The sequence below is a fragment of the Pan paniscus genome, chromosome 5, assembly GCF_029289425.2.
Source record: "Pan paniscus chromosome 5, NHGRI_mPanPan1-v2.0_pri, whole genome shotgun sequence".
Lineage (NCBI taxonomy): Eukaryota > Metazoa > Chordata > Mammalia > Primates > Hominidae > Pan > Pan paniscus.
The window spans coordinates 142,983,929-143,128,107 of NC_073254.2; the positions used below are offsets into that span (position 1 = coordinate 142,983,929).

Consider the following 144,179-nt stretch of genomic DNA (forward strand, 5'->3'; position numbering starts at 1 on the left):
GGAGCTGGTTTTTTGAAAAGATTAACAAAACAGATAGACTGCTAGCCACACTAATAAAGAAGAAAAGAGAGAAGAACCAAATAGACACAATAAAAAATGATAAAGGGGTGATCACCACTGATCCCGCAGAAGTACAAACTACCATCAGGGAATACTATAAACACCTCTACTCAAATAAACTAGAAATTCTAGAAGAAATGGATAAATTCCTGGATACATACAGCCTCCCAAGACTAAACCAGGAAGAAGCTGAATCCCTGAATAGACCAATAATCGGTTCTGAAATTGAGGCAGTAATTAATATCCTACCAAACAAAAAAAGCCCAGGACCAGACGGGTTCAAGCCGAATTCTACCAGAGTTACAAAGAGGAGCTGGTACCGTTCCTTCTGAAACTATTCCAAACAATAGAAAAAGAGGGACTCCTCCCTATCTCATTTTATGAGGCCAGCATCATCCTGATACCAAAACCTGGCAGAGACACAACAACAACAAAAAAAGAAAACTTCAGGGAAATATCCCTGAAGAACGTCAATGAAAAAATCCTCATTAAAATACTGGCAAATCGAATCCAGCAGCACATCAAAAAGCTTATTCACCATGATCAAGTTGGCTTCATCCCTGGGATGCAAGGCTGGTTCAACATACACAAATCAATAAATGTAATCCATCACATAAACAGAACCAATGACAAAAAACACACGATTATCTCAATAGATGCAGAAAAGGCCTTCGATAAAGTTCAACACCGCTTCATGCTAAAAACTCTCAATAAACTAGGTATTGACGGAATGTATCTCAAAATAATAACAGCTATTTTTGACAAGCCCACAGCCAATATATTGAATGGGCAAAAGCTGGAAGCATTCCCTTTGAAAACTGGCACAAGACAAGGATGCTCCCTCTTACCACTCCTATTCAACATACTATTGGAAGTTCTGGCCGGGCAATTAGGCAAGAGAAAGAAGTAAAGGACACTCAAATAGGAAGAGAGGAAGTCAAATTGTCTCTGTTTGCAGATGACATAATTGTATATTTAGAAAACCCCAGCGTCTCAGTCTAAAATCTCCTTAGGCTGATAAGCAACTTCAGCAAAGTCTCAGGATACAAAATCAATGTGCAAAAAATCACAAGCGTACCTATATACCAAAATAGACAGCCAAATCATGAGTGAACTCCCATTCACAATTGCTCCAAAGAGAATAAAATAACTAGAAATACAACTTACAAGGGATGTGAAGGACCTCTTCAAGGAGAACTACAAACCACAGATCAAGGAAATAAGAGAGGACACAAACAAATGAAAAAACATTTTATGCTCATGGATAGGAATAATCAATACCATGAAAATGACCATACTTCCCAAAGTAATTTATAGATTCAATGCTATCCCCATCAAGCTATCATTGACTTTCTTCACAGAATTACAAAAACTACTTTAAATTTCATGGGGAACCAAAAAAGAGCCCATATAACCAAGACAATCCTAAGCAAAAAGAACAAAGCTGGAGGCATCATGCTACCTGACTTCAAACTATACTACAAGGCTACAGTAACCAAAACAGCATGATACCAGTACCAAAACAGATATACAGATCAATGGAACAGAACAGAGCCCTCAGAAATAACACCACACATCTACAGACATAGGCATGGGCAAAGACTTCATGACTAAAACACCAAAAGCAATGGCAACAAAAGCCAAAATTGACAAGTGAGATCTAATTAAACTAAAGAGCTTCTGCCAGCAAAAGAAACTATCATCAGAGTGAACAGGCAACCTACAGAATGGGAGAAAATTTTTGCAGTCTATCCATCTGACAAAGGGCTAATATCCAGAATCTACAAGGAACTTAAACAAATTTATAAGGAAAAAACAACCCCATCAAAAAGTGGGCACAGGATATGAACAGCCACTTCTCAAAAGAAGACATTTATGTGGCCAACAAACATGAAAAAAAGCTCATCAGAAATATGCTGAAAATTAAAGATGAGAAGAGAAAATAAAATCAGGCAGACACAAATAAGAGATTACTTTCAAAGGAATAATGAAAAAATTGAGTTAACTTGACTACAGAAATAAGACAAGCCAGAAAAAAAGAAAAAAAATATTTAAAGTATTGAAAGGAAACAGCTGCTAATTTAGAATCCTATAGCTTACAAATATGTTTTTAGAGTAAAAGTAAAATAACTTTCAGACAAATAAAGCAAATAATTTATAACCCTCAGATCTGTACTAAAGGACACATTATAATGTGTTCAAGTGAAAAAACAAACAAATCACTACTATATGGAAACTCAGAGATACAGGAAGGAATAAAGAAGGGTAAAAAGGATACATATGGGGTTAAATCTAAAGCATTGATTCTCAAATTTCAGTGTAAATTAGAATCATTCAAAGGACTGAGCAGAAAACATTGTGAGTCCCTGAATTTTAGGGAGGATTTCTGATTCAATATGTCAGGCATGGGAGTTTACATTTCTAACAAGTTCTCAGGTAATTCTAATGCTGCTGGTCTGGGACCCACATTTTGGGAACCACTGAGGAATATTGGTTGTATAAAAAAAGTGGAGTTTAAAATTTACATTAAATCACAATCTACTCGCATGTGAAAAATTATTTTTCTGTGACAACAGTTGCGCTGTCTAGTAGGGAAAAAAAGATGATCTTTTTGATAAATAGTCTCCGTAAATGGTACTGAGTAAACAGGTTATTCACATAGAAAAAAATTACTTGACCTATTTCTCACATTATGAGCAAAATACAATCTGGTGAATTGCAAGTCTAAATGTGAAAGGCAACAACAATAAAACTTCTAGACAGTAAACTGGAGAATAAATATCTGAGTAATTATGGGACATTCTAAGCAGGACCTAAAAAGCACTATTCATAGGAGAAAAACTGAATTACCTAAAAATTTAAAATTATGTTGATTAAGAGACAGGGCTAAGAGAGTGAAAGAAACAAGCCATGGACATGGAGAAGATATTCACAACATGTGCAACTGACAAAGGGTTTATATTCATAATCTATAAAGAAGCTCTACAATTCAATATTAAAGCAATCAACGCCCCACTATAAACATCAGCAAAATCTCTGAAATGACACTTCACACAAATAATGTACAAATGGCCCAAAAAACGTGAAAGTTTAACCTCATTAGTAATGGGAAAGCATACCAAAACCATAATGCAATACCCTTGTTCAAAATCAGAATGGATAAAGTTAAAATTATAGACAATAATAAGATTTCTGAGAACATGGCACAGTAAGAACACTCATATATTGCTGGGGGTTGGTGAAACAACCATTTGGAAAACAGTTTGGCATTATTTACTAAATTTGGAGATGCACATTACATATGACCCAGAAATTTTCATTCCTAGGTCTCTCCATGTGCACCAAAAGACATGTGCCAGAATCTTCATACATCATGGTTCATAAGAGCTCCAAACTGAAAACAACCCAAATTTCCCTCCACAGTAGAATGGACACACATATTGTAGTAGGTGTATAAAAATGAAATTCTACGGCTGGGCACGGTGGCTCATGCCTGTAATCCCAGCACTTTGGGAGGCCGAGGCTGGAAGATCATGAAGTCAGGAGTTCATAACTAGCCTAACCAACATGGTTAAACCCTGTCTCTACTAAAAATACAAAAATTAGTCAGGAGTGGTGGCGTGTGCCTGTAATTCCAGCTACTCAGGAGGCTGAGGCAGGAGAATCACTTGAACCTGGGAGGCGCAGGTTGCAGTGAGCCAAGATCACTCCATTGCACTCCAGCCTGGGTGACAGAGGGAGACTCTGTCTCAGGAAAAAAAGAAAGGCAATTTTATGCACCATTACTGAATATGAGGGAGCTGCTACATACAACAACACTGACAAAGACAAATCACACAAATTTAATATTGAATGAAAGAGGTCAGTCATAACATTACATATAAATGATTACATTTAAGTTCAGAAACAGAAAAACAAAATTGTAGTTATTTAGTTGGTAAAATTTAAAAAAAAACAAACAAGGATTACTTTTAAAATAAAGACAGTGTGGCTTCCTTTGCTGGAAAGAGGCCAGTAGTTAGGAGGGGAATGGGAGGGGACTTTCTGGCTACTGACAATGCTTGCTTTCTTAACCTGGTTGGACACTTACATGTGTGTTTCCCTTGTAAGATAGAATTGAGCCGTACATCTTTATTTTGTGCCCCTTTTTGTGCATATATTTTATTTAACAATAAAGGGAATAAAATGTTTTAAAACATAAAGTACTTACTCTACTCATTTTAAATATAGCAGTAAACCAAACTTTTCTTTCTAGTTACTTGAAAACACCTGAAGTCCTTGATTTAATTATTTTTCCAATAATGCTTTAATTAATCCTTTTGTTTAGATAATTTATTCTCATATTCCAGTTCCTACATTACTTTGCATTAATTTGGCAAGGTAGATTAATATTGAATGAAAATCAAATGCTCTGATGTCATCTGAATAAACGCCTTGTTTAATTTTAGATGGCTTCGTGTATTCATTTTGGTTTCAGAACTGAGTTCAAATGTATAAGTAGAGAGAGAATAACAGTATAATCACTAAAGTTTTGTAAATATGATTTAAAAATCTTATATATACCTAACTGACCTGCTCCAACAATCCTACTGGGTGATAGAGACTATTTCTATCATATGTAGATATGTTAAAATAAATCTATTTGAAGTAATTCTATTATTGGTAAATAATAAATAATAAAAATGTCATCCTTCAACCTTCAATACTGGTCATAACATATGCTGGGCCAAAAAATACATTTTATTTTATAAATTCCCTTAAAAATATAGTCTAATATGTCCATCTCAGAGAACAAAATTAAGCAACTGTTTTTTCATCAAGGTGAAAGATCTGAGTTTTAACTTCACTTACAGGCTAACAAGTTAGCTGGCTGTAGTTTCATGGATGCCGATGGAAGATGCAAAACTCCTGACTTCGAGATAAAGGATTTTGTCACTCAGGCATAGCGGGCAGTATGAGCATCTGCATATCTTGCATTGACTGGTCCCCTGAGCTCTAATTCCCACAGATAGCTAAGAAAAGAGGATCAAGTGATACTGGCATAAACAATGGGTGGCATTACAGCAGAATAGCTCTGAGTTTAGGGAATTCAAATAAGCCTGCCTACCTTTTGGTCAGGAGAGAGATATCACAGCTTTCAAGGCTTTGTTTCAGGTGGAGGTACTATCTCTATCTTCCAATATCTTCCAAGACTATTTACTGTACAAATACCCTTGAGAAGACAGTCTAGAAAAAGGGGCAATTAGTGCCTTGGTCATAAGACAGGTAGAAACACAACGGATCCAGGGAGAATTGTCTCTCCATGTTGGTGATGACTAAAACTTCTTCATACAGTTGATACGAAACATAAATTTTCTTCAACCTCTAAAATATTAGAAAAAAATGATTTTTTCAAATTTTTAAAAATGAGAACCAAAAATTTAACAGTTCACATTGCATTCAGCATGCTTGAGAAAGTCATAATCACTTAAAATCCTAGAAGGACCTTATATATAGTGCATATATATAACACACATATACACACACTTAAGTGGTTTATTTTCTGCCTTCCCCATTTAAAACATAAATTCCTTGACAATAATGACTGTGTGTGTGTGTGTGTGTGTGTGTGTGTGTGTGTAATTTATTGTCTTATTCGGGTTCCTACATTAATTTGCATTAATTTAATTAATAAATGCTCTAGCTCTACCATACAACCCTTTCCCTTCTTTCTTTTTGTCAACACCATCGCCATGAGAAGAGCAAAAACAAGTGTGCCTGTATTTTGAGGATTCTCATAGTCATCAACATTGAAAATGACAAGATAAGAAGTGTCAAGATAAGAAAATGACAAAATTTGCTTATCTTCAAGACCACCTCCTATACACAGAATGCAGAAAAATGCCCCACACCTCGTGGAACTCAGTAAATATTAGTTGCATTGAATTAACTTCAATTCAAGACCCCATTCTACAATTTATAAAGTCAAAAGTTGCTCTTAGTAACACGCTCAGTAATATGTGCTGTGTTTTGAAAATAGAAAATATCCCTTTTCCTCAAATCCATAGATAGTCATATTAAGCGCAAGGACTTCTGTTTATTTATAATGATTCTCATATACGGATGCATACAACTGAAGGAAGGATGGTATGTGTTTCCAGAAATATTTGCTTTATGATGAGATATGAGTGAAGTTCCTATTTTTTCTTCCTTTGAGAATTATATTTTTATTATCATTTACCCTAGTGCTCATTTTCATCCTCTTCAACAGAAATTTAGCAGGGAGACTGGTTGAAAAACTATTCATATAAGTTCCTCCGGAGGCTTAATCATCAGTACATTGCCTTGGAACCACTCTGGTGTTTTCTAAATTAAATATCTCTGTCTACAACAAATGCGAAAAGTACAGAATGTTTCCGTACTCCTTCTACATCAAAATTGCCTCCTACAGGAACGAGAAAATGCGTGTCAATGTGAATTACCGTCTACAACAGCTACTCTCCAGGCCGATCTGGGGTCTTGCACACAAAGGGCGAGAGAGGGGCGTGGGGAGGCTGGAAAGCATGGTTGCCCCGCCTGGCCCGGCGACGCCCGCTCAGCAGCCTGCTGAGGAGTGGGGACGAAGAGCAGCCTAAACTTAGGGCTCGGGATATTTCGATGCCACCCAAATTGCCGTCCTACCCCAACGAGGCAGGGAAAGGAGCGGAGCGCGCGCGCGAGCTGAGTGAGTGCTTACGTCGCAGCGAGATCTGTGCTGGGATAATTAGAGAGGAGTTGGGCTGAGCCGAGTCCTCTTTCAGCAGCAGCAGCCGGAGCCGCCGCCGCAGCCCGGTGGGGCGCCCCTGACTCGGACCGCTCGGGAGAGCCCCAGGAGAGGCCAGCGCCGCGCAGCAGCCGACCCGCTGCGCCGACCTCCCCGGCTGCTCCCGGAGGGCTCACAAAGGCGGTGGCCGCCCGAGTGGCCTTCTCCATCCAGGCGTTCGCGTCCTCCTCCCCACCTTCTCTCCCGAAGGCGAAAATGGCAGGGCCAGGCGAGAACCTGGGACAGCGGTGGCCCTAGCCCTGCGATCCTCACCCCTCCTGCTGGGAGAGGCTGCGGGCTGCCCGCGGACGATGTGGCCGCGGCTGCTCCCGAGCTCATCTTCGGCCCGGGTCCCCGCCGCCACCCCTCTTCTCTGCTCCTTCCATCCCGCCCAGAGGAGTTGATGCCGCTGCCGCCGCCGCCGCCGCTGCTGAAGCCGCGGCTGATGGATGCCAGGGAGTGCCGCATTGCTTAGCGACCCCGCCTCCGGGTTTGCTGGTAGGAGCGGCTGCTCTTTCTTCTTTCTTGCTTTGGGGTTTTATAGAAAAGATAAGGACATTTTTATTTTATTCTTCACAACGTCCTCCCCTTCTCTTCGTTTTTGAAATGTGCATTCCCAGAGATATCCCCGGTCCCCTCCCTCCCCCTCCCCCCTTTTCTCCAACCCCGCGGCAAGTCCGTGGAAATGAAGGGCTAGAGGAAGGCAGAAGTTGGGGGTGGGGTTGGGGGAGCCCACGCTGGTACCAACGCCACCAGAACCCCTGCTGGTGCCTTATGAGATCACGGTGTATCTCAGAGGGGTGGTGGGAAGGTGCGCTATCTGCAGAGTCTTCACCTAATTGGATCACAATAATCTTAAATAAATCACACAAATTTGTCTTTTAAAAATAGCGTCTTTGAATAAGTAGGGGGAGAAATAATCTCCTTTCTCCCCCCTCTTTCTCTCTGTCTCTTTTTCTTTCTGGCAAAGATGATCTCTCTCCGCCCTGGAGCTCAGCGCTGAAGAGCTACCTTATTATTAATCAGAATTTCCATCGCCACCCCTGGCAGGCGTATCCTTCAGCAGGGACCGCAGGAACATTCACAGTGCAGGGGCTGAGATGTGCGTGGGGGTTGTTTTTGTTACATCTTGGAAGAGAAGAGAAGAGGACAGTACCAAGATCAGAACCACCCGTGCTAGGTGGAATTAGGGGTGATTTGTTAGGAAAGAGAAAGGACAAGAAGAGGAGTGCGGAGCCCTTCAGGGGTTCACATCTCTTTAAAGGAAAGGAAAGAGGGAGCCAAAGTAGGGTGTTGTATTTTAGGGGGCGGAGGAAGAAGTTTACACTCCCCAGCCCCCCAGCTTTGCTGGGGGAAAGCAGGAGCAACAGGGCACTTGATTGGACACCAAGATTATTAATTTCCTGTAGGGGAGAGGAAGCAGGCAGCAGGAGGTCTGGGGGCTGGAGTCTGGTGGGTGGCAAGGACCAGGTTTGCTCTGGGACAGTCAACAAGGTCTTCTGAGGGAAAGCTCGGAGATAGGCAGAACAATGACTCATTTGCAAGCCGGTCTCTCCCCTGAGACCCTGGAGAAAGCTCGCCTGGAGCTCAATGAAAACCCAGACACGCTGCACCAGGACATCCAGGAGGTGAGGGATATGGTCATCACCAGGCCGGACATCGGCTTTCTGCGCACGGATGATGCCTTCATCTTACGCTTCTTGCGGGCTAGGAAGTTTCATCACTTTGAGGCCTTCCGCCTCCTGGCGCAGTACTTTGAGTACCGGCAGCAGAACCTGGACATGTTCAAAAGCTTTAAGGCCACCGACCCTGGCATCAAGCAGGCACTGAAGGATGGCTTCCCTGGGGGCCTGGCCAATCTGGACCACTATGGCAGGAAGATTCTAGTCCTTTTTGCTGCCAATTGGGATCAGAGCAGGTAAATCCTAAATCCAAACTTGTATTCTCCTTTTACTCTCCCATTTTCCAGAATTTACCCCGAGTAGTGTCATGGTTTTGTAGATTTGATATTTTTGTTTATTTGGCTTGGAGAAAAGAGAAACAAACCAGGAGATGAGTTTTTGGTGGGCACCCTGGGAAGGGAGGAGGGCTTGTATTTTTACTTTTAAAACTTACTTCACTAACACCCACTTTCTACTGCAGCTTTAAGGTGCTACCTTAACCACGTTATTGCACGGAGATCTAAATCACTTAACTTGTAAATAAAGCTTCTCTATATGTTTCACCTTCTGAAAAAGTTTATTGGGCTGGATAAACCAGTAAGAAAATGGGGACAACTTTTCCTCCTTCTTCCTAAAAAAATTCTTAAACTAGACCCATCATCATTGTCATCATCATCATCATCATCCTCTCTTTGGTACTGACGTTTTATCTTTTAAGCATAGCCTGGCGTTCGACCAAAAGCAAGTAGTTTTGTTGCTTGGGAAGTTCTCTGTTTGGTGATGTGTAGAAGAAGGAATAATATGATTTGTGTCCCTTCAATGATGAAAGGAAGAGTTGCATCCTCTGTCGCTGAGCATGCCTGCTGACACTGAAAATGTACACTGACTGGTGTATGTGTTCTACACCTGCCACTAATCTAAAGAATCTGTCTCCTGTCTCATGTGATTTTTCATCTTTTGGAAGGAAGTGGAAAATATTCAGATGTGTCAGTTGGTGGACTTTTTGAGCTCATGTGCTACTTAATAGAGAAGAAATAATATTCTTTTTATCTACATTATTACAGAAAAATGCAGACAATGACACTTCTCTGTCCTCCTTCAGAACTGTTTTCTCAGACTGAAAGATATAAGAAATCATAAAAGGCTCTTGTGTAAGGTAGTTTCAATTAAGTTCAAAGTTAAATATATTTCATGGGACTTAAAATGCTACCAGAGCTATGAATCATAAGAAGCTGCTTGTTAAAACATTGGTGTATTTTTAGTTCTGTGAATGGTGACTTTCAATGCATCTGGTTAGTTTAAATCATCTCTGGAGCCATCGTACAAGACATTTACAGTTACCAAGAGGGCTTATGGATCATAGAGATTTCCAGATAGGCTTCCGAGTCTTGGTATCTTAGAATGTAAACTAATATTTTTAATTATTTTTTCTCTCATTTTATTGTGATTTTTTTCCCTGTAATTCTAGGTTGAGAATCACTCCAATTTTTTTAGGCAAATAGAAAGACAAACTACTCCCTGAAGATTCATAATGCTAAGAAACTCATACAGAGTTAGCCATTCAGAGGGAATGGAGTTTTGTTGCTTACTTTGGCCAGTTATAGAGATGTTATTCCACTTTTTATCAGGTAGCTTAAAATTTTAAAGAATTACAACTTTTTATCCATTGACCACAATTTTTGTTTAAAAATATTTTCTTTTCATCATAAAAGTACATTGTAGGATCATGCAAATCAATGACTGTGTATAACAGAACTGAAAAATTTTATTCAAGAAAAAACTAATATTCTGTATGTCAGATTGGAACTTTGTTAATTGAGCTATAGTGAAATGGAAACTGGAAATTTTATATTTATATAAATCTTGAAGTCTGTTAGAGATACCATTATGGAGGCAGATTGCATTCAGAGAGGCATACATATATATCAGACCTATTTTCATGAATTTCTATAAGTGAACTAATATTCGTAATTATTTGTAAACCTAATTAAGATGAAAGTCACTTATAGTTTTCATATATATGAGAAGGTGATAATTCTGAATTTATTAAAGACACTGTGTTTTAGTTGTCTATCTCATGCTTCCATATAAAGGGCAGACAACTAGTAATCAAATTCTCTTTCCCTAGAAATCTATAATGGAAAGGGAGTTAATAACTGATATATAGAATTATATTTCATTAAACTTACACATAATCTTAAATACTAAAATGTTGTGTGTTAGAACAAAATGAGAAGCTGTGTTCTGTAGAAATTTCCTGTCAAGATGTCTAGACTTGTAATTATGAATTCTATTTCTATGGTTGGAAATAAACAGGTATAATCAAGAAATTATCACACATCAAGGTGAAAAGGTATACAAGTGATTTAGAGCTTAGTCAAAATTTCAGTTGAGTTTCTTCCTATATTAAAAAAAAAAATTCCCTCTTCTTTCCCACCTTCCTTTTATCCCAAATCTACATAACCCAATGACAGGGACTAGTAGACAAACAGATCTGTCATCTTTGCACCCTCTATAAACCTTTATCACTGGAGCATGTGCACAAAAACGTCCTTGGCTCCTGCTCTGAAACTCAAAGGACAGCTGCCTTTCTGCCAATGCCAGGATGTTACCAACCCTTCTTAGCCTGAATCCCTTTCCTCTACCCTGATGGCTCCTTGACTCCTACAGAAGTCTGCCTCTTTCCCTAGGTGTTTAAGTTACTATTATTGCTCTGTTAGGTGGATAATGCCATGTGCTAGTTTCTCTTATCCTTCATCCCTCCCCTGTTCTGTGAGTGAGATGTTCTCACCTTCCAGGCCCTGATCCCACCAATCCAAAGCTACCTGGATTTCTCCAGAAGACTGCATGTCTGAAAATAATCCTGGCAACATTCTTTGAGTTGTTAAGTGAATCACCTGGCTTTCAACAACTTTCTTAAAAAGTAGCCTGTTTTAAAGAAACAGTGTGTGAGAAGTGTAGATGATTACATAGGTAAATTCTAGAAATGAGGCAGAAGAAAATGCCTCAGTTTATTTGGAAAACAGGTTATTTATAACTTTCCAACTACAAAAGGAAAAACAAGATTTTATGAATTTTGAAACAATTCATAAAGACCCCCAACAGAATTGATCTAACAAAAAGACTGTCATGTTATTATATTTAGTACAGCACTTGAACTAGAGTAGATGCTCAATAAATATTTGAGTTGAATTGAGTTATGCATTTGTATAAAAAGAATTCTGAGTAGAGATTTATTTGATATACGCTTTCTCCTATATGAAATTTGTAGGACAGTTTTCTGTGCTCTTCAGGACGCTGAAAACAGTAAAAGCGTGTGAGACAGTGACTATAAATAAAATAGTGTCTGTTTCTGCTGCAATTTAGTGTAGTTTACTTTTAGGTTATTGTAAAGAATTGGATGATTTCCAAAGCCTTTTTGAGAGACATGGCATCATTAAGAAGACTAACGTAAAATCCTAATATTTACAGTGTACCCGCCTTCTAACAAATCTAAAAAAAAAATGGAAATACTCAAATGTCAAAATGAGTTGCAGTGTGGCCTGTGGTTCTTCCAAAAAACAATAGGGCAAGCCCAGATGACCTGTTACATTTATTGAGCTCTACCTTGGAAAAGACTCATATAATTTTATCTCCTTTTAGATTGCCTTATATAATTTCTGACAACAAAAATAAATGCCATGGAATTAAAAACGATTTGACTGTTACACTGCATCACAAAGATGCTTTCGTCCTCCATGTATTGCATATTGTTTTCCTTCCTAAATGATAGTGACCTGCTTAGGACTCAGCAAATACCTTCAAATGGTTCGCAGGATCTTATCAACAGGTGTGAGGATAAGGTGCCGTAAAGCTAGCAGAGGTAACACTGCTGGAGAAAAGGAAGCTTAGAAAGAAAGTACATGGCATTCTAGGTCCTAGAGCATGCAAGCATGTATCTAAGAAATTGAAATCCACTGTCACATAATTGTTGGAGATATTCATGATTGAAATTGTGTCACCTGAAACATAATGATGATAGGAAGTGTCAGAGTTCACCTGTAAGTTGTCAGCCTGCAAGTCATATTTTATTTCTCTAGATCTCATTAGAAGTATATACTTCACTATACTTTAGTACAGCAAACAACCATTTATCTGGAATATGGTTAATAGTCATTAGAAACACTAATTCTCAGTAATTCTCTGAACTTTAGTATAGCAAACAACCATTTATCTGGAATCTAGTTAATGGCCATTCGAAAACAAACACAGTTAGAACCAAAATGATTCTTAGTATGGTGGCAATCCAGAAAGCACTGGCCACCTTGCATGGTCTTTGGCTTATCGTAGTGGACAGTGATTACCACTTATAGTAGTGAAGCTCTGGAAGGGGCAGAAAACTGATTGGTCAGACATTGATATGATACTCTAACTTATCCTGGAATTTGCCCAAAAACTTGTCAGTTTGCTCCTATTGTGTGGCTTTTTCATTCAAAAGCAAACATTGTATGAATGGTTGCTATTTGTGGTTCAGTTTGAATTATGATTATGCTTGCATTTACTAAAATAATATGGCCAATGTTCAGAATAGAAGGTTATGGTGATGATAACTTACAATTTAAAACATAGCCATAGACTACACAGATGTGCATTAATGCCAATCACAAAGCTTTACTCATCTCTGGAATTGTACTAAAAATAATAAAATAAAATATAGTAAAATAAAATGAACAGGAATAGATTAAAACAGTCCAGGGCAATTATCCAGATAATTATGGAGAAATATTTTTACTCCGCAACAAAAAAAGCAAAAAAATAAGAAGTTTAATTTTTCAGCTTAATTTTTCAAGAATTCTTTTCTCAGTTTATTAACATATTAAATAATTCCCAGCTTTTTGCTTCACATTGTCATACCTACTGGCAGAGTCTGGAGTCTAGGAGTCCTTTTCGTAAAAATTCCGGAGGCATGGCTTTGCCGTCTTTTGGGTGGATACTGGTTAGGGCAAAACCACAAATGGCAGATATGTATTCCATGGGACTTCTCTCCCAGCAGAGCTTCCATCTTGCTTCCTTTCAGGGAAACTCTTTTAACAAATCCTCTGCTAACTGCAACTTATTCCAAACTATACTCTTGGTACATATCATGGCAAATAGGGGAGGAAAAAAAGTTGTCCTGAGAAATGTTGGAGGAATACCGTGATGAATCTCTGCAAAAATAGGACAATCTCCAAAAACTGGGGCAATTATGCAATAATTAGTAAAATAATCCTGAAATAACAGCAAAAACTACAAGTGCCAACCTTCAGTAGGACGTTGACTAAGGCTGGCCTGAGCCAAGCTATTTTCATGTTTCAAAATCAACTTTAAAGAAGGTCGAAAAGCAAAGGACTTGAGGTTACTACGGTGTCCTGAAAGGATGCCTCAAAAGAAATGTTTAAAGATATTTTAAAACATGAGCCAATAGTTAGTATATTAAGAAGTTATCCTTAGTAAATTAATACATCTCCTCCTTTCTGTGGGAAATGTTAAATTATCTTACTTTACTGAGGGCAGGTACATCTATTTCACTATTATAGTAAGTGGCTATTACACTATTATCGTAACATGAAGGAAAGGATACTCCTGTATGTGGGATCGTTATGACACCATATGACAAACTGAGTGATTAATATTTTGGTCAAATTAATTGAAAAAAATACACTTTGGTTGAGAATTTGTTATGTACATGGCATTTTAGTAGGTACTGGGGGCAAATAAAGACATATACTTTGTACTTTTAAGCAATATGTAACCTCTCTGGGAAGAAAAAACATGTAAAGCTGAGTAACTATCAGAGGTCATATGCAGCTAATGAGGACACTGTTTACCAGTGCTAGAAGCTGGGGACAGGTGGGCAGCTGTGGGCTACTCAGTGTTGTGTAGGAAAGACATTGCCTGCTTGGTTAACTGAATTCAACATTTATTGTTCCATTTTATTCATTATTCATTTCAAAATAATTCTACTGTGTGTATTGTAGCAATTAAGTACTTCACTCATGATCATACAACTGGTAAGTGAATTAGTCGCTTTTTGTGTGTGTGTGTAGACAGTTACCAACCTAAATCTAGGGAAAGGCAAATGTATAAAAAAATCAAATTCTGATAATTAAAGATAATTCCATCTATGGTTTAGAAGATCTCGATTAAATATAACAAAACAGGCAATTAGGAACAGAACGTTAAGATGGAAGAATAAACTTTCTGAAATCAAAGACTTTAGTAACTAGATGTTTGCTTAGAGTACTTGGCCCTGATAAAAAGAATTGCCTTTCTGATGTGTTTGTATTCTCCCAGCACAATTCTGTTTTATTTTATTTTATTTTTTGGTGGCAATAGATGCAAAAGTTTTTTCTTTACCCGTCTTCTTCAGAGAAAGACATTTTGCCCGCAGATGTTTCATTTCCAACAATTCTCTTGTTCTCACTCACCTACGTTCCCACAGCAGTAAAATTAAAGCAAGGCTCAGACATCTAATCTTCTGTGCTCAGTAATACAAGCCAGACAGATGAAATTTCAAGAGTTCATATTTATTCCAGGGATTGTAGATTTAGCCATTTCTTATTCTGAGTCCTAAGGATGTCTTATTGCTTTTCCTCCACCAAAGCTCCCTATTGTGGTGAGGCTGGAGAGTGCCAGGATACTGACTTCCTGATCTCCTATTTTCTGACATATATATTATGCTACCATGAAAAAGCAGACCAGGCCAGGCACGGTGGCTCACGCCTGTAATGCCAGCACTTTGGGAGGCCAAGGCGGGTAGATCACCTGAGGTCAGGAGTTGGATACCAGCCTGGCCAACATGGTGAAACCCCGTCTTTACTAAAAATACAAAAAACAGCCAGGCCTGGTGGCAGGCGCCTGTAATCCCAGCTACTTGGGAGGCCGAGGCAAGAGAATCACTTGAACCCAGGAGGTGGAGGTTTCAGTGAGCTGAGATCGTGCCATTGCACTCCAGCCTGCGCGACAAGAGCAAAACTCTATCTCCAAAAATAACAAAAACAAAAAAACAAACAAAAAAAAGACCAATTATCTATTCATCAAACTCTGTTCTGAGTAGGAGGCACCATGGAGAGGGAAAGAGCACTGGTCTATGTGGTATCAGAAAGATTTGGCTTCGAATCTAGGTTTCCCGTTTTTCCTAAGGTGATTTAAAGCAAACTGTTTAATTTTCTCTGAGACCCTCTGTCCTCATCTGTAAAATAATAAGAACAAATCCAGCTCAGAGATTTTGCAATTGTTTTGAGATTAAGATAATGCATTTGAAATTGCTTTGGAAATCTTAAACTATTACCCAGATAGACATATTGTTATTATTACCACTCAGTAATATAAAACACCTAGAAGGCTTCATCAGCTTTACCACTAATAATACCCTGAGGCATTAATAAAGGTAATTTTTCTCCTTTTTTCCCCTCCCCCTAGCACCTTCTACTATGAAGTGCTTCAGACATTAGAAAATGTGGCTTAATGAAAACTGAGGGGTGGGGGAAGCCTTAATAAAGAATTTAATAATGGCTGATTGATTTAGTGACAAAGAGAAATTGCTGGTGTTAGGCTGCTCAATGCGATGCCAAGATGCTAGTTTTTTCTTGTCATGCTGAAAAGGTTGAAAAGTAGAGGGATATGACCTATTTGTCATTAAGTTGATCTTTGCACTGATTGAAAGCTGTGGTAGAGGAGGAGATGCTGAGAACCCCAGCAAAGAAGCATGGGTCAGGTAGTCACCAAAAAAATTGCATGGCCAGAGGCAGGAGAAGAAGCTTCTCTGATCTAAAAAATTGAGGGGGCTCCTGGCTGCAGGCAGGGTGCCACCCCTCCACAGTGTGGCAGGACAAGGCTCTTGTCCTCTTTCTGGTCCAGGAGCATGTTTTGTATTGGGCTGGCAGGGAAGCCTTAAGTGAATGTTATATTTAAATGATGCCATTATGGCACTTTGATGACTGTAAATGTAGATATAGGTAAGATAAAGCAGCGTGGTCTATGCCCTTGGGAAATAGTTTGATTTTAACATATATTATTGTGCACCCACAGTGTGCAGCGAACAGTATTTGGCGCTGAAGATAGAAAGTGGTATCAAACAGTGAAAGAGTTTTTAAGCTAAGCTTATATATCTGGGGCCATAGAACAAACACTGAAGCACTATAATTTCAGAATATGAGAGAGAGGGCGCTGAGGTCTCCAGCAGGTCGAGACAATCTTGCAGAGCAGGGAAAGCTGGTGGCGGGCCCAGAGAAGGGTAGAGCTTAGGTGAGGTGAAAAGGAAGGGGAATGTTCCCCTAGATTTAAGTGAACTTAAAGCATCGGAGTGTACCAGCTTGTTGGGGGTTGAATATGACAAGACCTTGACAGCTGGGGTGAGCCTATGCATGGGTGTACAAAACAAGAAGTATGGTTATTAAGGGAATGGTGTAGTTTTGAAAGAGCCATGGGGGAGTGGTGTTGTGTGCAGGACAATTTTTCAGGCCAATTAATGTTTTAGGACAATTTATCTCACAATAGAGGGTAGGCAAGATTTCTGGAAGAGAAAGATGGGAGAGAAAGAAAAAGAGACACAAGTGCCATTATATTAGGAAATAAAGCTAGGACTCTAGTAGAAAGAGTTAGATGCCAAAGATGTATAAATATATAAAAGACAAAAAAAAATTAGGACTTGGTGAATAAATGTAGAGGGAGAAGGAAAGGGAATATTTGAGAATGATTCTTCATTAATTGATTAATGTACGCAATCCCAGAGGAAAATGGGAGACACTAAATTGAGTTACACTAATATATGTCAGGTAGCAAGGAGTCACTAAGGTGCTGATGTTCAGATGGCAACTAGAAAGATGAGGATGTTGCACAGGACTGACACTAGCTCTGTGGATATCGAGCCGTCACCAATGTATTGGCCAAGGGGATGAGTGCATGATTTGGTAACTCCAGGAGATACTATATGATGACAGCAGGGGAACAAAGTCTTATTTCTACATTTGGATGATCGCAGCAGGGAACCAAAGATGAAAGATAATAGACTGACCAGAAAAGTGGAAGGAAAAAAAGTTCAATGCAGCGTCACAGAACCAAATAGAAGAGTTTCAACAGCAATAATCGCAGAAAATATTTATGGTTTCTATTATATGTCAAGTACTGTTAAAAACTTTACATATATTATTTTGTTTCATTTTGTCCTCACAATAATTCTATGAAGTTAAGTGGTTAAAAAGTACAAAAAGCAAGTATGGAATATGTGATTGTTGAAAAAGCAAAAGTCATACAATTGTAGAAGTCATAGAAGTTAACATTTATTGTTTGCTATGTGCTACCCATTGGGCTAAGTAGTTTACATTCTGTCCTATGAGGTAACTATTATTATCATCATTTTTAAAAGAGAAAATGGAGACTTAGAAAAGTTCAGTAACTTCAAGGTGTATGAGACTAAGCTGCGATTAGACAAATAATCAAGGATCTCCATTTTATTTTGTATTTGTTAATAGCTGTGAGTTTTACTTTAAAAAGGCTTTTAAGTTACATAAACATGCCCCAAATAATTAATTCATGAATATATATCCTACTGTGCAAGGAAGACTGATTTCATAACTGAAAAATTTCAAGAGGTATTAGATGTTTTCCTTCTGATTGCACAGGTAGTACACAGTTGCTATGGGTATTAAAGTCTGCTTCATATGTTTTTTATGTGTTCTAGCAGCTTTTATTCTTTTCAAGAGCAGTATTCTACATAGTCTGGTGTCAGTTGTAAAATTTCTTATTGGTGTCATGATTTCTTCTTACTACATGCTACACAGCATTCTTTTCACAAATTCAAATTTTACTTAATGCTATTTTGAGAAGCACAATCAGGAGTCAAGAGCTGCAATTATGTGCTAGTTTTGATTTATAGCTTTCTTTCAGCATACAAGAGAAGAATAACAATGGTGGAACTCACACAATTTCAATGTAAACCCCAAACATGAACAAGTAGAGTATTTCATTGTAGTGACCTCTAATTTGTAAATTATAACGGTTAAAATAATTTTAAATAGGAGAGTATGGCAGGAGTCCTGAAGAGATAAAATTCATAGATGCTACATTTCTTTGGAAGATATTTTACAGATTCTGGCAAGATCCTGTGTAGTACTGTTCTGCTGAGGAATAGCCTGCTGAGCTGCTAATGGTAATAATGTGAGATGTTTGACAACAGAGGACTGGAGTTAAGTCAAGAGTGGTTTTGACCTGCCCATTGAATGGAGTTAGCTAGTGTATTTTTATGTTTCTTTTTCTAAACTTCTAAATTAATGTGATTTTTATAAAAATCATTTGATTCTCTTCTTGGAGCCAGATATTGAATTCAAAAAAGGTGGTTAGACTTACTCTTGATAATTTTGCAAACCTACTTTTCTTCATTGCTGATTTTGGGATTTGCCTTATATTATTTCCTTTGGAATAATGATATGTGTATCAACGTTTATCTTGATTTTGAAACAGTTTAGGAGAACCATACTTCAAGTGTGTTATTTAAAACACATTGCCTCTTGTTTTCAGTCCTTACTGGTACCTTGATTAATTTTTACTGCATACAATATATCATCCTTCCAAAGCTGATTTCAAATTTAAATTTTATTTAATGGCATTTTGGTATTAATGCTATTTGATTTCTTATGGATAAGAATGGTCAACCTCATAATGAGGGAAACCTTTGAAGTTGGACTTTTTGAATCCTTAATTTTCTTCACCATGATATTATTATGAATTTCAGAAATTAAAACTTTTTTTTTTTGGTGGGGGTCTGAATTTCAGCCAGAAATACAGTCTTCCTGTTCCAACCTTCCAATGCCTGTGTTTATAGGTTTCAGGTCCCGACAGTGTGTCAGGCCATTATGTTTAAAATGGAGGTAGGCCAGCCATAAAGGGACTTTTAAAGGTGTTCACCCACACATGTTTCAGAGATTTAATAACAAATACATAGTAGAGCTCTATAAAAAGTTTTATTATTTTATATATTCAGATAGTTTTTTGGATGCTGTATCCCTAGGCCTTTTGACTTTTGCCTTTTATAATACTAATAGCCTATCCTAAAGATTATCATTTCTGATTTATACTCTGCCTAGTAAACTATATCTGTGCTTATCATGCTAACAAAAAGTATGCTATGTGTGTATTCCAACCAACATTTACTGAACACCTGTTTATACCAAGAACTGTGCAAAATTGCACAAATGTTTTCACCTGAGTCATCTCTTTGATGACTCTCTGGTGCTGCCCCCAGCCCTCCCCCAAACATGGCCAATGAGATAATAAGAATAGCATGAGATAGGGACAGTTAACTGATCCTCAGAATTATAAATCAGCGACATATCCAGGACCATATGGCTAATGAGGCGCCGGGCAGAGATTGCATCTTGAAGTCTTCTGACACCATGCCCTGTGCTTGATTAATGTAGGATTCTAAACAAGATTCTGTTCCAAACTGCTGATTTTACAGGTGAAGAAATGAGGTCTTGAAATGGTGAGAAATTGCCTGAAGTGCTAATGTTAATTATTCTTTCCTTTCTGAACTACTATGCTTTCTCCTAGCACATCCAAGTATTTTTAGAAGTAAAAATAGACCTACTCCCTCATATATCTTCACTGTATCATACTGCCTTCCTAACGAACTCATCATTTCCACTAAATGGGAATGATTTCGACTCCTAATCCACTACCCTCCCCATCCTGCCTCTTCCCTGAGGTCCAGATCTCTTTCTCTAGCTATTCCTGAAATCTCTCCTGAGTGTGTCCGGAGAAAAAAACTTAAAATGCAAGGTGTATAAAAACTGAAATTGTTAACATCTTCCATAAAATTTCTCACTCCTCTTAAAGTGCTGAGATTTCTAGGCATTCCCTTTTTAGAATAATTATCTGATATTTCTCTTAGCTCTGACTGCATTACCTCCTTCACTTCATTGAACTTAGAGTCTATAAGCTTTTAATTCCAGAATTTTCAGTTTTGAGCTCTCCCCTGAGTTTAGGATCCATTTGTTTCAGAAGCTTGCTTGATATACCTCTCTGGGTATACTACATGTTTCTCAAATACAATAAGTTCTATTCAAAACTTTGTATTCCCAGCCATTTCCAACAGTATCCTATTTTTGCATTATTGATATTGATTAAAAATTTTACTATGTATTCAGGCTCTGAAGCTAAAATATGTGTCATTTTTTACCCTTCCCTAATTTCAGTCCTCACATTGTCACAGTATAACAAGATTGTCTAAAATGCCACTCAAATTTGGCTTCTTATTTTTGTTCTTAGTTCCGTTGCCTCCATTGAAGCAATGTCTTAATCTCCAACCAGTGTCTTTCTACTCTAGTCAAGTCACTTTCACAGTAATATAAAGAGCATTTATTGGGTTACTGGAACGTTTCAGGAACTAACCTGCTAAGGTGAAAAGCAGAAAACAAAACAAAACAAAAAAAGATCCAACCCTTGAATTAGGATGGTTTGTATTATTGTAGGTAAATTTCCATGACTTTTCCCACTTTTATTTATATTTATCTCCTTCTCTTTCTATCCCTACCACCTTTCCTTTTCTTTATGATACAGACTCAATACAAGTAATTTGAATTGAGTAACTTTTATTGATAGCTGTCATGTACAGTGTTTTCATTTATTGATGAGACTCACTCAAATCTCATTCTCAGTTTTTTCAAATACGAAGATATGAAATGTCAATATTACTGAAGGCATTCTTGAACCACTTAAAATGTGTGATGCCTAGTTTTGGGTTAGTTGAATGAGATTTTAGAAAATCATAAGAAGGCCTGGAGGTAAACTAAATGATGATAAAATACGAAAAAGCATTTCCATTTGTTTGGGCAGAATACATGTTAAATTCGATTATGTTCTTGGAGTACATATAAATTAAACCTCTTCCTAAAATAGGTTTTTAAACAAAATTATTTCCTTAACATTCTGAAGGTATTTTAAAGTGAATTTTTAGTGTGCTAGAAAATATTTTATAGCTTTTTGGAAAAGTGGTTGTCAGACCTAATTTAGTACTTTTCTGTCGCCGATAGGTACACACTGGTGGATATTTTGCGTGCCATCTTACTTTCTTTAGAAGCCATGATTGAAGATCCTGAGCTTCAAGTGAATGGGTTTGTTTTGATCATAGACTGGAGTAACTTCACTTTCAAGCAAGCCTCTAAACTCACACCAAGTATGTTGCGATTAGCTATTGAAGGCCTGCAGGTAGGATATGGAAATTACCTACTTCCTTGGTCTCTTATGTTTGACTTCTCTTGTCTAATGTGTTAGAATGAAAAAATGTCTTACTTACAGAATAACAAAAACAAAAAAAATTTGTAGTTGTTGAGCACAAACATTAAAATACTAACTGAAGAAAGGATTATAGAAGAAACACTGAAGGAAGAGAGTTTGTGACACTAGTACAGTGCTCCCTGTCTAAACATAAATACAGGTAATGAGCTGAGATTTTTAATCTGAAAATCAGAACAAGCAACATTTTTTAGATTGTAATGATTAGCTATTTAGGCTTGTTTTTGTTTCTTTTTTCTGTGCCTATTAATTAGCTAAATATTTTCTTCATTATTTCATTTAACCTGGTGAATTTGGGATATGATCAGCAATATGTTCAACTGTTGGAAAGTCAATCAATATGTTTTTTGGTCTCTAAGATGCAAAGATCATCTCTCTGAAATTTTCTTTAGACTTCATTGGGTTTTTTTGTGAGTGGGAGGGGCTGTCACATGGAATTTATATAGGAATAGTGCTTCTTCCAGTGAGTAATGTTTAACTACTTGGGAATTAGAAGATGGGAAACATATTATTATTTAGTGGTCTGTCATAAACCTGCTATTGTCAAGTTGCTTTTAACTTCCAGGGTGTCCTTCTATTCTCTCTCTTTGCTTTATGCTACTTTGTGTACAATACTTATGGAATTGATTTTAAACTTCTAAAAATATTCGCAAGTTAGTCCTTGAGTGATGTAATTCATTAGACTGGGGCATCAATGTTGAGTAAGCCCAAGTCATCTAGATTTTTACTCATTAGTAATTTCTGACTGCATCTATACACACCTAAATTGATAACTGCTGACCTCTTAAAAGTGGGCAACTTTTCCAGGTGCTGGAAATCTTCGATTTCTGCCTCTGGACTGAATAAGACACACTGATGTTTCTTCTCCATATAGGTTTTTCCTGATGTAGGCTTCCTGACTTGCTCTTGGTGAGACAGCCTTGCTCCTCTCTTATCTTAAACAATGCTTTTTAAAAACCTCCACAGGGACAGTTAATACATGATGGTAGACAGCATAAGATAATGCATGTTTGGAAATGTGTATATCATATAGAATCAGTCCTAACTCTGCCCTTTTTCCAGCAATGTATACGGTGTTCTTCAGTTTGTGAACAAGATTGGTTACCACCCACTATGTTACCTAACACAGAATGGTAACCTAGCCTTTTATAATTGTTATCGCTATTTAACCTGTGTCTTCTCTTTGCACTAGAGCTAGGCTAGGCCTTCAGCTCCTGAAGGACTGGAGAACTCATATTTTTTTTTCCCAAGAAATTAAAAAAAAAACACTTCAAGAATAGACTCTTGCTATTTTCCAACCTACTTTATGGAGTTTTTTAATAATACTGTGATAAGTCATTGCAGGAGAACAAACTGACAATTTGGAGATGTTTGGGAGCTTCCTTGTTAGCTGTAACTACTATCAGAAGTTCTTTAAGTGCTACCTGTGAACACCAAGGAACTACACTCAGATGAAACCTCTGTGCTTATGTCTAGTGAAGGAAATAATCCCATTCTCTGCATGGACCTGTAATGGCTGCACATTTGGAGCTGCCTTCTCTCTGTTCCCCACAAATATCTCAGCCCCTTTCTCCTTTTTCCCAGAACACAAGACAGAGTAAGAAGGGTTGATTCCTCCTAATTTCCAATTAAGAAGCCACTTAAGAGAAAAAAGCTCTTCCTGGGAATAGATTTGATGTGTTACTAACCTTCAAACTCTTTTATTTTAAGTTCAAATTGACTTTTTAATGCTATATAATTACATCTATACCTATGTCTGTGTCTGTATCTGTGTCTGTGTCTACTATATGTATATCTAAAAACAATGGTAATTCTGAATACGAATATAGGATTGCTAGAAATGTTCCGTTGTGACATGCATGATCTCATATTTGGTCTCGTACTGAAGTAACACTTTCTGACTTTTTAAATCAAGTCACTGTTTTACTTTGCATTTGCTATGTGACAAATATTGTGTACCACTATATGTTTCATTCAGAATATGAATAAACATTTTTTTAATATCAACATAAGACCACAAAATGTTTGAAGTAAAGATACATACACAGTTTTAGGTTGCTAAACACAGCCACCACCATGCCAAGACCATCAACACCACAACAGTAATAAACCTCTTCCAGTTAGTCAGTAAAATGAAGAAATGAGAAGATTTTAAATAAGTCAATTAGAACTTATGCCATAATTCTGCTATCATGTCACCTTTATTTAGAAAAACATAAAAAATATTATAGGGGATTGCACCAAAAATAAGAAAGGCTATCAATCTAGCAGCCAGAGAGGAAACTTACGTGCATTATGAATGGGATGTAACTCTGTTTTGAGGACTCCTTGTCTCTTTTTCTCTTGAGTTGGCTGTAACCTATCAATCCACATCATAAACCTACTTTTTTTTCTGCATTTTATTTTATTTTATTTTTTTATTTTGTTATTATTATACTTTAAGTTTTAGGGTACATGTGCACAACGTGCAGGTTAGTTACATATGTGTACATGTGCCATGTTGGTGTGCTGCACCCATTAACTCGTCATTTAGCATTAGGTATATCTCCTAATGCTATCCCTCCCTCCTCCCCCCACCCCACAACAGGCTGCAGTGTGTGATGTTCCCCTTCCTGTGTCCATGTGATCTCATTGTTCAATTCCCACCTATGAGTGAGAACATGCAATGTTTGGTTTTTTATCCTTGTGATAGTTTGCTGAGAATAATGGTTTCCAGTTTTCATCCATGTCCCTACAAAGGACATGAACTCATCATTTTTTATGGCTGCATAGTATTCTATGGTGTATATGTGCCACATTTTCTTAATCCAGTCTATCGTTGTTGGACATTTAGGTTGGTTCCAAGTCTTTGCTATTGTGAATATTGCCACTATAAACATACGTGTGCATGTGTCTTTATAGCAGCATGATTTAAAATCCTTTGGGTATATACCCAGTAATGGGATGGCTGGGTCAAGTGGTATTTCTAGTTCAAGATCCCTGAGGAATCGCCACACTGACTTCCACAATGGTTGAACTAGTTTACAGTCCCACCAACAGTGTAAAAGTGTTCCTATTTCTCCACATCCTCTCCAGCACCTGTTGTTTCCTGACTTTTTTTTTCTTAAGCAAGAGTATTTAAAGTGACCTGGCTAGAGATAGCACCATATACCTTGTATAAAGATACATGAACCATTATTATATATATTCATACATGAATATAGTATAAGATCAATTAAGGGACAATGTGGGAGGGTAGAAATAGAAAAGCTTCTAAAGGCAGACAGAATAGGATTTGGATGGCAACCCTGCCATGCATCAAATACTTGGGCACTTGTTTGAATCTCAGTCTATTCATTTATACCAATTTTCAAGTGTTATTATATTAGAAATGATATGTCTTCTACCTGGCAGGTAATATCAATGATTAAAGTAATTGATGTGGATCAGCTCATTTTTCAGGTGCCATATTTTTCTGGAGGTGCGCTGCCTTTCTCACAAGTCAGTGACTACATAAACTGTGATGAATTAAAGTTGAATGACCTTGGGAATCTGAATAATACCATAGTATTCTTTTGGTGCTCAGACTTTAGATACACAGACTGCAGTCTTTTCTACAATTTTTCTGTAGTTAAATAGCATCTAGATATTTTTATGTTGGGTGTCAAATAAAATACATTTTCATGTTAGAAGCAAAGAATGAGATTGTTTCACCTGGTGAAATTTCACCTTTGTTTCTTTTGGAAGAAGCTCTAGGCATAGCTGGAAAGGTGAGGATTGTGGAGATATCCTTGGCTTTGAAAGTTGAGTGAAAGTTTGCTAAGTGGACAAAAACAGGTAGGACATACTGATCAGAGCAACATTGGGGAAGTACTCTGAACAAACATGCAGCTATGGGGGCTGAAAACACAGGATGAATCTGTATTAACATGGCTAGAATGGGAAATGAATTGAGGAAAATAACCAGAGATGAGGCTGGAAGGGCAGGCTGAACCCTGGCTCTATGGCATAAAAGACTGCATACTATATGGTGTGGCTTGTGCTCTCCAAATATAGGGAGGTTTGGGACAGGAAAGCATCCTAATCACTTCTCTGATTTGGAAACATCCTTTGGATAAATGAGCTGACTTAGATCAAAGGAAAGAGAAGTTAGATCTGGAGAACCCCATACCACCTTTGAAATAATTATAATAGTCTCATTTTTATAGGATAGGAAGTGAAACTTTGAGGAGTTTAAGATGCTTAATCAAGTTTTCTCAGCTGACCTCAAGGCTTGAGTCCTGGTTGTCTGACTCCAAAGGCCAATGTCTTTCATGAATCTTGTTTCTATTGTTTCCAGGCCTGTCTCTAAGAAACAGTAGGTAGGCTCAGATCAAAGTAACTTCTCCCACCAATACTCAAATTCTCACATATTAATATAGGTGAAATTTATTTATTGGAATAGACGTGCAATTCTAACTAAAGATGTCACAAATGGCTGGCCTGTGGCTTTGGACTTTTTTGACACCGCATGGCAGAACCATGTTCTTTTCCCAGTGAGCCATCTCTTTAAGTGACTATTAGCCTCCCAGTTCTCTAGGATAAAGCATGAAGGCCAAGGGGAAGCCACTTTGCTGATCACCAAAGATAACTTTTATTAATATAACAACAAAGTGATAAGCCATTCATAATATTGGTCCAAGGTAAGTTTATATGCTTTCTCTGTGCAAAAATCTTCAAATGTTTTCAAATATGAAAGACAGCAACCATTTTTACCAACAAAATGTATTTCCTTGATAGGTAAGGCACAACATCAGACTTTTTTTTTTTTTGTGGAAAGGGAGTATTCAGGGTGGCAAACAGAAAAAAAAAAAGAAAAAATTAGAAAGTATTCGGCTTTGATAGAAAAGAAAAAGAAAAAATTGTCTTCCTACTTACAAGAAGTTAACTGATTAGGGTAGTCATAGAAACAGGAAGTTTCTTAGAAAATCAATACAAGATTGAGTGAATGTAACTGGTCGGCTAAGATATCTGCCTAGAAAGCCAACTAAAACACAAACTGTTTAGAAATACCTACAACCTCTTAGACTCTGAATTTACAGTAAAATTACGTGCTTTTTTTGGGGAGGAGGGGGAGGGTTACTGTGTCTTTTTAATAAAATAGCTCTAAAACTCTTTATTAATGAGAAACTCGGACTTTTTTATAAATCCAGAATCTCCCAATGTATAGATGACTTTTAGCTTATCCTAGCCCTACCCTGCTGCCCTTGAGACATATTTATCTGTTTTTCTCCCTTGCCTCTGCCCTACTGGGTCTCTGTGCTTTTGCCTTCACAATTTCACAGAACTCCCCAAACTCCATCTGCCAATAAGTACATAATGTAGTCAAGGCATGGCTTGCTGGCAAGGGGTTTGGCTGTAACAAGGGATTGAATAGCTCTTTGAATTGCTACGTAAGACTCAGATGTATGGCCATCACAAAATGCCTAAAATAGTGCCAGATAGCGTAAGAGCCCTTAATAAGTAGGACTTGTGACAGAATAAAGAATATGTAATCAATTCACTGGTCCTTTCATTTGACTCAAGGGCCCAGTGTTACCAGTGGCCACCAATCTGCTAGCTCTGAGAGCTGTGATCATTCATGTGGAAGGCAAAAAGTGCTGCTGCTACACATTCTGGCTCTAAGCGTTTGGAAGCCCAGTCCTACCTAGGGAATCTTGCCAAAAATGCAGGACATGCTAATGACTTGGAACATCACTGTCCAAGGCTGGGGCGTGAGGAGCTCTCTTAGCTTCACTATAGCATTTGCTTATTCAGTCCTTCAAGTCCTACCTATTTGTAATTTCTAACAGCTTTGAAATTGCATGTGTGTATGTGTGTGTGTGTGTGTGTAAGATGGTTAAGGGAGAGTGTAGAAAAGAACTTAGTGAGATATTGACTAAATTAGGAATTCATAATAAAACAAAAGGAGTCTGTTTTACAACAGTGTTCTTTGCAGTGGTTGTTAAGCTGCCAATAGTTTTCAGGCTTAGAATGCTTTAGACAATAGCAGAAACCTCTTGTTTACGAGCTACATTTTAAGCTTAAGGCAGCATTATGATACATTGATGGGAGGGGGCTGAAGCAATGCCTATCTTTTTGAAAGTAAACACACAGACTCGTGAACTGTATTCATTCAGGCAGCCTGGAGATGGGAACGTTTATTTCTACATTTTATATGCAGAGGCATTACCACATTGAGAAACAGTGACAAGGGTAGTGTGTAAAAAAAGTGACATTTTGTTCGTCACATGCATAGCTGACTGAGCTAAGTGTGCTTCTTCTTAGTTGTTACTTAACCTAGAACAAAATGAATGAAAACCCTAAAGTTGCTTTATTTCATGGTGTGAGAATGTAGTTTGGCTGAGAGGTTTAGTTCTCAGAAGTAGGACGTTGTAAGTCTTTCTTAAAAGCTGACAATAGGTAACAGCTATATATAATATTCAGTTCAGCAAGCAGGCTAAGGATTATATAATCTTTGATAAGGGACTAGGTTAATTCTGTACATATGCCTATCTATGTACATATAATTGATGTATTTTTCTTGTGTTAAAATTGCTGTTCATTTCTTTTGATTTTGAAATCTGTTAAAAGTGTCTAGTTGTAGGAAGCAGGTGTCAACCTTGACAAAAAGTAAAATAGAGAAATGAGTGCTCTAGGGTTATTTAACATTTACTGAATTAAAGAGAATTACTAATTATTAATAAAATTTAATACTTCTACACCTTCAACCACTGACAATGTGACTTGTTATCATTTTGCTTCAAATAATAGAACAACTGAAGTAACACAAGGGAAAGAAGAAAATAACACTTTTTGGTCTGAGTCATTGAGCTAATGACAAATGGATAAAAAGTAATTATCTATAATGAAAAACTGAACAAAGCATATGAACTACTCTGGATTTCATTTTATTGGCTATGTTTAGACATGTCCTGAACTAGAGAACAAAAAAGATGAGTGAATGCAGGCCCTCTCTTATTCTTTTCAGCAGCAATGTAAATCCATCTTGATGTGTTCTTCTTTCCCAGCAAAACCTCGTTTTTTTCTCTCTTCAGATCAAAACTCCAAAATGTGAACATCAATTTATCCTTTTAAAACACTAGGACTCAATGGCATCGGTTTTTTCTGTAGATACTGATGAAATTGACATGCTTGTCTTTTAAATGTCTATTCATTTCATTTTTATAAATTTTATCTCATGAACACTTAATTAAAATCTTTCAAGTATCAATTTAAAGGGTTAGTTTTGTTTTCTTATATTTAAAAATTCTGGTACTATATTGCCAGAATCTTAGAAGTGAGTGATTCTCTCTTATCCATGAATAATACTCTTGTTCTATTCTCTTAATATTGTTCTGAAAACTAAAATACTCTTTTTTCTTTATATTCTGAATAGCTTTTTTTTTTTTTTTTTTTTTTTTTTTTTTTTTTAAAGTGGGCTTGATTTTCTTCTCTTCTGCATTTGGAGAAGCCACAGTAAACTCACAAGAGAAATGCCTCCTTGGATTCATCCTGGGATACCATTTGATGTGCAATTAATAACAGTGTGTTTCTATGACCTAAAGTCAACTACATTTTGAAAGTCTTCAATTTGAGTTTTAAAACATGGATGAGTATAAGGTCATTACTTAATTTAATGATAGCTGCTATAACAAACAAACCAAAATGTGTACATTGACTCAACCATCTCTCACATGAAGTCTAAGTGATGGTGCTGCTCCTTTTGATTCAGTGGCCCGTATTCCTTCCACCTTCTTGCGCTGCTGTCTTCTCCATATGGTTTCCAAGCCCACTTTGCTCAATTTTATTCCTTTTCCCTGTAGGGTAAAAAGCAGGGAGAATCACATGCAATAGATTCCTATGGGTCACATCTGGATGTGTTGCACATCATTGCCTTTTGCATTCCACTGGCTAGAACTCAGACAACGGACAATCATTATGACAGGGGAGGCTGAGAAATTGAATATAACTTGGTCTTAGGACGAGGAGGAATGGGTGGGCACCTGTACTCTCTTTCACAATGCTGACCCTCTAAAATAATTTTGATGATTCTTCAGTCGGCACTGTAAGGGGTGTTTTGCTTATGTTCTGTGAAAGGAAGAGTTGATAATCAGGCAGTGTTTTGAGGAACTTTAATTCCTACATTCAAGTACAAAGGAATAAATATATCATCCCTACAATTCATTCTATGTACTGACTGTTCTCTGTACCTGACTAGGTTTGCATAGGTTAAGGGGCAGGCGATTTCTATTTTTTTGTATCAGTATAGCTATATCTCTATAACAAATGCAATACACCTGTGATTCTATCAATTCTACTCTCCACAAATTTCCCTGGCTCCTGTGATGAGTATTTCCAAACATCCTAAATTTAAAAAGAAAAAAAAGGTAAATTATTCCTGTAAATTCTGAAGACTATCTCCAGGACAGCTGCATTAGTCTGGGTTCTCCAAAGAAATAGAACAAATATATAAGGCGATTTATTATATAAGACGTGGGCTTATGCAGTTATGGAGGCTGAGAAGTCCCAGAATATGCACTCACCAAGCTTGAGACCTTGCAGGGCTGATGGTATAGGTCCAGTTCAAGTCCAAAGGTCTGAGAACCAAAAGAGCCTATGGTATAAGTTATAGTCCAAGTTCAAGTTCAAAGGCAGGAGATGATCAGTGTTCCAGCTCAAAGACAGATAATTAGAGTGAGACTCTTACTCTGCCTTTTTTTTTCTATTCAGACTTTTGACAGATTGGATGAGGCCTCTCCCCACTGGGGAGGGCAGTCTGCTTTACTCAGTCTATCCATTCAAATGTTAACCCTATCCCAAACACCCTCACAGACACCCAGAATAATGTTTAACCAAATACCTGAGCACCCCTTGGTCTAGTCAAATTGATACAATAAATTATCACAATAGCTACATAGGTTGAATATTCCTTTATCCAAAATACTTGGGATCAGAAGTACTTTGGATTTCTGTATTTCTCAGAGTTTGCATTATACTTATCAGTAGAGTATCCCAGATCTTAAAACCCAAGATCTGAAATGTTTCGACAAGCATTTCCTTTGAATGCCATATCAGTGCTCAAAAAGTTTTGAATATTGGAGCACTTCAGATTTTGAATTTTCAGATTTGGGATGGTCAAACTGTAGCAATATAGCTGTTGCTTTGCCTTGAAGTTAGAAATCATCCAAATTTGGGATTCAGTTGTCATACAATGAGAATAAGACATTTTTAAAAATGAGGTGGCCTAACAAGAAACTTTCAGAAATGAATACTAGCTGCTACAATACTGAGAGAGTTTCACGATAAAGTCTTGTTATATGTGTGGACTTAGAGAATAGAATCACTGTTAAGCTTCAGCATGTAAATAGGATTCACCATATTATCAAGATTTATCAAGTACTTTACAAACTGGTTGGAGGTTTACTTACTGTTTAGCCACATACTGAAAACATGCAGAAGTCAATACAATTTTAATCAGTATAGAAATTAATAAATAAAATTTAAAAATACATTATCATTACTTAGTCTATCAATTATATTATATACTTCAAATAATCAACTTTCCTCTTGGGAATATTCTAGAAGCTCTTTATGTTATAATTTTTCCCTCTTTTTATTAGTCCTATATTAGAGCTGTCATCCTAGAAATTTAAAAAATTTCACTTTTGTGTCATCTTAGCTCTTGCTCGAATTTCATTGCTGCAAATCTTAGAACTCTTTTCTCTCTCTTTCTTTTGTTTCGTTAGACTCAATCTTAAGGGCTTTTGTCATTGTTCACTTATCTGAAAGAGTATGGGGGGGTAAAATTGCAGAATATTTGCATTCTCTAAAATGTGTTTATTTTGTTTTCACATCTGTTTGACAGTTTTACTAGATATACAAATATGACTTCAAAATAACTTTTTTCTTAGTACTCTGAAATTATTACCTTATAGTTGTTAGGCATCCATTATTTCTGATGAGAACTTTGAAATTATTATCTTATAGTTGTTAGGTATCCATTATTTCTGATGAGAACCTTGACTTCAAACAAGTTCTTATTACTTTGTAGGTAGCTGAAATCTCTCTGTAAAAGATTTTAATACCTTTTTTGTTATGTTTGGCATTTAAGCACGCAACTGGGAGGGGATCTTTTTATGTGTCCACCAGACACTTAATATATGCTTCAGTTAAAAAAAAATTATTATTTTTTCCTCTGATTTTTTTTGGTGTTTCTATAGCATGGATTTTGTATTTGTGTTCTTAGTCCTCTGTATATAATAACATTTCTGTTTTGTAATTACATATATATGATAAATGTTTTATTTTTATTTTGAGACCATTGTATTATAGATTTATATGCAGTTGTAAGTAATAATGCAAAGAGATCCCATATATGTCTTTCCCAATGGTAACATCTTCTAAAACGATTGTATAATATCACAACCAGGAAATTGGCATTGGTACAGCAGGAATGAAGGACCTGGTTGCCTACGCAGCCTTCTCTGGCATCACTCAGATGGGGATGAGATGCCTTATTACAGCTTGGTGAGGGTGTAACTCTAGGCTCCCCTCTCAGCCTTTGCTGGTATGGGTGAGGATGAGGCCATATTTTTTTTTCCTGATATTTGGCTAGAATAGTACAGTTATTACCTAAAATTGTTGCTAGTATGTATCTTTCCTGGTTCTTTGGTTAGTGAGAACAAGCTTTTCTTATGGCTTTTAGTCTTTGTGTGCCCATAGGATTTTCCAGTTTCTTTAGCTTTAAATTTGGGATCTATGAGGCAAAATCAAACTAAGGAAGCTTACCACTGTGTCATTCTTTGGGTATCAAGGCCCCTAGCTGGTATACCTTATTCTCCTTACCTTTCAGAGTATTCTTATGTTTATTTTATATATAATGTTTAGGCATTTTAGTTATACTTAATGGGAGGAATGGGGAAAATTATTACCATCCCATCTTTGCGGAAGCAGAAGTTAGAGCCACATGTACATTTTATCTTCTAAAATTTTATCAAACTGTCTGATTTACTAATGTTAGTCTGCCTCATTTGGTTTCTAGTAGTGTTGAAAATTCATCATAGTTTGTACTGTCTGCTGTCATTTAAACTTGTGGAGGGAGGTAAGGAAAGTGTGCTTATTCAGTCTGCCATGTTGACTTGGAAGCTCCTTAATGCCTTAAAGCCAGTGATTAGTTTATGATTACAAGATGATAAAAATGAAGGTCATTAGCCACCATTTTTACCTTAGCATAATGGTGGTAGGAGATAAATTATTCTTTTTCTATATGGTAATTGTTGTATGGTGATGATGATAATGATGATGATAAAGATGATACTCTTCAATCTGGATCCCCAGAGAGGTCTTTTTTCCCCCCCGGGGTAAAATGTGGAAGAAATTTATTTCCAAAATCAAAATTCTAATGGATGTACTTATAATTCTTGGCAAATAAATGCAACCAGCCTTGAACTAAGACTCTTAAGCTTAGAAAACCATGCTTATTTGTAGCTGGATAGTGATGCAAGCAGATTGGCAACTTTATCACTTGATTTCAAAAGACCTCAGGGAGATACATCTGGTCAGCCCATTATTTCTCTTAAGATGACTAAGGGAAATCACATTCTGCCTCACATAGAACAATGATGGGTTTCTGCAGGACTGGACAACAAACTATATTTAATGATAACTGAGGCATGGTGTCTTAACATAAGGTGGATGATAAACATCAAAGCAGGTCCTATTAAATGCTAAATGTGGAGACATAATTTAGTTAGGGAAAGGGAAGTGAAAACACTCTTATGTAAATAACAGGAAACTGTGTTCCAGTTTTATAGATATTTAGAACTAGGAAGGACCTTAACTCAAAAAGAGTAAAAGTAACTTAAACATTGTTTAGGAACCATCAGAGGAAGCCTAGATTGACTTCAGCAGCACCATGGAGAGCTCTCTGGAACTCAGTTGCTGTGGTGTGTCCTTTTCTCTGCAGTTCTGTTTCTCTCTAGCCATCAAGGTCTTTAAAGAAGGTCCCTCTCTTAGAATAACTTGAGGCTGCTGCAGAAGTAGGGTTTTCCTGCATTGTCTCTGAATCTCACAGTTTATGTGTTTGAGTTGCCAAGCTTCTCCCTACAGGAGTGCTTGTTTTTCATTATTCAGCTCTTGTTTTTAGAGTTGGTGGAATTATTTACTGGAAGCTTATGTGTTGGTATTAAGAATAGAATTATCCCCTCCCTTTTCTTTTCCCTTGGAGGCTTCCCATAAGGTTGTTTATAACCTAATTTACAAGCACAAAACATTCTTAAGTTATATACAATAAGAGAGAATTGATGTACTGTGATTTGAGTTTTATCATGAGGCCACATAAGGAAGAAAGAGATTTACTTTTTCTCATCCAAGAAAGCATCTAGGAAAATCATATTTTGATTATCTGCCTTCTTCATAAAGAGATTTTGGAGAACAATTACATAGGATATAGTCCAATCACAGTTTTCTCTTCTCTTGACAACTGCTAGGATAGGTTAGACTTTAGAATCAGGCATTCCTGGGCTTAAATCTTGCCCCTATCACGTCCAGATTTTAATTTTGGATAGAATACTTAACTGATCGAAGTCTTTGTTATCACATCAAAAATAGGGCTAATGCCTCTACCTGGTATTGTGATGATTATGTGAATTGACATACATGAAAGAAATTGGCATGGTACCCAGTCCTATAAGGTTAAAATCAGCCTTGGTCATTCATTTCTTTTTTATCCTGTGCTCAAGAAGAGAATGTAAGTAAACTTATGTAACAAGAAGATGAACCCTTCAGGCTGAAATATGTTTTTTATATAATGTAATTAATCAGCCAAACCTGGCACATCATACAAAACTCACCAACAGAAGTTTGATATGAAGAACATATACCATCCCCATTTTCTTAAAATAATATTCTTTTTAAAAAACCATAGGCAGTCATAGGCAGTTTTTCTCTTAGAAGTTTATGGCCACTGCCTCTGGCCTTCCATGTTGTAAGATAATGATTAAAAATGATTATCATAGGTATTAGCTCTTTACAACAAATGGAAATCACTGGTTTATTCCTAGGACACAAAACTTGAGATTTTCACTTTTGGGAATGTCACAAATATTTTCTACTGAAACCACATGAAGAGATTTGTATATACATGATTAATATACACATATCTCCTCACTGTTCTCAACTACATGAAGAGACCCTCAATGGTAACAAAAACACTCAATTCAGCTAACTCACCAGGTGGCAGCAAGGAGGGTCATGCCATTGGCTCTGGGTGGACTAAAGGCATATGGTAGAATTTTGATTATTAAAACTTCCACCTGACATGAAATAGGGTAGGATTCTCTCCAGAGACCATACCCTGGAGGGTTCAATATCTCAGGCATTTGAAAGATTCAGGATAAGTAGTCATCAAAAGGACTATGAGAAAGATATCTAATGTATTAGAGAAATACTTTCTTGAAAAATGGTGATAATAAGATTTGGAAATAATACTGGCCAGGTTGTGGCATTTTAACATCAGAAGTATGTTGGGTGCAATTATTGTAATGAGTTGTCACACTTGGAATGGCAGCATAGGGGACGCCTAGTACTCAGGAAGCTTTGGATATAATTATTAAGCCATGTGTTCCTAGGAGAAATATAAATGGGAAGACAATAAAGGTATTAAAATAGTCAACCAAAAGAAATTCAAAGGATGAGGGCAGCTATCCCAATATAAGCTTAGGATACCATGCCTACTTTCTTCACCTGAGCCAGTTCTCAGACTCCAAATCCATGAACTGAAGAAGAATATAGATCCCCATGAAGAAAGACCCTGCAATACCAAGGGTATAAAATTACTTCATCAGTTGTTTTCAAAGAGATTTACAGTCATTCACCTGGGTAACTAAACGCGGGAATAAGGGGGTTGCCCAGCTATTTAAAGTTCTGTTGGACACAGGAATTAAGCTGACATCAATATCCGGGGACCTGGAAAGCCGTTATTAAGCACGCCTTCCCCCCCACATTAGAGTGGGAGTGAATAGGTGCAAAAAAATGAATAAATGGAGTTTTAGCTGTGATCTGATTCACAGTTGGTGGACTGAATCCATAGCCCAGTTCTTGGCTCATTGTCATTGGTTGGGAAAAATGCATTGTAAGAAGGAAGTGCTTTGAGACCAGCAGCATCTGTGAGAGCTGTGATTTGTCTCACTATCCTGTTTTAAGTTCCTCTCCACAAGATAATATGAACATATATGAAGCAAGTGAATCTGAGTGGTATAAAGGGTGAACTGTAATGGATAGTGCGGTGTGCTGCCTAGATTCCCTTCCTTAGGACCAAGGCAGTTATACTCCCAGGTGCCAGGAATGTTCGCTGCTGATAGCTCAAGCTGAGTCCTTCTCCAAGAATTGCCCTTGCTTAAAGGGAGCTACTTTGCCAGACTTTATGTCCCCAGGGAACATAAGTAAACATAATGTGATAGGTTCAATGCACAAGTACAAATACTTTACCCATTTCCTCCATTATGGACAATTCTGAGAGACCACCTCAACTCCAGAGCTTTCTGTGGAGTTTCCTCTGTTGTAACTGCATCATAGTTGAATGTCTCCCTCTGCCTAGTTCCTTTCTCTTTCTTATGAGTTTTGCTCCTGAGATCACTCCCTGATAAAATTTCTGTAAGCAAATACTAGTCTTGGCATCTGTTACCTAGGAAATGCCACTTAAAACACATAGCACTATTTATGATATTTATTATAAATTTATAAATATATTGATAATTTTAATGCTGAAAATTGTGACCCACATAGTAGGCATATAGTAAGGAAATAGAGTGAGACAGATTTCTATGAAGGATGATCTTTCCATGTTAAGAGTGATATTTGCAAAGTGTAAAAATATGAACAATGATTATGCATAATATTAAGTGGAATATGTGCAATATAAACAAATGTAAAATATTGTCACTTTGATGTAAATAATACATTCAAAGACAGAAGAAAAGGCATTGGAAGGGACACAATGCTTATATGATACTAATAGGACTATGGTGAAATTTTCTTTTTTATTTTCTGCATTTTACGTATTTTGCTATTTGGAACATAATATTTTCACTCTAAAATCTTTATTTCAAAGAGACATGATATATGGTAAAAAGTAAAGCAAATTATTTTGCAAATAAATATACAATGCATTATGTTAAAAAGGTTAGTCTCTATTTCAAAAATAATATTAGCATACTTTGATGAGCAAATTAATAGAATCAGGCAGTTGCAGCTGCTCATCTTAAGAAAATTATGCATTGTGAATACATATAGCTGTGGTGGGTCACATTTGGGGCCACAAAGGAAATTTATAGCAAGACCTGAGGAAGCAGAGTTAGTGAAAATGTAAATATGCCTTAGAGAAAAATATCAGACATCTTTTGAAAAGCATATTTTATGAAGTTATCAGATTCATATAAAATCCCAAATATTATGCTAATATTGTACCTGGCATGTACTGATCAGTTTTTGGTAGGGGAAAGGAAAGAAGTTGAATTCAGTCTGGTAGCCATCAATAAGCACCATTTAAAAATAGTTTTATGAAAATCTAGAATAAGATAGACATGAATGAAGTTAAAACAAAAAAGGGGAAAAATTACATCATATGAAGACACTCACACTTTTAAACAATATGCATTGTTCTTGTCTGTTAGTTATATTCTTATGTTATTAAAATCAATTCAACAAATGGCAAAATAAGTTTTACAGGATTTTCTTGGGGTATGTGGAGAGATGTAGGTAGGGAAACAGCATGAGCTAAGGTACAGAGGTGAAAATGCATATATTGCATTATGGGTATCGTAATGAGTCTAGGCTGTCTGATGCGAAGAGTTGATCAAAGGAAGGCAAGCAAGATAAAGTAAAGAAGTCATCTGTTAGATAAGGGTCAAAATGTGATGCACTTTGAATTTAAACTCTATTTTTAAGATAAAGTAAAGAAGTCATCTGTTAGATAAGGGTCAAAATGTGATGCACTTTGAATTTAAACTCTATTTTATGAAGAATGGAGAATCAGTGACATCTTGAGTAGAGGAACAAATCATGAAAAACGGACAATAGAAAAATTAATGTGACACCATTCATTTGTTTATACTTTCACCCTATAAATACTCATAAAATGGGATAATTTTAAAGAGAAAAGTTCAAGGAGTAAGAAGTTTAGAGACTTTCATAGCAAACCAGCCCAGAGATGCTAAAAGTCCACATTAGTGCAGGCCAAGCGATAATTAAAAGGAAGGGGGAGATAGTTTTGTCTACGTCCTCTCCCATTCACATTTTTCTTCCATCCTCATTTAAATCTGTTTCATCTCACCTTGGTTACCTCAGAACATGAGGACATTGCCTTGCCTCTAGCCTGCCCCTGTTCAGTCTCTCCTGTGCATGGTGATTACAATTGTCTTCTGAAAGCATGATCTCTCTCACAGTCATTCTCTCTGGTCCACTGGTTTTCTGACCTTGTTTCTTCTGCATAGACTAGAAGTAAGGGCTCTGCAATACTATGTGTACCTGGAGCTCATCGGGCTTAACTTAAGTGAAATAAACCAGGAGTTTTGGCAAGACAACAGTTTGGGACTTAATTTAGAATGCTGCTTAAAGAGATTCTTTGAAAAAAAATTAAGTAAGTTGTTATGCATGTTAAAATCTCTTGTGGAAAGGATTTGCTTGAGAAGGTTTATATTTGCATTTGCTCTGTATCTGATGATAAATTGTGTTTATTATATTAATGTACTGTGCATTTACAGAGAAGTACATTAATAGCACAGTATCTTACATGAATTTTTAATAATAACATTTATTTTCTTCTAAAATCTGATCAAATGTTGGTAAATCATAAGCAACTTTGTATACTTTAAAGGTTTAAGGGTTACAAATTCACAGTCAGACAAATTATTTTTCATTTAGACTTTCTAGACCAATAATTAAGTGCACATGAGTGAAAAACTGAGTATTAAAATATCAGAGAGCATCTGAATGTGATTGTTCTCATTTAATAGGGATTCTATTTCTTGGCATTTTGTGTTGAACTGTTGGCTATGCTATACAGATCTAAATCAGTTTTAGCAGATAAGCACATGCTATATTAGATCCTGTATGAAAAGTTTAGTGCAAACATGTCTAGAATCTTAGAATTTTAGCATTTGAAGGAAACTTAGAAATCGCTGAACATCTTGTGTACACATAACTTCCAGGCACGGTGGCTCATGCCTGTAATCCCAGCACTTTGGGAGGCCGAGGCAAGCGGATTGCTTGAGCCCAAAAGTCCGAGACCAGCCTGGGCAGCATAGTGAGAACTTGTCTCTAAAAAACAAACAAACAAACCAAACAAGGTCATGCAGCTTTTGTTTGTGCACATTCAGAGCATGCTAGCGTACTACTTCACACAGCAGCTCTTTTCATCTCTGAGTTTGGCAACAAAAGTCTTTCCTAAATTTAGCTAAAATCTTGAACACAGGATTAATGCCACTCTACTAAATGCAGTGTCTTGTATGAAACAATTTTTCAAAGACATAAGCAGCCTGTTTCTTTGAACACTGGAAGCTATCTGATATTATTCATTTTTATATTTTTTTCTCCAAATGTTTGTGACCTGTTTCTCTATCCCTTTCTCTTCATGACATAGTTTTAAAATAGTGTATTATTCACCTTCTAAACTCACAACATTTTGTCAGTTTATCGTCAATGCTAGGGACTGAATGTTTGTGTTTGCCCTACCCCCAAATTCATAGGCAGAAACTCTAATCCCCAGTGGGGTCATTGGAAAGTAATTGGGTCATAAAGGTGGAGCCCTCATGGTAAGATTAGTGCTCTTGTAAGGAGAGACACAGAAGAAAGTTTGCTGTATCTTTCTCTGTCTCTTCCACATGAGGAAATCAAGAAGGAGACCTTCATCAGAACCTGGCCATGCCTGCACCCTGATCTTTGACTTTCCAGCCCCCATATCTGTGATAAAGAAATGTTGTTTAAACGACCCAGACTATGATATTCTTGTTATAAGTTTTCATACTAAGTTACCAAAGTAGAAAAGTAATCACTCCACTTGTGTTTTGATCAGTGTGGTACACATTTCCCACTATTAGAAAAGTATCTCATTAAAAAGCTAAAGGCTGTGTTAATTTAAAATTTCAAATGCTATGTAAAAGTGCAAACAACTTATGAAAGGAAAAGGAAGTAAAAAGCCATTAGATCTTGCTTAGGGAAAGGACTGAGAAAAGAGATATCCATAGAAAGCCCTTTTGAAAGAAAGAAAATGCATCGTTGGAAGCATTATAGACTAAGAAACAGTTGATGGAGAGGTGATCATATACATGATGCATTTGGGTATTAGGAAGTAGGTTAGTTTAGTTGTATCTTAGTATGCATGAATAAGGAAATAAGGAATAAGGAAATAAGGTTGGAAAATTTAGTTGAAACAAAATAGTAGAAGGACATGAATGCCACTGTAAAAAAGATAAGTTTTTTGTTTGTTTGTTTGTTTTGTTTGTTTGTTTTTGTAGGAGAGTTATTGACTTGACAGGACAAGTGTATTTTAATAGATAAATCTAGCATCCATTATTTAATCCATTCTATGATATTATTTAATCCATTCTATGATAAAGAATGGATTAAACAGGGGAAGATATTATAACAGTTGCAACATGCAGTTGGTTCACTTTAAGTATGTCAGCAGCCATATTTCTTACAAATACTGCCTGATGATGGAATTCATAGGTAGCAAGGAGCCTGGGCATTAAAACAGATCGATGAAGCAGTTTTTGTCAAGAGCATGGTGTGACCAGTTCTCATGCATCGTCCTATGTGGAGAAAGGCTGTTAGACCTGAAGATGCATCACCTTCACTTAGTGAAATGCTCATAACCTCTGCACACTGGGCATTTACCAAGTCATACAGAAAGAGCAAAGTAAAAACTGTGCAAGCGCTGGCTGCCAGAAAAAGAAGTACAGTTTATCACCATCACAGTGTTGTCTTGTAATATTCCATTGTCTCCTTTCATATCATTTTTTCTTATTTCTTTGAAATAGAATTTTAAATGGGCTGTTAATAAAAGTGTGTAAATTTAGTTCTTTTTTTGTTCATTTCTATCCGTGTTGGATCTTTCATCTCATCTCTGTTCCTGTGGAGCTATTATAAGAGACAGATAAGAGACTGGATTCTTGAATTCATTGTGTAGTGTTTAATCTTCAGTGGAGTCCCAGTTATCCAAGAACCTTGTCTAATGTTCTGTTTTAATGTTTTCAGGCTCTAGCAGGGAGAAGAAGGAATGAGTCATTTTGAAGTCAAGCTTTATGCCACCTAAAACTATCTGTTGTTCAGACTTATGTATGATTGCTTGTTTGGAGAATTGCTCATTCCTTGCTGGCTGAGCATAAAGGTCAGCCCTATCTTCAGTAATATTTTCTCCAGTTCTGCTTCCCTTTGTCTCTTTCCATAGCTCCAAACTGGACTTTGCAGTCCAGGTAATATTGAAGTGGAACTAGGCTGTAGACTGTATATCCAAATGATAGCATATACTTTTTTCTTCATGTTAATATCTGAGACCAGCACATACTTTCTTCTTTATGTTAATATAGGAGTAGCTCAGCCAAACTAAATCGAGTTAATCCTAGGGCTTTAAAGGTTACTTTGTTTGCTAGCATTAGGGCAGAGTCAAAGTACTTTAGTAAGGAGAATATATATATATATATATATATAAAATATATATATAAAATATATATACATAAAATATATATAATATATATAAAATATATATATAAAATATATATAAATATATATAAAATATATATATAAAATATATATAAATATATAATATAATATATATAATATATATAAAATATATAATATATAATATATATGTAAAAATATATAAAATATATATTATATATAATATATATAAAATATATAATATATATAAAAAATATAAAATATATATTATATATATAAAATATATATACACACATATATATTCTCATATATATATTTTCAAATATATATATATCTCATATTCTCAAATATATATCTCATATATCTCATATATATACATTCTTATTTGAGGCAGGGTTTCACTCTGTTGCCCAGGCTGGAGTGCAGTGGCACAATCATGGCTCTTTGCGGCCTCAACCTCCTGGGCTCAAGTGATTCTCCCACATCAGCCTCCCAAGTAGCTGGGAATATGGGCATGCACCACAACTCCTAGCTAACTTGTTGTATTTTTTGTGCACCACCATGCCTGGCTAATTTTTTGTATTTTTTGTAAAGACAGGGTTTCGCCATGTTGCCCAGGCTGTTCTCAAACTCCTGGATTCAAGTGATCCTCCCTCCTCAGCCTCCCAAAGTTCTAGGATTGCAGGCGTGAGCCCCTATGCCTTGCCTAGAATCTCAATCCTATCTAAAATGTTAAAATTACCTCTGTTTGCACAAGCAAATGTCAGTTCTAACTCCAGCTCACACGTCTGTTAAAGGAGGGGGAAATGGGGAGATGTTGGTGAAAAGAGACAAACTTTCAGTTATGCAAGATGAATAGTTCTGGAGGTCTCATGTACAGCACGGGGACTATACTTAATAATAACTATATCATTTACTTGAAATTTACTAAGAAGGTAGACTTTAAGTGTTTTCACCACACACACATACAAATAGTAACCATATGAGGTGATGGATATGTTAATTATCTTGATTATAGTGATTATTTCACAAAGTCTGTGTCTACCAAAACCCTAAGTTGTACATCTTAAATAGATACAATTTGTATTTATCAATTATGCCTCAATAGAGCTGGGGGAAAAAGAATACAATGATCTTTTAAGTGGCAGTTTCCAGAAGATTGTCAGGAAGTAAAACTCCAAACTCTGCTGCTAAGACACCCAGGGATGTATTGGAAGTCTACCAGTAGTACCTTTTTTTTCTTAATTGCCTTAGCCTCATTATGAGGAACTTGGTCTTATTTTTCTTTCTTTGACTTGATTTAATATTATATCAAGTAAGGTACTTACCTCTTCATGAAGATTAAATAGAAGAGATTATAGTTACAAGCCAGAACCCCCTTTTCACTATTTACTGCCAATATCTTATAGTTAACTTTTCTTAACATTTCTTTGGGAAATTATTTCTATTCTTTTAAAAATTATTCTTTTAGCCCAGTCACTTTCTTTTCTAATTTGTCTAATTGATTCCTGGTCTTGTTGCAGCGCTAATATCCTAGATTGGGTTCACTTAACTCTTAACTTAAACCTACAGTTTCTTGTTTAATTCATGTACATTTTCCCCTTAGTTTTTGCATTTATAGTGCCTTTGATTTTTCCCGGTAGGCTTTTATCTCCTTTTCCTATTTGGAAATACTTTGAAGTAATTGGTATGATGATGTTTTTCCTCCAGTTATCTCACTATTTGTGCTTTTCTTTTAAAAAATGTTTTTCCTGTCATTTTAAATAAAATCTCAGGAGTAGGGGAGACAAATATGTTTTTTCAGTCTGTCACTTTAAATCAGAAATACCTACTTATAATGATACTTACTTTATCAAAGGCATTCTGGTAAAATATAGAGTAAAAAATCTTATTTCAATTAGAAAGGAAAATCCATGGAAGCAGGCATGGTGTCTTACACTTACTAGGGGAGTGGCAAAAATGACATTTAACAAATATTCCTTAAATTACTTTATCATCAATAAAATATGATTTTTTAACCTAAACAAAGAAAATTATAAAAGTGAGTGTTGGTTGTAGAGTGGGTGAATGCTGCATGGCTATAGGAGTATGTGAAATAGCATATTCTTAGTATGATACTCAGCTCTGGTTTAATATTCAAATTTTGATCTCTTTCCCACTTACCAGTGAATACAAAAATTATAGGTAAGTGGAGTAAGCAGTAGATTTGAAACTGTGGTAGGGTCCATGCTTACCTTGATCAACAACAGCTTGATTATATCGGCCTTTAAACTTTCTGTGCCTCAGTTTCTTCAGGTATGAAATTAAGATCATACAATGACAGGTTTGTCCAAGGCATTATGGGTATTCTATAAATCCAGAGCAGCAAAGATTTTTTTGTTGTCTATTGTTTCTTTATATAGGTAAGAGTTTTTTGAATTAGTCATTTCTTAGTTGTATTTTTTTCTGCTAATTTTTCTCAGTCTTTAGATAATGTATCTTTGACTCAGGTATATGGTTTATCATTTTCATGGTGGCATATTAGCCATTTTTGGTTTAAAGGAAACATTTCACACTAATATTATTTGGTTCATGAAGATGAAAGATTTAAAATGACAAGATAATTTGTCAGCTTTGGGGATAATGAATTATTTTATTAAAAATCAACTTTACCTTTTAGAGAACAACATAAGATTATATTTGAAAGATATTTTTAATGTACATAGTGAAAAGAAGATTTTGTTCTTTTTTGTCAAATTGATATAGCAGTAATAATATTAGAGAGATAAATATTAGAATGTGGAACTAACAATGGGATAAACATAGATCAATAGAACAGAGGACCCAGAAATAGACATACACAAATATGTCCAACTGATAATTGAGAAAAGTGCAAAAGCAATTAAACAGTTGAAATATAGCTTTTCAACAAATGTTGCTGGAAGTAATTGGAAAAGCACAGGCAAATGAAACAAAAGAATCTCAACTTAAAGCTCAAACCTTAGGCAAAAATTAATTCAAATGGATTATGTATTTAAATGTAAAACAGCAAACTGTAGAACTTTTAGAAAAAAATAGGAGACAATCTTTAGGATCTATGGCTGGGCAAAGAGTTCTTAGACTTGGTGCCCAGAGCATAATCAAAAAATTAAAAATTGGTAAATTGAACCTCACCAAAATTAAAAAAAAATTTGCTCTGTGAAACATCCTGTTAAAAGGATGAAAAGATAAGCCACCAATGGGGAGAAAATATTTGCAAACCACATATCTGACAAAAGACTTTTATCTAGGGTCATATAAAAAATCATTAAAAATTCAACAGTGAAAAAACAATAAGAATATGGTTAAAACACACGAACAGACATTTCACCAAGGAAGAGACACAGATGGCACATAAGCACATGAAAAGATGTTCAACATCTTTGCCATTAGGGAATGCAATTAAAACCACAGTGAGATATCACTACATACCTCTCAAAATCATTTAATTTTTTAAAAAGTGAAAATAGTAAAGGCTAGCAAAGATGAGGAGGAACTGGCTCTCTCATTCCTTATTTGTAGGAATATAAAATGGTACAGGCAATCAGGAAAACAATTGGCAGTTTTCTGTAAAGCTGAACATGAGACCATATGATTCAGCAATTGCATTCTGGAACATCTAATGCAGAGAAATGAAAACTTATTTTCACACAAAAACTTGTACACAGACATTTATAGTGGCTTTATTCATAATAGCCAAAAACTGGAAGTAACTCAAATGTCCTAAAATAGGTGAATGGTTAAAGCTGTAATACATTCATACCATAAAATACTACCTTGCAGTAGAAGGAAAAACAAATAAAAAAGCTATTGATACACACAACAACTTTTGTGGATATCAAGGGCATTACAGTAAGTGAGAAAAGCCAATCTCAAAAGGCAGCATACTGTATCATGTACATAAAATTCTCAACAAAATCCATCAAAATTACAGAGCCAGAGAAGAGATTAATGATTACTAGGGATTAGGAATTGAGGTCAGATAGATTGAGCGTTACTCTGAAGGGGTAGCATGAAGGAGCCCTGTGGTGATAGAACATTTCTGTATCTTGAATGTGGTAGTGGTTACACAAAGCTACATAGATAATAAATTGCCTAGAAGTACATACATGGACACATTCACAAATGAGTGCTTGCAAAATTGGTGGCATATGAACAGGCTCCACAGATCGTACCACTGTCAATTTCCTGGTTTTAGTCGTTATTCTAGTAATTTCACTGGGAGAAGCCGGGCAAGGGGTGCATGGGACCACACCCAGCTCAGTTTTTGCAACTTCCTGTGAGTCTATTATTATTTCAAAATGAAAAAAAGTAATAAATCAATAGATAGATTCAGGTACTTTCTGAGTGGTGAAAAGTAAAAATATACAGTCAGCACCCCATTACCAGCATTGTGCCAATACAGAGTATCGCAGGCACAAGAAATACTTGTTGAATGAGAAGAAAGAACATTTTATTATATCTTTTGAAGAACACCATGACATTATCTTCAGAAAGCATTTTTGTTTTGCATCATTAAAAGAAGTAGGGTATTTTATTACTGTTTTGTTTTTGGTCAAATCTATATGGCAGAGAGAATAAAAAGGATAAAAGCAGAATTCTTCAAAGTAAAATCTACCTATTTGTTAACTTTTACAAGTGAAGGGTTTTTTGATTTTTTTTTAATGTGAGGATTTTTTTAGGATTAATACATAAATCTTAAAATGGAACTTACCATTGGGTACACACATACATACCCATACAAACATGAACACATATAAGACTCATGTTCAAGGAATGGGAAACAGATGGTAGAAAAAAGGAAATATTATCAAAATCTGATCCAATGACAATCTACATGGATGAGGTCGGTTAGAGTGTTGAAGATGAAGATGTTAGGTAAAAAGTCTCATATTTTGTCTTCAAAAATCTCTGGAATCTACCTAGTTGAGCTACACTATCTATTCTAAAAAGTAGAGATTAGGTTTCAAAAAAAAAGATGAAGATTGAAATACCATAAATATTTCACATACTTCCATGTTTGAAATGACTTGCATTGCCCCAGTGGCAGTCAGATTCTCATGTTCTGTAAAACAGGTTATTGAACCAGGTTTTTTTTCTAGTTTCAGAATTGCTTTGTTCAGTTAGGTATCAAGGGTGGGTGGAAAGGCAAAGCATGTAATCTTTTTCACTTGTACTCATACATTTCAAGGAAAAAGTTGAAGCTAGGGAGGTCTCTTAACCACACAAACACATACCCATATACACAACAACTGTTGGAAAGAACATTTCTTTATTCAGAAGACCTGTTCTTCCTAGAGGATTTTATGCAACAGTGATGTGGCTGGGATGGACATTTTTTCTTTATATGACTGAGATTGTGAAAGGAAAGACTGTAGATGTGTGTGGTCGTCCTGATGTGTACGCTTGGACAAACAGAGATGCTTGCATATCTTCCACATGCATATTAGTAGACCAAATACTAGTATAAACACTCCAATTCCATTGTAAAATTTGAGGGAATGGAAGCATTGAATGCACAATAATGCTAGGGGCAGACAGTAAGTGCTAATCATTGACATCTCCACTCCCATGAACTGCATGATGGTTCAACAACTTGTTGAATATTATTTCCTGAGAAGCTTTATTTGTTGGAGAACTTTGTAGCAATGTAAAATAAAACTTCTAGAGAATTGCTTTGGGTGATTATTACTTTCCAATAAAGTCACAGGGGGTAAAGCAAAAGGAGAAAGAATTCTACTCAGGCCATCTGAATTTCCCGGTGTTTTAATTAGAATCTACTCCAATTAACCAAAATTAATAAATTTCTGTAAGATTTTTTGTAATAAATCCAAGAAAAGCTCAGTAAAATCTTTGAAGCATTGAATTAGATGTTCTTTTTTGTGTTTAGAGGTACATTCATTAAGTGTTTCTGGATTTTGAAAAGAGGGTAATGATCCCAAGCTGAACGCTTGCTTCTTTCTTGTTGTGTTAAATAAAACTAACAGGTAAGAGGAAGTAGATCTTCTTAGATTAGCTAAACTGAGGTACCATCCCCTTTTCCCTTCACCTTTTCAGGAAACATTTAGAGACAGAATTAGAGTTCCTCATCAGCACTGTCAGACTGAGGGGCTGCCTACATGCTGAGCCCCAGTCTTGCTGTTGTTCATGTGTGCTTTTTTGAAGAACATGTGCCTGAAACATCTTTAGATCCTCTCAAGCTATCTTTATAATCTACTGCCTCACAATCCATATGGACACCACACAGTTCTGAAAGGAGGTGGTAGAGCTAAAAGCGTTCTGGCAAGTGATTGGAAATCATCACTCTGGCTCAGTAACCTCCCTCTTCTCTCCAACTCGTTAGTCGAGCCAACTCCATGATATTGGTCAATAACTTAAATTAGAAAGAAAAATGTGTATTCTTATTATTTTCAAATATACAGATTACTGTGGCACTTAAAAATGCCTTTACATGTATTCATGAATCTTTTATTTTTTATTTTTTTTTCTGTGTTTTTGCTTTTCTACATCTCTACCGTGGCCTGAGCTATCCCAGCTCAGGAACATCTTCATGTGTGTGGTCTACAGACACTTGAAATTCACATCACTCTCTCAAATATGATTCTTTTCAGTTTCTAGTAAAATTAGTGGTCTCTCAACTAACCCAGATTAAACTGTGGCAAACTGCTTTCAGCTATTCTCTCCCACATCCCCTCTGCATACAATTGTTCGTGAAGTTGTAGAGCCTCATGTCACTCATGTGTTCAACATGGTTACCTAGTTTTTCTTTTATAGTTAACCCTTTGATATGACTCAGATTTGGGCTCTGGTTACCCTGCCAGTACTAACAGCTTTGACTTGACATCTCCAACTTCACTTTCTCTCTACTTGAAATCAAGTAAGGTAGAGAATTTTGCAGGTATTTAGCAAACAACCTTGGCAGGCCAAAACATAAAATCACTGTCTTCTGCTCTAAGAAATGTGCACCAAAGACACCTATGACCCTTATTCCACTCATATCTCCATCAGTTCTCAAGTCTGACTTCAGTGCTTACCCAGCCCTGACCCTCACTGCCTTAACTCAGATTTAGGTGGCCATGATGTGAATTGGGGGAACCTGGTATATGGATGTCTGTCTCACACATTACTTAGTCATTAAAAAAGCTAAATTAAACTAAAATAAACTAAACTAAAACTCTACTTGCTACTGCTGTTTTTTCTTTACTTGTGACTCAGTGTCTCCACATTAAATTGGTTGCACTAAAATATAAATATTAAAATGTGAAGTTTCTATACCAAGCCACATGCCCCTACTAAATCAATGTTCCCGCAGCACAGCTTCAATGTTCCCAAAGCACAGTACTGGCAGGGTAACCAGAGCCCAAATCTGAGTCATACCAAAGGGTTAACTATAAAAGAAAAACTAGGTCACACCCTTCTCAAGAATACCCAGTGCCTTTAAGATATGCACAAACCTTTCTGTGAGACAGCTGGCACTATCCAGGTAGACTCCACATTGTCTTCTCAGCTGTGCTGCCAAGATTTCAACTCCAGACAAACAGTTTTGACAACTGGATCCTAAAGGTGGCCTGATCTTTCTTGTCTCTGTTCCTACTGCCCCTTCTTCCTGGGACACTCTTCTACCAGATTCTTATTGACACTCCTGAGATCCATTCCTAATGCTATTTCTTTTGTGAGTTCTTCCCTCATCCCTCCAACTTTTCAATCTCTCATTCTTTCTCTTCTTTAAGCCTCTTAACACCTTATGGAAGTTATCTTTCCTTGCTTTATGTTACTTATTCTCTACCAGAATATAAACTCCTTCAAGGTAAATACTACTTCATTCACATTCCCCTTACATTTCCTATCCTTGAGTAAGTCTTAGTAAATATTTGTTAAGTTTAATTAATGCTTACAGTGCTATATAATTTGTCTTTGTGCCAAGTTTTTTAAAGGATGTGATTTTTTTATTATACATATTTGTAAATGTGTATACATGCATGCATGTGTACAGTACATTGGCCATTTCAGAACATTTGCAAAATATAAAATGTACAAAGAATAAAGTAAGTCATCTACTATTACACAAATTTAATCAGGTTAATATTTTGATGTGTTTTTTCCAAGCCTTTCACATTATTTTTTAAATAAATTATTTTTTCCTAATTTATTAACCTAATATTGTATATTGATTTTTTTCTTTTGGTCATTAGGAATTCTTTGAAAATGCCGCTTACTGGCTCTTTGATATTACATATTATAAACACATTATCCACATATTCTTTTGCTGAAGTAAATTTAAATTGATTCCAACATTTTTCCTAATTACAAAATGTAAAAATGAAATAAACATTCTTGCACAAAACATTTTGCCCAAATTAATGATAATTTTCTTATAACTGATGTCTGGAAGCAACATTACGGACATAACAAGTATGTTTTGAAGTTTATTTCAATAATATTTTACCAATATATGGCCCCTCCTCAGAATATGACAGTTCCTGTCTTGCCAAACCCTCGCAGCACTGTTTCATCATTAAATTCAATCTTGGCTAGTTTCACATGCCTGATGTAGGCAGAAGTGTCCTGGAATATCCACTAAAGACTTTAGCCTGATTCTTACTGTAATTTTTTCCTCTCAGTTTCTCTAGCCTACATTCTGCCACTTACCTCCCTTTTGGCAATTTTAGATACGAGAACATCAGCACTTCTAAATGTGTATTATCTAAAGTAGCTTGAAAGTCAAGTAGTAGACCCAATCCATTATTGATATACTAGCTGGAGTAATAGTAAGACCTTTTTGCTGTCAGATGACAAATTGGAGCTACAAGCCTCAATACGGTTCATAGAAAATTAATACACTCACTCCTTTGATTAAAAGTGGCACAGTTGTTTGTGACCCTTACTGTGCATTTAGTTTTAATAAAGGAGCCTGACTTAGGAACATATTTTTATAAGGCGGTAGTTTTTGCTCTGCGTTCTCTCCTGCTGTTGTACTTGATTGAGACTGGTGCTTCCTAGACTGCGAGGTGGTGTGAGAATGACTTTGTGTCACATTCTCTAGGCTATTTTACTCCTGATTGTATCAGGCACACACCATCAGCAGCTGACTTAAACAAGCCCTGTGTCTTCCTGTTGAGGTGTGTGGCTATGACTTGCTTCCATCTGTTATCAGCCTTCTCTGGCAGAAAAGGTAACTGGTGAGAAGGCCATGTATGTTTTGCTCACAAAAGAGAGATCTTCTTGCCCATTCAGTTATGATGACTAAACATGTTACAGATTAGTTTTTAGTGTTGGTTTTACTTTGAGAAACAGGTAGCCAGGTTAAAATTAGCTCTTTAGCTATGTAAAACTCCCTCTTTCAAGGGAGAATATTTTATATAGTATTCTACTTTAAGTTGTCTATATTTTACTGTACTCAGGACTCAGACATTTCACTCCATATGCAAAGTTGATGTCATTGAATCACTAATAAAACAGCAGTCACCAAAGCTGAGAGTTTTATCCTGGTATAGAGATCTATCCATACAAATACATTAACATCGTATGTTATGTTAATGTCCAGGCTTGGGCAGGGGGTGGGTTGTATCTGAAGTGCTGTTAGGCATCACCAAGTGATCAACTGTAGGCATAGAAAAACTGTAACAAAAGAATGATTTGTCAATAATTAGAATATGCCTCAGATTTTGAGATAGCCTAATCATGTCTGGCCCACACATGTCAGAGGCCCTGTGCATATAGTCATAATATACTCCTGTAGGTTTTTTCCCCATAATAATTCCTCTGCTCTATTTGGTAATTCTGGGTATATGGCTGAAACTGAAAAGCAGGGATACCTTTGCTGATACAGACACATTGCCTAATAGGTTAGTGGATTTATTACTGGAATCTGGGAGTCAAGAATGTTATAGATTATTTCAGTACATGTGTTCAAAACAGACGAGAAAAAGAAAAAAAAAGAGTAACATTGTGTTCTCCCCACCATGGAATCAATATATAATTGCTAATTACGCGCCAGGCGCAGTGGCTTATGCCTGTAATCCCAGCACTTTGTGAGGCCGAGGCAGGTGGATCATGAGGTCAGGAGTTCAAGACCAGCCTGGCCAAGATGGTGAAACCCTGTCTCTACTAAAAATACAAAAATTAGCTGGGCATAGTGGCGGGTACCTGTAAGCCCAGCTACTCGGGAGTCGGGAGGCTGAAGTTGCAGTGAGCCGAGATTGCGCCATTGCACTCCAGCCTGGGTAGCAAAGTGAGACTCCGTCTCAAAAAAGAAAAGAAAATAATTGTTAATTACAAGTGATAATTAAGTGGCAAAAGAGGAAATGAAGTTATTCATTGTATATTTGGACTATTCATACAGTTTTTTTCAGAGTTTAAAAAATTAAAAATTTGGAAATGATAGTCTACATTATGATTACAATAATGATAAGACCATCACAAAACTCTCATTTTTCCATAGGCAGGTGACAGTTGTGTGCTATCTTGTATGAAACAAGTGGAACTCATGCCATTGTATGGGCCTGCATTTTCATAAACTGGAGCAGCCCTGAGCACCACGTTGTTTTTTAAACTTAATTAGAAATAATGCCCAAGTGAAATGATGTTGTCTGATAGGCTCCTCTACAGGTTGCATAAAGAAAAACTTAAAGGACTTAATAAAAGGATAGATCTGAGTTGCAGGGAAAATTCCTTCCAGTCATCTTGAGTAGAAATTGAAAACTCTCCCTGTCCAAACTATAAATAGTGATCGTAGAATCACCAAAGCAATGCAGCCAAATCCTTCTGCCTTCAAAATGTTAGTGTGAGACCTGTTCTCCCTACAGTAAATGCCCGCCCACAGTTTAAAGAACACAATTTTGTAAAACCTTAAGAATCCATGGCAGATTTTCTAGTAGTGTGCACCGAGAAGATATGTCACTTGGGCATTATCTCTAATTAACTTTAAAACAGCAATAACAACAAACACCCTCAGACAGAAATGAAACAGAGTAAAGCTGCAGATCTCTATAATGGGAACTGAATTCCCTTAAAGGAGAGTGACAGGGCAAAAGAGAGATTTTCTAGGAGTCACAGTGTTGTGAAGTCTTCTTTAGCCAATATTAACACATGTAGAATGGGGAAATGATTTTTTTTTTAATAGTAATGGCAGAAAGGATATGTATGCCTTTGGATAGAGCATATTCTGTTGACTACACTTAAGAGAAATACATGTTGACACAATTACATTCATGATGGAAAATTTAAACAATAGCTGGCATTTAGCTGAGGGTCTTAAAGAGATACTGTAAAGTATCTAGATGTGAACCTAGAACATCAATTTTCAATTTAAAAATTAATGCTAAAAAGTTATCTACATTCTAGTGCATATTTGGAATTAAGATTTTAGCATCTGAGAGGGCACAATTATTTCAAAATATATTCGTATTTCAAAAATTGAATATTCTAAAAAAAGTTACCTACAAAGCCACATATTAATGGGAAATGATTGTATCATTTTAATCACTATTTTAAGTGATTCATTATGGTAAATCCATATTATTTCTTAAAACACTTATTAAAATTGAGACACTATTTTTAAGGAATCATGAATATGTGATTCATGTGCATTTCATTTTAGAGAATGCTCATCAAGTAAAAACCCTTTCTAACCATTGATTTTAAAATACAGTGTTGTATATCTCTAGAGACTGATGTCTCCCGTAACAGGAATTGACTATTCATTTTTCAAGCCATTCAATTATCTTTTTTTCTCTTTTCTCTGATGGCAAACTCCTGAGTGTTAAATAACTTGGTAAGAAAAAATATTATTTATTATTGCTTTCCTATATATCAGACTAACTACTTTTTTTTTTCAGGTGAAATTTGGCTTCTACACAATTCCTTGCATCTAATCAATTTCCTTTATTGTGTGTGTGCCAGGGCAGCATGAGATTTTAATGAGGAATGAAAGTTAAGTGGACAGAGGTGGAGCTGCCTCTGTCAAGTGTACAATCCCAATTTAAACTCTTATCTCTGTATGAAGGATGAAATCTTTTGTTTTCAATCCATTCATTCAAATATGGCTCATTACCAGTTATAAGTGAGGCACAGAAAAAGACATTCCAATTAGCTGGTAATTAAATAGTTTCCTGGCTGTCTCTTCTCAATTTGGCAGAAGACACTGGTTGGAATGTTTTGGTAAAAATCTTTGCTTTCGTCAGGAAAGCAAGTGAATGGCTTGCCTGGATCTGTCTGTCCACTAGTGATAATGAGCAGCGATTTGGAACTGGGAAAAGCATGACTTTCTTCAGGAATCAGAACCTTCTAGAAGATGAATAAGACCTGTATACAAACAGCTAATACAACATTCTAAAAAATGGATACAAGGTATCCAAATGCTGTTATACTATCTAGAAAAGACACCCCCAAAAGTCATATTTAGGGAATCACAGTGTGGTTAGCATGTTAAGGCAGACCAAACTTAAATTCAAACACATCTGAAGGAAGCTAATAGTGATGTTCCTGAGAGAATTAGCAATACCAACTGCCACAAAATCACTTCTACTCTCTAAACCAAATCACTTTCAGAAACAGTGATATTATATATGTTGTACACCTCTGAGCCATTACCAATAACTATTATCATAATTCCAGACAGGTACATCAAGTTTCATATCATCTATATAAAACTTGGAAAAAAACTTGAGCGCATACATCAAGATTCTTAGAGTACTGTGTCTTCCTCTGGTTGGTAAAATTATGAGTGATTTTTTAAAATTATACTTTTTTTGTATTGAAAATGTCTAGAGTAAGTATCTTTTATATTTATACACATAGTGTATTCCTAGTGTCAAGTAGGATTAATGCAATATTTTAGGTCCTAGTATAATTTTATGGGTAGAGTTATGGAATTAAACATGTAATTTCTAGGTGCTGGGCGCTATACCTTATCACTATATGCCCTTTGCTATGGGGCCTATAGTAGTTGAAGCTAAATGTTTCAAAAAAGTACAAGAAAGTGATTAAACAAACATATTTTAAAGGATGATAGATTTAATTTTAAATAAGTAAATTACACATACGATTTCTGCTTATGTTCACACTGAAAACACATATTAACACAACTGATTGGTTTAGGACCCTAGACAGTGTTACTTGTGACCAAAGTTGTGGATTTAATTCTCATAGAAAAGTTCATTTTGCTCTCATTTGGAGCCATAAACTGTATCCTGATTGACTGTACCAGAAATTATACTGTTTTATTTTCTTCATAAATCAGACAATATTACTTGTAATAGTATTTATCCTAACACATCATTTTTGTGTTTCATCAAAATTTATTTAAAAGTTAGAATAATGTGCTATGGTTCGGATTCTTTACTTTTTCTTTCTGAATAGTTAGATATGTGAGGCAAACATGTTTTTGCTAGAAATACATGAATAATTCACTGATACACATACACACACATATAATGATACATATCAATTAATTTACCCCATAAATGACATCCAACTTTCCATTAATTGAAGCATTGAGGCAAGTCAGTCTTTGCATTAGGCACAAAGTGCTTTGCTCAAAGAAAAACAAAGGAGTGGAAGCAGGTGAATTGGCAAAACCATTTGGAAGTTAGAAATTTTATTACCTTTTTTCAACCCATCTTGGCTGCACTCTTCCTGATTGCCAGGCCATTCTATTTCATTGTCTCCAGTGAAGAACTGTGTAGCCAGCAAGTCAATGATTGGCATATTGTATATTGTGATTTTTATTATTACTTTGTACTTTGTAGGTCAAACAACTGCCGCTTAAACCACAGTGTAAAACTACCTCTGTAAAACCAAAGGCACTTTAGATAGATCTCAATCAATTTAAAGGGTTATTTCACCAAGGTTGAGGACGTGCCTGGGAAAAGGAGACCCAAGCCACAGTAGGATCTATGGCCTGTGTTTTTTTCCAGAGAGCATTTTGAGGACTTCAGTACTTAAGGAGGGATGAGTGGGCAGGAGGGAAAGGGGAAAGAAAAAAAAAACAAGGGAGGATAAGTAGTGAGATAAGGGGTCACATTCTTGTGAAGCTTTGATTAGCTGCCCACTGAATCTACATATTAGGTGTGAAGGGAGGGTGTAGAAGAACAGTCAATTATGCATTCATCTCCTGCTACTTGGTAAATCTGCATTTGTCTCGGCTGGTAGAGGGATGATTTCTAGTCTTTTCTTTGTCCTGAACCTGTGAAGATAAGCTGTTAATTTAGATTGTCAGGATGAGGGAGACCACTTGGGAAGCTATGTGGCCTTCTATCTTGCAGCTATCTATTTAGGAGCAAAGGTAGTTTTTTGTGTGACTCAGTTTCCAAGCTTAACTTTTCCCTTTGGCTTAGTGAGTTTGATGTCCTGACATTTTATTTTCCTTTCACTCCTCCATGGTCATTTCCACATTTGTAAGATGGGGCTGGTGGTTAATATGGTAACCCTGTATCTAGAGGGTGTGCTGAATAATTAACAGATATTGTGAGTGATCAGTAATCCTATTAAATGTTGTTCCCATTTTACAGATAAGGAAATTGTGAATCAGAGAAGATAGTTTACTTAAATAGTTTGTATCTAGGCCTACTCAGTGAACATTTATCTACCTCTTCTGGGACACACACACACACACACACACACCACATTTTTGAAATTCTGGGAATATAAAGATGAATGAGGCACAGTCTGGCTCAGAGTTCAGTACAACAAAACAGAAATCTCTTTGGATAGTTCAAGAACAAACGGATTTAATACAGGGAGTTAGTGTTTAGGGCCTCATTGGAAGACCTAGGGCAGTGGAAGTTAAAGGAGGACTACAGCTGAATCCTTGGTTTTGAGGCCACATCCCTGTGGAAGTGATTCAGAGTCAAGAAACTAGTGCCCACATTGGCTACTGCTGTCCCGGAGGCCTCTCACCTCTAAGTGACACGGAGAAAGAGGAAGGTGGGGTTCAGACATTGCTGCAAACAATCTCTCAGCTAATAAGGTGCTTAGCAGCTGCCACTGCAACAAAAAGGTGACTGCTGCCTCCCTTTGATCCCTTAAATCTTGCTCAGGTACATCTCATTGGCAGAACTCTCCCATTTAGAAGGCTATGTTTAACCTTCCATTTCCACCTTATAGGGTAGGGGATGATGTGAGTGGAAATGGATTACAGGCCAGGCACCAATAGACCTACAGAACATGTAACCTCTGCATTTAAGGAGCTCACGGTTTAATAGTGGACGCAGACAAAGAGACAGTTTCAGGGTCATATGGCAAGTGCAGTGATGGACCCAGGTTTTGCTAGTGATGGCAGAGAGTGGGCTTTTATGAGTGAGAAGTGAGAGAAGAGATCAAAAAAGCTTCCTGGAAATGATGTTTTTGGAGCTAAGTCTTAAGGGATTAGTAAAACCAGATTATACTCAAAGGGAGGGAAGGCCACAGTAGGTGTGTGGGAGAGAACAGTTAACAAGCCGTAAAACAGCATGTTGACCACAAAAGTGAAGGGGAGGCAGGAAAATGACATGCACTTGGGCATGACTGGAAGCGAGGAAGATCACAGTGAGGGAAAGAAAGAAATCAAGGGCTACGTTCTTGTTTTGGACTTTGATGCATGACAGGTGACGCTAAGCCAGAATTTTAAGCTAAATCTACTTGATTGCAAAGTCAGAGATTTCCCTGCTCTTTCACTCTGCCTCAACTGTGATTGGGTATTGATCAAGTATATCTAAAGATGTGTCCAAGAAAGCCCATGACATTGCATTGTGTGCAAGTTATGTGTATATGTTTGCATGTTCATGTTTTTCAGGAGAGAAGAAGCAGCATGACCTTCTTGTGATTCTCAAAGTTTAAGAATCATTTGAGCCAGCCAGGTGCAGTAGCTCACGCCTGTAATCCCAGCACTTTGGGAGGCCGAGGTGGGCGGGTCACCTGAGGTCAGGAGTTTGAGACCAGCCTGACCAACGTGGTGAAACTCTGTCTCCACTAAAAATACAAAATTAGCCCGGCGTGGTGGTGCATGCCTGTAGTCCCAGCTACTCAGGAGACTGAGGCAGGAGAATCGCTTGAACCTGGGAGGAGGAAATTGCAGTGAGCCGAGATTGCGCCACTGCACTCTAGCCTGGTAATAGAAGTGAAACTCAGTCTCAAAAAAAATAAAAATAAAAATAATAATAATCACTTGAGCCAAGACTTTTGGCTTAATAGCTGGTGTTCCTTTAGTTTTATTCTAGAGATTGCTTCAGGTAGTGCAGCAGGTTAACAATTTTTAAAGATCTTTTTGCCATAAAGTACCAAGATGTTGGTTTCATCACAACAAAAATATTTCCACGTGCGTTGCTGAACTCTCAAGAATGTGAGACAAATCCTTCTAAGCCAAGCACACACTAAAATCTACAGGAGAAAAACAGGAGAGCAGGTGAAGGCTGGGAGGAAATTCTTAACTACAGGAACCTAGAACTTTGGAGAATAGTGAGTGGTTGCCTGAATTGTAGGGTGCTCAGGAGGAAAGACTAGGCTTGCACACATTGAGGGCAAGTGGGGGACTGGATGCGAGACCTCATTCCTATAGGTGCTACATTCTTAGGGAAACATTAAACTAGGAAAATACCTGCTGGCCAGCAAACCTGTAAGGAAACCTCTCTATGACGCCCATATCCAGGTGAAATAATAATTATTAATAATAATAATAAGATATATGAGTATTTGTCTTAGTATTCTCTTATTTAGGTATATACTATCTTCTTTTTATTTATACATATTTCATAACTTTAAAATATACTATGCCTGTATTCAGATTCATTTTATTATTATAATAACCTCTCAATGAATGAAAACCACATATTTACAAAAGAAGTAAGACACTGGCATAAAAAGTAAAAGTTTTACCTGAAGCTATTTTATTATTTGTTGAACTACTATTGCTTTATAGGGTATTATTCTCAGAGGTAGAAGTTGCTTTGCAAAATGAAATTTGGCAGCTCTGCAAATCAATATGCAAATACTAGATTAATTCACTACTGCTCGTAAGTGTCCAAAATAAAAACAAAATATTTTTATGGGGTTATGCCCTGCAAGTCTTTGACCAGAGACTCTTATTCAAGAGAACATTTAAATTGAAAACATACAATTATTTTAGTTCCTTTACTTTTCTTTTCTTCCTGCTCATGCTCTAAATAGAATTCAGAAGAATGCCGAGTATTATGATGCCACTTCAGAGGCACTTCTAGTAGGCTAGTTTTTTTTTTCTTTTTAAAGAAGACCTTTGTAGTGAGTTCAACGTGTAATTTTGAAAGAGTAGCAAGGATCAGATCCATTTATGTAGAATCATTAACATACTCAAGTGCAGTGTCAAATGTTGCCATTCATTTGGGTTAAGGGTTCCCTTCATATTTTGGAATGGGCTAGGGCTGTACCTATTTAATCATGGGTAGGAAGAGGAGGAGGCTGGCTTTACATTTTCCTCCTGTGGAGTGAGATCAGAGAGATTCGATTTTCATTTAACCTAGCAAAATACATCCTTAAGTTTCTTACAGTACAACTCTGCATTTTTATTTTGCTTAAGCATGTTACTTTCTTGTAGTTAAAATAAGGAAAAGATAATGTTTATAACTAAGTTGATAAAATAATAAGATAAAGAGAATAAAATGAGTTTTGTGTCTGGCATTGCTCACACTGTAGATGACTAGATAGGGATTTAATAAAATATTTTATTTAAAAAATAGATTTTAATATAAATATAAATAATTTAAATGAAACCTTTATAGAATGTAGATTCATTATCTGACAAATCTCTAATGACTTTTGTTTTTGTTTCTTGGCCTGTACTGACTATTAGCAGTTTATAGGCTTAAACTACGACCCTCTTAAAAATGCTGAAATTCTTATCAAGAACCTATTCTTGGGAAGGATTTGATTTATTATACATTGCTTCAGTTACTGTATGAAAAGTACAATGTTTAACATGGTAAGGTTCTTCTTTTCTCTCCTTAACTCCACAGATAATCTCATCTAAGTATGTGAAAGAACAAATTTGTATACCGTATAACCTTTCCTAAACCTTCTCAGTCTATTAAAGCATATTTTGATTGTTTTTTTCTCCATGTTACTCTAGGATAGTTTCCCAGCGCGATTTGGAGGAATTCATTTTGTTAATCAACCATGGTATATCCATGCCCTGTACACCGTGATCCGGCCTTTCCTGAAGGAGAAAACTCGGAAAAGGGTATTCTTTTCTTTGATTTTTAATCCTTTCTCCTCCGCCATCCAATGAATTATAATGCATAATGTGTATATAATGTTAGCTATAGTAAAATGTACTTCTACATTGTATAGAAATCAACATAGAAGACATTTTCAGATTCTTCCAGATTCTGTGGTTGGGAACAGTATATCTGTGAAAGAAGCATTTAAAAGCTAGCTCTCCTACTTGCTCACAAAAAGGAGGACATTTTAGCACATTCATTGTATGTTAAAGACTCAATTTAAAGGCCAAAAAAAACTCTTATGCCGTGTTACTATAGTGTTTTTGATGCACTTAATTTGAAGTAAAGTCTAAACAAAAGTTATAATTTTATATGCTGGTAAGTGGATGTTTTTTTCACAGTATGTACCGCAATGAATGTAGTGAAATCTGTGGTATCTAATATAATTTTTTACAATAATTATCATGATCAGTCACACATTTTGAAAAGAATGCTAATGTGTGGAAATTTTAATATTTCTTTAAATTATATGTTACTTGAAGTCTCTTTAAATTCACTTTAATCTAACAATGAGGATAGTCAAAGTGCACAAAACAAAATAATTTTTCTGAGATTGAGATAATTTATGTAAAACATTTAATACAGTGTAGGGCACAAGGTAAATACTGAACATATTATTTTTATTAAAATACGTCTTGATGTGCATTTCACTAATTCTTGCAACAGCTCTGAAAAGTAAATTTAGTAACCATTATTTCCTGTTTTAGAGCTGAAGAAACTAAGTCCTGGAATGGATAACTAACCTGCTTACTCACATACACAGAAGAAAAGTTGCAGAGCTAGTATACAAACCCAAATATTTCAGCCCCATGTATAGAGCTATTTTTACTTCCTGGTGCTGTTCCCAGTTTTCGAATGATTAGTTCCACAGCAAAATACATTTTCCTCTAAATCTATATGGAAGATAATTTTCCATGTTTCTCAATGACCTAGAAGGCACTTCAGGTAGAAGCTTTATTGTGAGTGTGAAAGTGCAATAAGAACACATGGACACAGGAAGGGGAATATCACACACCGGGGCCTGTTGTGGGATGCGGGGAGGGGGGAGGGATAGCATTAGGAGATAAACCTAATGTTAAATGATGAGTTAACGGGTGCAGCACACCAACATGGCATATGTATACATATGTAACAAACCTGCACGTTGTGCACATGTACCCTAAAACTTAAAGTATAATTTTAAAAAAGTGCAATAATTACATGTCCATATCAAGCATTAATGAACAAAGGGCTTACTGTAAGTGAATTTGCACTCCTGAAAATACAATAATTACATGTTCATATCAAGCATCAGTGAACAGAGGGTTTACTGTAAATGAATTTGTTGACAATGTTTTAATAGTTTAGGAGGAAGAATTCTATAAACAATTATAATTTATAGTAAAAATTGTTTCTACCACCAAGTATTAAATTAATTCATATTTTGGAATCCAGAAAGTGTATTGAAATGCCTCACAAGTGCTTTTGCAAGATTTGCTTTAATGAAAGGATGATCAAGTGATCCAAAAAAACTGCAGGGGCTTTTAGTACAAATTATACTGGTGAATGCTTATACAGTATTCACTCAATGCCACATGCTGTTCTCAGTGCTTTGCATAAGTTAACTCATTTAGTACTTACGACACCACTTTGGAGTATATATTGTTATTTTTCTCATTTTATGGATGGAAAAATGAGGCTTGGAAGGTTAACCAATTTGCTCTGAATCACAGCTAGCAGATCATAGAGCCGGATACATGAATTTATGGGAAAGAGAGTTTCAGGCAGAAGGAATAGCAAAGACAAATGTCTTTAGGTAGAAACACACCTAGTGTATTTGACAAACAGCAAGAAGGTAGAAAAGCTGGAGCAGAATGAGCTATGGGGGAAGATGATAGGGGATGGAGTAGGTGGTAGAGGATGGGATAGGAGGGACTGCTTTGTACCAGATCGCATAGGGACTCATATACCATTGCTGGAATCTGGGCTTTCAGTCAGAATGAAATTTGAAGCCCTTGAAGGTCATTGAATACAGGAGTTACTTGTTCTGAAATGATTTTTAACATGATTCTGCTCTGTTGAAAAAGACTGAAGAGGATCAATTCTGGGAAGCAAGGAGTGCACTGCGTTTTGGGGTTTTGTAATTGAATTGGACAGCTTTGACAACCTAGAAGTATGCACTGCTAGCATTATTCCAGATGGAAGGAAGGTATCTAAACTTTACCATTTTAGTTAAAATTATATGACTTGGAAATTTTCATATGAGAAAATAATTATATATTTAAATACTTTAAATTTCTACTTATATAATCAATACACAGTGCAAAGCTATTAAATTTCTTCACTGATATTCCAAGTGAGTCAGTATCACAATATTACTCACACACCTTATGCTTCAGATGCTGTAAGTCTATGTTCTGAAAAACTAGTAAAAGAGAACTGAAGAAGCAGTTGTGAATCTTTTTCTACAAACTCAGGTGTGCAAGAATCACCTGCTTCATTTTCTTAAATTAAATTAAATTTGACTTTGAGTCTCCAACTTACTGGGCTGCTGGGAATATCACCCTTAGTACAGGTGTCCTTTTCCCTCAAAAGCTCACCAGTATCTGGAGTCTTTCACGCAGAGCCAAACTTCCCATCCATCATGGCCACTTCTGATGTCCTCATTGTTCAAACCAATACTAGTTCCTTAAACTAAGGTCTCCTACTGCTCCCAAGTTATCTGTGAAAAAGGGGTATCTTTGCAAAAGCTAAAATCCAATGAAACCCACTACCCTAGTGTATTCTTCAGCAAGTCAATAGTTGTGCTCCTGCTACTTAAAAGTTGATGGGAAACAGGTTTTCCTACTAATTGGCACAAATTTCTTCCTTTTAGTCAATATGGCCAATGTTGTCTTCTACTCCTTGGTGATTCTCAAAAGTCTTTCATCTGTTCTTTTTCACTCCAGATCACCTAGCATAATCTCTTTAATGGCACAGTGTAGAAAAGTAAAATAAAAAATGAAAGTATTATTCAGGCTAATTCTCAGAATTGTAAGGTATTCAGAGGCACAGGAAACAACAAGGACCAAACTTCTTGCGTGAAATGGAGGAAGGAAAAAAATATAAGGAGAGAAAAATAGTAAAATGTTAATAAATGATGTTATTACACAGAACTAGTGAAAACAAAGAAAAATCCAAAAGTAGAAACTTAACAATTGGGCAATTGCAATGCATCTTTACTGCCTGGTCCAGAGATGCAATTAACATGTAAGAGTTCTAAAAGAGCATCATCATATAATATATATTTTTTCAACAAATCTTGGCTTTGGAGAAATAAAAGCATTATACTTAATGAATTGCCAAGACAATATATGCATGATTTAAGTAAGGAAATTATATGATATATTAGAAGTTGGGAGGTGCTGTCAAGAAACATGATACATAGAAAGTGGATAGGCTTCCCAGGTTGGGCAGGTTTACAGTATTAAATAGGTTTACCAAGGAAGGCTTTCCTGACAAGGGGCCTTTTAAGAAGAGATGTGCAGGATGTAGGTCAACAAGTCATGAGGACATTTGGGAGTAGAAATCTCCAGACAGAAGAAATATCCGTTATAAATGTTCTGAGGCAAGTGCATAGAATGAGATGGGTTCAAAGAAGTAATTCTTATAGGACCTTATAGTTTCATGCTAAGAGAAAGAAGTCAATGGGGAATTGTGAGGAGAAAGATATGACCTGACTTATATTTTGACATGGTCATTCTGGCTGCCCTGTTGAGAATAGAGTGTAGGTGGAAGAGTGGATATAGAGAGGACAGTTAGGAGGCTCATGCAAGAGCACACCTGAAAGGATAGTAGCTGTGTTATGGGTGTAGGGGTAGAGCTAATCAGAATGATTGGATTTGGGATACATTTTGAGGATAGCACCAAAAAGATTTACTGACAACTGAGATGATGAGGGGAGTAAAAGGCTGAGTTGAAAGTTTTGGTCTGAGAAAGTGGAAGAATAGTGACACCATTAACTGATGTTGGAGATAGGGAGGAGCATATTTGAGGTGGGGGAAGATTATGAGTCCAATTTTGAACACGTTAAATTTGCAGCAGCCATTGAATATTTAAGTGGATATTTTAAGTGGAGAGTGGAAATACAGTTATGGAGTTTGAAAAAGGGGCCTGGATTCAAGACATACATTTCTAGTGCAGGGATATTATTTTAAAGCCACTGACTGAATAAAATGAACTTAATGAAATCACCAATGAGAAAATATAGTTAAAGAAGAGAAAAAATCCAAAGATGAGACCAGTAGTTCTCCAGTTAAAATATTAGGAAAATCAGGCCGGGCGCAGTGGCTCACGCCTGTAATCCCAGCACTTTGGGAGGCCAAGGCGAGTGGATCAAGAGGTCAGGAGATCAAGACCATCCTGGCTAACATGGTGAAACCCCGTCTCTACTAAAATACAAAAAAATTAACGGGGCATGATGACGTGCCTGTAGTCCCAGCTACTCGAGAGGCTGAGGCAGGAGAATCGCTTGAACCCAGGAGGCGGAGGTTGCAGTGAGCTGAGATTGCAGCACTACACTCCAGCCTGGGTGACAGAGTAAGACTCTGTCTAAAAACAAACAAACAAACAAACAAACAAACAAACAAAGATATTAGGGCAATCAGCAAAAGAGACTGCCAAGAAGTATTTAGGATGGTAGAAGAAAATCAGAAATGCATGAAGAAAATGTTTCAATAAACAGAGTCATCTATTATACCCATTGCTACTGAGGGTTAAAGATATGTAAGGACTGGGAATTGGATACTGAATTTAGTAATGAGAAGGACCTTGACAAAAGTTGTTTTCATTCAGTGGTAAGAGACAAAGCCAGACTGGATTCCATTTAGGAAAAATGAGGAGAGTATTTGGACTATGAATATAGACAATTCCTTGGGTGAATTTTGCTATAAAGAGAAGGAGAGAAATAGGAAAGCAACTGGAGATGGAAGTAGGGCCGAGAGAGGTTTTATGTGTCTGTGTTGGGGGAGTGGAGTCAGGATGTTCTTTCTCTGATGGGAAAGATCCAGCAGAGAGAGGAAATCTGAGGATGTGTGAGAGACAGGAGAGAACTGCTAAGAAATACAACCGAGTAGGGGAGAGAGGATGAATTCTAGTGCGCAGGTGGAGAGGTTGCCCTTTGTAGGGTTTATCTGTTCATTGTACTAGCAGTGAAGGCAAAATACATAGACACAGATGCTGGTGGGTGGGTTGATGTCATCTGGTTGTCCTATTTTCTTAGTGAAAGTGGAAGCAAGGCCAAAGCGGAAAATGATGCTGCGGAAGGAGGCAACAGAGTGTTAGAGAAGAGAGAGGAAGTAGTGTGCTAGGATTACACTGACTGCTCCAAGGATTTATTACCATGACTCTTGCATGAGTTGAAGAAGATTTCTTATGTGAATGATCCCATTTGATAAAATAAAAGTTATATATCTAATAAAATAAGGGTTGCACGTGCCATAACTTAACTTTCACAGGAAAATTATTTTCATTTCTTCTTATAAGAAGAACACAGGGGTGCACATGTGTTTTCCTGGATATAAATACTGGCTGTTGTGCCCTCAGACAGGAGAGGGAAGGTGTAAAGTTTGCAGTTAACCTGGTGTACTTTGGGGCAGATGGCCTCTTCCACCTCCTGTGGGCCTCCTGTCATGTACTCCAGGCAGCTGTTTGCTCTGCCTATTTTGGCCAGTGACCTGCTGTTATCTGCTTTTACTCTTCTATAATTTGTTGAAAATGCTTATTAAGTGGCAACTACCATCTTCTAATTTTATTTGATATTGTAGAGTAATCTTTCTTTGTTTTCCAATGTATTTACTTCAGTGGATTCTGAAGGTACAGAAAGCAAATATGAATGTGTTAGCTTATTCTTCTTGAACTCAAGAATGAAATTATTTTTGTGACTTATAAACTATAATTTTGAAATAAATATTATATAAATGTAGATGAGACAACAGTGTTGTAGCAGAGAAGGCCAATCTGTAGTTTTGAAACTGAAATGAAAGAAGAGCAAAGGTAGCAGTTTAGGGAAAAACAAATCTTGAGTATGTGGCTTGAATATGCCTCAAGTTTTTTTTTTTTAAAGCACTATTTAGGATGGTAGAAGAAAATCAGAAATGCATGAAGAAAATGTTTTAATAAACAGAGTCATCTATTATACCCATTGCTACTGAGGGTTAAAGATATATAAGGACTGGGAATTGGATACTGAATTTAGCAATGAGAAGGACCTTGACAAAAGTTGTTTTCATTCAGTGGTAAGAGACAAAGCCAGACTGGATTCCATTTAGGAAAAATGAGGAGAGCATTTTGTCTATAATCATAGACAAAATGATTAAGGTATGCATACAGCTTTACATTTTTAATTCATTGTTTCTTTTTCTATTTGGACAGTCAGTATGGAAATCTTTAGTAGAGAAGATACTGGCAACATTACAGAACATAATGTCCTTTGGGACATGAACTTCACTCAGCCTTTCATTATGATGATGCTAATCTACTTTGGTTATTTACATCACCCACTTTGCATTACAAAACAGTAATTTAGTGGTTACAATATTCTTATTTTTATTGATGATAAAGAGAAAGCCTTGCAAGTGACAGCTTTTTGGTGTAATAACTTGCATAGGCTCTGTAATTGATGAGTCCCTTATGAGAAGGGTCTGTTTTCACAGCATTCATTATACACATCATCAAGTTTGCACAACTAACACCAGGATGATGTACAGATCAGCATGTACATATTATTCTGCCCATGTCCCTGCCTATGAAGCAGGAAACCAAATTTGTGGTTGCAGCTCTTTTACCCAATAATTCTCTGACCTTCCAGAAATTACTTAAAGTGTCTGAGCCTCAGGATTTTGGTATGAAATATTAGGATAACAGTACCAGCTCTGCCTGTTTTACAGAGTAGATGACTGGCTAAAGTACTTTAACAGACATGGGAAACTCATATTTGCTATTGCTATCCTCACATCCCCCCTGTAGGATTTAGATGGTATTTAGTTTCCTCTGTGTCTTTCCCTTCCTCCCGTCTTGCATTTATAGATATTTTTGCATGGTAACAACCTGAACAGTCTACACCAACTAATTCATCCTGAGATCCTGCCCTCTGAGTTTGGAGGAATGCTGCCTCCTTATGACATGGGGACATGGGCAAGAACACTGCTAGACCATGAATATGACGATGACAGCGAGTACAATGTAGACTCCTACAGCATGCCTGTGAAGGAAGTAGAGAAGGAACTCTCCCCAAAGTCCATGAAGAGGTATGCTGGAGGTAGACTGGGGAGTGGGCTGGGCCAGGGCAGGGAGAGGCATCCTGAGTCAAACTCAAAGCTTTCTATTTTTCTGTATACATTTTTCTGGTGGGATTTTAAAACTCTTTATGCCCTATGATTGTATGTCTAAGAGTTTTGAGTCAAAGATAAAGTCATTTTCTTATAGTGAGAACATTTAAAATTTATTCTCTTAGCAGTTTTCAAATATACAATACATTATTATCATATATTTGAAAACTGTAGTAACCCTGATGTATGATAGATCTCCCAAACTTATTCTTCCTGTCTAATTGAAACTTTGTACTTTTTGATGAATATCTCCCCATCCACCCCCCCAAACCGTCCTGCCTCATCCCAGTGCTTGGTAACCACCATTCTACTATCTATTTCTATGAGTTCGACTTTTTTAGATTCCACATATAAGTGAGATCATGCAGTATTTTTCCATCATATTGTATTCCATAACTATATGCAATTATCTGTCAATTAAGGAAAAGATAAAGTAATTTGAGGTAACCTCAACTTAGTGTTGTTCCAAATTCACAGACAGTCTAGCAGGGCCCTTGGAAGTCACCAAATCTGGTGGTTTTCAAATTGTATCCTGAGAAACCAAAGGTTTTGAGGGGTGCCTTAGGCCAAGTAGGTGGAATAGAGAGAGTGCCCATTTCCACTGTTGTGGGAGCAACTCTCCTATAAGCAATTTATTGGATTTCTGTGTAAGATTTCTTTTGAAGAAAGCAACCACACACACCAGTTCAAACACTGTGTTCAAAGTTTCTGGTCCTATTTCAATATCTCTGCCAAGTCTTTGTCTAAAGGTCTAAACATTACTGGTACAAAACATTGTATTTCACTTCAGTTTTAATCTTTATAGAGTTCATTGTTGAGTCAGAGTCCAAATACCTGCTTTGACTCTCAGAGCACTTTTATGCCTTTTATCTTTCAATCAATAGTCTGGGGAGTTGTCAGACATTGCACAAATGCATACCTGGCTCTGAGTTTGCATTCTGTCACAAACAAGTAGATGTGTAATTCTCAGACTTCCCAGGCAACCACAGCTCAGGGTCCATTTGGATAACAGTAACAAATATTACTTCTCCGGTTCATTTCACATTCACAGAAATATGGGCACCGTAGCCCCTGCAAGTCTCCCCTCACCTAGCTCAGGGAGGATACAAGGACAATGAACGGGTCATAACAATGTCTGGCATCCTTCTCTGATGAAAGCCTTAAGGCCCTTTGCCCATAGCTCTGACTCATGGAGTAATGTGCCTGTTCTTTAAGGATGCTCTTCTTTTTTTTTTTTTTTTTTTTTTTGAGATGAGTCTAGTTCTGTCTCCCAGGCTAGAGTGCAATGGCGCAATCATGATTCACTGCAACCTCCACCTCCCTAGTTCAAGGGATTCTCCTGCCTCAGCCTCCGGAGTAGCTGGGATTACAGGCTCCCAACACTGCACCCAGCTAATTTTTGTACTTTTAGTGGGACAGGGTTTCACCGTCTTGTCCAGGCTAGTGTCAAACTCCTGACCTCATGATCCACCTGCCTTGGCCTCCAAAATACTGGGATTACAGGCGCGAGCCACTGCGCCTGGCCAGGATGGTCTCTTTTATGCTGCTGCCTCTGTTGTGATTGTTGTTAGTATGTGTGTGCATTGATTTCATCTCCCCAGGCTGCTGCACAACTCCTTGGAGAGAACGGAAAGGCAAGAAATTTTCCCTGCTCTAATTTTCCACTAGTTAGCAAGCTTATATTTAAACCAACTTTAGGCTTCTTAACTCCCTTCTTTTAGAACAGAACTTCTCAAGATCTCTGCTCTCCTAAGGGGTTCATGGATGGGCTCTCAAAGGATTCTGTTAAGTGCTAAAAGTTGTATGCAAAATTTTGTGTGTGCAAGTATGAATGTACTATATGTATATGTCATGCATTTATTTTCTGGGGAGAAGTCATATATTTCATCAAATTATTTGAAAGTTTTTAAAAACAAAAGTGGTTAAAAGCAACTCCCCCTAAAATAGTTTTCTTCTAATAAAATAATCCTAATGATAACAGTTGTTATAATCTATCATTTACTAGGTACTTTTCATGAAGTAGGTGTCTTTTTTTTACATTAATTTATAAATCCTCACAACAACCGTGTTAAACAGATACTGCACCCTCAACGTTAGGTAGTCTATATATAGTGGAGCAGGGCTCCATTGCATGAGATGTGGAGTCCTTCGCACCACTGACATAAAGCCTGCCTATCCTTCGTGGCACAGAGGCCCTTTCTCAGAACTGAACTACATAAGGATTTGGAGGCAGCTGTCATCGGTGTCCACTAGTGTTCTTCTTTGTCAGCGAATGAGGCCCTTTTTCTTCAGCCATTCTGCCTGAGGCATGATTCCTCATGTGGCCCATCACGTGAGCACATTTTTCTCTGTATCTTCTACATATCACCTGCACTCTGCTCAGCTGCACCCACCCCCTAAAAATTATTTAACTGTTCTTGTTGATTCCAGCCTTACCTGCTCCCCTACTCCCAATTTATTATCCACATGGCAATCCAAAAATCTTTTTAAAATATGAATCAGACCATGTCACATCTTGGCTTTATTTTTATTTTTATTTTTATTTTTTTGAGGCAGGTTCTCTTTGTGTTGCCCAGGCTGGAGCGCAGTGGCGTGATCATGGCTCACTGCAGCCTCCAACTCCCTGGGCTCAAGCAATGCTACCACCTCAGCTCCGCAAGTAACTGGGACTACAAGTGCCTGTCACCATGCCTAGTTAATTTTTATTTTTATTTTTTTGTAGAGACCAGGTCTCACTATGTTGCCCAGACTGGTCTCAAACTCCTGGCCTCAAGCGATCCACCTGCCTCAGCCTCTCAAAGCACTGGGATTACAGGTGTGAGCCACCAGGCAGGCCTTGGCTTTATATTTTTAATGACTGCTATTTATACAATGAATAGAATCACCTCCTAATCATGGCTTACCAGATGCTACCTGATCTGACCCTGCCTCCCTCTCTCCTCCAGGTGTATCCTGTCTTCTTCCTCTTCCACTGCTTTTCAGACACACTAGTCTTCTCTTTTTGCCCTTGTCACCGCCACCTGGAATGTTCTTTTCCTTCATCTTCAAATGGGTGGTCCCAATCAAAGGTCAGCTCCTCAAAAGAGTCTTTTGATCTTTGTCACCCACCTGGTCTTAGTCAGTTCTGTTTGCTCTTCATTCTGGTCACTCCCTGTCCATCACCCTTCTTTATTTTTTTCTCTTCATAACACTTTTAGCCTTTGAAATTGCTGATTTTGTTTAATTTTCTATCTGCACCCCACCCCAAAGTAAGCTTCAAGGAGACCATATTGTCTATGTTTACCCTATTCTCTGAATCCCCAGTGCCTGGAGAAGGTCCTGGAAAAACAGAGGGTGCTCAGGAAATACCAGTTGAATGCATGGAGGAGTGCTCTGCTGCCCATCAGTGGCCCCCTTTAAGTGCAGTATTCATAACTGAATAGGGAACATCTAACCTGGTATTGGCACTTGCATTTAAGTTGCAGAGTTCTCGCTTTGCAGGATAGACCTCACTGGCTTCTTTGGGTTGCTGTTGTTGTCACTGTTGCTATTGTTCAAGCAGCCAAAACTGACTGGTATGGGGGTTCCTAAAACTGGAAAGTCTCTTTACTTACCAATCCGTATCCTCCTATTGTTTAGGTTTGTCCTCCAATCACATTATTTTAATTGATTAAGGCCCATCTTGTTAGATATAGCCTAGTCTATCCACCTTTTGTATCCTGATTCTTTTCTCCAATTAAATAGACCATTTTCTCCCCTACACACTTTGCTTATAGCCCATTAGTGGCCCCAATCCTGAGTTTCCTGCTGGTGTCATGGGCTGATTAGAGTTTTAGGCATTGTTTGGTGTATGTTTGGTATCATATGAAACATTTATGATTCTATGGAAAACTCCTGAAAAATGAGATTAAGAAAGGTGTTGCACTTGATTCTCATGTTCTCTATGTCAGGGAATGGCAGTTCGCCATCCAGGACAAGAGAAGATTGCTCCTATGTTCCACACTGATTCCCCTTGGCCCTTTTCTTTTTGTAGTTTTATGATATCTTTAGATTAAGAGGGAGAAAATAATTCCATCACTAAAGAGTTGTGGATAATTCTTCTTTTGGGTAAATGTAGCTAGACATGCAAAAAGATGACTTGTCTTTTTGTATTAATTTCTGGAGGAGAAGCATAGTCATGTGTAAATATACAAAGTTCACTAGACTAAGTATTTTAGAACTGGAGAGTGTCTTTTACCTTATGCCACCAATGCCTATGATAGTGCCTGGCACATAACGGTAGTGAGTAACCATACCTATTTCATGATACGCACTTCTGATTATTGAATATTGAGTTATTATTGAATAAGGTTAAGCATTTATTATTGCTTTGTGCCAAACCCTGTTCCAATGCTCTATGTATGTTGATTCATTTGCTTCTTGAAGCAAGTAATAAAGTAGTAGTATCCCCATTTTATTGATAGAGAGACTGAGAAACAGGAAAGGTAAGTGACTTCCACATGTTGCATAACTACAAAGTAGCAATGCTAATATCTGTACATAGGCAATAGTATTCCATGAGCCATTTCCTTAACCACATGCCAGAATTTGTGCCGGGGTTTATGGATGCATTGTTGCATCTGATACTCATTATAACTTTATGATGTGGGTGTTATTTTTCCCATCTTAAACAATAAAGAACAAAATCTTAGGAAGTTTAGTCTTCCCATGATCACACAGCTAGTAAACTGCTGTTATTAGCAACTGGAGTTATGATCTACTTCTGTCCGAAATCTGGTTTCTTAAACACTATGTATTGTAGATGCATGAGAAATGAGTATTGGATATCTAAATCTAAATTACTAGTTTTCAAGAAAGAAAGAAAAGTTATTCATTGTGAAAACAATAGAAGCTGCATAGAAACCCCTGAGATGGGCTGGGCACAGTGGCCCATGCCTGTAATCCCAGCACTTTGGGAGGCCAAAGCGGGTGGATCACTTGAGGTCAGGAGTTTGAGACCAGCCTGGTCAACATGGTGAAACCTCATTTCTACTAAACATACAAAAATTAGCCAGGCATGGTGGTGCACGCTTGTAATCCTGGCTACTTGGTGGAGGTGGGAGCATCAGCTGAACCCGGGAGGCGGAGGTTGCAGTGAGCCGAGATGGCGCCACTGCACTCCAGCCTGGGTGACACAGTGAGTCTTTGCCTCAAACAAAACAAAACCAAAACAAAGAAAAAAAAAACCCAGAAACCTCTGAGATGTATGAGTTAATGATAGCTCCCTCTGCTGTGGCTAGAATAAATCAATTCATTAATACTTCTGATCCTGCACAAATAATCCTGTTCTGTCATAAAAGAGAGTAAAAAAAAATTGGACTAAAATAACTATACACTTGGGACAACTAAATACCAAAAAGAAAAAGAATTAATCACAAATTGTTTCTGACTCACTTTTGTTCTGTGATTGAGGCATTGTTTCACATATGGAATCAGCATTCATCATCCAACAATCCTCATATCTGTAGTGCATGCTAAAAGCAAACTAGAAACTTAATCCCAGCTTGAATAATACACTGTAATTTAAAATATTTTGTTAAAAATGTCATATTCTCTAATATTGTTTTCAAAAACAGTCATGAAACACACAGACTTAGAATGTGTATATGTGAGCATGTCTGTATAACGTGTAATAGAATATTATGGCAAATGCTTAACTATTGTGCCTTGTGCAGTCTGGAGAGCTTTGGTATGTACTTATGGAATATTATTAGGATATACCTCAATATTTATATAATATATTTAATTTTATGAAAAATTTAAAATTTATTTTCTATAAAGAAAACAGAATTGCTTTCTCTATTATCCTCATTACTCTTCATTTTGAGTGCTTAATACTGAAGTTCTTTCAATTTGGAAATTATTTACTGGCTAGAAGTCAAGACATGAAGAACTTACTCTTTTCCAAGCCCTATGATGCACGTTGTATTCACAATAAGGAAAGAAACTGATAAAGTCCCTGCTTATGGAACTTGCGGTCTAGTGCATATCAGTTGTCAGGTTAATACTTTAGCACAGGACATTAAATGAGCCTCTTTCTCTTTGAACATGAATTCATCTGAGAGCCAATTTGCTTGGTTGGGTCTTACCTAAAAACAAAGCTAGAAGTCTAATTACTTAGTCTTTTGTGCAATTGTCTCCTTTGTTAAAAAGTATTTTATTCATGTACTTTAAATAAAGATGATTATGTATTATTGCATTTAAAAGTGACACAAAATCTCTATTCTCTCTACTCTTTCTCCTTATTGTCCTTTTCCTCATCCTATTCTTATATTCGTATCTTATCCTATTATTATCTTATATCCTCATCTATTCTGTCTTATGCTCACACACACAACTTTAGCAAGTCTTTTTTTTCCATGATAGGCATCTAATGCCTATTTAATATTGAGATAAAATAGTGTAAATGACACTTAGGAAACAAAATCTCTCAATTTTTTAATGCTTTCACCTTCATTTTCATTCCCTCTTTAGGAAATAATTTAAGTTTATTTAAATTTAATCAGTTTATCAGTTAATCCTGTAATTATTTTTTCTTTGATAATTAGTTCCGTTGCTGTTCTTTTTCATTTGCATGTGCAGTTGTGTTTTAGCTTATAGTCTTTTCAGAAGTTAATGAGGTCTGCTAAGAGGTATATTGCCACAGCAAAAGCCAATTGGCTGGAATGCAACAGCAGGGGAAGAATTCATTACCAAGGAGAATTCTAAAAGGGCAGCTGCTTACTAAATGCTACAGCTATTAAGATGGCAGCTTCCTGCCATGACAGAGCATGTTTCATTGATTTTCCTCTTTCCCACTCTCACATTGTTTCCTAATGACAAATTGAGACAGAAGCCCCACCTGCTATCAAAGGCATGTATAAGTGGGTTTTCAAATTGGGTTTTCAAATTATGTGCTTTCCTAATCATAAACTGTTGCTGCCTAAACAAGAGGGGGTTTTCCTTTTTAAAAATCTATAACTGTTCCATGAAATTCTCAAGATGAAGGTTGATTTTATTTGGATATTCTACTAGGACATTTAACAGAAACATACAAATTTTGATCTTTTTGTTGATACAATCATTAAAGTTAAAAAATGACGGTCAAAAAAAGGTGCATTCTTGTTGCATTTTTTTCATATGTTTCTTAAAGACTGGAATTAAGCCTCCTGTTATTTCTATTTAGTTTATCATAATAATCATTTCACTGTAATTTTTTTTCCATTTGGAGATGTTTTATTGGAAAACATCTATCCTACACTAGAAATTTGTGATATCTCAAAGAAAAGAATCTTCCCTAACTGTGAAGAGCTCTTAAGCCTGGTATTGTCTATTTAGAATCATTGGCGGCTCACTATTCTATTTAGAGGCCAGAGGGGATTTTTTCCTCACTCCAGTGCAAAACATCATCAGCAGTGGTTTTTCTCTAAATGTGCAACATCCACAATTCATAAATTTCTTGATATAGAGGAAAGGAATTCACATTCCTGGGAGAAGTAATGACAAAAAGGGGAGAGAATGTCATCTGCACAATTACCTGGTAATAACTCATTGACGTTGGCTTTATCCTTTCCAGATCTCAATCAGTAGTGGATCCTACAGTACTAAAACGCATGGATAAAAATGAGGAAGAAAACATGCAACCATTGCTTTCTCTGGACTAATAACTTCTCTACATCCCCTTCATGGATTAGAAATGGAAAGTATTGGTTTTCAGCAACAGGGACAACACTGTAGAGGAATTACCAGCTGGAAACCGACTTATTCATGTTAATGTAGCATAATATATAACAAGGCATCAGGCTTTCCTTGGCCTGAACCATGGGGGCCCTGGGCTGGATTTTTAAAATGTCAATAATTTATTCTGTAAGTGCCAAGTTCTTTGTAAATATAATGTAATCTTCATGTCAAGTTTGTAAATTTCAGTAGTAACTCAGTTTGGAAAAAGATTGGCTCAAAAGTCCATGCCAGTGATATGAACTATAACAAAAAGCAGAAAAGACACAGTCAAAGCTAATTAAATGTAGCCCTCTTTCCTATGAAGCCATATTTCAGCTCTCATAGTGATTGTTTCATTGTTTTTCTCTGAAACTCTGTCAGTATTCAAACATACTCTTAACGGGCACACACAACTAAGTGATTCCAGGAAATTTTATGATTAATGTATTTCCTGTCTAGTGATTTTCATTTCAGAGAAATGTGTCTTAGTAACTATCATTGGCCTTGCATTTTGGAGGCAAGGAATGGCAGATGAGCTGGTAAACTGAACACTTGAACTCTTCTATGTTGTTTAATTCTTGGAATCTTGTGAAAAGATGTGTTTCCTCAATTAAGATGTAGAAATGTAAAAAAGAGTGGATTCTTTTTAAATTGCTGTCTTCACAATGTGCCCTTTATTCAAGACCCCATTATATTTCTTCCTAATGTACTCTAAGTACATTTCCCCTCCAAAACTCTTTGACTAAGAGAATGAGAACTCATGTGAACAGTGTTTTGACAGCTAATTTTGAACATAAAATTTTCCACTTACAGATGAGGGGTTAATTTCTAATTGTTGTGCACTGGTTAAAAAGTATATATATATATTCACACATATATATTTTTACTGAGCTCTAATAAATCCTTAATGTGACAGGCTTATAAAATAAATCATAGATATTCAATGATCTTATGGATAATTACATGAGATAACTCTGGAAAACTACTTCCACTGAAGTTAATGAAAATGAGAAATAGTGAAACTGACTTTCAGTGTACCTATTTAAAGGAATTCCAAGTTAATTTATAATGCAATCTTACATATGTGCCATCTTATTTGAACTATATTTTTCCTTCAAAGAAGCAATAGGTCTCAACATAGTGTAGGTAGCATCAGGTGACAGAAAGCCAATTTTATTTTCAAATTTAAGTTAATTATCTTCGTGATCCTATTTATCCACAATTTCTTTCAGAAAAGACTGAAAAAACACATTATATTCAGGAGATATAATGAAATTATTGGAAGGCATCTATGACAACATGTAATCATTTATACGTGGATTTAGAAATTTGCATATTTAACATTTTATTTCATAAAATTTATACAATTACAGCAAATCTTAGTTTTTTAATTTTAAATTTCAATGTGAAAAAATGATTTTTATCACCCATAATAAATTTTGAGATTGAGAGTTTACCATTAAAGTATTCTTTTGGAAGAAAAATATCTCAGAAACTCTTGGAAACCAACAAAAATAAAGGCATATGTCAGCCTTCACCAAAATTTGTTATAATTCTGCAGCCAAAAATTGTAAAAGCAAGCTGAATACACCAATGTACAGTGTATCAATGGACTGCCTCATGTGTGTAAAAATACGTTAATTAACACAAATGAAAGATACCTTAATAATGCCAACCTCCAGTCAAGTGCAGAAGAATAATGACTGTCAGGCACTCTGCTCTCCTTGTGACTTTTACAGAGATTGGAATGCACTGGGGACAACATGTCTCAGCAGTTCTTACCTTTATAACAATTCTAACCATTGATATTCTTACATTCTTGCCTACCTGACATACATTTTGTAGCCATGGGCTTTTTAGACTATATAAATCTTAGGCAGTATAATCCATTGGAATAAAATAGAAACAGTGTAAGTGCAGAGGGCAGTCAACTTTTCATTCTCATGAGTTTCTCTTGATGTGTACCATTTATTGCCAGTTTTCAGAATTCTGCCAGTTTCAGATGTCAACCAGCATTGGCAGCTTCTTTCCCCTATCGTAAAGTTAGTGTCATATATAAAAATAACTAGAAAGGCATATTTTATATGTATGCCTATCTAATTATAAGTATCATTCACACTGTCTCCCAGACCCACATTTGGAAAGTTTGCATTGCATTACTGCTCATCTTTAGATGAGCAATTGAGAGTTGGCTAGATTGTGTAAAATATTTTAAAATGAATGAACAAATTACAATGATGATGCCTTTTGAAATTACCATATCTAGTTCATTCTGTGAATAAACTCATTTTCTAGTAATGTTAGTGAACCTTAGTCAAGGGATATTCATTCAACTTTATAAATTTACCCCTCAGCACCAGCTATCTAGCACTGTTTAGGAATTTTTCCCTTCATGATATTCTGTGTCACATCCTATGTCTATGTATAACCTATACACTATAGTTGTATGCCTATAAGCACTCCTATACTCTTGTATTTTAATTGCAATAGTATACCTCCACTCTCTCTCTCTCTCTCTCATACACACACACACACACTCTTACACACACACTAACACACTAGACTGTTTGCCCTAATGAATTTTCCTCTGTACTTCGAGAGCTATTTTAGTTGTCTTGTCACTTGAAATTTGTGGGCTTCAAAGAATTATCGCATTTGACTTGGAATGGTCCAGTAGTCCATTGACTTCGTTCACCCTGCCTGTTCCATCTTCTATTTCTGATATTTTTTCTTTCTTCCAGTTATTTCAGGGGCAGGTGATTCCAAAGCTGGTTTAAAAATAAATAACTTCTCTTATGTTGTCAGTGATGTTTGCCTGCATTTTTGACTACTATTTAAGAAGGAAGAGATTATCATGAAAATATACTCTAAGAAATATGAAGAAGTGCCTCTTTGAAAATGGAATAAAGCAACGATACTGGCATATGGATTTTATTTGTACTCTCTTCCAAAAAGTAAATACGTAAATCTATATTATATAGGTGAAATATAGATATCATTTGAAGAAGGATATTTAAGGCCTTTATTTGAGCATACTCATACAGTATTAAGTCTCTGTTGTGTAAGTTAAATACAGTAACTTTAGTACATGTTAATGATAAACGTGGCACTAGGCTAAAACGATATACAAGTATTAAACAGAGTTTTGCAAGCAAGTTTTTGAAGTGGGCATGCATGAATTCTTTCATTTCAGTAATGGTTTGCATAAGTGTAGACAGAGATATTTCCTAAGTTTTTTCATATAGAATACTTATTTACTTTATAGTACCAAAAATTCATACATTCATAAGCAGGAAAGCCAAAAATTCATACATTAATACTTAGCTTTTTTAATACTGTTAACTAGGTCATATTGTTAAACATGTGAAGCGTCTGTAATATTCCTGAGGGAACAGAAGTCCCTCTATTGCATCAAGAAATTGGAGAGTTGTTCTAGACATTGGGGAATATGTTTATGACTCTTCACATAAAGAAACCTTCAGAGCCATGGAGTATGTCTTCAGGGACAGGGATCATTTGCTTCTACAATGTAAAGGTTTATGGACATGTCTGTGGTCCTTTAAAGAAGTTACATTAAGAAAGCTTGCTGAGAGGCTGTACACTCTTCTGTTGTTTTATTTAAAGGTCTGCCTTGTGTGGTTGGTGAATAATATCTCAGCTTCTTTTTTTGTGTATATTTATTAATGATTACATGAAAAGTTGCCATCAGCCATGAAGACACTTCAAAAAATTTTCAACACACAAAATAAAATGAGCAGAGCTCTAGCATGACATTTGAACTTTCAGATATGGTATATGTACATTTTTTACAACAATAAGCTCATAGGCATATATTCCATTTTAGATCTGCTATATAAATACATAGCCTGAAACATAGTAATGCATTTGAAATTTGTGAGGTCACTGATCATATAAGAAGAGGCAGATTATAAACCAATATATTGGAACAAAAGAAGATTGGTTAAATATGCAAGGTGTGTAATTATCTTCAGTAATGGAAAGGATTTGTTTTCTTGTTTTTGGTCTTTGGTTTTAGTTGAAAAAATAGCTTCCCATATGCTACTGGAACTATTTGACATTATTTACTACATGAAAAAGGGCAAATAAGTAAAAATACAAAAGAAGCTTGGCTTTGTAACATTATTATATTATGATCTCAATGGCTTAGAGAATATAATCTTTTTTAAGAATTAAAGATTTTATTTTATAAATATTTGGAGGTTAACATCGGACATGAAAATAGTGCTGTGGATTCTGTTATGTACTAACTATGGGAATGAATTCCCTGGTACCATAGGAAAAAATATAAAATAACAACTTTGTGGATTGAAACACTCAAATTAGCCTTTTTTTCAAGGAAGCAGGTGTACAAATGATGCTATTGAAATAAAAAAATGTAGAAATCACTTAATTATAGAAGTTAAATATAATCAATGCACTCATGGTAAATAGTGGAAATTGTTAAAATTTAGAAGAGTTTTGTCATTATTTGACTTAAGTCTCAGTGCAAATATGTCTGTCCTTGATATAGGTGCATTTATTCTGTAAGACTTATTTTACCTGGTGAACGAGATGGACTTAGGTGAAAATAAATTTTAACCACAGTTTTAAGGGTCACCCAATCCTCAACTACTTTAAAAAATTGCAATGAATTTTAATTCATTTACTTTTAACAGAGATACAAAGCACTGTCTTGTTTCTAATCCAATTTTTCAATTTTTCAGATTTTATATTTGCTTAAACAATAAATAAAACTCAGAAAACCAAATAGTTTTTGTTTTCAAAGCTATCCAGGAAAAATAAAAGATGTCTGACAGGAAATCATACAAGTCCTTGAAGAATACTGAGTATATTATTTGCTATTTTACTCAAATGTTATTAATTTTTACTACTACATACTACTTATTTAGTACTACACGGTATTTACTATTTGGCCTTTTGAAGGAGTTATAAATTCCAAAACACTATAATACAATTTTTGGACAAGTATACATTTCTGTTTAAAAGAAATGTATGCTTTTATTTTGTATATTTTATATTTCAAATGTATACATTTATTTTGCACATTGTTAATGTTAAATTTGGTAGTCCTGGATCTGCTGCATCTATAAAATGGAGATTTCTTTAAAAAATCGTCTAAAAATTAGCACTATTTTTATTTTGAGAGAAATTGTGCTTAGCTATTTAAGATTCCTCAGGTTTGTGATATTTGTATGTGTGGGGATCAAAGAGGAAAATATATAGTAATTTGTTTCATCAAAATGACGTATTCAATATTCTGTAACTTCTAGTCAAACTTTCAAATGAAAGTTTGAAAGAAGTAAACTAATGTTTTAATTACATATAGCAAAGGAATGATCAGTAAATAAAATAACTAGGGTTTTCACATTTGCAATAGAATGACTGGATTAGGCAAGAGATTAAATTTAGAAATTTGAATTACAGAAAAGCATTGGTTTAAATAAATCCTCATAAAAATAATCCCAGGTCAAAATATGATGTGAAATTAAAAAAAAAAATTCAGCCTGATTTGAGAAAGAATGCTTACTCAATAAATACGTATTTGTGTCTTCTGTGAGTTTCCCTCATTTATCCTATCTGTGGATGAAAAGTCATCTAATAAGGTATAAGAGACTCAATTACATTTACCTAGAACCATCTACAAGTAGACTTCATGAATTTCTTTGGCTCAAACTCAGAGGATTTCCTTTACACAGGATTCTTGAGGTTATCAAGAATCGTTATTGCTGCTCCCTCCTAAAGGCAGGCCAGGAGAAGCCACATTTCCAGCAGTAGTATCCTCAGTGGGAATGAACCAGAAAACAAAGAAAAAGCCAGAGATATTGTCTCCACTCTCGTTACAAAAAAGTGCGTTCCTTCTTCAGGAGGATTGAGTAGAAAATATTTTTAATTATAAGCAGAAAGCTATTTCAAAATGTCAGGGGTTTCTAACATCAACAGTTAAATACTTGACAAGTGAAGAGGCCATGGGGAAGTGATGGTCAAATCTCTGTTGTGAAGCAAGTTTCCACACAGAAACATCATCAAAAACACGTACCTCTGAGCATCACTTCTTTCTCTAAAAATAAAAATAAATATGCTGTTTTCCTCCCTTTCTTCTAATTGGTATCATGAAAGTATAAGAAGCCACAAATGAATTGTTGCCACTTAAGAAAAAAATCCTATATTATACGTATATGAACATAATTCACTTAGTTGCATATGACTGAAATATTTGCATGCTGGTTTATAAATTGTTACCTAAAAGTTTTACGAAACAAAGTTTTAGTGCTAGAAAAATTGTTGTTTTTTGTGTCTTGTATTCATAGGGAAGACTGGTAATATCCCTTACTCCTCATTCATATAGCTAACAATTTTAATTGGATGGCTAATGGATATGGCGGATTTAACATTTACAAAACCAAACTACTTTCACTCTGACCCTGCTTCCCCTTTAGCCTTCTCATCTCACTATGTGTCGACCCCAATCTTCCAGTTTCTAGGAATAAAAATTTTGGAGTCATCCTCTCTTTCCTTCCTCTTTTCCTTTCAAAACTACATCCCATCAGCTAGCTCACGTTGTTGGGGCTTCAAAATATATCCACACTCTAACCACTTCTCCAATCTTCTTCATCACTGTATTGGACCAAGTCTTCAACATTTTCCATCTGGAATATTTTAATAAACTAAAAACGAGCCTTCTTGCTTCCAGAGTCAATTTTCAACACATTAGCAAGAGTGAGTCTCTTAAAATGTAACTCAGACCATTTTGTTCTCAAAACCCTCTGAAAGAGTAAAAGCCGATGTCTTTATATCGGTGTATGAGAAGTCTTGATATGAAGGCAGTAAGCACCAGTACAGCAACATACCATGGTTTCTGATTGGGCTGGCATTTTTGCTGGTACTATGCAAAAATAGTTGTTAAATATTTTAATTTCTTGCTTCTGAAGTTCTCTACCCCGTTCTTGCCTTTTCTTAGATCATCTCTTAAGAATCTCTCCTTTATTTACTGCTGCCAAACTGTCATCTTTGCTGTTCCAGGAACTTGCTAAGCATGCCTCTACCTCAGGACTTTCGCATTTCTGTTCCCTTTGCCTCTAATTTCAGATATCCACGTGGTTTACTCCTTCATTTTCTTCAGGTATTTGCTTAAATGTCATCTTCTTTGTGAGGACTCTCTTTCCCAATTTTAGATGAAACAGCCCTGTGGTTCTTCATATTCTCCTTTCCTGCTGTATTTCCTCTCCATAGCATTTATCACCCGATACACCATACAGATTATTTATTTACTTTGCATTTTCCCCCAATAGCAATGTGAACTCCACAAGGGCAGGAATTTTTGTCTGTTTACTACTGCATTACTGGTGCCTTGTACAGTTCCTGGAACTTAACAAATCCAAAATGATTTCATGAGGATCCTAATTTGTTTCAGCAAGTTATGTAACAGTCAATAGTATGAATTGAAAGAGTTTCTTGTTGTCTTAATTTAAAAAATTTTGTTATTTATCTTCAAAGGGGAAATTTTACCCTCTCATGATGATAGAATCGTGAATCAAAAATGATATCCTCTTCTCCCCAATTGTGGTCTCTATCCCTGAGCCTAAGTTTTACATCAGTGTTTCAGTTTTGTCTTTAGAAGTTACTCAACGATCACTGGACCCTATATCTATCCACATGGCTTACTCTTGGAGAGACTACAAGATAGCTCAGGGGAAAAGTCATTTTGAGATTAAAACTATATGGAATTGTTCTTTATGGATTATCATAGTTAATTTCAATGTTTAAAAATATGCAGGAAGTTAAAAGACTATAATTCCAGTATTGGAAGCCAGTTTAAGAGAATATGACTATGTAGTTACTTTTAATGGAAAGGCGAAGAAGAGGAAGAAAAAGGAAAGACATTGTGTTCGTACCTTCTCTGCAACAATTATAAAATGAATGAGGAAGTATTTTGGTGTTTCTAAGGCCTTTCCATGATCTTGAAATCTATATATTATAGTCACTTAGTCTGTGAACCATTTTAACAATTGGGTTTCATGTTACATGTCTTTAAATTTTTATGTTGAAAATTTATAGCTGTGACACAAGATGATAGAAATTGCTCATGCTCACATATATTCCAACTGGCTTTTCAGCTTGCTCCCTTCTCTTTTAATTTCAGCTATCATTTTTAGAGCCTTACAGTCACAATTGTTCTTAACTATCCCAAATTTTTATTTCCTATTTGGACTGACTTCTCCATAATTTTAGTAACTAAATGACCTAGATATTGGTTCTTGGTGTGATAGGTTTCTGATTTGTATCCTTTGCAGTTTAACTTTTAATCCTTACCAAACATATGTTATTCCTTTTCTTCAGCTACATTGTTGTGCCTTTCCCAACACTGTAATAATTTAAGCCTCCTGTTTTATAATCTTCTATCAGAACCTATATTAAGAAGACACTGAATTTAAAGAATCAGCAGGTGATGTTGAAGAAGAAATATAACCTGAAGAATAAGAATAGATGTTTGAAACTGTTTCAGAAGTTAACCAGTCTTTTAGTGGCTTTGTTATGGGTAGGGGTTTTATTCCTCTTTGTGTGCTATGTAGGACATTGTTAACCAATATAGATTATGTTTCTTGTCAGTTACACAAGGATATGGTAATCAGAGTTAACAGTTCGGAAAATATTCTCTAGAGAAGATACTAATGATTCTTGCTCACAAACAAGGCAGAATTTCCTTATGTTTCTTAATTTTTGATCCTTGATAGTCTGTACAGTGGAAACCATTTCCCTCTGTGACATCCTTTTTTGCCAACCTATATGAATGTGTTTAGCGTCACTTCAGATATAGAGTTCAAGCTCAAGTATACACAGCACATGAAAGATCCTATAGTTCATGTTCTCTTAGGTTGAATTTTCTTTCCATAATCTTTTATGATTGAATTCTAAGGGTACGTTCCTTGGTAAATTGTGTTAATTATGTCCACTTTATAATGGATTTAACAATTTTACAAAGCAGATCATTGTTTATTATATTCTGAAAACCATTATATTAATATTTTATTTCTTTTTTTGCAGAGAAACTATTGTCTTTTTTGATTTCTGAGGATGAATGAAGTACTGTTAAATAAAATGTCACTAAATGAAACTTCAGATTCAGAAATGCGTGTGTGTGTATATGCCCTTTCAGTTTTTTCATCATTAACTAAATTTCTGTAAATTTAGAAAATATCATATCAAATAGCTATGAAGAAATTTGTCATATAGAGACATATGAATTTGGTGCTAGCATTTGGACACACAAAATGCTTTAAAAACTGGCTTTAAACATATATGGCTATGTTGTTATATTTTGAATTTATTGTTGATTTGATCAAGTATATTTGATACATTGGTATTATCTCCAAGTCATTAGAAAGAACTTCCTGACTTCTAGAATGATAGATAGAATGGAGATACAAGAAAGTGTCAGTTATATATAAAGTCTTCCCCTTAAAGCAGTGGACTGGGTTGAATAATGATTTCAGTTTATTTCATTTTTTACACTAACATTACCTATGTTCTGTGTACTGAGGGTATGGGAATAAACAAAACAATGTCTTTGCCCTTCTGAAAGTCACACTCTAGTGGAGACAACATATAAAAAGCTAGTAAGAGTTGCAAGTGCAATGAAGACCTACTAGTTTAATTGTGTGACCTCCAGCACACTGTTTTCTCATCAGTAAAATAGGGCAATAATTGTACCAACAATATGAGCTAAGTTTCCTATGTATCCTCTTGAAAACTTGGTTCCTTCCTTTTCATGGAAAACCCCAATATAATCTCCCCTTATCCATGCTCTTTTGAGAATGGCATTACGGTCATGTGGTTTCTGTCTTTCTGCTCAGAGGTGGCAGTGATTGCCAGGGCTGTAGATGCTCAGGGCAAATGAATCTCCTAATCAGTGCTTTTCAGGGTCATTCAGAGGTGCTGGCTCCTGCAGAGTTTATCTCTCTTGAGGTAAATTCCATACTCATTTACTTCATTGTAACTGAAAAATAAACTTTGATTTGCCATCAGAAGACAAAAAAGAACAAAAGATTTTAAAATTCTGGAAATTGCACAATTTACTCTTTCCATTTAATTTGTTATTCCCCCTTACCCACAGTCAGAACCACAATTCCTGGTTTCCACTGATGGGCTTGAGTATACTTTATGTAATACAACTGATGGAAAGCCCAACCATTGTGGTTCCAGACGTGCTAATTTAGGTAGTATTAAAAGGATCATTTTGGCTGGTATGTGAAATGTAATGAAAACATTTGCTTTTTGTATGATGATCATACTATAAAACCTCTTGAAAAACTCATAAGAAAGTTTCAAAGTATGGGCAGAGTACAGAAATCCCATGAGTACTGATTGTACTCATCTAGGAGGAGCCATAAGTAAATAAGTTTCTCTTATGAAAAAAAAGTAACAACCAGCAAATGATATCTATCTTAAGGAAACATGTCTATTTCTCTTCATATAAAAATATTACTATAGGAGAGTTTCTATGTTAGTTCAGGCTGGATGCCATGTTAATTAATGAACATAAAATGGATTCTTCTTTCATATACTGATTTTCATAAAGCAATATTTCAGGCCATCAACGATTGAGTCACTAGATTTATGATGAAGAAAAATCAGAGCCTCTATTATGATCATAGTAAAGAATACTATTTTTGGAGGCAGGAAGGTATACATACCTTTCGGATTGCCTTTAAAGAAATAAATAAACTCTTTTCTTTATGAAGTCTTTATAAATTTATTTCCATCATTGATTGTGTACTGAAGATTTAAGCCAGTCTCTGAAAAAACAAATAAATTGTGATTTTATACAACTTATTTACTAAAAGACATTTGAAAGCATTTTTTGAGATGAAATAATTTTAATCCTTATTTTGCCAAAGTTGATCTTTTATCATTTAGTGAACATTATAAACATGTTTTAACAAGTTTCTCAAAAATAGTAAAATAGGCCAGGCACTGTGGCTCATGCCTGTAATACCTGCACTTTGAGAGGCTGAGATGGGTGAATCACCTGAGATCAAGAGTTCAAGACCAGCCTGGTCAACATAATGAAACCACATCTCTACTAAAAATACAAAAAGTTAGCTGGGTGTGGTGGCACATGCCTGTAATTCCAGCTACTTGGGAGACTGAGGCAGGAGAATAGCTTGAACCCCCAAGGTTGAGATTGCAGTGAGCCAAGATCCCACCACTGCACTCCAGCTTGAGCAACAGAGTAAGACTCTGTCTCAAAACAAAAAAAGGAAAATAAACTGTAGAAACAATTAAATACTTTAAAAATAACTAGAAATATCTAAGCAAAAATATTTTTAAATTTAGAATAATGATGAGGATATTTAGCAATTATATAAAATATTCAAATAGCAGGTACTGCCAAGTAGATAATTATCAACATCTACGAAAATACACAAAGTATAAACTTTCCTATTTCTTCTCACCCCATTGAAAGCTACCTTTCTTTCTCTTTTTCTTTCTTTCTTTCTTTTTTCTTTCTTTCTTTTCTTTCTCTTCTCTTTTCTTTCTTTCCTTTTCTTTCTTTCTTCTTTCTCTCTTTCTTCTTTCTCTCTTTCTTCTTTCTCCTCCCTCCCTTCCTTCCCTCCTTCCTTTCTTCCTTCTTTCCTCCCTCCCTCCCTGCCTTTTTCTTTCTTTCTTTCTTTCTCTTTTCTTTCTTTCTTTCCTTCCTTCCTTTTTTTCTTTCTTCTTTCTTTCTTTCTTTCCTCTTTCTTTCCTTCTTTCCCCTTCCCTTCCCTTCCCGTCCTTCCTTCCTTCCTTCCTTTCTTTCTTTCTTCTTTTTTTCTTTCTCTTTCAAATAATAGATGCTACTGCTAGAAGATCCTTTAGAGCTTTAGAGATAATCAAAACATGGCTGGGTACAGTAACTGACAGCTATAATCCTAGCACTTTGAGAGGCTGAGACTGGAGGATCACTTGAGCCCAAGAGTTTGAGACTGCAGTAAGCTATGATCATGCCGCTGCACTCCAGCCTGGGTGACAGAGCAAGACCCTAAATCTAAAAAATAATCAAAATCAAAATCTTTAATTTTATTAGTATATAAATAGAGACATACCATTTCTGTCTTGATAAAAGTAACATCACTAGTTAAGAGAAATACTAGTACCAGAACCAAGATTTCAACTGGTCCGGTTATGCTGCTGTTCCTTTTAATAATTTTCCCCTGGCTCTCCTAAAACTTTTTCTATTAAATTCTGTTCTACTTGGACATGACCTCATTTCATTTTCTCTATATCATTAATTGTGCTCAGAATTACTCATCAGTATTATATTAGGTAAACATCTACTAATGCAAAGGGGGACAACACTCAGGAATCTTTACATCGGAAACAGATTGTACATATCCACTCTCTCCAGCCTTTCAAGATTTTAGCAATCAATGGATTTAGGATGAGCTCAGTCCAGTAGGAAGAAGAGATTTCAACAGGCCTATGTCTAAATCAAATGATAGTCACTCAAGGAAGCCAACGTTCCTGATTTTAGAAGCATGTGCTCCTTAACTTCAAGAAGAAAACTGTGTTCTCTGTGCCCTTTTCACTTTCCCTTGTGAATAGCCTTCATTTGGCTGATCAAACGGGGAGCAGGTCAACACAGGTAGTCAATTTATCTCCTGACTTTCTTCTCTACATTTGTCAATGATTTAGGGCAAGTAGAAGCTCAGGATGTTGACTTTTTCTATCATTACAGCTGCCAAGCAACTATGTAGTGTATCAGAAAGCTCTGATACTGCATGGGAGAGAGTCCTTCCCAAAGGTTGATTCAGGAATTTTCCCCTATTAAATTAACTTATGAAATGCTTTTCTAATAAGACTTACCGTAGTAATTTTATGGATTAGAATGTTAACACATTGGATTATCTTAAGTCTTAAAAAAATGGAGAGAAGTTGTAGATCTTAATAGATCGGTTTAACCTAAGCATGCAAAAATATTTAATTTGATTCACTACAAGGTAATTAAAAGGTTCTGCATCATATATTGCTTGAGATTATTTTAGCATTGCTATTGTTGAGTTTGGAAAAAGGCAGCCTTGGAGTTACTTGGTCTCTCATTTTATCTAAATTTTAACTGTTTTTATATGGTTTTAAAAATAATGTGTGAAAACATTGTATTAGACTCACACCAAGGATATAAACATCACAGAATCATACTCTCTTAAAATAATGCATTTTAAAAAACAGTATTTATCATAGCATTCTCTTCTAAGCTGACAGTAATCTATTTTAAATAGGATTTCTTTCTGAGAAAAGAAATTATGTTTAAAAACAGCACAACTCCATGCATTATACCATACATTATAAACTCCAAATGTATTATAAATTTCAAATATTAAAAAAGAAAACCATAAAAGTATCAGTAGAAAGCATGAAAGAATGTCTTTATAACCTTGGTGTAGCGACCTTTATGCCAATTATTCAAATTCCAAAAGTTAAAAAAAGAATACATTTCATCAAGTGAAATTTAAAATTTCTGTATGAAAAAAATTATAAACAAAACCAAAAGACAACTGACAGACTGGGAAAATTTTTCAACTCATATAACTGACGTAGAGCTAACACCTCTAAATTAAAAAGCTTCTAGAAATTAATAAGAAAAGAAAAAAACTTACTAGAAAAATAGCTAAAATTGCTGGGCGCGGTGGCTCACGCCTGTAATCCCAGCACTTTGGGAGGCGGAGGCAGGCGGATCACCTGAGGTCAGGAGTTTGAGACCAGCCTGGCCGATGTATAGTGAAACCTCGTCTCTACTAAAAAGTACAAAAATTAGCTGGATGTGGTGGTGCAAGACTGTTGTCCCAGCTACTTGTGAAGCTGAAGCAAGAGAATCGCTTGAACCCGGGAGGCGGAGGTTACAGTGCGCTGAGAGCGCGCCATTGCACTTCAGCCTGGGCGACACAGCGAGACTCCATTTCTTGAAAAGAAAAAAAAAAAAAAAAAAAAAAAAAAGAAAGAAAGAAAAGAAAAATAGACAGCTAATACGAACACATGGTTCAGAAAAAAGAAAATATAGTGGCTCTAAAAATAAGAAAAGATGCTACATCATATTCAAACTATGCAGTAGTTTCATAATACACCCTCAGAGAGGCTGTGGGAAGCATCTTTCCCCTACCTTACTATCAGCAGACTACATGGATACAATTTCTGTGGATGACAATTTGGCAATATCTATTAAAACTACAAATGGAAGTATCCTTTCACTCACCATTTCTCTTCCGGAAATGTATCCTTCAAACATACTTGCACATTTGAGAAATATATGTACAAGGATACTCACAGGTAAATTACAAGAACAAAAAAAAAAAATTGAAGAAACTAAAAAAGTTTAAAAATATATAATGTAGCCAAAGAGAGGACACTATACAAATCTAATGTAATCTACTTAAATTGATATAGCCAATCAAAAGAATACTATGCATATCTAAAAATAGTGAGGAAACACTTTATGCACTGATATAGATCCCTAAGATATCCTACTCAGAAAAAAAAGTAAGGTACAGCTACTGTACTATGTATAGTATATGTGATGTTTCATGTAAATATGTGGCAAGGGGGATAAAAATAAATGGTCATATTTGCTTGTATATTCTTAAGGAAATGTAGAAGACTATATAACAATCTAATAACATCGGTTGTTTGCTGGGAAGAGTTAGAAATTGGGTGGATTGGGACAAGTTGAGAAGAAGATTTTCACTCTTCTACAATTTGTTTTCATTGTTGAACTTTGTGAATGTATTACCTATTGAAAATTTTTTAAATGACTTAATCTTTTTTATCTTACATTATTTTGACATCACAAATAGTTAAAGATTGTAATACAGATGTGTGTATATATTCTGATATATAGATATATGGTATTCCATCCATATATATATATATATATATATATACTGCTCAACCTAAGATACAGACTACTATACATAGTTTTAACTCCTCTTGCATGTCTCTGATTTCCCCTTGAGGCCCTCTGATTTCCACTTAAAGCTAACTATCCCAAATTACGTTGATTATTATTTTTATTTTTTTGTATAGCTTACCACTTACGTGTATATCTCTAAAAAATACCTTTGCATGCTTGAACTTTACATAAATGTCTTACTATATGCATTTTTCCACAACTTCCTATATTCACTCAATAGTATGTTTTTCAGTTTCATTCATGATGTTGCACTGAAGATTATACATTTTCACTCCCGTAAATTTGATTATCCAAAAGAGTTCATGTAAGATTGGAATGATCACTTCTTTGAATGTTTGACGTAACTCAGTTAAATTACCTGGGATTGGTGTCTTCCTTATGGAAACATTTGAATTATCAATCTCATACCCTCAATGATTTTAGGACTAGTATTATTTTTGGTTTCTTGTTGAGTTCATTTTGTTATTGCATTTAATTTTCTAAGAATTTGACTATATTCACTGAATTTTAAAAAATTATTGCTTGCATTTTATAATATTCTCTACCTTTGAAAATATAAATGCTGCATTTGTCTTTATTGCTCCTTTCTATTCTTCATATTATTAATTTTTAAATTAATATTTTAATTAATTGAAGCCTTCTCTATATAACTTAGCTGAAATTCTTGTACCTTTGCTTCCTATTCACTAATTCCACTATAATGTTTATTGTTTGCTTCTTTATTGTGTAAAATTTTGTGAATCTTGTTTTTTTTTATAATTTCCTAATTTGGTTCTAAACTATTAAATTTAAGTCTTTCCTATTTTCTAATAAAAATTTTTTGAAAGCGATGGATTTTCCCTTGGGAAATGATTTTTTTTCAAAATATTTTACATTTTTGCCTCTCATATTTAATTCTAGACCTATGTGGAATTGATATTTGTATGTAGTGAATGGTACAGATCAAATACTGCTTTTCCCCCTTCTGACCAGGAGATAGTGTAGCCTGATGTAATTAGTTATTGCTCTGTGTTTCAAATGACCTAGACCTGTTTTACTCTGTACCCTCAGTAACTATTCAAACCAAAACTTTAGATGAAACAAAGTCAGCAGAAGATCCAGCTCTGTGGATGTCATTGGTCTCTGATATCCTTCCTTGGATTCTTAAACCTCTCTTGTATTTATAAAGTGAAGATTTCCCTTATTTTCTTGCCAGTTTAGCTTTATTTAAATAGTGTGGGGTTTTTGTTGTTGTTGTTTGTATGATAGCATTTCTACTTGTGTTGTTGAAGGAGAAGTTGATAGTGTATTACATATGAGTAGTACGAGAAATCTATTAAATTGATCGTCATTATAAGAACTTGGAACTCCCACAGAATAAAGCCTTTGGGATAATGAACCTAACTTAGTTTTAAAGAAATTTACATTAATGTTGCTAATCCCTTTATGTGTTTTTTTAATCATCAACACTTTTGACATATGTCTCAATACAATGTGTTCCAATATTGTTCATTCAAGAAAAGAAAATTATGGGAGTAGGACGCGAAATAGCCACTGATTTAAAAACATATATTCTAGACATTGTAGGTGCACATTAAGTAAGGTATTCCATATTGGTTGTAACTGATGGTAAGTTTCCTTGGAATCACAATTGCTTCATTTATTTTTCTCTTACAGACAATTTATGTATTGGCATAGGCAAAAAGTTTTGTCACCTGGTGCCTGTGTACTCTTCCATAATATTAGGCAGCACTTTCTGAGGGCATGGATACACAAAAAATATTCAACAAAGAGTCTGTCATTTCTTCTGCATTTATTCTTTTTAAACAATCACATATGAGAAACAAATTCATTTTGGGATTATAGGAGGCAATGTTAAGATAACCAAAATAATTGGGTAGGCTTCTTTCTACTTCTAATTTTTCAGAACCTTCAGGTTGTCTCTAAAGCAGTTTATTAACAAAATTATTTTATACCTTATAGAATGAGTGGTCCTGAATTACACAATTTTCTTACAAAACTTTTGCCTTATAAGATTTATGATGGTCTCTTACAAGATTTGTTATTTGTGGACCAACATGAAACCTATTTGTTATTTGTGGACCAACATGAAACCTATCGAACATTGCTCAGAACCTAGGATGACTTTTAGATTCCTAAATAGTTTTCTACAATTGTCTGGATAAAAAGGTTCGCAGTGGGTATTAATAATATGAATAGATTAGAACAACTGATACTTATGAAAAAATCAGGGAGAAACTAAGATAACCATGAGAGTAAGCCCTGATACCCTAGAATGGTGGTTAGGTGGTCGCTCAGATCAGACTCTTGAGTTTAAGTCCTTTGTATTAGTTTACAAGGGCAGTCACAACAAAATCCCAAGGACCAGGTGATTTAGACAACAGAAATGTATGCCCTTACAGTTCTGGACTCTGGAACCCAAGATCGATATGGTTTATTCTGAGGGTTGTCTCCTTGGTTGCGGCTGACGCCTTCTCAATGCCTTCACATGGTTCTCCCTAGTGTTTTCTGTATGTTCAAATCTCCTCTTATAAGGATACTGGTCAGTATGCATTAGGGCCCATCCTAATTGCTTCATTTTAGCTTAAATACCACTTAAAGGCCCTATCTCCATGTCTTAGTTCATTTTCACAGGCTGCTGATAAAGACATACCCAAAATTGGGAAAAAAAAATGTTTAATTGGACTTTTAGTTCCACATGGCTGGGAAGGCCTCAGAATCATGATGGGAAATGAAAGGCACTTCCTTAATGGTGGCAGCAAGAGAAAAATGAGGAAGACGTGAAAGTGGAAACTCCTGATAAACCCATCAGGTCTCATGAGACTTATTGACTATCATGAGAATAGCGTGGGAAAGGCCAGTCCCCATGATTCAATTACCTCCCCCTGGGTCCTTCCCACAGACATGTGGGAATTCTGGGAAATACAATTCAAGTTGAGATTTGGGTGGGGACACAGCCAAACCATATTATTCTGCCCCTGGCTCCTCCAAATCTCATGTTTTCACATTTCAAAACCAATCACGCCTTCACAACATTCCCCCAAAGTCTGAACTCATTTCAGCATTAACCCAAAAGTCCACAGTCCAAACTCTCATTTGGGACAAGGCAAGTTCCTTCTGCCTATGAGTCTGTAAAATCAAAAGAAAACTAGTTACTTCCTAGATACAATGGGGGTACAGGTACTGGGTAAGTACAGAAGTTCCAAATGGGAAAAAATGGCCAAAACGAAGGGGTTACAGGGCCCACGCAAGTGCAAAATCCAGGAGGGAAGTCAAATTTTAAAACTCCAAAATGATCTCCTTTGACTCTAGGTCTCACATCCAGGTCACGCTGATGCAAAAGATGGGTTCCCATGGTCTTGGGAAGCTCTGTCCCTGTGGCTTTGCAGGGTATAGCCTCAATCCTGGCTGCTTTCATGGGCTGCTGTTGAGTGTCTGTGGCTTTTCCAGGCATGCAGTGCAAGCTGCCAGTGGATCTACCATTATGGGATCTGGAAGACTGTGGCCCTCTTCTCACAGCGCCAGTAGGCAGTGCCCCAGTAGGGATTCTCTGTGGGGGCTCTGACCCCACATTTCCTTTCTGCACTGCCCTAGCAGAGGTTCTCCATGAGGGCTCTGCCCCTGCAGCAAACTTTTGCCTAGGCATCAAGGCATTTCCATGCATCTTCTGAAATCTAGGTGGAGGTTCTCAAATCTCAATTCTTGCCTTCTGTGCACCCACAGGCTCAACACCATGTGGAAACTGCCAAAGCTTAGGGCTTCCACCCTCTGAAGCTACACCTGAGCTATATGTTGGCCCCTTTCAGCCATGGCTGTAGCATCTGGGACACAGGACACCAAATCCCTAGTTTGCACACAGCACGGGGACCCTGGGTCCGTCCCATGAAACCACTTTTTCCTCCTGGCCTCTGGGCCTGTGATGGGAGGGGCTGCCGTGAAGGTCTCTAACATGGCCTGGAGACATTTTCCCATGGTCTTGGAGATTAACATTAGGCTCCTTGCTACTTATGAAATTTCTGCAGCCAGCTTGAATTTCTTCTCAAAAAATGGGTTTTTCTTTTTCTACTGCATCATAAGGCTGCAAATTTTGTGAACTTTTATGCTGTTTCCCTTTTGAAACCGAATGCTTTTAACAGCACCGAGGTAACCTTTTGAATGCTTCACTGCTTAGAAATTCCTTCCGCCAGATCCCCTAAATCATCTCTCTCAAGTTCAAAGTTCCACAAATCTCTAGGGCAGGGGCAAAATGCTGCCAGTCTCTTTGCTAAAACATAACAAGCATCACCTTTACTCCAGTTCCCAACAAGTTCCTCATCTCTGTCTGGGACCACCTCAGTCTGGACCTTATTGTTCGTATCACTAACAGCATTTTTGTCAAAGCCATTCAACAAGTCTCTAGGAGGTTCCAAACTTTCCCATATTTTCCTGTCTTCTTCTGAGCCCTCCAAACTGTTCCAACCTCTGCCTGTTACCCAGTTCCAAAGTTGCTTCCACATTTTCGGGTATCTTTTCAGCAGCGCCCCACTCTACTGGTACCAATTTACTGTATTAGTTCATTTTCATGCTGCTGATAAAGACATACCCAAAGCTGGAAATAAAAAGAGGTTTAATTGGACTTACAGTTCCATATGGCTAGGCGGACCTCAAAATCATGGCAGTAGGCAAAAGGCACTTCTTACATGGCAACAGCAAGAGAAAAATGAGGAAGAAGCAAAAGCGAAAACCCCTGATGAACCCATCAGATCTCGTGAGACTTATTCGCTATCATGAGAATAGCACGGGAAAGACTGGCCCCCATCTTTCAATTACATCCCCCGGGTCCCTCCCACAACATGTGGCAATTCTGGGAGATACAATTGAAGTTGAAATTTGGGTGGGGACACAGCCAGATCATATCACTCCAAATATATTCACAGTCTGAAGTCCTGCGGGTTAGGGCTTCAACACATGATTTTAAGGGAACACAGTTCAGCCCATAACATCCGTCCTTGTCATTTAGTAGCTGGAGAGACATCAGGCCATTTTTTTTCCTCCTTTGTATTTCTTAGGATTGTTATGACTATTAAAGGAAAAGGCACATGCTGAGCACTTAGCTTAATGCCAGGTAAAAGCAAATGTTGGTGATTGGTTTTAATTATGATGTAATAGAAACTTTACATTTTTACCTTTAGGTGAAAAATTATAATATACAAAGAAATAAGATAATAGTGTGAAGTGTGGTGTTAATGTAAAGGAGGGCATCGAAAACTGCAGGTCATAAACCTAGTGCCTCTTTTGCTCCAAATTAGTCTTTTATATTTATAAATGTAGTAGGTTTTTCCCAGGTCCTCAAACCCCATTTGAAGACAGAAGAAACAAAAAGTGTTTCTGGCCTGTGTCTCTTGCCTTGTAGACCATCCATTTCTACCTTCTCTTACCACTGAGTAATTCTTGCCCCTACCCCCCATCAATGGGAGGTTGCAGCTTACAAAGGGCAAATGGGAAATGGAAAAATGTCAGCAGAGTCATGAAGTTGAACTAGAAGATGGGGAGACAAGTATTTTCAGTTTGAGATGAGTATTTTTAAGCAATATTGAAAACTATGTCAAAGAAAAGTCTCAAATAATAACGAATGTTGAAATAGTATTGGTCGTTATGTTCACTAAGCGTTGTTAACAGTACAGACAATGTAACAAAGATTATTGAATTATTAAGTCACTAAACACTGAATTATTTTACTTTATTATTGAATATATAACATTCTACTTTTTAAACATTTTTAATAAACATGAAATAATGGAGACCATATTATGTGCCATGTACTTTTTAAATGAAAGTTCATTATTTTTATACTTTATTTTGATGAAAGTAAAGATTTTCTGAATATGAGTTCAGAGTAATAAATGATAGAAGCAGGATTTTTAAAAAAGTACTTAGTTATCTAATACCTAAGATATTTCCACTACAGCTTTCTGCTACCTACATGTACCTTGATATTACCAGAAAGTTAATTTAATCAGGATATTCTGCTTTTTAAAGAATTCTAATTCATAGAGATTTTGCAATATGTGTTATACTGTGCAGCATATCAAGCATGTTATATATAACATGTTTTGTGTAATCTACACAGATTAGTTGTTTAACTGCTAACGGAAATGATCTTAAGTCATTTTATAGTAATAAAAAATTTCTCTCTGTTGTGTTTATTTACAGCAATTTGGCTTTCACTATTGATATATTTGCAAAATGTGTCAATAAAAGCAAGATCTAAAATACATGGAAGATCTATCCCATAAAAACAGTTCTATCTACATATTTTGACAGATTTTTAGTGCAATGTAATGACCAGTAATGTGAAAATTATGGTGTGTGAATGCCATTATTTCTATATCAAAGGCAAAGCTGAATGAAATATATGAATTGAAAATAAGAATGGACACTCCCAAAAAGGAGATTCATATTGGAAGCGTATGTTAAATCTAAGACTCTTGGAAATAATCACCAGGAAATGGCTTCTAGTGTTCTGTGAATATAGTACAAATGTGGCATGTGCATTACATGTGTTAGAATTTTTTAAAGTTTACTTTTTAAGCAAAATCACTTTATAGGCTGGGCATGGTGGCTCATACCTGTAATCCCAGAACTTTGGGAGGCCGAGGTAGGCGGATCACTTGATGTCAGGAGTGTGAGACCAGCCTGGTCAACATGGTGAAACCCTATCTCTACTAAAAATACAAGAATTAGCTGGGCATGGTGGTACACACCTGTAATTCCAGCTACTCAGGAGGCTGAGGCAGGAGAATCCCGTGAACCCTGGAGGCGGAGGTTGCAGTGAGCCGAAATCATGCCACTGCACTCCAGCCTGGATGACAAAGCGAGACTCCATCTAAAAAAAGTTTTAAAAATCACTGTAAAAAAAGAAGAAAAGTGTGAGAAAACGATCTCTAACATTTTGTTATTCGCAAACAAGTGAGTTTTATTAAGGTATACATGATCTCCATTGCATGGGGCATGGCTCCCCTTCCTCCAGACAGGCTTGGCAAGTGAAAAGGACAAAACACATGGCATGAGGATCATTAAAATGCTCATCTTCATCCTTATCTCTGTTAATTAAAAAAAATCTCTTATGCTGGCTCTGTTTGTCTGATCTTATCATATTACTTCTTTCAGATGACATAGTGAAAGAGACGTTGAATAGATTTCTGGGAACTCTAACAACTAAAGCCTACCGTTACTTGGTTGATTAGATTAACCATATGCCTCCTACCAGTTTCCCATAATAAATAGTAACAGACGTTTTGAAAAAATTAAAGAAGTATAAAGAGAGAGATGAGAAATATATAAAACAAAATTTTAGTCGGTTAAAAAAATTTCTGGATGAAGCCCTCTGGAATGAGAAACAAAAAATTGCATAACGTGAATCATTTGATTCTTTCTATAGCTAGATAGGTGATATAAAGGATCTTTATAGGACACAGAATGTTCTTTATGGAACAGGGAAACATTGACATATTTTGAAAAAAAAATTAAATTGGCCCAGCTCTCACTCCCAAGTGGTGGGGGTGGAGAACATTGCTTGATAGCACAATATCTCAGTTGGGTATTTTTGCAATTTACATGACAAAAGTAATTTGGCTGCCAGTCACAGTCGACGGAAATTCTGAAAACTAATAATTCATAGTGCAGTGCTGTTTATGGGACATTATTCCTAATTTTAAACTCTTTAATTTACCTCCCATGTGATTCCCATTTAGAAAGAAAATGCATAAAAGTACTGAGAAGAAAACAGAAACCATAGGATAGAGAGTTTTTGCTAATTGTTTTTATAACATAAATCCTGCTTTTCCCAATTGTAGTAAATCAGTGAGTCACTTGATATATAATATTTATAAATAGAAAAACAGGATATTCATTTATAGCAACATGTACAAGCAACACAACTAGAATGGGTACGATACTTAAATTTTTTAAAATGAATACCTGAGCAAACAAGAAAATAAAGGAAATATTCAACATAAAATGAAAGTACTGAAGCACTTGCATTAAACTGGGTGGTGGGTGTGTGGAATGGAGAGGTGGGAAGTTGGTGGAGAACTTTGCTATTTTTGGGTGTAAGAAAAGGGTGACAAATCAGAACTGAGATCCTGCACTAAGGTAGGTCCCACAAAGGGGTGTACTCTCAGTAAAAGGTTAGAATAGAAAGAGCCCACTCACCCCCAAAGGTAAACCCACCCTCATACGGAGCCTGGTAAGCCTCAGTCTGGCTTCTTGTGTCAAATATAAGTCTCCTTTGAGAATTCATAACCATCCACCTCCTTCTCGCTCGTGTGGACTACAGGTTCCAATTTATACTACATGAGTGGTCTTGAAAATCATAATCAGAAATCGTATTTTAAAAGTAGTCCCAACTGGCAGCACCCCTGGAAGGCCTGTCAAAAACAAAAGCACCATTCTGGAGACATGGCCAACCCATGTTCTCAGGATTTCCACAGAGATAAGCTTCCTGAAGAGAAGTTCACCATCCAGTTTTAAAATCTAGGAGGAATAAATTTACCATGAACAAGAATCATCAGATACGAGAAACTGTAAAAGGCATATCATCTCCCTGAAAGTTTTAGATATTAAACTATCAAAGATTATAAAAATGGTAAGTGTGCCTACTGACTTATTTAGTCAACTTTCTTAACAGATTCACACACTTGTTTTTGCATTCAATAAATTGAGGACTTGAATATAAGAATAAAACAAAAATTTTAGAAGAAAGTACAGAATACCTAATGCTAGAATAGGAAAGAATTTATTAAATCCTCCTTCCAAATAATTGTAAAGTGAGAGATAAGTTTGATTATATTAAAATTAAAATTCCCTATACAGAAAAAGATATCACAAATAAGTGATAAGCTAGAGACTAGCGAAGGCTTTTTGGGAAGAACATATCCAACAAAGATTTGAATCTGGAATATATAAATAACTTCTGAAAATAAAAACGAAGAGGTAGATAATGCAGTAGAAAAGTGAGCAAAGATCAGCCAGGCGCAGTGGCTCATGCCTGTAATCCCAGCACTTTAGGAGGCCGAGGCGGGTGGATCACAAGGTCAGGAGATTGAGACCATCCTGGCTAACACGGTGAAACCCCGTCTCTACTAAAAATAAAAAAATTAGCTGGGCGTGGTGGCGGGCGCCTGTAGTCCCAGCTACTCGGGAGGCTGAGGCAGGAGAATGACGTGAACCTGGGAGGCGAAGCTTGCAGTGAGCCGAGATCGTGCCACTGCACTCCAGCCTGGGTGACAGAGTGAGACTCCGTCTCAAAAAAAAAAAAAAAAAAAAAAGTGATTGAGAGAAAAATAAGAAATCTGAATTGCCAAAAAAGAATCATACAAGATGCTCACTAGATATTAGAGAAATATGAGTTAAAGTAACATCATGATACTATAGCACACCCAAAGATTAGGAAATTTCAAAATATTTTATAACACCAAGTTTTGCTGAGGTTTCTGGAGAGAGTATAATTAGTGTCACCTTTTTGGAGAGCAATTTGGCAATATCTAATAAAATTGGAAATATGGAATCCTTTCACTCTCAGGGGTACATTCTAGAGAATTTTAACATGCACACAATGAGATTAGGTACAATTCTCCTTGTATGATTCGTAGTAGCTAACAAATTAAAAACAATCTCAACATTCATCAAGGGAAGAACAAATAGTTACACTGTGATATATTTCACCCTGGAATGCTATACAACAATTAAAAGAACTGGTGCTACAAGTACAAAAAATGTTGAAATGATACCTATATTATTATGCAACTTATGTAAAATTTAATAATAAGAAAAAGAGCATTCTATTCATATAAAGCAAAGCTATAACAACCTAACAAAGTCAAAAAATTGATTACCTGTGGGGAAGGAAAAAAGGAAGTAAGATCAAGCAGGAATTTAAAGTAGCTTTAAATATATGTATTTTTAAAAAAGAAATACATATTTTAAAAATATGTATTTTTAAAAAGAATTATCTTAATTTCTTTTAAGTTTTGATCAAGAAGCATGGTGGGGTATGTGAGTCTTTATTTTATTATTCTTTAAAATTTCTTGTATGTTTGAAATATTTCACTATAAAAAGGAATGTCATGATTTTGGCTTACTCCACCACTATATAAATATTGTCCTGACAATTAAATAATTTTGATGAAGTGCCATTCTGTTAACCTGCCGAAAAGGCCCACATGTGTCCATGTTTTCCAGGCCCTGTAAAATGTGGTTAAATTAGGTCCAGGTGCCATTTAAGGTGAACATTGTTCTCTGTGCAAGCTGCTTATAGGGTAGTGTTTAGCTATCTCAGTTCCATTAAAGAGAGTCAGAGAGATTGATCCTCATTAAATGACTAGTCTGCAAGACTTTTTATGGACTGAATTGTGTTCCATAACCCCCAATATGACTGTGGTTGGAAATAGGGCCTCTAAAAAGGTAATTAAGGTTAAATGAGGTCATAAGGTTGGGGCCCTGATCTGATATGACTGCTGTCCTTATAAGATCTTCTTATAAGGGACATGAGAGGTGTGCATATGCAGAGGAAAAAGTCACAGCAGGAAAGAGACTGTCACAAGAGAGACAGAGCTCAGGAGCAACCAAACCTCCCAACACCTTGATCTTAGACTTCCAGGCCTTAGAGCTGTGAAAAAAATGCATTTTTGTTGTTTAAGTCAATGAGGTTGTGGTATTTTGTGGGATGGAATTTTGTGGCATGAAATTTTATGATTTGGAAGCCCTAGCAAATAAATACAGCTATTACAGCATGAAAAGATATGAGATTGAAAGCCCAAAAATAGATGAAAGACCAGAAGTAGACAGGTTAATTAGTCTATGAAACTGAAGATATTAAAGGAATACCAAATGGCCTCTTCAGCAAAGTTGCTGGCAGTATCAGATTTCCTAATATAAACATTTCCTAGCAGCATCAGGTGGCCCACGGCCTTATTCTAACATCAGGTGATTGTCAGCATGGCTGAATACCCTAGTATAAGTCATGTCTGCAAGTAGAAATAGATTTTTTTTTTAGCTATTGTTACAAATAGCTTTCTTTGTTTTGAGTTTTATACTTTGTTTATATTACTTCTCACACAATACCCTATAAATTCTGGCATATTAGTAATTACTCCAAGGTTTAGTGCCCAGCTGCCTAATTTAAGTCCATTTCTGTTGTTAATAATTAGAAACTGTAGGAAAAAACAAACAAACAAATAAACAGAAACAAACAAACAAATAAACAGAAACAAACAAACAGCACAACCAGGTCTTAAATGGGCTTTGGGTTCCATTTTAATGATATGTTAGTCTTTGAGTGTGTTTTTTTTTTTTTTTTTTTTTAGATAGACTTTCACCCTGTCACCCAGGCTGGAGTGCAGTGGCGCAATCTCAGCTCACTGCAAGTTCCGCCTCCCGGGTTCAGTTCACACCATTCTCCTACCTCAGCCTCCCGAGTAGCTGGGACTACAGGTGCCCGCCACCACGCCTGGCTTATTTTTTTGTGTTTTTAATAGAAACAGGGTTTCACCGTGTTAGCCAGGATGGTCTCGATCTCCTGACTTGTGATCCGTCCACCTCAGCCTCCCAAAGTGCTGGGATTACAGGCGTGAGCCACCGTGCCCGGCCTAGTTTTTGAGTTTTAAAAAATAATGTTACTGTTACCCATTACTGCTTCTTCTCAGACATGAGAAAATTTTTTCTTTATTCCTTTTGGATAAATGGATTGTTTCAAACAGAAAGAGAAGATTTGAGATAAAGGGGCCTGCTGAAGACAGTTAAGCTTAAGGGAATGACTAAATAAGAAGAATGAATGAAGATAGTGACAGCTAAAAGAACATTGGATTACTATGGACATAAGACATTTAATATAACACTGGTAATGATATCTACCAGTTTTTGAGCCCTTATATTACACCTGGGTCTATGCTCTGCCTTTTATATATTTTATTCAATTTAATCTTTAAAACCACCCTATAGAGTAGATACTAAGATTAGCCAAAATTCTCAGATGAGAAAACCGCCGTTTAGTGACATCAATTAATCTGCTCAAGGACAGTGTCAGGATCTGAATCCAATTCTTTCTGATTCATAAACCTAGGACTTTGTCTTAGTCCATTTGGAATGCCATAACAAAATACAACAGATGGGGTGTCTTATAAACAACAGCAATTTATTTCTCACAGTTCTGGAGGTTGAGAATTCCAAAATCAAGGCACCAGCATATTCAGTGACTGATGATGGCAAGCTTTCTCATAGACAGCTCCTCTCACTCTAACTTTACATGGCAATCCATAGAGGAGTCTCTCTAAGGCCTCTTCTATAAAGGCCCTAATCCCATTCATGAGTTCTCTGCCCATATGACTTAATAACCTCCCAAAGACCCCAGTTTCTAATACTATCATCTTAGGGGTGAAGATTTGAACATACAAATTTTGAGGACACATAAACATTCAGATCACAGCAGCATCTTTAACCACTGCAACATACTGCTCCACAAAAGACAGATATTTCTTTTAAGAAATTACAGAAGTCAACGTGAAGCATTATAATTGAAATCTCTTGTACATTATCAAGAGTCAGAAGACAGCAAAGCTGAAGACTGACTCTGCTTTGTCCTGCATAGTTTCAGGACACCTTGTACTTCAACTCATGTTTGCTGATGACTCAGTGTGACTGACATCTCCATGACACACAAATTAGACCAGAGAAGCAAGGCTCTCCCTGAGCTGGAGCTGGCCCTCAAGGTAGTGTATACCAATCAGATATATCCTTGGAGGACTCCATAATCAGATTTGGGAGGTCTGGAAGGAGCCCAGACTTTCTATTCAGCAGGAGTGGGCTGAGATTCAGCTGTAAATAGAAGAGAAAGGCTGCCATAGCAGTGGAAAATAACTATGTAGCCCTGGCTTGTCCATTTCGCATAAATGCCGCAATGATTCATCTTTGAGTTGATAAACATGTTTTCCTAAGTGAAAGTCAGACAGACAGGATGTGATTCCCAGCTAGAAGGGCTTCATTACTAAAGTATTATAGAGAGAAGCTGCTGAGCCTATGCCTTTGCCATGCTGGAAATGGATTTTTGCTAGGGGCACAGTTTTTCATTTCAGTGAAATGCAGATAAGGGGAAATTCTGGCAGTTTATTGTAGTGAGTCTTTAGTCTTACTTTCCTTTTAGTTCTCATAGTGACACAGGTCCGGTGTCATATTCAGGGCTCACATTAAGAGTATGAGCAATGCTCACTGACTTCATTGACATAGTCACCAACGTATTCCCAAACCTGAGGGGGAAAAAAACACCACAGACTCAGGATTTGAAATATAGAGGCACTGTTAGACTCAGGATCTATGTTTAGAAAGAAATTAGGCACATAGCCACCAGATAGATGCAAGGAAAATACCACACCTCAGTTATTAAGGCATCAAGTTTTCTTACAGGCTCTTGTTTACAAGTACAACCCAAGTTCACCACCATCACCCCACACCACCCCATACTTTCAAAAATCACTTTATAATTCCCAGGGGAGAATTATAAATCAATGATGATTGATTGCTCTGTAGTATATGTAAACAAATAAAACCAATGGGCATGGGGAGCCCAATTCACTGCTTCTCTTGTGACAAGATTAATTTCAAGTCAATCCAGCACTGAACAAACATATATTGGGCATGTAATATTTGGTGGACTCCATCTGGTTGCTGGGATAGGAGTATGAATAAGAAGCAGCTTTTACTTTTGAGGGCCTTACAACCCAATAAGGGAGACAGAAGCACAAACACCTGTCAGTGTAATGTGGCATGAGAAATAGTAGAATTAGAAAGTATGATGAAAAGAATAATGAAAGAATAATTTTTTCCTGACTGAAAGTAGAGTTAGGAATGAAAATAGAATTACAGAAAACTGGAGCTAGGAGCTTGATAAGGTCTAAATGTGTGTCCCCTCCAAATCTCAAGTTGATGTGTGATCCTAAATGTTGGTGGAGGGGCCTGCTGGGAGGTATTTGGATCATTGGGGCAGATGGCTCTGAAATGTCTTGGTGCCCTCTCCGTGGCAATGAGTTCACTTGAAAGCTGGTTGTTTAAAGACCCAGTACCTCCCCACTCTCTCTTGCTCCCTCTCTGACCATCTAACGCACTTCCTTCCCTTCTCTTCTGATTTGACCAAAAGCTTCCTAAAGCTTCACCAGAAGCCGAGCAGATTGCTGTGTACAGCCTGTGCAGCCTGCAGAACCGTGAGCCGAATAAACCTGTTTTCTTTATAAATTACTCAGTCTCAGATATTCCTTTATAGCAACACAAAATGGACCAGAACAGAGATGATATTGTGATAGATTTTAAAGCCTGAGAAAATCATTTTTCAGGTAGACTAGTGAAGTAATGCATTCTAAGCCTGGGGAAGAATATGGGCAAAATCATAGCAGAGGGCCTGTTTGTGGTATATTTTAGGAATGGTGACACATCAGGCATGGCTGTAGAGTGAGGTTTTGTGAGGACAGTGTGGAGGCAAAACTAGAAAGGCACATTGCAAGTAGGTTGTGGGGTAAGTGGGGCAGGTTGTAAGTGGGAGTGGGGAGGTGGGGAGTAACATTGTTGCCTTTTTTGCTCTAGAAGGTGGAATACCAGCAGAGGCCTTTAAAAAAGAATCTGACAGGATCTGAGTTCAGATATAGATAAACCACCTCTATCCATTTATTTATCTTTTATTAAATTATTCTGCATTTTTCTTGTATGTAAAACCTGCTTTTCATAAGGCCATATTTTAATCAGAACTGCATTTATCAGGCAGCACCATCAAAGTAGAAGACAGAACATGGGAGAATGGAAAATCAGGAGAGTAATTTTATCTTCAGGAATGAAAATGAGCATTGAAAGGTCATTGTTCTGTCCTTTGCCTCTTGAGGCTGGCAAATCTAGACACAAGGAGTCAGAGTTGGTACTCTTTCTGGCCTTAATGATAGTAACATCAAGATTCTTTCAAAGCACAAAATGACACTCATAAGAAGGATCCTGCTTACCAGACAAGCCTCATTCTTCGGCACTGCCATGTGGGAACCCCCGGCTTCCGTTTTTCAGCATGAGTTTCAGGAGACTGATTTCACCATAATTTCTTCTTTCTGTGCTTTTTCATATTCTGATAAATACTTAAAATAGTCTTGCATTTAATACCCCTTTTTACTGGATGATTCCTATTTGATTCCTATTTATTCTTTCAGCTCATATATAATCTGCTCCAGGAAGCCTTCCTTGAACATTATGAACTTGGGTTAGTTCTTCCCTTATGTGTCTCAATGTTATCTCACATGTATTTTCATTATACCAATTTTCCCATTGTATTAAAGTTGCTTAACTTTTTCTACATCAAATTGCAAGCTTTTGGTAGGCAGGCACTTTATCCTACCACAGTATTCTTAATGTCATATACTTAGAAGATCCTCCAAATGTTTGTTAAATCTAATGCAAGAGAATGAGAAAAAGAAATAAATTTAATTATTTAAAGTCGGATAAGGAACTCTTCTATAGCCAAGGCCTGGATGGTTTTAGCAAGTAAATATAGGTAGATAATAAAGAAAGCCTTTTCTTTCTTTAACATGGCAGAAAAGTTAAATAGTTGAAGAGTGGGGCCAGCATATAATGGAGTAAAGGACAATAAATTACCAATACGTGACAAAATGTATATGTGCTTGAAAAACAATGTCAGGTTTTGGGAGAAGGTCATTAGCCTCTCAATGGCCCATTTTCATTTCCAATGATGAAGAATCTTTCAAGTTTAGGTGTAAATGGTGCCTGTGGGAACCTAAGATAAACATCATTATCTCTATATCCTTGTTTGCCCCTTAAAACCTTAATAAGCAATATTTGCTCCATACAGAAAATACTGAAATTTTAATGTTTAACAGGCTTTTCAGGTGACACCTACCGGAAGAAGAAAAAGTTTATAGTTACTCTTCCAGAAACAGAAACTCATTGACTTGGATTTAATTTAGAGATAGAAGCACAGTGTCTCAATTTTAGCTCTTACACCTATCTACACAGCATCCAGTTACCAAGTCATGTTGATTCTGCCTGCTAAATAGTTCTCAAATCCACTTACTTTTCTATGTCCTCTTCCTTAATCCTAGCTTTATGGACTATCTCAATAATCTTTTATTTGGTTTTTCGTATTTGACACATTCTTTTGAAGTACAAGACTGAGTGTACCAATCCTAAAATTAAAATCCTTCCAAAGAAGTCTTCCTAATGTTTTGGGATTAGATATAAAAGGTGGAGTGTAGATCCTCCATTCTGGGCCCCAGCAGCTCCTGTCCGTGCTCTCCTTCTTGCACACTTTTACTGCTACCCACCCAATCTCTGCCATAGTGACTGTCACAAACTACTTCTCATTCTTAACATTTTCCTCATCTGTGTGCTTAGAAAATATCTATGGGGGCCGGGCGCGGTGGCTCACGCCTGTAATCCCAGCACTTTGGGAGGCCGAGGCGGGTGGATCACGAGGTCAGGAGATCGAGACCATCCCGGCTAACACGGTGAAACCCCGTCTCTAATAAAAATACAAAAAATTAGCCGGGCGTCGTGGCGGGTGCCTGTAGTCCCAGCTACTCGGGAGGGTGAGGCAGGAGAATGGCGTGAACCCGGGAGGCGGAGCTTTCAGTGAGCCGAGATCGCGCCACTGCACTCCAGCCTGGGCAACACAGCGAGACTCCGTCTCAAAAAAAAAAAAAAGAAAATATCTATGGGTTTTCTATTGCCATCTAATAAATCACCACAAATTTAGCAGCTTAAAACTATAGTTTTCAAGGGTCAGGAGGAGTCTAGGCATAATTTAGTTGAGTGTTCTGCTTAGGGGCTCACGAGGTTGCAATTAAGATAAAAGCCTGGGATATGATCTCATCTAAGCTTTAGGTGCATTTCCAAGTTCAATGGTTGTATGCAGAATTCAGCTCCTTGTGACCATAGGATTGAGAACTTCAGCTCCTAGAAATCACCAACATTCCCTGCCACATGGGTCTCTCCACAGCATGGCAGTTTGCTTTTTCAAGGCCAGCAGGAGACTATTTCTGCTTCTTCAAGTCTGAATTCTAGATCCTCCTTGAAAATGCTGACCTGACTAGTACAGGCTCACTCAGGAAAAACTCCCTTTTGAGTCATTTAAAGTCAACTGATTAGGATTTTCATTACATCTGCAAAATCCCCTTACTTTTGCCTTATAACCTAACCTGATCAAGGGAATAACATTCGATCATATTCACAGGTCCTACTCAAACTCAAGAGATGGGGCTTATAGGAGTATAACTCTTTGGAGGAGATCTTAGAATTTTGCTTAACTCCCTTGGATATATAATCTCATTTTAGTTCATCTTTCCTCATTCTAACCCTTACTGAAACTGTAATCAAATCAGGTATCACAAGCTCAGATGCCTACAGTGACTGGCAGGTTTTGTTAATGAATAAAGTGACAGTAAAGAGTGGTAGTAAATGTGGTGATTTCAAAGGCTTCTGGCCATTAAAGTAACCCAAATCTCCTCAACTCTAATCAATCATTGCCTTGCAGAATTATGGCCCAGCAGCTTTTTCTAATTTTTTCAGATCAGCCAGGAATCCAGATGTTTGTGTGTGTGTGTGTGTGTTTGCATGCTCGCGCATGTGTGTGTATGTACGTGTGTTTGTCTATTATGCAGTGTGTGTCTGTTATGCAGTGTGTGTCTATTATGTGTGCGTATGTACGTGTGTGTGTCTATTATGCATATCTTGAAGCCCGATTCCCTGATGTGATGGTATTTGAAGATGTGGATTTGCGGAGTTAATTAGGTAATGAGGGTGCAGCCCTCATTAATATTTGTGCCTTTATAAAAGGGATCTCAGAGAGCTCACTCTCTTTCTGCTATATGAGGATACAAGGAGAAAACAACCATTTGCAAACCAGGAAGAGTGCCCTTATTATACACCATATCTGCCAGCACCTTGATCTTGGATCTTCCAGCCTCCAGACTGCAAAAAATAAATTTCTGCTGCTTAAATATTCTGTTTTAGTAGTTCTAACTGACTGACACAGTGTCTGAGTATAAAATATTCTGATTTACAAATGTTCTAATTAATTCTAATAATAAAAACTCTCTCCAAGCCAATAGTATGCAGAATAAATAAATATATTTGCAGTCAGGATTTTTCCTCGTGCTATTACTTTGAAAATTTTAAGTGATTCCATCAAGATTATAAGTTATATGTATCTTTTTCAATACATTTTTATCCTTGTAGACTATAACTCCATGAGAACCTGGATTGTATCTCTTATTCATTTATATATTTCAGCACTTAACACACTGAGGACACATAATGGATGATCAATACATATTTGTTGAATGGATTAATAAATGGAAACCTTGGGAATTCTCAGGAAGATAGGCCTGGGTTAAAATTATAACTTGCCAACTAGGCAGTTTGATCTTTGATGAATTGTTAACATTCTGAGCCTTACTTTCATTATATACAAAATGTGATTATATATAACTACTAGTTTTATTGTGAGGACTAACTGGAATAATGAATATAAATTACATAGGATAGCAGTTTCTCATTGTAAGATGATTTTTCTTTTTCAGAGATGGCTCACAGATATGAGTGAATGAGTGTACACTATGTTTTAGCACTAAATACTTCAACCATATACTTTTGTACAATTTCTATGTTTTAGAGTTACAGTGGTGGATGGTCTTATCAAATTCAAGTGTTATATAGGAAAATTATGTATGTATGTTACTATATATACATAGAAGATATCTATATATAAATTACATTGTATATATACAATTTACATATCTCAAAGGTTGATAGTTTTGGTTAAGGTAATAGAGTTGGATCTTTGGCAAGGAGAGCAGGGAGCAGGGAAAGCTGTGGTGCTGAGGAGAATGAGGCAGTATGATATTGCATGCAGAGCCTCTTTTCTGCCTCCCACACAGAAAGCATGAAAAAAGAGCTACTCTCTAGTAACAATATTCCTTTGAAATATTTTCAAAGGAAATGAAGCCACAATTTGTTCCTAACTGCTTTATTTCACAAACACTATCAGGAAGGGAAATTCCTATTGTACTTAGTGGATGCATTAAATTCTGGACATTAGTATTGTGCTTTTTCCAGGTATAGTTACAAGCATTTTCATAAGTAGACAATTATAGACAGCTTATAATTTATTATTGTAGGGTTATAAAATAAAGGAACAAAAAAGAAAAAATCTTCTTTTAAAATAATGAATGCTTTAGTTAAAATGATCAGATAAATCCACATGAGCAAAGACAAAAAAAGTCATAGGAAACACTTCTGCAGAAAGATCAGTCCATCATGTTAGGAATATTCAATGATATTGTCCTTATTTCATTTTTTAGGCTTCTACTGTGTCTACAGTGGAAGCTATTTTATTTTGTTGTACATCAGAAGATGAGAATGTGCTTAAGGGAATTTGATCCAATTAGTATTACATTGCTGACCTTTAGTAAGGAACACACCAAATGAATTCAAGAGTAGAACTGAAATATATTGGTTACACATAGTAAATATTCTAAAGGTTCAAGAGTACCAAAAATTTAACTTTGTAATTACAAGCAAATGCATTATAAGATTTTAGAATCTGAATTGTTCATAGCTGTAGGGAATCATTTCAACAAACGATTCTTGGGGAAGAAGTACAATCAAATGAAGCTGAACCATGTAACAAAATTAACAGTATGCACTTGGTAAACTCTTTCTTACTAAATGTGTTAATATCATCAAAGACAATCTCTCCTACCATCTGCAGAAGCAGTGAGAACCTACAAGAGTAAATAACTCCCACAATTGTTCAGTTTGTTATTAACAAACTTGTAAAATTATTTTATAAATTTCTTTCTAAGACATTATCTTTTATAATCATTAAAAATTTTACACTGCTATTTGGTGTATTTTTAAATGTAGATGCAAGCAAAAAATAATCTAGCTGCAAAATAGACCCAAATACATTTCTGCTTTTTATTTTTTTCAAGGTCATAATAATTCAATTTTTACCTTTTGCAAGTACTACTCTGGAACTAACCAGAAAAAATATTTTTGACTACATAAAACAGGACAGATTTGGGATTAAGAAATAGGGAGTTTAACACATGTGGACTTTGTTTTACATAGTAAACGTATTTCCAAAATTATATGTTAATGTGAAGAAAGCAAGGAGTTATTTATCCATGTAAATGATAGCTGAATTTATATAAGTAAATGATATTGCCCAGGGAATATTAATATCCATCCTAGTGCCAACTGAGATGCCCACATTTATTCCTTAGTCAGTGTAAGAAGGCATGCTCACCGTGGCCTGTTTGACTGACAGGGTGTTGTAGAAAATATCTGCTGCTGCTCTAAGCTAAGAGCTGACAATTTTGGAAGGAAACTCAGGTGTTAAGCTGGGGTGGCCTATATGACCCTTGCTTTTGCTCCAGGAGCTTGAAAATATGGCACTCCTCAATCCTGTGTACCCAGATCAGACCATTTATGCTCTTAACATCTTTCTTTGTGTGCTTTCATCTTGACATGTATTGCCTTAGTCAAGGACTTCACTCCAGTTTTCCCTTCTTCTTGTATCACTTTCTTTTCTTCTCATTGGATCATTCACATCAACAAAAATATATACTGTTGTTTTCCCCACCTTCAAAAGAGAACAGAAAACTTCCTTTGACCTCACATTCCTTTCTAGCTACTCCTGAATTCTCTGCTCTCTTCTAGAGCAGATCTCTTTTAAAGTACTCTTGGTTTTGGCAGTCTCCACTTATTCATCGCGGTTGTTTCTTGAATTTGTTCCAGATTTTCATCTCCACCTCTCAACAAAAATTGCTAGTGTCAAGGTCATCAATAACCTCCATAGTAATAGATCAATAAATTCAAATTCCAGCCTTCATTTTTCTTGATTTTTCAGCAACATTTGAAATACTCTCTCCTTCTTGTATTAAACATTGTCTTGTCTTGCCTTCTGGAAGAGCGTTCTTGTTTACTTTCAATTGTTCCACGTGGATCGAATCCATCTTCTTCACAACTAAACATGTCATGCTCCAGGCTTAGTTCTCAGCTATCTTCTGTTCTCTAACTGAATTTATGCTCCTTCATTCTCAGGATTTTGATATCATTTATATATGGATGACTCTCACATTCATGTCTTCAACCCTGACTTGCCTCCTAAGCTATATATTTTTATCTCCAGATTTATACTTGATTTTCCTTTAAGATATGCAATACTTATCCCAAATTAGCTTAAGTTAAAATAAATTCTTGACAATTGTCTTTCAAATATCTTCCTTCTTTAGTCTAAAATAGTGGTTCTGGGGAATAATTTTTCTCCCACAGGACATTTGGCAATGTCTGAAGATACTTCCAAGTGTCACAACAAGGGGTGTATGCCACCGACATCTATATTCAATATACAGCCAAAGTGGAAAACTTCGTTCTCCTCTTCCTCTCACCCTCATGTTCAACCCATTGGCAAACCTTGTCAAATCTACTTTGGAAATATATCTGGAATTCCTCATCAATTCCAGTGCTACTTCTCCATTCTATGCCACCATCAACTGTCACCTGGATTAATTCACCTCTTGTCCCAACTAGTCTCCCCTTTTCTACTAGTGCAGATGAAAATTCTACACATTAGCCAGAGCAATCCTTTTAGAACCCTTAGGAACCTCCAGAGACTTCTTGTCTACCTCAGAATGAAATTCAAAGCTTTTACTTTTCTTCATAGCCTATTTACATTTGTTTTTTAAAAAAACTATTTGTCTCATCTTACTAACAGTATAAACTTAAAATAACAGTGACTCTGTTTTGTTTATTGCAGTATTCCAGAGTCTAAAAGAGTATAGTATACATAGTAGGTACATAATACATATTTATGGATTGATAAATATCCACAAGGTAAGTGTATTAGTCTGTTTTCACGCTGCTATAAAGAACTGCCTGAGACTGGGTAATTTATAAAGAAAATAGGTTTAATTGACTCACAGTTCCACATTGCTGGGGAGGCCTCAGAAAACTTACAATCATGGTGGAAAGCAAAGGAGAAGCAAGCACCTTCTTCACAGGGCAGCAGGACGGAGTAAGTAGAAGCAGGGGAAATGCCAGGTGCTTACAAATCCATTGGATCTCATGAGACTCACTCACTATCATGAGATCAGCTGGGGAAACTGCCCCCATGATCCAATGACCTCCCATCAGCTCCCTCCCTAACATGAGGAGATTACAATTTCAGATGAGATTTGGGTGGGGACACAGAACCAAACTATATCACTGAGTCATGCTTGATGACCCAGTTAGTAAGGATCTTCCAAACACTCCGGAGTGGACAATACTAACCACAGAAAAAGCCATGAAGTTATATCAGAATGTGCTTTAAAAATATCCCTTCTTAGTCAAATAGAATGTTGGTAGCCCTATGGTAGCCCCCCATTTAAAAAAAAATTCATGTCTTATAAAATTCAAGTCCTAGGGATCCTGGTATAGATTTTTATAAAGTCTTTCCATCCCCCTTTCTCTTTCCACAACTCTAAATTAGGACCAAATGCTTTCCTGTATAAACTACTACAACATCCTCCTGACAAGTCATTAACTAACTTAAATTCACCATTTTCTGCATTAAAAAGCATTTGAAAACTAACCAATTGCTTGTCAAATTAAGATAAAGAGTCTCTTTTTGGCATTGATGTTCTTGATGATACAAGTCCAAATAAATTTCCAATTTTAGTTTTCACTATTCCTTCAGAGAGAAGACAGATTTGCCACTGAGCAATTCTAGGTTACCTTTTAAGTCTATGTTTTTTGAGCTCCATGTCTTTACCTAACCTGGTCTCTCTAGATAAAATGATGGAATTCTCTTATTACCATCTGCAACACCCCAACCTTTGACATTCTACAGAATCCTTGAGGTTCATTTAAAATGACATTTTTCCTTATAAGACCTCCACTATATTCCCTGAGAAGTGACTTTCCTTCCCTTAAATGCCACAGAGCTCAATTAGTACTTTCTTTATGTTCTAGTCTTCCTTCAACCAGGAATTGAAACTTACAGATTTGTCTTTTCTCTTAGATGGCACATTCTTGAGGAAAGTTTTTCTTTTTTTTAATTTTTATAACTTTCTTAAAACTTATCAAAATATATTTGGATTTAATATAATAACATATAATGTGTGTAAGCTTCACATTTTCAATAGTATTGTAAGTTCCTTAAGGTCTAAAATTGTGCCAGATCTTTTTGCATTGTATAAACTATCTTTTGAATACCATAATTCCTAGATCCATAGTAACTGCTCAATAAGCAATTATTGAACAAAATGCCTGAAAACTTTTAACATTTGTAATGAAAAGAAGTGTGTTAGAAATATATGTGTTTATATCTATGATAAACTGAATTCTAAATTTTATTTGTGAAGAAAGACATACAAAATACAAGACCTTGCTGTTTTTATTTATGAACATTTTAATTTACATTAATATTTTGATGGTATTAGTTTCCCTTTTAACACAGCTAAACAAAACTCTTTTTTGGACTCAGAAGTTATCATTATCCTATGAACTGGATGTATTGAATCTTCCCCATATCGTACATTCTCTTCTCCCTGCTGGGATAACTTCTATGAAAATCTAAGAATAGCTTAAAATGTTTTTATCAAGAAGGCTTACCTGAGCTTCTCAATATAATTCTGATAGAAGACTATCTAACTGCTTTAAAATATTAATAAAATGCTGTTTTGTTATTTTTCTCTGTCTCTAAACATAATTGAATGTCTTATATAGCTAACAAAGTTAACATATGGAAAAATTAGCACACCACTGATGAAATATATTGTCTTTGTGTTAAAACACTGAAAATATATATCTTGGCTATGAAGAATTGTGCTGACTTTCTGTGCAAATTCTCACACCAGGCTAGGGTCTCTCTCCTGCCTAAGAGATCTGGTCTAGATATACATACCCTTCTACATCATCCATTTTTCTCTTTACTGAATATTCCCCCCAGAATATAAATATGCCAAGTCTTTCCTATTCTAAACAACACACCACCCCTACACACAATTGCCTTAGAATCCTCTAGTTCCTGCTTGCTCCTCCCAAACCTTCTGCAAGAATTGTTAGAACTTCCTTTCCACTTCACCAATATTATTCAAACCAAGGCATTCTGGCTTTGATCCTCATGATGGTTGACTCTATGTGTCAACTTATCTAGGCCATGTATACCCAGGTATTTGATCAAATATTATTACAGATGTTTCTGTGAAGGTATGTTTTTTAGATGAGATAAACATTAAATCAGTAGACTGAGTAAAGCAGATTATCCTCCATAATATGAGCATACCTAATCCAATCGGGTGAAGGCTATAATAAAAACAAGACTGACCTCTCAAGAAAGAAAGGGAATTCTGCCAGCAGACTGCCTTTGGACTGAAACTGCAATGTTGGCTTTTCCCTAGGTCTCCAGCTTGTTGGCTGACCATGCAGATTGTGGACTTGCCATCCTTCAAGATTGTATAAGCCAATTCCATAAAACAAATCTCTCTCTCTCTCTCATATATATGTCATATATATATATGTATATATATATGTCATATATATGTATATGACATATATATGTATATATGACATATATATGTGTATATATATATGTCTTGTATATATGTATATATATAACTATCAGTGACTTCCTCTCTACCCACTCCTTTCAGTCAATTTTAAACTTCTTCTACTCTTTAAATATTTCTAGTATTGGATTCTTTTTATTAATGTGATTTTCATTAAATCTTATGGATTTCATTGCCACATGCATATGGATAGTTCCAACATCCATCTTAGGTCTCTTTCTGCAAGCATGTTTATATACGCTTGTGTCAAATAATTTGCTTTTCAGTTTTTTCCTCTTCCTATCCTTTTGAATTCTAGAACTCTTTTCACCATCCACTCCAAAATTGAAGTGGAAAGCATGTTAGATGTTCACAACTCTTCATCAGTTTCCACCTCCAAACAAATATCAACTTCATTCACTTTTATTTATGTGTTTGTGTGTATTGGAAGAGTTTAAGATTTGTAGTTATTTTTTTCCACAGTCTAAAGATATTTCACTATTTTCTGGACTCTATTGTTCATTGATAGGTCATCTGCCATTCTTGCTGTTTCTCTTGAAAATAATTCAATAATTCTCAGGCTACATTGAAGATCTTTTTTTTTTTTTGTCTTTGCTTTTAAACAATTTTACCCTAATGCTCTCAAATACAGGTTCTTTTAAAAAATACTGCCAGTTTTGGAAAATGTTATGTCATTATCACTTTAAGTTATTTATCTGTCCTATCCTTTCTCTTTCTGAAATTTTTGACATGTATCTTAGACATTTTCATGAAATCTCATAAATGACTTAGACTTTTTAATGAATTTTTATTGTTTTCTATTCATCCTTCAGTGTGAATATTTTCTATTGACCTATTTTCCAGTTTAGTAGCCTATGACTAACAAGCTGATAAATATCTATTAAATCTTTTTTTAAAATAATTTCAACCTTTTTTTTAGATTTAGGGAATACATGTGCAGATTTGTTACATGGGCTTATGTGTAATGCTGAGATTTGGAGTATAAATGATCCTTCCACTCAGATAGTGATCATAGTAGCCAACAGGTATTTTTCAGCCCCTGCTCCACACCCTCTCTCCTTCATCTAGTGGTCCCTAGTGTCTATTATTTCATCTTTATGTCTGTGTGTATCCAATGTTTAGCTCCCACTTATAAGTAAGAAAATGCAGTATTTGGTTTTATGTTCCAGTGTTATTTCACTTAGGATAATGGCCTCCAGCTGCATTCATTTTGCAGCAAAGGACATGATTTTATTCTTTTTTTGGCTGCATAGTATTCCATGGTGAATATGTAACACATTGTCTAGTGAATAGTGCTGCAATGAACAAATGAGTACATGTGTCTTTTTTATAGAACAATTTCTTTTCCTTTAGGAATATACCTAGTAATCAGCTTCCTGGGTCAAATGATAGTTCTGTTCTAAGTTATTTAAGCAACCTCCAAGCCACTTTCCATAGTGGATGAAACGATTTACATCCTCACCAGTGGTGTATAAGTAAGTGGTGTACAAGTAAGTGGTGTACAAGCGTTCCCTTCTCTCCACAGCATTGCCGGCATCTTTTTTTTTTTTTTTTTGACTTTTTAATAATAGTCATTCTGATTGGTGTGAGATAGTATCCCATTGTCATTTTGATTTGCATTTCTGTAATGATTAGCGATGATGAGCATTTTTTCATATGTTTGTGGGCCGCTTGTGTGTCTTCTTTTGAGAAATCTCTGTTCATGTCCTTTGGCCATTTTTTAATGGGGCTATTTGTTTTTGCTTGTTGTGTTGTTTAAATGTCTTAAAGTTTCTAGATATTAAACCTTTGTCAGTTGCATAGTTTATGAATATTTTCTTTCATTCTGTATGTTGTCTGCTTACTCTGTTAACAGTTTCTCTTGCTGCACAGAAGCTCTTTAGTTAAGTCCCACTTGTTAATTTTTGTTTTTGTTGCAATTGCTTCTGAGGTCTTAGAATAAGTACTTTGCCAAGAGTGAAATCAAGAAGAGTATTTTCTAGGTTTTTTCTAGGGTTTTAAAGTTTGAGGTCTTACATTTAAAGTTTTAACCTATCTTGAATTAATTTTTGTGTATGGTGAAAGGTGGGGGCCCTGTGTCATTCTTCTGCATGTGGCTAGCCAGTTATCTTAGCACCATTTATTGAATGAAGAGTCCTTTCCCCATTGTTTATTTTTGTTTACCTTGTTGATGATCAGATAGTTGCAGGTGTATGGCTTTATTTTGGGGTTTTCTATTATGTTCGATTGGTCTATGTGTCTGTTTTGAACCAGTACCATACTGTTTTGGTTACTGTGGCCATGTAGTATAATTTGAGGTCAGGTCATGTGATGCCTCCAGGTTTATTCCTTTTGCTTAGGATATATTTGGCTACTCAGACTCTTTTTTGGCTCCATATGAATTTTAGAAATTCTTTTTAAGTCTGTGAAAAATAATGCTGGTAGTTTAATAGGGATAGTGATGAAACTACAGACTTTTTTGGGCAGTATGGCCATTTTAATGATATTGCTTCTTCCAATCATGAGCATGGACTGTTTTTCTATTTGTTTGTGTCATCTATAGTTTCTTTCAGCAGTGTTTTGTAGTTCTTCCTGTAGTGGTCTTTCACTTTTTGGTTAGATATATTCCTAGGTATTTGTGTGTGTGTGTGTATGGCTATTGTAAATGGGATTGCATTCTTGATTTGGCTCTCAGCTTGAACACTATTGGTGTACAGAAATTCTTCTGATTTTTCTACATAGATTTTGCATTATGAAACTTTATCGAAGTTGTTCATCAGTTCTAGGAGCCTTTTGGCAGAGTCTTTAAGGTTTTTTTAGGTCTATAATCATATCGTCAGTGAAGAGAGATAATTTCACTTCTTTTTCTATTCAGATGCCTTTTATTTTTTTTCTCTTGCCTGATTGCTCTTGCTAAGACTTCCAGTACTATGTTGAATAGGAGTGGTGAGAGGGAACATCCTGTTCTTAAGTGGAATGCTTCCAGCATTTCCTCATTCAGGATGACATTGGCTGTGGGTTTTCTATAAATGGCTTTTACTATTTTGAGGTATCTTCCTTTGATGCTTAGTTTACTGAGGGTTTTTATCATGAAGGGATGTTGAATTTTAACAAAAGGTTGCTCAGCATCTATCAAGGCGATCATAAGGTTTTTGTTTTTAATTCTGTTTATGTCATGAACACATTTATTTATTTGCATATGTTGAATCAACCTTGCATTCTAGAATAAAGTCTTCTTGATCCTGATGAATTAACTTTTTGTTGTGTAGGGATTTTTGCATCCATGTTCATCAGGGATGTTGGCCTATAGTTTTCTTTTTCTATTGTGTCTTTTCCAGGTTCTGGTATGAAGATGGCTTCATAGCATCATCCCTCCTCCTGATGGCTGGATTCCCTCCTCCATTTTTTTTTTTTTTGGAATAGTTTAAGTAGAATTGATACCAGCTTTTCTGTTAAAATTTGGTTGTGAATCCATCTGGTCCAGGTTAGTTGGTAAGTTCTTTATTACTGATTCAATTTTGGAACATGATACTGATCTGTTCTGGGTTTCAATTTCTTCCTTTTTTAATCTTGAGAGATTGTGTGTTTCCAAAAATTAATCAATTTCTTCTATATTTTCTAGTTTGTGTGCATAGAGGTGTTGGTAATAGTCTTTGATAATCATTTGTATTTCTGTAGGATCAGTTATAATGTCCCCTTTGTCATTTTTTATGTGCTCTCTTTTTTTCTTTGTTAATCTAGCGAGTGGTCTATTGATCTTGATTATTCTCTCAAATAACCAACTTTTGGCTTCATTGATCCTTTGTATAGATTTCTAGGTCTCAATTTTGTCCACTTCTTCTCTGATTTTAGTTATTTATTTTCTTCAGCTAGTTTTGTTGTTAATTTGTGCTTATTTTTCTAGTTCCTCTAGTTGTGTTTTTAGATCGTCTATTTGAGATCTTTCTATATTATTGATGTAGGCATTTAGCACTATACACTTTCCTCTTAACACTGCTTTTGCTGCATCTCAGATATTTTGTTATGTGATGTCTCTGTTTTCATTAATTACAAGGATTTTTTTAATTTCAGCCTAAATTTCATTATTTACTAAAAAGTTATTCAGAAGCCAGTTGTTTAATTTCCATGTAATTGTGTGGTTTTAAAAGATCTTCTTGTTGTTGATTTCTATTTTTATCTCACTGCAGTCTGAGAGTATGTTGGTATGATTTTAAATTTTTGAATTTATCGTGACTTGCTTTGGGGCCAAGAATGTGGTTGATCTTACAGTATGTTCTGTGTGCTGATGAGAAGAATGCATAATCTGTGGTTGCTGGGTGGAGTAGTCTGTAGATATCTATTAGGCCTAATTGATCAAGTGTCTAATTTAAGACAAGAATTTATTTGTCAGTTTTCTGCCTTGTTTCACCCAGGAGAAACCGCGGCTACTGTAGCCTTCCTCCTGCCCCAGACCTGCAACAGGGAAGAGCACATTCCAGGACCTATTGCTGGGGCACCTTCCACACTTGTCACACAATTCTGGCTGTTTAGACCCCCACCCTACTTCAGAGCCCCAGTGTTCCAATCTCTGTCTTGAGACTAAAATGCCTGTGTGGCCATGCTGCCAGATTGCCAAAGAATGACTTATTTGTATAAACCTGGATTAAAAATGGTATCCTGCTGCCAGACCCAGGTCTGGGAAAATGCCTGTAGATTTTTCTGGTATTCTTCCCGCTCATTGTCTTCAAGCCTCTCCCCAAGTTTGTGCCAGAGCTTGAAAGAAAAGAAGAGTTCTCCCATGGCCTGCATTGCACAGAACGCCGGGGGAAAAGTGGGTCACAGAGAGGGAAACTCTGCCCGTCTTACATTCTGGGGCTTCATTAATTTTTATCAGCCAGATGCTGTCACAGGAGCTGTTTGCCTACCTACTTCTATAGGACTTCTGTGTTCTTTGCTATTGTAGTGGATTCCTGTTTTCCTTCTTAAAGCTCACAGTGTTGATCCTTACACACGATTTTGCTATTTCCAACTGGCTGAGGCATGTTAGAAGCCTCCAGTCCACCATTTTGCCCAATTAAATCCTGAATTTATGTTATTATATTTTTTGTTTTAGAGTTTCATCATCTTTATAGATTCCAGATTTCTGATGAAATTTTATATTTTATCATCTTTTGATCTTATCATCTATTTGAATATATTAATCACATGTGTATTAGGCTCTTCTTGCATTGCTATAAATAAATATCTGAGACTGAGACTGGGTAATATATTTTTTAAATTTTGTTTTGCCATTCTGAATTATTTTATTTTATTTTATTTTATTTCAAGTTCCAAATTACACATGCAGGATGTGCAGGTTTGTTACATAGGTAAACGTGTGTCATGGTGGTTTGCTGCACCTATCAACCCATCACCTAGGTATTAAGCTCAGCATGCATTAGCTATTTTTTTCTGATGCTCTCCCTTCCCCCAACCCAGCCCCACAACAGACCCCAGTGTGTGTTGTTCCCCTCCTTGTGTTCATGTATTCTCATTGCTCAGCTCCCATGTATAGGTGAGAACATGCAGTGTTTGTTTTTCTGTCCCTGCATTAGTTTGCTGAGGATAATGGCTTCCAGCTCCATCCATGTCCCTGCAAAGGATGTGATCTCATTCCTTTTAATGGCTGTATAGTATTCTATGACATATATGTACCATATTTTCTTTATCTAGTCTATCATTGTTGGGCATTTGGGTTGTTTCCATGTCTTTGCTATTGTGAATAGTGCTGCAATGAACTTGATATGTGTGCACTTATCTTTATAATGGAATGATTTATATTTGTTTGGGTATATATCCAGTAATGGGGTTGCTGGCTCAAATGGCATTTCTTGTTCAATTCTTTGAGGAATCTTTACACTGTCTTCCATAATGGTTGAACTAATTTACATTCCCACTAATAGTATAAAAGTGTTCCTATTTCCCCACAGCCTCTCCAGAATATGCTGTTTCTTGACTTATTAATAATCACCATTTTGACTGGTGTAAGATGGTAGTTCATTGTGGTTTTGATTTGCATTTCTTTAACGATCGGTGATGTTGAGCTTTTTTTCATATGTTTCTTGGCTGCATCCATCTAACAAAAGTCTAATATCCAGAGTTTATAAGGAAGTTAAACAAGTGTACGAGAAAAAACAAACAACTCCATTAAAAAGTGGGCAAAGGACATGAACAGACACTTCTCAAGACTGGGTAATTTATAAAGACAAGAGGTTTAACTGGTTCATGGTTGTGCAGGCTATACACAGGAAGTATGGCTCTGGCATCTGCTCAGTTTCTGGGGAGGCTTCAGGGTGCTTACAATCTGGCAGAAGGCAAAGCAGGAGAAGGCACTTCCCATGGCAGAAGCAGGAGCAAGAGAGAGAGTGTGTAGGAGTAGGGAGAGAGGCTACACACTTTTAAATGACCAGACCTCCAGAGAACTCAGAGTAAGAGCTGACTTATCACCAAAAGGATGGCCAAGCCATTCATGAGGAAACCACCCCCATGACCCAAATACTTCCCATTAGGGCCCCAATTCCAACATTGGGGATTATATTTCAATGTGAGATTTCAGCAGGGACAACTATCCAAAGTTTGTGTTTGTGTTATTTCTAAGTTTGTGTTTGATAACTCTAAATGCGTACCAGTGTGTTGGTCCTTAATCTGTTGTCTAGTTTTGTCATCTTCTTTTTCTTAACTTGTTTTTCTTGATAATATCATACAGATTGCCATATTATTATATGAATGATTAGAGTTTCTGGATGATTTAAAGGTGATTTTAACTCTAACAGAAAGAGTAGAATTTTTTATTATTTATTTATTATTTTTTTTAGATAGAGTCTCACTCTGTTGCCCAGGCTGGAGTGCAGTGGCATGGTCTCAGCTCACTGCAACCTCCACCTCCTGGGATCAAGCGATTCTTGTGCCTCTGCCTCCCCAGTAGCGAGGATTACAGGCGCACACCACCGCATCCAGCTAATCATTGTATTTTTAGTAGAGATGTGGTTTCACCATGTTGGCCAGGTTTGTCTCAAACTCCTGACCTCAAGAGATCCGCCCACCTCAGCCTCTGAAAATTATATTAATCCAATCTTAGGTAGCAGTGATTAAATTCTTGGCTTTCTATGTATGAAGTGATCTATTTTGAGTTTTCCCTTGCTCCTACGGTGCATCCTTTCAGGTGACCATACTGATAGCCCAAGTTTTATTTTTCTCCCTCATTAAATTCTTGATTGAAAAATGATTTCAACAATGTACAAGATGGTTTTCATAATGATAACGGGATATTTACTGTAATAACCATGGAAGCCTACTTTGAATAAGGCAGCAGTGAAAGGAAAGAGGAGCATTAGCTAAAGAATCAAGTAGAGGCACTAAATCAAAGGGATATTTCTGTTTTCTCGTGAGAATAAATTCTCCTCAGAATAAATAAGATTGTGTGGTGTTGGGAGCATAAAGAAAAAGACACAAAGGAGAAGCTTTGATGGAAAATTTAAGTAAAGATTAGCGATACAGTTGATAACTTTTATATCCAAAATTAAACTATCACTTTATCCCCCTAAGACAACAAGAAAAGAAAACATCCTCAGAGTTCCACTTTCTACGTCTGCCAGAAACGTCCCAGGAAAAAAATTTCCTACATTGCATTATTTCAGAAGCAGTACAGAGTTGTCTCCAGGGCTTGTAGAGCAATTGCCAGCTCTACAAGCCCTAAAAACAACTGTAAGACTTGAGAGATATCTTAAAACAAGGATAAGACGTACCCTAAAACAAGCATAAGAGATATCCTAAAACAAGGGTACAAGCCCTAGACAACGCTAGACATGGGCCTCTTACTCTGTTTTCTTTCATAGAAATATATACCTATGTATTTATTTTGTGTGTATATGTGTGTGTTCTGTCTGCTCAAGTTGGAAAATAAGCTAAATATATGAAAATGATGGTATTAGACTAGTTTTTAATCAATGAACAATATCTACATTGTAGAGATTCAGTAATGTTAATAAAATTTCTCTGTCCCAAAATATGTACATAAGCACTGATAATAATACTAATTTGCACTCTTAGGAATGGTTTTCTTTGGGAATTGAAGATTCTTTTGGTCAGCAAGAATCTTGATAATACTCCTGAGAAATACATGTTACTATTGAACAGCTGGCATTATAAGGGGAATTATCTTGCTTCCTAAATTACTAGCAGTTATGAGAGCATATGCTACTGGGACTGAAAAGAAATGTGCCTCAGGTGGAGAGTAGAATTATTAGAAAAGAAGGGAACAATGACAAAGACAACTTGATCCATTTCAAAATTCTGCTTAGGGCTGCTTCTGAAAAATGATCTGTTATTGACATACTATAATTCCCCAGTCTTAAAATATAGTTTTAGAGGAAAGACCATCATACATCTAAGAAGACACCACTCCTGGATTTACATAGAAGCAATGAAGTGTAGTTCCAATCTTATTTCTTTAAAGAGTTAGTGACCATCTTCCTCAACCCTTTGACTCTTATATTCATGATGATTTGTACAAAACAGATGATTCCTTGGTAAAGAACTTTGCCTATTCTTTACTAAAAACCTTGCTATAATCTTTTTCTACATTAAGAGGCTTGAAGTAGTCAACACTCTTTTAGAATTCATTAAATACAACCTGTACTATAACTTACTTAATATTTTTCTCTAACTTGATTTAAATTGACCCAATTTCTTTACAAAGTCTTATCCTAAGACTTAAGGCTTATGTAATTTCTATAAAATTATTAGCCATGTATGTGTGTTTGTACCTGTGTATGTGTGTGGCAGGGCATGGCTTATCATGCATATATATGTATGTATATATGTATCTATAGTGGGCAACTTAAAATATATAACATATATAAACTAAGAATTGTTATATTATGAAATTATAGACTATATTGAGAGGTGAAGCTGGCTGGGCTTCTGGGTCAGGTGGAGACTTGGAGAACTTTTCTATCTAGCTAAAGGATTGTAAACACACCAGTCAGCACTCTGTGCCTAGCTAAAGGTTTGTAAATACACCAATCAGCACTCTGTAAAAACGGACAAATCAGCACCCTGTAAAATGGACCAATCAGCAGGATGTGGGTGGGGCTAAATAAGGGAATAAAAGCTGGCCACGTGCGCCAGGAGAGGCAAACTGCTGGGATTCCCTTGCATGCTGTGGGAGCTTTGTTCTTTCACTCTTCACAATAAATCTTGGCTGCTGCTCACCCTTTGGTTCCGCATTACAGCAAGGGTCTGCTGCTTCACTCCTGAAGTCAGCGAGACCATGAACCCACCAGGAGGAACAAACTCTGGACACACCATCTTTAAGAACTGTAACACTCACTGGGAGGATCCACAGCTTCATTCTTGAAGTCAGCGAGACCAAGAACCTACCGGAAGGAACCAATTCCAGATACAATGTCATACTACATTTCAACAAACATTGTGCTACAATATAATGCATTTAAAATATTTGGACTTTTTCAAACTTTCAACTTTTAGAAGACTAACATTTTCTTTAAAATATATGTTGCTTTTCTCTGTTATTTATGGGTTATTTAGCCAACAATTTGTGATTGAAGCTGTGTGTCCAAGCAATTGGAGCTTCTGAATTTAATAAAAACAAATCTTCACCATTTGGTTTCCATTATTTAGCACAATGAAGTAAATACTGTGCCTTTAAATGCTTTTTTGACATACTATTTAAATGTTTTATTAACATATTATTTAATCTGTGTAATAATCCTATGTATAGGTCATATAACACCTATTTTAAAATGAAGAAATAAGGCCCAGAGAATTTAAATAAATCACCCAAGGTCACACAGACAATCAAAAGCAGAGCTAAATTTCTAACCTAGGTTTATCTAACTCCAAAGCTCATGCTCTTAATCACACTGTAGTTTACATTGCATTATTTAAATGAGTGGGCATCATTATTAAGTGAATGAGTATATAACTTATTTTCTTTTAGCCATTTCAGGGAGCCTATTTTCCATCACATGGAAGATAATTTCACAATAATACGACTATTCTTCTCTCATAGCCATAAGATGATGAAAATAAATCATTTAAAGTGCATTTTCTTACCTAGAAATGTCTTTTGTTTGGCAGAATGATTAAAATAACTGTCACTTATTCACTTAGGAAAATGAAAGTAGTTGAAGGGGAGAATAACTTTATAAAGTGGTATTTTCAGCAGCAAGGGTGGCCTCTTTTTCTTCTTTTCAACACAATTATTTCTAGTTAATTTTACTGAGGGAGGGAATTTCATGAATTTTGTACTCTGTAATTAGTGACCAACATTTTTCTCAAGGTGCTAATTTTCTGTTGATGAGCAATTGCTGTGGTTGGTTGGCATTAGAAACTGAAGTTTATAAACTACTTTAAAAAATTAGTTAAAATATCTGATTGTGATCCTACCAGAAGGTAACATTAGAAACCTATTGAAATGATCCGTAGCTTTATTTTCTTTGTTAAGCATAATTGTATTGCTTGATAATATGTACTAATCATCAAGAGTCATAGTAAACATATAATCTACTCACCAATTGAAATCTTACGGCTCAGGGAAATTTTTTGTTTTGTTTTAATAAGCAGTCTCTTTGCAAATTAAGAGATTTTTAAATTGTCGGGATAAATATAATGGGGACTATTCTCATACATTCATACATACTAAAAACTGCTTTAGGCAATTTTTTGAAAATATTTCCACATTATATGCAAGCTTTGGAAAACAGGAACCACCGCTATAAGCATATCTGCTATGTTAGAACATGAAGCAAAGGTTAATTTCCGATTTAATGTTTCCTCCCAGATGGAGCTTCTACCTAGCTTGTCATCATCTCCATTTAGTGTGACCAAAATGAATAGTGACCAAATCAGAATTCTAGAGTTTATAGAAATGTTGAGTTCATCCTCCAGCCTCTAAGCTAAAATCTGGTTAATTCTCCCCTGGCCCAAGTCTCTCTCAATGTAATGCTGTTCATTTCCCAAAGGTTTCTTCTTCTTCCCTTATATAAACATGACTGAAGCCTACAATGATACACTGTGGGAGCATCCCCACTTATGCAATGTTGGAAGGAAGCAGAGATTGGCACCTTATATCCTTTTTTTAATTATTAGATTTTGGAGAAATCCCTATTCTGAGCTTCTCCACAAAAAGAAGATCTCAGGTGCTTTTCTTGCCTCGCAGCACCAATTACTCTTCTGTTAATATCACATATATTCACTTGAGGAAAACTCTCCTCCCAGACATGATTTAGGTGGAATTCCTCCGATTTCCACTTCCTTCACTTGAAAGGAAAACACACACACCAAGACCTAAAAAACTAGTGCTTAAGTGCTTGGCAGACAAACCCAAATTTGCAGGCTTCTAAGAGCTCACATTCTTGATCTCACCACCCCAAGATCCTAGTTTACAGGTAGTCATATGTCACCTTCAGGATATTCACCACAGCTAAATACCACCTGTTCTGTAATTTACTTACTCTTTTTTCTCTAATTTGATTTTGTTAAGTAAACTTTCTATTTTGAAATGATTTTAAATTGACATGCATTGGTAGGAAATAATATAGAGATGCATTTGTAGGAGATAATAACATGCATTTGTAGGAAATAATATAGAGATCTTTTTACCTGGTTTCCCTCAATGGTAGCATCTTGCAAAACTATAGTACCACATGCCAACGAGGATATTGACATTAATACAGTCTACCAATATTAGTTGGATTTTGCTGCTACCCAGTTTTACATGAGCTTTGGATACCAGATACATAGATTGACATGTCCTCATTTGCATCAATTAGGATTTGTCTGGCACAAATATGAGCATCTTTGCTCATTGGTATGCATTTTTTTCTAAGTCTCAGTAGATTATACATTTTTAATTTTTTATCACTGACTTCTAGGTTTTAGTCTGATAGATTTTCCTAGTTACTTTCTTGCTGTTTGGTAACTATTGATCAGAGTGGCTAGTCACCATAAAGAGTGCTGTTGCAAAAAATTTAAAAAGACATATCTCCTCAAGAAAACACAGTGGGAATAAGACTCTGCTAGCAGAATATAGTTGGATTACAACCCCATTTGTCTACACTGCCAGTTAGCCTTGTGCTGGGCATGGCTTTCACAATCGTATGTGACAATAGTGGGATTCTGCAGTTATTGTTCTCCTTTTTTTGGTTGATTTTGTCTTATTTTCCACAAGTATTGATATATAGCATTTTCTACAAAATTCAATTCTAAGTATTTTAATTTTTATTATGTTCATCTCTGATCCACTGGTTACCAAAAATATGTATTTTAAAATTTCCAACTTTACAAAGCTTATTTATTCTTTGTTAAATAAGGTTTCTAACTTAATTATGTTAAAATCAAAGAACCTGGTCTGTATAATAGCAATTCTTCAAAATTAATTTAGTCTTGAGATAATGTAGTGCATTCTGTTTTCTTGTATTGCAGTCTAGCACATGTTCAGATTTTGAAAATGTTGAAGCATTCTTAAAGTTTCTTTTTGTGTTTTGATGTCCACTAAACCAAATTTGTTAGCTTTTTTTTTTTATTATACTTTAAGTTTTAGGGTACATGTGCACATTGTGCAGGTTAGTTACATATGTATACATGTGCCATGCTGGTGCGCTGCACCCACTAACTCGTCATCTAGCATTAGGTATATCTCCCAATGCTATCCCTCCCCCCTCCCCCCTCCCCACCACAGTCCCCAGAGTGTGATATTCCCCTTCCTGTGTCCATGTGATCTCATTGTTCAATTCCCACCTATAAGTGAGAATATGTGGTGTTTGGTTTTTTGTTCTTGCAATAGTTTACTGAGAATGATGGTTTACAGTTTCATCCATGTCCCTACAAAGGACATGAACTCATCATTTTTTATGGCTTCATAGTATTCCATGGTGTATATGTGCCACATTTTCTTAATCCAGTCTATCATTGTTGGACATTTGGGTTGGTTCCAAGTCTTTGCTATTGTGAATAATGCCGCAATAAACATACGTGTGAATGTGTCTTTATAGCAGCATGATTTATAGTCATTTGGGTATATACCCAGTAATGGGATGACTGGGTCAAACGGTATTTCTAGTTCTAGATCCCTGAGGAATCGCCACACTGACTTCCACAATGGTTGAACTAGTTTACAGTCCCACCAACAGTGTAAAAGTGTTCCTATTTCTCCACATCCTCTCCAGCACCTGTTGTTTCCTGACTTTTTAATGATTGCCATTCTAACTGGTGTGAGATGATATCTCATAGTGGTTTTGATTTGCATTTCTCTGATGGCCAGTGATGATGAGCATTTTTTCATGTGTTTTTTGGCTGCATAAATGTCTTCTTTTGAGAAGTGTCTGTTCATGTCCCTCGCCCACTTTTTGATGGGGTTGTTTGTTTTTTTCTTGTAAATTTGTTTGAGTTCATTGTAGATTCTGGATATTAGCCCTTTGTCAGATGAGTAGGTTGCGAAAATTTTCTCCCATTCTGTAGGTTGCCTGTTCACTCTGATGGTAGTTTCTTTTGCTGTGCAGAAGCTCTTTAGTTTAATTAGATCCCATTTGTCAATTTTGGCTTTTGTTGCCATTGCTTTTGGTGTTTTGGACATGAAGTCCTTGCCCACGCCTATGTCCTGAATGGTAATGCCTAGGTTTTCTTCTAGGGTTTTTATGGTTTTAGGTCTAACGTTTAAATCTTTAATCCATCTTGAATTGATTTTTGTATAAGGTGTAACGAAGGGATCCAGTTTCAGCTTTCTACGTATGGCTAGCCAGTTTTCCCAGCACCATTTATTAAATAGGGAATCCTTTCCCCATTGCTTGTTTTTCTCAGGTTTGTCAAAGATCAGATAGTTGTAGGTAAGTGGCGTTATTTCTGAGGGCTCTGTTCTGTTCCATTGATCTATATCTCTGTTTTGGTACCAGTACCATGCTGTTTTGGTTACTGTAGCCTTGTAGTATAGTTTGAAGTCAGGTAGTGTGATGCCTCCAGCTTTGTTCTTTTGGCTTAGGATTGACTTGGCGATGCGGGCTCTTTTTTGGTTCCATATGAACTTTAAAGTAGTTTTTTCCAATTCTGTGAAGAAAGTCATTGGTAGCTTGATGGGGATGGCATTGAATCTGTAAATTACCTTGGGCAGTATGGCCATTTTCACGATATTGATTCTTCCTACCCATGAGCATGGAATGTTCTTCCATTTGTTTGTATCCTCTTTTATTTCCTTCAGCAGTGGTTTGTAGTTCTCATTGAAGAGGTCCTTCACATCCCTTGTAAGTTGGATTCCTAGGTATTTTATTCTCTTTGAAGCAATTGTGAATGGGAGTTCATTCATGATTTGGCTCTCTGTTTGTCTGTTGTTGGTGTATAAGAATGCTTGTGATTTTTGTACATTGATTTTGTATCCTGAGACTTTGCTGAAGTTGCCTATCAGCTTAAGGAGATTTTGGGCTGAGACGATGGGGTTTTCTAGATAAACAATCATGTCATCTGCAAACAGGGACAATTTGACTTCCTCTTTTCCTAATTGAATACCCTTTATTTCCTTCTCCTGCCTGATTGCCCTGGCCAGAACTTCCAACACTATGTTGAATAGGAGCGGTGAGAGAGGGCATCCCTGTCTTGTGCCAGTTTTCAAAGGGAATGCTTCCAGTTTTTGCCCATTCAGTATGATATTGGCTGTGGGTTTGTCATAGATAGCTCTTATTATTTTGAAATACGTCCCATCAATACCTAATTTATTGAGAGTTTTTAGCATGAAGGGTTGTTGAATTTTGTCAAAGGCTTTTTCTACATCTATTGAGATAATCATGTGGTTTTTGTCTTTGGCTCTGTTTATATGCTGGATTACATTTATTGATTTGCATATATTGAACCAGCCTTGCATCCCAGGGATGAAGCCCACTTGATCATGGTGGATAAGCTTTTTGATGTGCTGCTGGATTCGGTTTGCCAGTATTTTATTGAGGATTTTTGCATCAATGTTCATCAAGGATATTGGTCTAAAATTCTCTTTTTTGGTTGTGTCTCTGCCCGGCTTTGGTATCAGAATGATGCTGGCCTCATAAAATGAGTTAGGGAGGATTCCCTCTTTTTCTATTGATTGGAATAGTTTCAGAAGGAATGGTACCAGTTCCTCCTTGTACCTCTGGTAGAATTCGGCTGTGAATCCATCTGGTCCTGGACTCTTTTTGGTTGGTAAACTATTGATTATTGCCACAATTTCAGCTCCTGTTATTGGTCTATTCAGAGATTCAACTTCCTCCTGGTTTAGTCTTGGGAGAGTGTATGTGTCGAGGAATGTATCCATTTCTTCTAGATTTTCTAGTTTATTTGCGTAGAGGTGTTTGTAGTATTCTCTGATGGTAGTTTGTATTTCTGTGGGATCGGTGGTGATATCCCCTTTATCATTTTTTATTGTGTCTATTTGATTCTTCTCTCTTTTTTTCTTTATTAGTCTTGCTAGCGGTCTATCAATTTTGTTGATCCTTTCAAAAAACCAGCTCCTGGATTCATTGATTTTTTGAAGGGTTTTTTGTGTCTGTATTTCCTTCAGTTCTGCTCGGATTTTAGTTATTTCTTGCCTTCTGCTAGCTTTTGAATGTGTTTGCTCTTGCTTTTCTAGTTCTTTTAATTGTGATGTTAGGGTGTCAATTTTGGATCTTTCCTGCTTTCTCTTGTGGGCATTTAGTGCTATAAATTTCCCTCTACACACTGCTTTGAATGCATCCCAGAGATTCTGGTATGTTGTGTCTTTGTTCTCGTTGGTTTCAAAGAACATCTTTATTTCTGCCTTCATTTCGTTATGTACCCAGTAGTCATTCAGGAGCAGGTTGTTCAGTTTCCATGTAGTTGAGCGGCTTTGAGTGAGATTCTTAATCCTGAGTTCTAGTTTGATTGCACTGTGGTCTGAGAGATAGTTTGTTATAATTTCTGTTCTTTTACATTTGCTGAGGAGAGCTTTACTTCCAAGTATGTGGTCAATTTTGGAATAGGTGTGGTGTGGTGCTGAGAAGACTGTATATTCTGTTGATTTGGGGTGGAGAGTTCTGTAGATGTCTATTAGGTCTGCTTGGTGCAGAGCTGAGTTCAATTCCTGGGTATCCTTGTTGACTTTCTGTCTCGTTGATCTGTCTAATGTTGACAGTGGGGTGTTAAAGTCTCCCATTATTAATGTGTGGGAGTCTAAGTCTCTTTGTAGGTCACTCAGGACTTGCTTTATGAATCTGGGTGCTCCTGTATTGGGTGCATATATATTTAGGATAGTTAGCTCCTCTTGTTGAATTGATCCTTTTACCATTATGTAATGGCCTTCTTTGTCTCTTTTGATCTTTGTTGGTTTAAAGTCTGTTTTATCAGAGACTAGGATTGCAACCCCTGCCTTTTTTTGTTTTCCATTTGCTTGGTAGATCTTCCTCCATCCTTTTATTTTGAGCCTATGTGTGTCTCTGCACATGAGATGGGTTTCCTGAATACAGCACACTGATGGGTCTTGACTCTTTATCCAACTTGCCAGTCTGTGTCTTTTAATTGGAGAATTTAGTCCATTTACATTTAAAGTTAATATTGTTATGTGTGAATTTGATCCTGTCATTATGATGTTAGCTGGTGATTTTGCTCGTTAGTTGATGCAGTTTCTTCCTAGTCTTGATGGTCTTTACATTTTGGCATGATTTTGCAGCAGCTGGTACCGGTTGTTCCTTTCCATGTTTAGCGCTTCCTTCAGGAGCTCTTTTAGGGCAGGCCTGGTGGTGACAAAATCTCTCAGCGTTTGCTTGTCTGTAAAGTATTTTATTTCTCCTTCACTTATGAAGCTTAGTTTGGCTGGATATGAAATTCTGGGTTGAAAATTCTTTTCTTTAAGAATGTTGAATATTGGCCCCCACTCTCTTCTGGCTTGTAGGGTTTCTGCCAAGAGATCCGCTGTTAGTCTGATGGGCTTCCCTTTGAGGGTAACCCGACCTTTCTGTCTGGCTGCCCTTAACATTTTTTCCTTCATTTCAACTTTGGTGAATCTGACAATGATGTGTCTTGGAGTTGCTCTTCTCGAGGAGTATCTTTGTGGCGTTCCCTGTATTTCCTGAATCTGAACGTTGGCCTGCCTTGCTAGATTGGGGAAGTTCTCCTGGATAATATCCTGCAGTGTGTTTTCCCACTTGGTTCCATTCTCCGCATCACTTTCAGGTACACCAATCAGACGTAGATTTGGTCTTTTCACATAGTCCCATATTTCTTGGAGGCTTTGCTCATTTCTTTTTATTCTTTTTTCTCTAAACTTCCCTTCTCGCTTCATTTCATTCATTTGATCTTCCATCACTGATACCCTTTCTTCCAGTTGATCACATCGGCTCCTGAGGCTTCTGCATTCTTCACGTAGTTCTCGAGCCTTGGTTTTCAGCTCCATCAGCTCCTTTAAGCACTTCTCTGTATTGGTTATTCTAGTTATACATTCGTCTAAAATTTTTTCAAAGTTTTCAACTTCTTTGCCTTTGGTTTGAATATCCTCCCGTAGCTCAGAGTAATTTGATCGTCTGAAGCCTTCTTCTCTCAGCTCGTCAAAATCATTCTCCATCCAGCTTTGTTCCATTGCTGGTGAGGAACTGCGTTCCTTTGGAGGAGGAGAGGCGCTCTGCGTTTTAGAGTTTCCAGTTTTTCTGTTCTGTTTTTTCCCCATCTTTGTGGTTTTGTCTACTTTTGGTCTTTGATGATGGTGATGTACAGATGGGTTTTTGGTGTGGATGTCCTTTCTGTTTGTTAGTTTTCCTTCTAACAGACAGGACCCTCAGCTGCAGGTCTTTTGGAATACCCTGCCATGTGAGGTGTCAGTGTGCCCCTGCTGGGGGGTGCCTCCCAGTTAGGCTGCTCGGGGGTCAGGGGTCAGGGACCCACTTGAGGAGGCAGTCTGCCCGTTCTCAGATCTCCAGCTGCGTGCTGGGAGAACCACTGCTCTCTTCAAAGCTGTCAGACAGGGACATTTAAGTCTGCAGAGGTTACTGCTGTCTTTTTGTTTGTCTGTGCCCTGCCCCCAGAGGTGGAGCCTACAGAGGCAAGCAGGCCTCCTTGTGCTGTGGTGGGCTCCACCCAGTTCGAGCTTCCCGGCTGCTTTGTTTACCTAAGCAAGCCTGGGCAATGGCGGGCGCCCCTCCCCCAGCCTCGCTGCCGCCTTGCAGTTTGATCTCAGACTGCTGTGCTAGCAATCAACGAGATTCCCTGGGCGTAGGACCCTCCGAGCCAGGTGTGGGATATAGTCTCGTGGTGCGCCGTTTTTTAAGCCGGTCTGAAAAGCGCAATATTCGGGTGGGAGTGACCCGATTTTCCAGGTGCATCCGTCACCCCTTTCTTTGACTCGGAAAGGGAACTCCCTGACCCCTTGTGCTTCCCAGGTGAGGCAATGCCTCGCCCTGCTTCGGCTCGCACACGGTGCGTGCACCCACTGACCTGCGCCCACTGTCTGGCACTCCCTAGTGAGATGAACCCGGTACCTCAGATGGAAATGCAGAAGTCACCCGTCTTCTGCGTCGCTCACGCTGGGAGCTGTAGACCGGAGCTGTTCCTATTCGGCCATCTTGGCTCCTCGATCCAATTTGTTAGCTTTGTTACTCACATTTTCTAAATCTTTACTAAACATTGCTTTCTTGCCCTTGCAATAGAGAAACAACTGTTAAAATTTTTCATTATGAAAATCCTGTTTCTCCTTGTAGTTCTATTAATAATAATTTGTGCATCACCTATTAATTTTTACATCATACATTTTGAGGCTCTTTTATTGGTGCATGGAAGTTTACAACTGTCATATATGGAGACCTTTTACATTATACAAATACTCTTTTTATCCTTAAAAGTGCTTTCTTAAAAATTCAAGTAAATTTTAATTTTAACATGATATTAAAGTCACCCATATTAACAGCCACCCCAGATTTATTTGACTAGTATTTGCTTCGTATATCTTTTTCCATTCTTCTATTTTCAGACTCCAAGTGTTTTATGATTTAGGTGTGCCTCTTCTTTATAACTTGTGACCTACTTTTTAAAATCCAGAGCGCAACTGCTGTTTTTAGATGGATATATTTAGTACATTTATATTCATTGTGAACACAAATATATTTAGACTTGCATTACTATTTAATTTTGTGTTATTTGTCATACATTTTCTCCGCTGTTTCTCTCTTTCCCTTCCTTGCCTTTTCTTCCCTTCTTTTGTAGTAATTTTTTTCCCTTCTGCCATTTCTCCCCTTCCCTATTTTATACGTCATAAATGCATTTCTATATTTCTAGTATCTATTCTTGAAATTTTATAATACATATTACTCTCAGTATAATTTTGATTTTTTTGTAAATAATTTTTCTCTTATCTACTTTTTTCAAAGATATATAAAATATATTCAATAGCTTCGCTATGATGTGTCTAGGTCTAATTTGTTTAATGTTTAATTAGGAACAATTCTATATATATATACACATTTAGAAAAGTAGCAGAATGAACACTTATGAATTATAAATATTCCCAAATTTGCCAATTACCAACTAATAGCCAAGCTGCTTCACCTACATACTCCTCCCTTTCTTCAGATTATTTTGAAATGAATGCAAGATATCATATAATTTAATTTGCAAGTTATCAATACAGCATATGAGTATTTTTAAAATAAAAGCTATCATATCCTTAACACACATAAAATTATAGAAATGATTTAATGTTGTCAAATATTTGGTCAATTTAGAAGTCCCTGGTTGTTTATCTGTCTTACATACACACACACACTCACACCGATGCATGCACATAAACACACACACATGCGCACGAGCACATGCACACACACACACACACGCACACACATATTCCTTGATCAAATCCAAATCCAAATGAAGTCCATATATTATATATTAAAACCAGATAATATGTGTCTTAAGCCTCAACTTCCTAAACTATTTTCTTTGAGACATAGTCACAGGCAGATTTAAAAATTAAAACTGAATGCAGTCATCCTCTTTGTTATTCTTATTTAAAGGTAATTCACACTTTTCCCAGTAAATATTATGCTTGTTACTTTTCAACAGGTATTCTCTATTAATAGTGTTTCCGTCTATTATTTGCAATTAATTATTTTATTTAAAAACCATGAATTGTATTGAATTTTGTATCACATTTTATTGCATCTCTCTTTTCTATTATTGAGATAAACATGGGTATTGCTTTTATATCTGCTGATACATTTAATTATATTAATAGATTTAAAAAATACAAACATAGCTAGCTGAGTTGCTGAGTGTGTGTGTCTGTGTGTGTGTGTTGGTCTTGTTCTTTAATTTCTCTGAGTCTTTTTCTATTGGCTATTGTTTGTTCTCTTTCATTTTGTCTTATTTCCTTCTGTGCCTCATTAGGCTTCATTTTATGTTAAACTTTAAAAAATAATTTGTACAAACAATTTCATTCTAATCTTATGTTATTTTTCTCCAGGCAGGATTTTCCTTTGCTTCTGTCAGTTATTGTGGGCATTAGCAATCTGGAACCACCATAATCTAATCTCAGGACTTGAGCTTTTCTGGTCCACCCAGTTGACTCAAAGCTGAACTGTGTCTAGGTGAAGTTGGCTAGCTTCCAATTCATTTTTAACTCTTGTTGGGTTGGAGCCCTGCATTTAAAAATTAATTTCTGAATTTCCTATTATAAATGTCGATTTTTAAAGTTTCCTTTAGAAGCAATGACACTCATGAATTATACTGTTTATTTTAATTTTTGACATTTTGTATATGTAATACTTTTCTTTCCTTACACAATATAAATTTTGGTCTCAGGAGCAAAAGGAAAACTCATATTGAAATGTTTTAATTGTAAATACAGTCACACACCACATAATGATGTTTTGGTCAATAATAGACTGCGTATACAATTGTGGTCCCATAAAATTTTAATAGAACCTAAAAACTTCTATTGCTTGGTGATCCTGTAGTCATCATAAAGTGTAGTGCAACACATTACTCATGTATTTGTGGTGATGCTGGTGTAAAAAACCTACTGCACTGCCAGTCATACAAAAATATATCACATAGAACAGTACATAATACTTGATAATGATACTAAACAACCATGTTACTAGCTTATGTATTTATAATACTATACATACTTTTATTATTATTTTAGAGTGTGTTTCTTCTACTTATTAAAAGGAAAAGTTAACAGTAAAACAACCTCAGGCAGGTCCTTCAGGAGGTATTTCAGAAGAAGGCATTGTTATTTTAGGAAATGACAGCTCCATACATGTTACTGCCCCTTAAGACCTTCCAGTGGCACAAGATGTGGAGGTGGAAGACAGTGATATTGTGGATCCTGACCTTCTGTAGGCCTCGGCTAATGTGTGTGTTTGTGTCTTAGTTTTTAGCAAGAAAGTTTAAAATGTCAAAAATTTTCAAAAGTTAAAAATAGAAAAATGTTTGTAGAATAAAGAATAAAGACTATTTTGTACAGCTCTGCAGTGTGTGTGTGTGTGTGTGTGTGTCTTAAGTTGTGTTATAGCAAAATAGTAAAAAATAAGAAAATTTTTAAAATTAAAAAGTTTGTAACGTGATAAAGTAGACTGGGCACAGTGGCTCATACCTGTAATCCCAACACTTTGGAAGGCTGAGGTGGGAGGATCACCTGAGCCCAGGAGTTCACGACCAGCCTGAGCAACATGGTGAGATTCTGTCTTTACAAAAAAGTAAAACAATTCACTGGGCATGAGGGTACATAGCTTGTAGTGTCAGCTACAAGGGAGGATGAGATGGGAGGATTGCTTCAGCCTGGGAGGAAGAGGCTGCAGTGAGCCATGATCTCACTGCACTCTAGCCTGGATGGCAGAGGGAAACCCCGTCTCAAAAAAAAAAAGTTACAATAATCTAAAGTCAGTTCATTATTGAAGAAAGAAAAATAGTGCTTTAATAAATTTAGTGTAGTCAAAGTTTACAGTGTTTATAAAGACTGCAGGAGCGTACAGCAATGCCCTAGGCTTTCACATTCACCCACCACTCACTCACTCACTGACATACCTAGAGCAACTTCCAGTCCTGCAAGCTCCATTCGTAGTAAGTGCCCTATAGAGGTGTGTCATTTATTGCTTTTATACTGTATTATTACCATATCTTTTAAATTATTTTTATATTTATAGACACAAATACTTACCATTGTGTTACAACTGCCTACAGTATTCAGTACAGTCACATGCTGTACAGGTTTGCAGCATAGAAACAAAGGGCTATACCTGATAAGCCCAAGTGTGCAGTAGGCTATTCCATCTAGGTTTGTAAGTACACTTCATAATGTTTGCACAATGACTAAATCACCTAACATTTCTCAGAATGCATCCCTGTTGTGAAGTGATGCATGACTGTAGTTTGGATATGTCTGTATATTATCAATTAGGAAAGCCTTATATCCCCAATAGTGTCAAAAATAATATGGATAAAGAAAACAAAATTGTTTAAAGTCATATAAAAAGGTAAGCTTTAGCAGCTTAAACCCTTTCATAGTAATGGATGTTGCAAAGTTCTCTGTTGATAGATGTCATTGTGGAGATGTTTATGGAACTACTTGTATCTAGTAAAAGTTACCAAAAACCATGTTTTGTGAAACTTTTATATTTACATACAGAGCCCCTTGCATCTTCCATTATATTTTTCATAGAGAAGTATTGTTATAATTGTATTCAACATTATATTTTGTGATATTTAAAGTCATCACACATTGATGTTAATAGTTAAATGACATCTACTACCCTTTGTACTGCTGTCTTTCCTCCTTATTGCTGCTACATGCAGCACTTTCTCCCAGATTTTTTTTCTCTTGCAAAGATTGTCTTTTCTGTGAGTATTTTTAGATGGTAAACTAACATTTTTTTGGACTGAGATTGTATGTAGGTGGGTATAGATTATTAACTTGACAGTTGCTTTCCTTCAGCACTTTAAGATACTATTTCAAAGTCTTCAGCCATCTTCAATTGCTTATTAGAAAGCAGTCTGAATGTCAGTATAACTGTCCTCTTTTTTTTTTCTAGTAGCCCATGAGATTATCTTTTTTATGCTCTTCTGTAATTTCAATGCTGTGTGTCTTGATATAAAATCATGGTTTGACTTTGTTTGACTATGTGTGTATGCGTTAATTAATGCCAGAAAATTCTTGCTTTCTTGTTTTTTTTTTTGGGGGGGGTGTACTTCTTTGATTGAATTTTTTTCTATTCTCACTTCCTGGAGGATCACAGTCAATTATTCATGTTTACTAAGTTATTTTTCTATATTTCATCTCTTTTCCTTTAGTGTTATACTAATCTCCCTAAACCCTAATTTTGTTTTCCACTATTCTAGTTTACTCTTTAAGCCATCTTTTACTTTTTACTTAGATAAAAATGTATAATTCTATTTTTAGAATTTTAAGATTGATTTTTATTCTACCATAAATATTCTTCTTTTAAAATACCTTTCTTCTACTCTAGTACATCAGAAATTAAATGTGCTGTACTTTTTAGATCTGTGGACTGTTTTCCTTGTTGTTGAATTTCCTAATGTGCTGTGCAATTTCTGTTTGTGAATTAATCTCCAGAGTTTTCTTCTGTTGCATGCCTTATTGTGGAAACATGCTCCTAAGAGGACCCTTTGGAGTTCCAAAAAAGTTTTAGTTTATGTATTTGGGATTTGCATACTTTGGGGTAAATTCAAATTTGGATTCAATTTCTTGATAATTATTTAGGCCCAGGCTTAAGATATTTTATAAATATTGTTTTCTATTTATGGCAGTGCCTTCCAGTTCTCCTGCATGAATGAGTTATAGTTCCGTGCCTCATACTGCACTTCAAGCTTCAATGCTTATCTCTGCTCTAGTATTAAAACATCAAAGCATGTATTAAATCCAGGTACCCCATGGGCACATAGCATCATGTCTATTTTGCCATTACTGGTTTCCTCTTTATTTCTGGCTTCTGGTAATGCTTTTTTCTTGGCCGAGCTCCAGACTACCAATAGTCTTAAATGTTTAATTTTCATTTTCTCCTTTATTTATATTCTTATTTATAGCAGCAGTTGGTGTGTAGATGGGAATAATTCCCATATTTTGTAATGAACAGAATTACTTTACTTATCTATTTTTCATTTACTTTAAAAAATATATGTTCTGTGATAAGCTCTCAGATTAAAGAAACAATCCCTGATCTTCAGCTTACTCTAGTGGACAAGACAACCTAAATAATCACAAAAATACAATGTGGTAGGTACTATGACAGGGGCTGGAAAGGTTTCTACATAGCAGAGCCTCCTGGGTCAAGCTGAGGAGTGTAACAGAAAAGATTTTCTAACAAGTAAGTTTTTTGAATTGAGGATAGTGATGTTTTCCCAGGGAATGGAGAGCTATGAGAAGGTTTAAGTCAGAAAATGATAGGTTACATTTTGGATATGCTGCACTTTAGGCCCTGGTAGGATATTTAAGTGGAAATGATGGTAGGTTTGAGCTTGGGAGAGCAGATTACAGGATCATCTCTCTGTGGCAGTTGTACCTTTGGAGTGTGAGGTAAGTAGGAAAGAGAAAAAGAATGATCCAGACAGAGTGCAGAGTGGTAGTGATGAATGAGATTTTCCCAGTGTCTTTGAGTATAGCTGGAGGGAATCTGCAGGCTGTGGAGAAAATGGATACAAAACAAAAGAAAATGTGCATTCTGTATTTGGATCTCGTCTAATGTTTTTGAACCATGTGAATAATAAACTAAATTTCTATAAATTAGATTTGTTCAAATACATATCTTGAGTATAGCATTCTTGGTACAAAGCTATATAGGGCTCTGACTCGAAACAGTTATTTTGAGAGACATATATTTGAGAGGACTTATCTGGAATCAGATAAGCATATTTTCATATGATTGCCTGTATATGGAAACAATGAAGCAAAGGGAAAAAGATTGTTTAAACTTGATCCGTGATGGCCACTAAAATGTGTATGCTGATTTAAAGAGACACTGTGAAAATGACTTCAGGCCAGAAAATTGTCAGTTCTAAGAAAATGCAGTGCTCTGGATGGGATGTACTATCAAAAGGGTCAAATCTATGCAACAATTGTGTAAGTTAACTAAATCGAATAAGACTAAAATATTTCCCTCTAATGTAACAAGCTGAAAATTAATTTAGTCCTTCCTGCATTCAGGCAACTGCAGGATTCCTTGACATACTGAAGTCATTTTTACACACAGAAAGGGAAGTCTAGTTCACTTGGATGCATTTTAGAGTTTCACTCAGATTTACAGGCCGATGCCAACCCTAGAGATTTAGCTTTGTTGTAGGACACAAAACAAATGTGGCTTAGTCACCAGAACATGTTAATTCCTACAAAAATTCTGGTATATTTTCAGAAAGTACTGTGCCAAATTCTAGACATAAGGCCTTTAATGGGGCTTAGGGAATGACACATTAATAGTGTAAAAATGGACAGTTTCAGGTATAGAGAAATATCCATATTTGTATATGAAGAAAGTACCTGCTCACAAAGTTGTTATTGGAATCAATGGCAAAAAAGTAGACATAGAGTGAATATATGGCAGGGTAGTCAGTGGAACTTGGGTAGTAAATCTCTTACTACAGTGTCCAAGGGCCCATGCACTGTTTCAACATGCCATCTGCTGAGCGGCAGGAGAGGGAAACTTGGGGGCTCATAAACAGCTCAGTAAAAGCTGTCTAGACACTTTTCAGTCAACAGTAAATAAGCACTGACTACATTAATAGCACTAGGAGGTCCTCCAACTCTTATTGTTGTTGAAGGTTATCAGGTCTTAATAAAAGTAGGTGGTGTAATCAGCGTTCTGTTAATAGAATCCGTTCTTAAAGTTTAGACCTGAGATGGACTTAGGAATCTGCAATTAACTCAATTGCCACTTGGATGAAAATTCCAGGTAAGTAACAGGGCAGTCTTGTTTGGAGGAAAGCCAGGTTGGGTACTTAGCTGGAGACTACACCCGGACATTTGCTTCTAGCATTGCAGGGTGGTAACAAAAAGTATCTTTATCACAGAGAGTAAGGGGTGAGCAAGGAGAGAGAGATGATCCAGTGCTTTACTACGATGTGATGAAGGTGTTAGTGACTCACTGACACCATAGAAGCCTTGTCTTGGGCAGGAGAAAGGGGATATTATTGAGTGGGGTGTTGGCACTAAAAACAACATCTTGGCTTCCAAGGAAATTTTTCCATTTTCCCATATGCCAAAGAGGGTTTTATTTGATTACTCAGCTTCTTCTTTCCCTCCCTTCTCAGCACTGAATATGGTAATGTTTGCTACTCTAGATTCTTTCTTTGATTTTTTGATGCTGTAAATTTAAATAAAATAGAGAAAAGGATCTATGACTCTAAAAAGTAGATGAAACCAAGAGTGACTTAAGATAAGAGGTTAAACTGATATACACAATGAAATACAGAGAAGGTGCAAAGTCATTAGGAGGAGGAGAGAAAGAGAGACTGGGGGAAACTTAGGAGATGTTTTTTACAAAGAATACGTTAGTGGAGTAACTACAGGGACCACGAGAAATAGTTGGGACAGGATAGAAAATACATACAAGTGGCAGATCATATTTTCCAAAGATGGCTGCAACTTCTTGCATCCCACATGCTCTTCTGCAATATGACCTTGGCATTACCCTCATCAAGAGGGGGAGCCACATGTCTAATCTTCTGGGATCTGGACAGGGTCTTGTTGCTGTCTGACCAAGAGTACGATACAAAGGATGTCATGTGACTTTTGAGGCTAGATCAGAAAAGGCTAAGTGGCTTCCACATATTACTCTGGGGACATTGTTCAGAGCCCAGCTGCTCCCTCTCAGAACCCAGCTGCCATGCTCTGAGAAGCCCAACCACACAGGAAAGCAGTAATTTTTTGCCCAGTAGGAAATCTCAGCTAGGCCTAGTCTTTGAGTCATTTTAATGAAGGCATTAGATATGAGAAGCTTCCAGGTTATTCTAGCCCAAAGCCAACTGGGGATCCAGACATTGTGGAGCAGATACACCCATCCTTACTTCGCCCATTTGAATTCCTGAACCACAGAAACTATGAGCCTAATAAAATAACTGTTTTTATGCCACTGATCTTGAGGTAGTTTATTATGCAACAACAGATAACAGGAAGAGTAATGCTGCACATTTGTATTCCCCTAATGATCTTGATGAGATTTAGTAAAAATGGAATTATCCTTTAATTACATTTGGTTGTTGAACAGTGCTTATTGAAAATATTGTAGTTTGGAAGGCTGCACTAATCAGAACGGTTATTAATGTAGTGAACTTGATTTTCAGTTCAATTCAACTAGCATATGATTAGTGATAAACATGTAAAAAGCACTCACTAGGCATTCTGATCTTGATTTTATTATTTTATTATCTATTTAAAAATCAAATTTCTAACCAAGAAATATTCTTGACATAGTGGTCCTTGAAGGACCAACTTTGAGCTTTAAGATCTAGAAAAAAAATGCTTACTGATATGGTTTGGCTTTGTGTCCCCACCCAAATCTTATCTTGTAGCTCCCATAATTCCCACGTGTTGTGGGAGGGACCCAGTGAGAGATGACTGAATCATGTGGGCAGGTCTGTCCTATGCTGTTCTTGTGATAGTGAATGGATCTCACAAGACCTGATGGTTTTAAAAATGGGAGTTTCCCTGCGCAAGCTTTTTTAAAATTTTTGCCTGCTGCCATCCACGTAAGATGTGACTTGCTCCTCCTTGACTTCTGCCATGATTGTGAGGCCTCCCCAGCCATGTGGAACTGTAAGTCCAATAAACCTCTTTCTTTTGTAAATATCTCAGTCTCTGTTATATCTTCATCAGTGGCATTAAAATAAACTAATATACTTCAGACCACACAAATATCTTTTTGGTGCAAACCCATTATCAAAGTCTATGATATATTATTGATGAAAGAATTCTAGTAAATGTGTTTCAGAAAACTAACTTTGGACCACCTCATTATGCATACAAGTAAAATTTGTGAAAATTTATGTGTCTATGGAAAATCACTTCACATTTTTCGTGAATCCTAAACTTTTACTAAAATATATTTGTGGTATTAACAATTATTTTCAAGTAGTTCCTCGATTTTCTCAACATGGATTTTTTTTTTCCAGTTGCTTTTCACTCTTTCTAGCAGCTGGTCTGGTCTGCTGTTACCTGAGGATTTGAACCTTCACCAGCTGCTGTAAAAAGATTGTGATCCAGTCTATGTAACTCTGGTTGAGGAAGACTGTTCTAATCAAAAGCCTAAATTGGACTTTATTTTTCCCAAAATCCAGAGAGCAATTGGTACGTCATAGTGAATTTTGAAACTCCTGTTATATCCCAAGGCCTCATAAATAAAATTTTCTAATACTATGTCCCCAAATAAGTGGTTATTATTACATTTTAATGTATCTTAATGGGCACACCAAGAACTAAATATGAAATCATTCTATTCTGCCCAAGAACATCAAGATGAATCAGAAACCAGTCTTATATGACCGTAGAGGATGTTAAAGAAAGTTCTTTCTTCAAATGAAAATGTATTTTTTATCTGTATAGCAAGGTCAAACATCTTACAGAATATAAGCTTCTTTCAAATCAGAATTACAGAAATACAAAACTCTTCTTCAAGTTAATTTTTAAAATTTCCTCCAAAGTTTGCATAAAGCAAGATGTAACAACTCTTTGAAAGCAGGGTTCATACAGTTACTTCAATTTAGCACCACATCTGGCTCATAGTAGGCCTCAAATTTTTTTCCTTAAAATGAATTGAGTAGCACATAGAGCTAAATCCTGAGTTCCACATGTGAACAATATTGACTAATGTGAGAGCCAGGCACTGCCCCCCAGGCCCTGCCAATAAAAAGTAAATCACTTGCTTTTTTACTGGAAATTTCAAAACTGTAAGCCTCTAACTTAGTACCCATAGTATACATATAAAATTTTAGTTACACTGCACTAGAAACCTGGAGAATCCCTAAAATCTCATGTTTTTGTTGTTGTTGGTGGTGTTGGTGTTAGTTATTTGGTATTTAATGATAAATATGATAACAGATGTTTAGTCCTTTTTTTCTTTTCTTTTTTTAAATTTAAGTTCCTGAATACATGTGCAGACATGCAGGTTTGTTACACAGGTAAATGTGTGCCATGGTGGTTTGCTGCACCTGTCAATCAACCCATCACCTAGACATTAAGCTCTGCATACATTAGCTATTTATCCTGATGCTCTTCCTTCTCCCACCTCCAACAGGTCCCAGTGCATGTTGTTTCCCTCCCTGTGTCCATGTGTTCTCATTATTCAGCACCCACTTAAAAGTGAGAACATGCAGTCCTGGCGCGGTGGCTCATGCCTGTAATTCCAGCACTTTGGGAGGCTGAGGTGGGTGGATTACCTGAGGTCAGGAGTTTGAGACCAAGGTGGCCAACATGGTGAAACCCTGTCTCTACTAAAAATACAAAAATTAGCCAGGCGTAGTGGTGCACGCCTGCAGTCCCAGCTACTCAGGAGGCAGAGGCAGGAGAATCTCTTGAACCCGGGAGGCAGAGGTTGCAGTGAGCCAAGATCGCGCCACTGCACTCCAGCCTGGATGACAAGAGCAAAGCTCTACCTCAAAAAAAAAAAAAAAAAGTGAGAACATGCAGTGTTGATTTTCTGTTCCTGTGTTAGTTTGTTGAGGATAATGGCTTCCAGCTCTATCCATGTCCCTGCAAAGGACATGATCTGGTTTTATTTGTTTGTTTTGGTTTTTTTATGGCTGCATAGCAATCCATGGTATATACATACCACATTTTCTTTATCCAGTCTATCACTGATGG

At 36.4% G+C, this 144,179-nt stretch overlaps 1 protein-coding gene across 1 annotated transcript; it reads left to right on the forward strand.

The window, feature by feature from the left end:
- The first annotated feature begins 7,199 nt into the window (after window positions 1–7,199).
- CLVS2 (clavesin 2) lies at window positions 7,200–88,808 on the forward strand. The gene is made up of 6 exons (XM_003827601.6): window positions 7,200–7,339; window positions 7,812–8,759; window positions 21,552–21,726; window positions 59,585–59,695; window positions 66,780–67,000; window positions 74,655–88,808. Exons 2-6 carry the CDS (start codon window positions 8,371–8,373, stop codon window positions 74,740–74,742), a joined length of 984 nt encoding a protein of 327 aa, XP_003827649.1. The 5' UTR covers window positions 7,200–7,339; window positions 7,812–8,370; the 3' UTR covers window positions 74,743–88,808.
- The last annotated feature ends 55,371 nt before the right edge of the window (window positions 88,809–144,179 follow it).

What these genes read in the sequence shown, in the direction of transcription:
- CLVS2 (XM_003827601.6), top strand. Translation starts at nt 8,371, where the DNA reads ATGACTCATTTGCAAGCCGGTCTCTCCCCTGAGACCCTGGAGAAAGCT. An exon ending in TAGCTATTGAAGGCCTGCAG is followed by an intron (nt 21,727 to 59,584) that starts GTAGGATATGGA and finishes ATGTTACTCTAG; the next exon opens with GATAGTTTCCCAGCGCGATT. An exon ending in AGGAGAAAACTCGGAAAAGG is followed by an intron (nt 59,696 to 66,779) that starts GTATTCTTTTCT and finishes TTGCATTTATAG; the next exon opens with ATATTTTTGCATGGTAACAA.